The 122,500-nt window shown below is 44.0% G+C and overlaps 2 protein-coding genes across 5 annotated transcripts; one reads left to right on the top strand and one right to left on the bottom strand.

Moving 5' to 3' along the window:
• Positions 1-5,625: 5,625 nt before the first annotated feature.
• On the bottom strand, positions 5,626-50,017 carry KLHDC10 (kelch domain containing 10). Of its 2 annotated transcripts, XM_068275971.1 has the most exons (10): positions 49,880-50,017; positions 33,324-33,416; positions 22,351-22,572; positions 20,644-20,798; positions 19,726-19,874; positions 19,509-19,593; positions 16,621-16,687; positions 12,685-12,732; positions 6,089-6,228; positions 5,626-6,002 (listed from the first exon to the last, which is right to left on the bottom strand). In XM_068275971.1, the coding sequence occupies exons 1-10, from the start codon at positions 49,947-49,949 to the stop codon at positions 5,793-5,795; spliced, it is 1,239 nt and encodes a 412-aa protein (XP_068132072.1). In that variant the 5' UTR covers positions 49,950-50,017; the 3' UTR covers positions 5,626-5,792. The 2 variants fall into 2 exon arrangements, with proteins under 2 accessions (XP_068132072.1, XP_068132073.1); XM_068275972.1 differs by lacking the exon at positions 33,324-33,416 and having other exon boundaries at positions 49,880-50,016.
• Positions 49,926-110,587, top strand: ZC3HC1 (zinc finger C3HC-type containing 1). 3 transcript variants are annotated; one of them, XM_068275969.1, is made up of 10 exons: positions 49,926-50,248; positions 62,113-62,227; positions 66,667-66,817; positions 76,816-76,899; positions 82,632-82,759; positions 85,829-85,986; positions 97,830-98,049; positions 104,644-104,832; positions 106,084-106,284; positions 110,230-110,587. In XM_068275969.1, exons 1-10 carry the CDS (start codon positions 50,226-50,228, stop codon positions 110,296-110,298), a joined length of 1,338 nt encoding a protein of 445 aa, XP_068132070.1. In that variant the 5' UTR covers positions 49,926-50,225; the 3' UTR covers positions 110,299-110,587. The 3 variants fall into 3 exon arrangements, with proteins under 3 accessions (XP_068132070.1, XP_068132071.1, XP_068132068.1); XM_068275970.1 differs by lacking the exon at positions 49,926-50,248 and adding an exon at positions 56,840-56,957; XM_068275967.1 differs by lacking the exon at positions 49,926-50,248 and adding an exon at positions 57,317-57,486.
• Positions 110,588-122,500: the final 11,913 nt, after the last annotated feature.

Below are 122,500 nucleotides of genomic sequence, written 5' to 3'. Positions count from 1 at the left end.
ACAAACTACAGAGGGTGATAAGATCAGCGGAGAGGATAAAATCAGGAAACCACTCCCCCCTCTGGACCTCCTCTACAATTCCAGACTGCTTTCCAGAGCACTGAGGATTACTAACGATCCCTCTCGTCCAGGTTACCGCTTTTTCAGCCGACTCCGTTCAGGCCGGAGGTTCAGGTCCATTGCCACCAGGACCTCAAGGCACAGGAACAGCTTCTTTCCCTCTGCTGTCAACTCTCTGAACTCTCTTTACAAACTCCCTACACAGAACCCGACTGCACTGATACAACTTACGCAATAGGTAGAAAACCGTGGGCTGATAATGCAAAATCATGCAGGATTGATAAACTGATGACTTATTGCAGACCAAGGTTAAACGTTGTATAGCAGTAGCGTAATTGTGTATGGAACTGTATCTGAATTGTATTGTGTTTGTATAACATTATATTGTGCCCTGTATGCCAAACCCAATTCCGGGCACGACCCAGTCGTGCTTGGCGAAATAAAATGATTCTGATTCTGATAAACTCTGTAGCCCCTCAGCTTAGGCAGTTTCCATCAGTCTTTGAGCACTAACCTCCCCAAATCTGTTCACTTCCACACATTCCCTACAGCTGTGTGCAGAAGCCTCTGTCAGGAACATCCTGGGTATACACAGTCACAAATGTTTAAGAACTGCATATGGCCTGAGCATTTCCGGTCCCAGCTGCTGTTCACAGCCAAACTGGGGGTGCAATTGAACTGGGTACATGGAGAGGACAGAGACTGCCGTTGCTCTGACTTGGTGGTATAACTTAGCCAGCTTTTCCTTTCAGCTGAAGGGCCATGGTGAAGAAGCCCTGGGATGTCTGAACTAAGCAAAAAACAAACAATGTATGGCCACCTCATATCTTTTTACTTAGTTAAGTTACCCTTTTGACTACTTTTTACAGGACATAACCATGCTATCATCAAAGTGGGCAATACACTCTCCTGCTGGCCACACGTGGTCCGGTTGCTGCAGATGGAAACAGAGCCTCACACAATTCCCTCATTTCACAAAGCTGAGCGTGTTTCACTGCTGGCGACAGAAAATATTGCGATGTAATCTACTGTAAGGATTATGCTTTTTGGTTGTTAAAGTGAACCAGAGGACGCACCCTCATGTATTTTACCATATATAGATCAGTGGGAACATTAGAGAAAACACCTACCCTGCTCTCTGTTTCATCCTTCTCTGCTCAGTCTGCCTGTTATCAGCCCTGATAAAATCCCGGACTGAGCATTCAGTCTGGCTTTGCTTGGGAATCATTATAGCTGAGTCAGTCTTCTCTGATGTCTTTTCAAGCCCAAGCCTGCCCCCTTCTGGCTCTGCTTTCCTGTTCTGTATATTTGCCGCATCACAGAGAGCTGTGATGAGATGGGAGGAGCTGCTAATGCAAAGGTATATTGAAAAACTTTTTTTTTAATCTATATTTGTTAGTCATAATAGGTTTTTAGAAATAGTGATTTCATTTTGCACACAGCCCGTTAAATATGCTTTTCTGATTAACTGTGTTTTGCATGGAGTTTTAGTAAAAAAACAAAAACAACAGAGCGGCAAAAATACCAGGTACAGTATTTTGTAAAATCTATTGGGGGGTATGTTTATTTTGAGCCAAAGCGTTCATCTCTGGTTTCCTTTAACTTATTCTGATACTGTAGAACCCAAACAAGTAAACATTCTGCAGAACTGAACAAATCATGTAAACCGATATTAAAAAAAACAAAAACAAATTTATTTCAATTCAGACAAAAAGGGGAAAAAAACAAACACAAAAAAGGAGAAATGACATGTAAAATTATACAATGCATTTTGTCATGCATGGACAGAAGGCCAAATATTGCACTTGAATTTTTACATTAAGAACAAGGTTTAAGAGCGAACACACTTGACAAATTCACCACATTTTAGATTTCATGCTGAAGTTAAAAATGAAACTTCTGTACTGGGATGAGGCATGTTTAATCCTCCCTTTCCTCAGAGTAATCAGACCTAGCAGATTTCCATGGTATGGTGTGGCTCCATTCATCTAGACACACATTATGCATTACGGTTAAGGCAGCATAAACCAAACAAGTATAAAAAAAAAACAAAAAAAAACCGCTGTGTTCACATTGAATGGTAATAGCGAATGAGACAATTCAAGGTTCATGTTACAAAATGAATCAATACCATCTTATGCTGGCCATATACACATGAACATGCAAGGAGAGTCTCCAATTTGATTGGCGATTCATCTGAAAAGGATTAGGAATTGCCTGCATAGAATATTGGCGGGTCTGACCAGAACATTGAAGCCTTTAGACTTCTGAGGGATCGGATGAAGTGTTTCTGCGTGGTAACATGGCAAGTTATGCTACACTATGTCAGCATCTGCAAGTTTCAGCATCAATAGACATTAAACTAGGACAAAGCCCAGAAGAAATATCTAAACATAGTTGGTTGTTAATACTTAACATCCGCAGACAGCCATGCATAAGGAATCCCAGAATCAGTTTCCAGCACTGTGGGATCGCTCTGTGATTGCTAAGCTAAAATGCATCCATATTAAAATCCACACTGTAAAATCATGTTCTTGTTCTACAGCAGAATGATTCCATATTGTCAGATCCTTTCCTAGTGTTGAACAGATCACAGGAAACTGGAAGCAGATGAGATTAGCATTTGGTCTGTTCTTGCTAAGGCGGGAAAGCCTAGTTAAGCATGTTTACAGTAATGAATGCACACTTTAGTAAAGCTGATTAAAGGCACTAATGTTTTATGTAGTACACATTCCGATGTTTTACTTCCTATCAATATGCTACAGCTAATACAACTACAAGAAGCTGTGTAAAAAGAACAGAGGGTAGTACAATATAAAAATGCCTTAAATCATGGAAAGCACATGTATACTTCTCCAGCTTTACATTTTGAAGCAATCGCCAAGCAATTCAGTAAGTGTTCCAGAGAGATGTCCATACTTTGAGTGGTGTATACAGCCTCTGAAGTATATGCATGGTCAGGTAGGCTGTAAAATTAACCAACCAATCAAATACTGGCTGATCTGAGTTAGACCTGTATTTACTCGCTCATCATTTCCACTGACTTCCCAACTGGTCATAGAGTAACCAAGCAGCTCAGGGTGACCCAAACCACTAGGAAAGTACAGGGGACTAAAAAGGACCGAAAAAGCCCTCCTACTAAAAAGCAATGCTTAGTGTGATTTGCCTTCTTAAAACAGAAGGTACTCGTGGTAAGTACATTCTGCTTAAAGAGAACCCAAGGTGGGATTTAAACTATACTAGTGGGGCACAGAGGCTGGTTGTGCACACGAACACCAGCCCCCCTGTGCACCGCTATAGCCCCCGCAGTGCTGGTGACACACAGCGTGTCGCCAGCTCAATGTTTACCTATGCGCTGTCTGTCAGCGCCGCTCCCCCGCCTCCTCCGTATCGGCGCTACCCGCCCGCGTCACTTCCCTCCAATCAGCGGGTAGCGCCGATACAGAGGAGGCGGGGGAGCGGCGCTGACAGACAGCGCATAGGTAAACATTGAGCTAGCGACACGCTGTGTGTCGCCAGCACTGCGGGGGCTATAGCGGCGCGCAGGGGGGTCCTGGGGGCACACCATGGGGCAACGGAGGCTGGTGATAGTGCAGCCTCTGTGCCCAACTAGTATAATTAAATCCCACCTCGGGTTCTCTTTAAGAAGGCAAATCACACCCAACTGGTCATGCGACTCTACCCAGACCTGCAATAGGCAGCATATTTATTTCAAAGTAGAGTTTGCAGTTATATTCACTTTAAAGCATACCTGACCTGAGGCAAGGCTATCTAAAGTAAGCACGGAGGAATGTTCATGCTGGATCCACATACCTCTATGTTGTCCATTCTTCTCCTTGTAATTCCCCCCCTCCCCCGATCCCTGTAATCTCTCCTTCAGAAATTTGACTTTTGGCTATAGTCAAATTTTTAGACAGGAAGGGGCAGGCTTGCTGCAAAATTTCCTCCAATCATCCTCGCCCATTCATTCCTCTCAAGGTGTTGTTACAGGGACAGTAGTGGGCTTAGAAGTATGAATCCAGCATGACCATAGCTCTGTGCTTACCTTAAGTAGCTTTGCCTCGGGTCAGGCATCACTTAAAGCCTTCAGAAAAAGCCTGCATGGTCAGATAACAATGGCTCTTGCTTTACCACTTGTGACTTCTAGGTTGTCAGTGTTACAAAATGCTATATCATTATTTGTGGATGGGGTGCTGGTGATGCCTTTAAAATTACTGGCATGTATTCCAAAAACACATAAGAGTCATAAAAAAAGAAGGATGCATTTTAATGCAGAAGAATCATGGGGCCCTGAGGCACTTCAGACTATGAATTTGCTTAATGTAGCTTTAAAATTGACAAGGTTGCCTCGATCAGCAATTTAAAGTGAGAAACATATTAGGCATACAGCATATTTAACACTGTAGTGTCTACAGTATGATAAACGCACACGTTATACATAATGTAGGCACCACAAACTTCTGTAAAGCCTTCTACTAATCCTGAAGGCTGTACATTCAGAATAAAAACTTAAACCAAAACATAAAAGACTATTTGCAGACGGGAGGTGTAAAAGCCATCTCAAGGGTACAATCATCATTCTAAACAAGCAACTGTATTCACTATAAACCAGAGAATCATTTTCCATATTTTTGGAGGGAAGCAAAGGAGAAATATAAGCACCTGGCAAAGCAGAAGTGGGTTCAATAATGGGTGGGTGAAAGGTGTATTCTCTAAATTAATCTATAAAGATGGGAGACTGACATCACCTGTTTGCATAAAGCAGAGTCTCTGCTGGAGAACATTTGCTTGCCATGCAAATCCTGTGCATTAAGACCTTTAATCTGTCCCAACCTGTTTTCTCTCTAGAAACTACGGACAAAGCTGCCTGTGAATACAATGCAAAATGACATTTGCAGTATAGGTCATACATGGTCTTCTATCGCTAGAGGACAAGTGCAAAGATAACCAAGAGCACCCCGATAAGATTCAGTAGGGCAAGTTATATGACAATTGGCAACTTGGTTATGGACTGTTTTTCTCTGCGGAGTTTTTGGCCAGTAGCATAGAAATATCCACAGTGGGAGATAATACAGTCTTGTTCTTAGAATGGCAAATAGACAGCATTAGCAAAATACTTCAGGAGTAACAGGAATTGACGAACTCCTCTAGTGTCGGCTTGCTCCTTCAATCTTCTGCTATAGTCCGATACCATAGCTTAGCCTTTATCACAAGTCTGTCAGATGCAGAGGTATGTATATCACCAGCATGACGAATGGAGGATAGGCCACTATCGGGGTGAAAACTACATTTATGATTTGGCATGGATTGCAAATATACTTGCAGCATAAAGCATGTCTTCAGCCTGCTGGAATAGGCCATCCAGAATCCATATGCTATGCAGTCACATACAGCAAGGAGATTGATCAGACCACGTGGATTGCAAGAATCAGAGCTAAAGCAATATGGGAAAAGTGGAGCATCCATTTCCAGCAAAGAACAAATAAGTTAAATATTTAAAAAGTACAAGTTGAAGTATTCATAGTCCAAGTTCGCACTGGATAAAAAGTCATGTTGACCAGTAAAGGCGTGTGACGCAACATCACAGATTTATTTGCTGGTCTAGGTAAAATGTGAAAAGGATTGAAGGCCGCGGATATTGATTAAGGTCCTGGCATCCGGATCTTGTTAGCAGCAGGCTCCTGGAGAGATCCTTGAATCATGAACTCCATAAGTTAACCCAGTAGGCTTCCTTATTTAAGCCTCTCTATGAGGCCCTGTGACAGTCCAAGCTGCAGAAGCTGACATGTAGGAAGGTGTGCAAGCTGCGGGAAATACTTCAGCAAGTTCTCCCAACACAGTTCTAAAAGACTGGGCACTACAAGCCAGATTTTGAACAAGGAACCAGTCCGCTTGTTTTGCTGAATATTAACTACACCTCCATGGATATACATACAGCCAGCCTAAAAACAAGGACAGACATTGATTATATGACACAGATCAGCGCACTGAGTGTAGCCAGTAGTGACAACAAATATCAATGGCATACCGGTGTGACGGCCGCACAGTGGAAGTATGCTGGTTCAGGCATCATAGCAGGGAGTCTCGTCCACCTAAACGTCTGCAAGTTTAATTTCCAGAGATCCCCCAAGATCACCTCTCCATTGTAACCTCCGCATATAAACACTTCTAAAAAAAAAAAAAAAAGGAAGAAGACACAAAAGATTAGATAGATTTCTCGGCAATATGTCTCAAAGCTACTAAGCGATCCCCAAACACAACTAGTTCAAATAGGCCTTATGTTTTGTAATATAATTTTCTAAATTATTTGTACTCCAACCAAGCAAACATTAAATTAAATTACTTCGGAGTCTAACTAGGTGTAATTGGACCTGAAATAGCAATGACCTCACTAGTGGTCTCTTGCTGGGCTGTGGGAGGAAGGTTGAGCCTGTAGAGGCAGGGCTATGGACACAAATTCAAACGACAATCTGCACATTGTAAGGACTCTTGCACACTACATGCGATTAGGATTTTTTTTTTTATTTTTTTATACTATCCCATTTTTAATTTCGATCAAAAAAAAAAAAAAAAAAGTACTGCATGCTGCTACTTTTTTTAATCGGAATCAAAAATCGGATCAAATAAAACAATCTGAATTGCATGTAGTTTGGAAGAGGCCTTACTGTCTCTAGAATCGGCATTTTACACAAAAATATACATTTGACTGTTGGAGAAATACACTTCTGCATTCAGCAGGAAACAGTTTGTAGCTGGAGCCTTATTCTTTGGTGCAAAGATCACAAAGTCAAAAACAATGCAAGCCAGAAAAAGTTGTAATGCTATTTTTTTCTTCAAAATGACTGGCTCTCAAAATACACAAACTGTCCATCTGCTAATCGATGTACATAAACTGCTCCTCTGCTAATCAAATCTGACAGAATGCACAACCTTATGCTAGCCACACATGTTGCAATTTTCTGACAGACTGTCAGATCGACTATTTCCAACATGTCCGATCTGATTTCCGATCCACTTTCATTCTGTACCATCTACTGACATATTCACCGATGTCAATGCCTTTTCCCTGTATTTCCTGAGCCAATGCAGATTGTCCAGAATGGAGCTGGCTCTAGATTTGTTCAGAGGTAGGGATGATCAATGAGATGCAAATATTTCTGAGTTAATGCAGATTTATGGAAATTTTTATGCAAATGTGCAGCTGGAAAAATCGATTTAAACCTGGGTGGGACTTGATTGGTCCAATTTCAAGATGCATATACAGAGGGATGCAAAAGTTTGGGCAACCTTGTTAGTCGTCATGATTTTCCTGTATAAATCGTTGGTTGTTACGATAAAATATGTCAGTTAAATACCGTATTTTTCGGAATATAAGACGCACCTAGGTTTAGAGGGCAAAAATCAGGGAAAAAAAAAAATGTATACTGTATATACTAAACCTGGTGCATTCATGTTCCCGGAGCGTCTTGTACATGTGCTCCCCCATTGACCTCCTGTATCGTGTGTGTGTGTGTGTGTGTGCGTGTGCGTGTGTGACCCATTCACCCCCCCCCCCCCGGTCCTCCAGTCCGTGTCCCCATGTGTGTGTGCGCCTCCTGTGCATGTCCATGTGTGTACCCCCCCCCCCCACCCCCCAACCTGTCCTCTGTCCATGCCCCCCTCCCCCAGCAGAGCGGCTCACCTACCCAGTGGTGACAATCTGCAGACATCTCGGTACCGGGCGGCTTCCCCTAGTGACTGCTCCTGTTAATGACTCATTGAGTCATGGGAAATGACTCATTGAATCATTAACAGGAGCCGTCACTAGGGGAAGCTGCTGGTAATGATTCAATGGCCGCTGGGTAGGTGAGCCGCTCTGCTGCTAACTTTTCTTTTACAGGTGTAGCGCCGACATGCCGCCCCGGAGGACCACACAGCGCTGGAATCCATAGGAAGGTGAGTTGCTTTGCTGTCACTGTTGCCAAGGGGGAGCGGGGGCATGCTGGGGGCAGGGAAACAAGGCAGGGAGTCCCCAACAATGCGGCGGATCGTCGGGCAGTTCTGAAGTCGAGGATTCCCTGCCTTAGGAATATAAGACGCAGGAAATTTTTCTCCCTATTTTGGGGGGGAGAAAAAGTGCCTCTTATATTCCAAAAAATACGGTAGATCATACTAGTTGACCTAAGCCCGTTTAAAAAAAAACGGGCTCTAGGTCACTTCACGCCGTCAGTCACTTCTCAAATATCAGTGCGTCTCCTATGTGATATATTTAACTGACATTTTTTATCGTAACACCCAACAATTTGTACAGGAAAATCATGACATTAACAAGGTTGCCCAAACTTTCGCATCCCACTGTATTTGAATAAAAATGTACATGGTTCTGCACAAACAAAGAAATATTTGCATCTCATTGATCATCCCTATTCAGACATGCATGCCAAAGCAGGGGTTTCCGATTGGTGTGCTCTGAGCAACTTTTCCACTTAGGCACTTGTTTTGCCCGTTTTCTGATAAATCTGCCACTTTGCTTTACAGCAGAATTCTGAACAGAGTTCCCCAACCCTGTCCTCAAGGCCCACCAACAATACAGGTTTTACTGGAAACTACAAACATGCACAGGTGAGGTAATTAGTGTCTCAGCAGAGCTGATTAACTACCTCTGTGGATTTCCAAAAACATGCCCGGTTGGTGGGCCTTAAGGACAGGGTTGGGGAACACTGCACTAAAGGTAGCCATACATCTAGCGATGGTGGGCAGATTCGACCAAGAGACAAATCTCTCTCTGATCTAATCTGATTAGAGAGAGCTCTGTCAACTGCCCATACACTGCAGGCTGATTCCCGATCAATTCCATGCTGAAATCGATCTGGAATCGGCCTTGTGCACCGCATCTGCCACCCCAACGCTGTCCCCTAATGAAAAATGGAACCCCCCCCCCCCGTGCAAGGTATACATTACCTGTCCGGGTCCTGCGCTTGTCCCTCCCCTGCTCTGGGCGCATTCCATTGTACATACAAGCGTGCCCCACCTGGTTTCCTAGTATTTGCAGGAGTGTGTGGAGTCACATTAGTGGGAACAGCACTAGGAGTTTCGCCCCGGTCGATCGTCGCAAAATTACACGCCGCCCCCGCCGCGCACCCAATCAAGCAAGTCAGCCCAACATCTTGCAGTATGCGCGATCGACAACAATGTGATCATTTTTCACCTTGAAATTGATTGCATTGTTGGTCGGGCATGCACTTGGCGGCACAGACTTTCATCCAATTTGATTATAATAATCGAATCGGATGGTCAATCAGCCACCAAGTCCCTGATGTATGGCCACCTTAAAAGTGAAATCACTAACATAAAATAATCATTAAAGTGGACCTTGTACAGGACTGAAGAAACAGAGAAAAACACCCTGTATGTATTTAGAGTTTAACATGTTTAATTCCCCCTCATCTGTGTCTAATCACAAGTTGTAATTTGAGCTCTCCCCGTGTCACATGACTATGGCAGAGATAACAGATAAGCTCATTTGAAAGCACAGGCTGTTAACAATATGTCGGCCTCCATGAATCAGGAAGTAGAAACCGTGCAGATTTATATTAGCTTTAAACAAAGAAATGTTTTTTTGTTTAAAGTCTACTATAATGTTGCGCATCTTTTAGAGCAGAGAGGATGTTCTGAGTTCAGGTCCGCTTTAAAAACATCTTTGTTCTATGACTGAAAAATATACTTGTTTGCTCTGCAGAAGCTCTGTTGAAAGAAGCTGAAATATTTTCATCCCCATTGGTTTCCATTCATACAGGCTACAGAAGTGGTGATGGGCTGTACGGAGAGGGAGCACAGCAATTGTTATTTTTCCATGCTCTGCATTTGTCACAAAGTACCAGCAACCATTCAGAAGAGTGACAGCACGGTGCACAGCTGGGTATGGACTGTTCTGGAGCAGGGAGAGGTAAATGTAACCATATAATGTATGCTCTGTGCAAGGTATCTGAAGCATCCCTGAAGTCTTGCCACAGCACCCACTGGATACATAAAGGTGAAGAAAAATGTTATTTGTCTAGGATCCAAGAAGATTGCTCCCAGGAATTGTTTTATCACGTAAGTTAATCTTCACTTCCTCTTCAGTGTTCATCACATTACTCTTAAGGCCCATTCACACTAGAAATCGCAAAACGCTATCGCTTAGCGCGGGTGATTTTACTGCGGTAAAATGGCTGTACACACGATTTTTGAGCGATTGTGATTAGCGCTTTTAGCACTGTATCATGATCACTCTAAAAAAAAAAAATTTGCAGTAAAATGCTGCATGCACCGCGTTGTGCGATTGCCACTAATTGCCCGCAATTGGCAGCAGTGAGATCACTGTCATTAAGTTAAAAAGCACTAGTGCTTCGGCAATTAGCGGGAATCGACCCAGTGTGAATGGGACCTTATGCTGGGGATACACGGTACGTTTCTGTACCGTGTATCGACCAGCTGCTTCGGCCAGCTGATAATATTCAGCTGGCCCGATCAAGGCGCTCGACCCCCGCCCGCTCGATTCCTGCCTGCGGACAATGGCAGGGAATCGAGTGCTGATAAGGAAGCGCCGGCGGAGACGAGCGGTAATCGATCCGCACGGACACGTGGCGGGGATGCGGCTCGGGTCGATCCGGCGGTTAATCGAGCCGCTGGTCGACCCGTGTATTCCCACCATTAGGGCTAATTCCCTCTACTAGAGCTTTTCTGAGCGCTCTGCGATTTTAAAAGCTCCTGCTAATGTTAATCTATGTGTGTGTTCTCACTGGAGTGATGTGATTTTGTAAGAAACCCCCATTAGCAAGAGTTTTTCAAATCTCTAGCGCTTAATTGTAGCGTGAATCAGCCCTTAGAATTGCCCATCTTTTAGCAGATATAGCATTATGTAAATTCAAATTGCATTGTAATTTTTTTACAAATGAATTTCCAAAATAAAAAAAAAAAGTTCACCAGTTTTGCATCATTAACATGGAAACCTCAATGTCAACATGCAGAATTAGAAAATTTCCCACTGGCCAAATGAAACCGATACCTAAAAAAGGTTGTACATACCTAACAAATCTCATTGGCTCAAGCCTTCTAACTACACACCTGAGGTATGCTTTACAGTCAGTCATTTAACTATGCAAACTAGAACAGAAGGAAGGGAGGGGGGGTGCTACAGCCAATGAGGGCGATTTATCAGGGTAAGAAATAAGAACAAAGGAAACTGGAGCTAAAGTGGAGCAGCTACATGGTGTAACCCAGTGTTTCTCAACATTTTATTGGTATATACCCCCTTTAAAACCCGTGTACTCACCAAGTACCCCCTAGCATAGTAACCATTATGACAAGTACCCCTTAACAAATATATATTGAATCGTAGTGCATGATAATAATTCTAAACAACTTCCAAGAATTAACTATTGCTTTTAATTAGCTAAAATAGTAAATTGGTGTTGTTTAAATATGATTTATAATTTTCTAAAACTCTAAATTGGTTATTCTTGGTTAAGTGTATCAAGCCCGAGTACCCCCTGGAACCATCAGAAGTACCCCCTGGGGTACGCGTACCGCATGTTGAGAACCTAGGGTGTAACCAATCAAGTCTCAACAGGTGGGATTAAACTATTGTATGATTTCTTTGAGCAACTGTTTCACTTCTGCTTGTTTTCCTGTCCCCCAGTAAGTGTTAGCTGGACAGATGTAAATTAACAGAAAAGTTCAGGGCTGCAGAGGTCATTCAGCAATGAATGGTTTGTGATAGGCCAGCTCCTGAAGGCAATATTTTCAATACAGTCTAATTTTAAAAAGGTAGTACTTTAAACATTGGTAAAGTAAGACTGGTACTTGCTGGGCTACTATCGTAAGTTCATTTTAGTCCTCGTTTGATCATTTTCCATTTCTATAAGACTTAAAGCTAATGGAAAACACACACCAGATTCTTTCCTAAGGAGAGGGAAGGCTCCTTCCCCCTCCTCTCCCAGTGCAATCGTTGCAGCGGCAGCTCCTCCATTTAAATCCCCTGCTGTGGGGGACTTCGGGAGCAGAGTCCTCCCGAACACACGCGGCTCCATATTGTGCACACGTGAGAAAGGGCGCATGTGCGAGAAAGAGCGCATGCGCAGTATGGAGCGGCCTGTCTTTGGGAGCACTCGGGCTCTCAAAGAGTTCCAAAGCCTCCCTTCAGCGGTGATGACAGCAGTATTTTATTAAGTTGGTTGAATACTGCTACATGGGAGCCAGCGCTGCAGCAGGGATCGGGAAGGCTCTTTAGCAGTCTTCCCCAACCCTGTCCTCAAGGGACAACAACAGTGCATGTTTTGTAGAAATCCACAGAGGTAGCTAATCCGCTCTGCTGAGGCACTAATATCCCCACCTGATCATGTTTGTGGTTTCCTGCACACCATGCACTGTTGGTGGGCCTTGAGGACAGGGTTGGGGAACTCTGCTCTATAGGACCCAGAGTCTTCCTTCTCCTTAGGCAAGGATCTGGCTTTTTTATTTTTTCTGATTTCCATTCATTTTTATTTATTTATTTGCAGCCAGATAAACAAAACAGTACTGAGGTCTGTCAAAGCAGATGACATGACTGGATAGTCTAGCTAGCCCTAGCAGAGAGGGATTTGTCTGTAAAGCAACAAATCTCACCGTTTCTTATTTGGACACAGCTATGGCAGCGTCTGGCAGCTGGAAAACCTGGAACACAAAATATTTAGTACACATGGGGAAAAAGAAATTTAAAAAACCCCCAAAAAAACCCACACACTTGGGGCTGGTTTCCACTAGGAGCAATTCTGTGCCATTTCCCGCTCTGGTCCAGAAATGCAACCGCTTAGATGGTAAATTAAAGTGTGTGAAGAGCATTTTTATCCCAACTGTATTACCAAATGAATGGATCTCTGCACACTTTCCCCAAAAGGTAGTGACTAGTTAAGCATCACACAAAGGGGACACGCCTACCACACACAGTGAAGCACTTTACACTAATACAGGACTAATACAGTAAGAATGCATAATATACTTTGATTTAAAAGTTTTGAGAAATGTTAATGTTCAGTATTGCATACTTCCTAATCTGTTAGTGGGGCTGAGGGTGACATGAAACCCCTCTTTACACTTGACAAAGCCTTTACCTCTGTCCTCACTGCAGTAACGGACAGGTCAGGAGCCGAGTGCAGAGAAGCGACAGCTGTAAGGAATTTTGTCAGGTGTAAGAAACCTAGTGAAGAGTGAGAGGGCCTGTCCCAGTCTGCACACCCCGTGCATAAATAAGAAGCTGGAAGACACTTAAGCCTGGTACACAGATAAGATTATGATTGGCCAATCACGGACCAATTTCACCACCTCCATGTAGTATCAACAGATATTAAAGGGGTTCTGTAAAGGGGGGGGGGGGGGGGAGGTCTGAGGATAAAAACCGCCACTTACCTGGGGCTTCTATCTGACCCATGTAGCAGTAATGTTCCAAGCCGTCCTCCGATCCGCCGTTCCTGGCACCAGGCAATAATTTGTCTGACAAGAAGAATAATGCGCGCTGCTGCCCGCGTCATCGGATGTTTACTGCGCATGTACGAAGTTTTCTTGTACTGCGCCTGCACAGTAAGCTTCCGATGGCGCAGGCGGGAACAAGCAGGTGCGTGGCCATTGCCACGCAGCCGCAGTTGGACGGCATGCCGCACTAGATCGGGGCACGGTGGATCGGAGGAGGACGGCGTGGGACATTACTGCTACAGGGGGCTGATAGAAGCCCCAGGTAAGTTTTTTTTTATCCTCAGCCCCCCCTCCCCCACAGAACCCCTTTAAATAGTATGAGCAGATTGTGTAGGTACACCTTCATACTAAATGGAGATGGTAACATTGGTCAGTGATTGTCAGTGTGGTCAGGCTCAAGAAGTGTCATTTCTTAGTAGGTTTTCACACAAAGTATACTGATGACTGTATTGTCTTTAGGTTTATGATTAAACAAGAAAAAAAAATTAAATGTAAACCTTTCAATATACTGCTCTATATGCGAATTAATAGGGGCATGCATTTCCAATGTTCCATTTTAAAGCCGAATTACTGGATGACATAACCATAGAATAAAATCCTGTCTCCCAGCTTATTACAAGTCATAATTACATTGCCAATAATCCAAAGAGGGATCCGCACACAGACTTCTGGAACAAACTGTGTTTATTGTTCCATATGCACACATGTAAGACATCAAAAGTCGTCTACACAGACGATCATTTCGTGGCCAATACGGTCCCCTTTGTCAAGGCATTAGCAGACTGACATATACGTATATGTCAGTCTGCTAATGCCTTGACAAAGGGGGCCGCATTGACCACTAAACGATCGTCGGGTGTAGACGACTGTTGTCTTACATGTGTGCATATGGAACAATAAACACAGTTTGTTCCAGAAGTCTGTGTGCGGATCCCTCTTTGGATTACTGGATTGACTGCTGCAACAGGTATCCGGTACCAGCAAGCTCACGGACAGGTGTGCGGTTCTTTTGATTGAATAATTACATTGCCAGCTGCTGATGCCATGTAATGTAATTTGTATAAAATACCAAAGATAAATAAAACCATAATGCTCTCAGGTCACAGTGCAGCAAGCGCTATATTTATACCCAATATACTATTTCCCATTAGGGAAATAAACCATTAATCTGCTTCGGGAAGGGGGGTGAAAGTAAGTAAAATATAGTTATACCCATTACACCGAAAAGACCTACCCTTAAAATTACCACCAACATGATTTTTCAAGATTTTTGAGGAATTGGGCAGCATGGTGGCGTAGCGACAAGACAATATATACTCTGTACAGCGCTGTGTAAGATGTCGGTGCTATAGAAGTAGTAAATAAATATGATCCCTACTCGAAAAATAAGCCTCATTTACAGTCATTTAAAAAAAATGCTCAATGCAAATAGTGTCCAGGCTCTTACGGTATACATGTAAGAAGCAGGGTTGTGGAGTCGGAGTAATTGTGGGCGCCCGGAGTCAGAGTCGATTTCATAAACTGAGTCGTCGGATGATTTTTGTACAAAATCCACAGCCCTGTTAAGTATTAGACTAAGGAGTCGGAGTCGAGGAGTAAGCCATTTTGGGTACCCGGAATTGGGGTCGTGGTTTCATAAACTGAGGAGTCGGAAGATTTTTGTCCCGACTCCACAGCCCTGGTAAAAAGGTAGACTCAATTGGCAATAGAATGTAGCACGACATATAGACAGTTCACCAGGGAAAGCAAACACCCTGAAAAGAATAAGGGTTGGCAAGTGCCGGGGACACGGTAGCTGTAAGCCACTGTACATGGAAGAAATAGAGTCACAGGGAAGTCATTATGGAATTAATGGTATGGAGAGTTATGATTTTTTTTTATGTTTCAAGTTTGCTTCAAGCCTCTCAAAATCAACAATCTCATGATTCTTGAAGGGCCCATTAGCTATTCAATTTCCCGAACAATAGACCATCCGATCGATCTGAAACTATCGTTCAGGCCCACCAATGAAGGGGAAAGTGATAAGCAATCTAATCAGGATAAAATAATGATTTGGTAATTCGAATAGACAAAGAGATCGTTCGTCAATTGCCACCATTTGTGGTACCTGATTGATTGCATTGTCAGTCGTTTAGGAGATTGTACACCTTGGGCACCTTTAAAAATACTAAGCAAGTAAAATACTGGTAAGGACAGCACTTTTACCAGATAACAGATGATTGTCTGTTCCAGGTTTATGGATAACTTATCACATCCCACCTAGGGATGCAAATGATCTTTGGAGTGGTCATAATAAGGCCTCACACAGGTGCATTGAGTACCCTGTAAAAACAGGTTTGAAACAAAAGGAAAAAAAAAGCTGCATTGCATGGTACGCATGTGATGCATACAGTGAAGAATACAGTACATAAAGTAGCCTTCACTGCAACGGTTACCACACAGCATGCCTCCTTCCATCACCAAGGTGCCGATGTGAGCGCATCATTGCAATATAAATTGCTTTGCGCTTGTCATGAGATTAGATTGCCTGACACAAGGTAACATGCATCAGTGTGAAAGTAGCCTAAATAAGGATCAGAGTGGAAATAGAACTAATTTGTCTTTAAGCTTGGTTATCAGAGAAAAACAAAACAAAAAAACAAACACTGAAACCTTGCTCCTCACCTCAAGTTAGGACATTGAAACAATAAAAAGTGGAAAACAAGGTGTGGCCAACAAAACAGCAACATCAGTTAACACTTTGCACGCTCACATGCAAATACTTTCATGCAGATTACTCATCTAGGAACCACTGCTATCCTCACAGGTAAGTTAAAAGCTGGGGTCTTCGTTACAAAATACATTCTCTTGCACAGTCACATATACCAGCACAGAGGTTCCCCAGAATGTGACTACGCTACACAATGTATTTCTTTTCCAACCAAGACCCCGGCTTCTAGCCTAGCTGTAGGGATCACATTGGTTCCTGGATGACTGATTTGCATGAAAGTAGTTGCATGCAAGTGTGCTAAGGGTTAACTGATTAAGCTTGGTTATCATTACTGAGCGTAAAAAGGCAAAAAAAAAAATAATAATAATAATAGTGTTACATACCTAGATTTTCATGTGGTTTGGTAGGAATTTCCTCCCAGTTGTTTGTTTCAAAATTATAAGCGTGAATCTATTATAATGAAAACATTTAAAATCATGGAAAAGATTACAGTTAGTATGTTCCCAAAAAATATAGCTGCAACAATTGGATAAATAATAAATTACCATTGAAAATACAATAAGGGTTAAAATATAATACACAAACACACTCTATTTGTTGCAGATATACAACTAACCAAAACATTTGGGCCACTTTATAAAATAACTGCAAAGTGGGGTGTGCGTAATTATTCGGCCCCCTGAGTCAATACTTTGTAGAACCACCTTTTGCTGCAATTACAGCTGCCAGTCTTTTAGGGTATGTCTCTACCAGCTTTACACGTCTAGAGACTGAAATCCTTGCCCATTCTTCTTTGCAAATCAGCTCCAGCTCAGTCAGATTAGATGGACAGCATTTGTGAACAGCAGTATTCAGATCTTCTTGCCACAGATTCTCGATTGGATTTAGATCTGGACTTTGACTGGGCCATTCTAACACATGGATATGTTTTGTTTTAAACCATTCCATTGTTGCCCTGGCTTTATGTTTAGGGTCGTTGTCCTCCTGGAAGGTGAACTTCCACCCCAGTCTGAAGTCTTTTGCAGACTCCAAGAGGTTTTCTTTCAAGATTGCCCTGTATTTGGCTCCATCCATCTTCCCATCAACTCTGACCAGCTTCCCTGTCCCTGCTGAAGAGAAGCACCCCCAGAGCATGATGCTGCCACCACCATATTTCACAGTGGGGATGGTGTGTTCTGAGTGATGTGCAGTGCTAGTTTTCCACCACACATAGCGTTTTGCATTTTGGCCAAAAGGTTCCATTTTGGTCTCATCTGACCAGAGCACCTTCTTCCACATGGTTGCTGTGTCCCCCACATGGCTTGTGGCAAACTGCAAACGGGACTTCTTATGCTTTCTGTTAACAATGCCTTTCTTCTTGCCACTCTTCCATAAAGGCAAACTTTGTACAGTCCATGACTAATAGTTGTCCTATGGACAGAGTCTCCCACCTGAGCTGTAGATCTCTGCAGCTCTTCCAGAGTCACCATGGGCCTCGACTGCATTTCTGATCAGCGCTCTCCTTGTTCGGCCTGTGAGTTTAGGTGGATGGCCTTATCTTGGTAGGTTTACAGTTATGCCATACTCCTTCCATTTCTGAATGATCGCTTGAACAGTGCTCCGTGGGATGTTCAAGGCTTTGGAAATCTTTTTGTAGCCTAAGCCTGTTTTAAATTTTGCAATAACTTGATCCCTGGCCTGTCTTGTGTGTTCTTTGGGCTTGTTGTTGACGGTGTTGTTGCTCCCAATATTCTCTTAGACAACCTCTGAGGCCCTCACAGAGCAGCTGTAGTTGTACTGACATTAGATTACACACAGGTGCACTCTAGTCATTACCACTCATCAGGCAATGTCTATAGGCAACTGACTGCACTCAGATCAAAGGGGACCGAATAATTACGCACGCACCACTTTGCAGTTATTTGTAAAAAATGTTTGGAATCATGTAGGATTTTCGTTTCACTTTGTGTTGGTCTTTCATGTGGAATTCCAATAAAATTGATTCATGTTTGTGGCAGTAATATGACAAAATGTGGAAAACTTCAAGGGGGCCGAATACTTTTGCAACCCACTGGATATAGTGAGCCAGGTGTATAGTGAGCCAGGTGTGCAGCCAGGTATATAGTGAGCCAGGTATTTAGCCAGGTATATAGGTAGCCAGATGTCTTCCCCCCCCCCTCCCCCCCAATCCTCTCCACCCCTCCTCCCGATCATCTCCTGCTCATCCTCCTAGCACTCTGTGGGTAGTGATCTGTGCTACCCACAGCATGCAGAACAAGCATCCAGCCACCCTAGGGAATCCCTGGGCAGCCAGCGGGGCAGAGAATGTGCGGGGGTTCCCGCTTGTATGCGGAGGCTGTGCTGGCGGGGGATCCCCCTCTCTGCGGGTGGGGTGATCCCCCTTCTATTGTGGCTGTGCGGGTGGCCCATCCCCCTCCTCCCCCAGATCTCCCCCCCCCCCCGTCTAAGCCCGTTGAGTAAATAGATGTACTCACCCGAGGGCTTTCTCCAGCGACGGCTGCGACGCACGCCCTCCATCTCCGAAGTCTTGTTCTCTGTACAGTTACATTACGAGACTTGGGGACGTCACCAGGAGGTAAGTCCACCTGTACTCCTCGTTTTTAGATCATTTTAACCTGCCTGGCGCCTCTGTCCAAATTTGCACAGCTTTCCCAAGGTGTCCACCCTGCTAATACTGCTCTCTGGGGCCCCTAAGCCTCTCACATAGATAACGCCGTGCCCACTTTCGACCACCAAAAAATACTATTCTCTCCGGTTTGTAATGTTAATCAATTTGGGCCCGAAATTGATCAAAATGCTCGATCTGCATGCTGGGGCATCGACCTTTGGCAGATTGGATCACAGCAACTGAATCTGCTGGGGAAGATCTCAGTGTATGGGAACCAGTAGACTGGCCTCAGATACAAAACTCACTGAACATGTCAAGTGCTTGTTACCACGCATCCAAGGCTTCTTAAATCTCATCTGCACACCGCTGATGGCTGGTCTAGTTACACAACCTTCAGGTATGGAGGCTAACCTATCAAGATCAGCAAAAGGGACAGCAAGATGGCGCACTCATCCAGAGAAGCAAAATAAGGTTTCTGCTCTAACAAAAAACACACAACAGTGGAGCTGCACTCTTCCTCCTGCGTTGATAATTCAGCTCCTGTATGCAGCCATCAGTACTTCCTTTAAGAATCTCGTTATTGCTCAGCAAGGCATATCATACAAACTTCTCAAGCAATACAGCATAATATCCTCGAACTCATGTGACATTTACAAAAGTTACCTTATCTAAAGAATATGCCGTCCAAGATGTTCCACCACCTAGTACATAGATCCTCTGTCTGTCATGTGCAATTTCATGCCTATACCTAAAGGTAACAAGCAATGAAAGGCAGCTGTCAGTTTCCTTTATGTTACATGTGATGGTGCTAAATTACCCATTGAGGGCCTTTATTTCACTGCCGATATATGTGAGGGACACAAAACGGGGCAAAGTTTACCTTTCTTCTGGCAGATCACATGGTGGATTGTTTGGTTTCAGCTGAACCCATTCTCTGGTGGAGAGGTCCAACCTATGCAGGTCTGTACTGTAGATGTAGCCAGTTGTTCCTCCAAATACATATAGGAAGCCATTAATAATTGCCATTGCCTGAAATGCAGAGAAATGATGAAGACACAGTGATGCACTGAGTAAATTACTTGTGCTCAAGATTCAGATTGCCTTCTTTGCAGAAAAATATATAAGGATGAATTCACACTGTGGTCCTTATCCAATCAACCTTTCTCCAGTTTTCTCCTAGATACATTTTCATATCATCTTAATAAAAATAAGTTCTTAACAATTGAAAAGGTACTAAAAAGTAGGAAAAATACTTATACTTGCAAAAATAATATACTTGCATGTATTTTGAACAACTTCCTGCTTGGTGGGAGCTTTAAAAGGCATTGTAATGGCAAGGTTTGAAATATCTCCTTGGAGAAAACTCAGGAGAAACATAGGATATGGGCCTGTGTGTTGCTGGATCTGAACGCAGAGCCCACATAATTGTATGGGCATATACACATTCCCTGCATTTTAACAGACACAATGCACAAACTACCTATAGTTTCTGGATGTATAAATGATGCACACATTTTATAGCAATTGATCATACTGTGATGATGTGTGCAATTTAACATGCAGAGTGTGGGCTGTGATACGTAGGTTATCTTATAACGTGCATAACCAACATACTGAGATAGCCCATAATTTCCCCATGGCCAAACCCCTTGAAGTAGTTCTGCAAACCATCTGATAATGTATTTTCCCATTATATGCAAGAAAGAGAAAAAGAAAGAGAAGAAAGAGAGAAAGAAAGGATTGATATGTACACAAATAGAATTCTGCATATAACTTATTGTATAGATAGAACACGCACCTGGCCATAAATGCGATTGGGTTTCTTTCCTTCACAGTTAAGTTTCTCCCATCTTTTATACTTGACATTACACACATGAACATCATTGCCGTTACTCTCACCAAAAGGGATGCCTGTGCCACCGAACACCAGCAGATTGTAGCCATGCAAAACCACTGGAAAATTAAAATAACCCCTGTGAGATTTCCATGAACTGTAGTCTGTCACATCGCAATACAAATACACTAGCATTACAAGTGATTCAGCTATGTATTAACTAGTTTTTACCTAGCAGTTTGACTGTAGAATGTTTACTTAAGGTAGTGCAAAGCAATAATCTAACAGCGAATTCAAAAATAAATAGTCCTTTAATGGTTTACCAACCATACACCAAAAACTTGACAGCAGGCTACCAATTTACTGCATCAGAGTCATTTACTTACCTGCAGCTTCCTCCAGCCCATGTCCCTCGCCGCAGCTCGGGTGTCCCAGGATCCCCACCATTGCAGATTCCAATCTCGGCAGGTGGGCATCTTCTGTGCCAGCACGAGCTCGCACTCACGTGGGCGATCAGCACAGCTGCACAGGCACAGAAGATTTCCACCTGCGAGGTCAACATCTGCAACGGAGGGGATGACGGGACACATAGCCAGGGGCTGGACGACGCCCCAGGTAAGTAGATCTGTGTTTTTATGCTCGCACCTTCCCTTTAACCACTTCAGTCTGCGTGTTTTCACCTTATGGATGAGAAGAATTTTCTGTTATAGCCAATATTAGCAGTGCTTTACACAGGCGCCTATGGCAGCATCCAAATGTGATGTGACTATGATTAAGGACTTCATGTCCGAAACATGTTAGTCAAGTGCTCTCTTTTTTGTACCTGGACATGTCCTGAATAAACGTATCGATTTTTGATGTGGAGACATTGTGTGGACCATCCTTCATTGCTCTAGCATCCAAATGTATTGGTGCACACTGTGCCCAAATTTAAGTGACCGTTCACAGCAGCTCCTGTCACCTCAGAACACAGATCTGAGGTAACAGAACTGCTGAGAGAGGTGATACAGTTAGGGAGAGGTGACACTTATGTCTGCGGAAAACACCAACATTAACCCATGGACAATTTCTTGCATCCTTTGCGTGTTTTTGCACGTGTGTCGTCCACCATAGACTGCCACCATAGACTGACGACACCTGCTACCAGTCTATGGGAATTGTACACAATTCCCCACCTTCAGTATAGATAGCCTTCAATTTCCCTACGGCGGTCCCAAAAAGGTTAAAAATTGTTTAAATGATAGCAGCAAAATCATCACGGTGGGAAATGGGGATCTGAGCAATTGGTCACTCAGTGATCGGTCATGACGGTCGCAATCGACATGTCGCTAAACATCTTTTGACCAATTTTTGTCAATGTTATATGATATTGTGAAAATGATCATTCACTGAAAGAAAAAAAAAAAAAAAAAAAAAAAAAAAAGCCTGTTGCAAAAAATGCTTGCCACAAAAAACCTGTTAGGAGTACGGACTTTCAGTGATTGGTTGAAGGTCCCCATGATCCCTTGCATCTATCATTGCTGCCTGGAAGGGGAGGGGGGTCCTTTAGGCAGCATCAGGGTACTCGTGAACATGTTTCAATATTTTTTTATTTTACACATTTTTAGCCATTTTTATTAATGATCATTGATAATGTAACTCTGCAATATAAATAGATTCTCTAGAACTTACATGACATGGATGCCAGCTCCCTTGGCATATAACCATCTGTTCCCATTTGGTGCCATGTTCCTGTGGCAAAATGGTACCGCCAAAGTTCTCTGAAAAGAGGGTAGTCTTCATTTTCTGGCCCGCCTGATTCATCATAATCTGGATTGTACCCACCAAATACATATAAATTAGTATTATCAGCCACACATCGATGACCACTTCTTGCAGGAGGTGACCTGCGACCTGCAAAACAATGCAAGCACACTGAAGCACAATAAAAAACTTCAGAGAGTACAGCACATATAAGCACAAGCTACATGTAAACCTTTAAAGCAAGCTTATACTGAGAGAATATAAAAACTGTCATTCTGCTATGGCCAAAATGTGTTCTAAATATTACACTTGCCTGGCAATTGTGCTGCTCCCAAGCACTGAAAGGGAGATTCCATGTTTGATGTAAGCTCACTGCACAAGTCTTTTGGCAGCGGTACCAAAGGTTTGCAAGTCACTCTACAGCTAACTAAGTTTACAAAGCTCACAGAAAGTTCAAATTACAACTCTGCCACAGTGTGTGGGTTCACCATGTTTGGGGTGATTTATGTGTAGGTGTGTGTGTGTAGGTGTGTGTGTGTAGGTGTGTGTGTGTAGGTGTGTGTGTGTAGGTGTGTGTGTGTGTGTATAGGTAGGTGTGTGTGTGTATAGGTAGGTGTGTGTGTGTATAGGTAGGTGTGTGTGTGTATAGGTAGGTGTGTGTGTGTATAGGTAGGTGTGTGTGTGTATAGGTAGGTGTGTGTGTGTATAGGTAGGTGTGTGTGTGTATAGGTAGGTGTGTGTGTATAGGTGTGTGTGTGTGTGTGTGTGTGTAGGTGTGTAGGTGTGTGTGTAGGTGTGTAGGTGTGTGTGTAGGTGTGTAGGTGTGTGTGTGTGTGTGTGTGTGTGTGTGTGTGTGTGTAGGTGTGTGTGTAGGTGTAGGTGTGTGTGTAGGTGTAGGTGTAGGTGTGTGTGTGTGTGTGTGTAGGTGTGTAGGTGTGTAGGTGTGTGTGTGTGTGTGTGTGTGTGTGTGTAGGTGTGTGTGTAGGTGTAGGTGTGTGTGTAGGTGTAGGTGTAGGTGTGTGTGTGTGTAGGTGTGTAGGTGTGTGTAGGTGTGTGTGTGTGTAGGTGTGTAGGTGTGTGTAGGTGTGTGTGTGTGTAGGTGTGTGTGTGTGTAGGTGTGTGTGTGTGTAGGTGTGTGTGTGTGTAGGTGTGTGTGTGTGTAGGTGTGTGTGTGTGTAGGTGTGTGTGTGTGTAGGTGTGTGTGTGTGTAGGTGTGTGTGTGTGTAGGTGTGTGTGTGTGTAGGTGTGTGTGTGTGTAGGTGTGTGTGTGTGTAGGTGTGTGTGTGTGTAGGTGTGTGTGTGTAGGTGTGTGTGTGTAGGTGTGTGTGTGTGTAGGTGTGTGTGTGTAGGTGTGTGTGTGTAGGTGTGTGTGTGTAGGTGTGTGTGTGTGTAGGTGTGTGTGTGTAGGTGTGTGTGTGTGTGTAGGTGTGTGTGTGTGTAGGTGTGTGTGTGTGTAGGTGTGTGTGCGTGTAGGTGTGTGCGTGTAGGTGTGTGTGCGTGTAGGTGTGTGCGTGTAGGTGTGTGTGTGTGTAGGTGTGTGCGTGTAGGTGTAGGTGTGTGTAGGTGTGTGCGTGCGTGTAGGTGTAGGTGTGTGTAGGTGTGCGTGTAGGTGTAGGTGTGCGTGTAGGTGTAGGTGTGCGTGTAGGTGTAGGTGTGCGTGTAGGTGTAGGTGTGTGTAGGTGTAGGTGTGTGTAGGTGTAGGTGTGTGTAGGTGTAGGTAGGTGTGTGTGTAGGTAGGTGTGTGTGTAGGTAGGTGTGTGTGTAGGTAGGTGTGTGTGTGTGTGTGTAGGTAGGTGTGTGTGTGTGTAGGTAGGTGTGTGTGTGTGTGTGTAGGTAGGTGTGTGTGTAGGTAGGTGTGTGTGTAGGTAGGTGTGTGTGTGTGTGTGTGTGTAGGTAGGTGTGTGTGTGTGTAGGTAGGTGTGTGTGTGTGTGTGTAGGTAGGTGTGTGTGTGTGTGTGTAGGTAGGTGTGTTGTGTGTATAGGTAGGTGTGTGTGTGTATAGGTAGGTGTGTGTGTGTATAGGTAGGTGTGTGTGTGTATAGGTAGGTGTGTGTGTGTATAGGTAGGTGTGTGTGTGTATAGGTAGGTGTGTGTGTGTATAGGTAGGTGTGTGTGTATAGGTGTGTGTGTGTGTGTAGGTGTGTAGGTGTGTGTGTAGGTGTGTAGGTGTGTGTGTAGGTGTGTAGGTGTGTGGTGTGTGTGTGTGTGTGTGTGTGTGTGTGTGTGTGTGTGTGTAGGTGTGTGTGTAGGTGTGTGTGTAGGTGTGTAGGTGTGTGTGTAGGTGTGTAGGTGTGTGTGTGTGTGTGTGTGTGTGTGTGTGTGTGTGTGTGTGTGTGTGTGTGTGTGTGTAGGTGTGTGTGTAGGTGTAGGTGTGTGTGTAGGTGTAGGTGTAGGTGTGTGTGTGTGTAGGTGTGTAGGTGTGTAGGTGTGTAGGTGTGTGTAGGTGTGTGTGTGTGTAGGGTGTGTGTGTGTAGGTGTGGTGTGTGTGGTGTGTGGGTGTGTGGTGTGTGTGTGGGGTGTGTGTGTGTAGGTGTGTGTGTGTAGGGTGTGTTGTGTGGTGTGTGTGTAGGTGTGTGTGTGTGTAGGTGTGTGTGTGTGTGGTGTGTGTGTGTGTAGGTGTGTGTGTGTGTAGGTGTGTGTGTGTGTAGGTGTGTGTGTGTGTAGGTGTGTGTGTGTGTAGGGGTGTGTGTGTGTGTAGGTGTGTGTGTGTGTTGGTGTGTGTGGTGTAGGTGTGTGTGTGTAGGTGTGTGTGTGTGGGTGGTGTGTGTGTGGTAGGTGGTGTGTGTGTAGGGTGTGTGTGTGTAGGTGTGTGTGTGTGGTGTGGTGTGTGGTGGGTGGTAGGTGTGGTGTGTGTGTGTAGGTGTGGTGTGTGTGTAGGTGTGTGTGTGTGTAGGTGTGTGTGCGTGTAGGTGTGTGCGGTGTAGGTGTGTGTGCGTGTAGGTGTGTGCGTGTAGGTGTGTGTGTGTGTAGGTGTGTGCGTGTAGGTGTAGGTGTGTGTAGGTGTGTGCGTGCGTGTAGGTGTAGGTGTGTGTAGGTGTGCGTGTAGGTGTAGGTGTGCGTGTAGGTGTAGGTGTGCGTGTAGGTGTAGGTGTGCGTGTAGGTGTAGGGTGTGTGTAGGTGTAGGTGTGTGTAGGTGTAGGTGTGTGTAGGTGTAGGTAGGTGTGTGTGTAGGTAGGTGTGTGTGTAGGTAGGTGTGTGTGTAGGTAGGTGTGTGTGTGTGTGTGTAGGTAGGTGTGTGTGTGTGTGTGTAGGTATGTGTGTGTGTGTGTAGGTAGGTGTGTGTGTGTGTGTGTAGGTGGGTGTGTGTGTGTGTAGGTGTGTGTGTGTAGGTAGGTGTGTGTGTGTAGGTAGGTGTGTGTGTGTAGGTAGGTGTGTGTGTGTAGGTAGGTGTGTGTGTGTAGGTAGGTGTGTGTGTGTAGGTAGGTGTGGTGTGTGTAGGTAGGTGTGTGTGTGTAGGTAGGTGTGTGTGTGTAGGTAGGTGTGTGTGTGTAGGTAGGTGTGTGTGTGTAGGTAGGTGTGTGTGTGTAGGTAGGTGTGTGTGTGTAGGTAGGTGTGGTGTGTAGGTAGGTGTGTGTGTAGGTAGGTGTGTGTGTGTAGGTAGGTGTGTGTGTGTAGGTAGGTGTGTGTGTGTAGGTAGGTGTGTGTGTGTAGGTAGGTGTGTGTGTGTAGGTAGGTGTGTGGTGTAGGGTAGGTGTGTGTGTGTAGGTAGGTGTGTGTGGTGTAGGTAGGTGTGTGTGTGTAGGTAGGTGTGTGTGTGTAGGTAGGTGTGTGTGTGTAGGTAGGTGTGTGTGTGTAGGTAGGTGTGTGTGTGTAGGTAGGTGTGTGTGTGTAGGTAGGTGTGTGTTGGTAGGTGTGTGTAGGTAGGTGTGTGTAGGTAGGTGTGTGTAGGTAGGTGTGTGTAGGTAGGTGTGTGTAGGTAGGTGTGTGTAGGTAGGTGTGTGTAGTAGGTGTGTGTAGGTAGGTGTGTGTAGGTAGGTGTGTGTAGGTAGGTGTGTGTAGGTAGGTGTGTGTAGGTAGGTGTGTGTTGGTAGGTGTGTGTAGGTAGGTGTGTGTAGGTAGGTGTGTGTAGGTAGGTGTGTGTAGGTAGGTGTGGTGTTGGTAGGTGTGTGTAGGTAGGTGTGTGTAGGTAGGTGTGTGTTGGTAGGTGTGTGTAGGTAGGTGTGTGTAGGTAGGTGGTGTGTAGGTAGGTGTGTGTAGGTAGGTGTGTGTAGGTAGGTGTGTGTAGGTAGGTGTGTGTAGGTAGGTGTGTGTAGGTAGGTGTGTGTAGGTAGGTGTGTGTAGGTAGGTGTGTGTAGGTAGGTGTGTGTAGGTAGGTGTGTGTAGGTAGGTGTGGTGTAGGTAGGTGTGTGTAGGTAGGTGTGTGTTGGTAGGTGTGTGTAGGTAGGTGTGTGTAGGTAGGTGTGTGTAGGTAGGTGTGTGGTAGGTAGGTGTGTGTAGGTAGGTGTGTGTAGGTAGGTGTGTGTAGGTAGGTGTGTGTTGGTAGGTGTGTGTAGGTAGGTGTGTGTGTAGGTAGGGGTGTGTAGGTAGGTGTGTGTAGGTAGGTGTGTGTAGGTAGGTGTGTGTAGGTAGGTGTGTGTAGGTGGTGTGTGTAGGTAGGTGTGTGTAGGTAGGTGTGTGTAGGTAGGTGTGTGTAGGTAGGTGTGTGTAGGTGGTGTGTGTAGGTTGGTGTGTGTGGGTGGGGTGTGTGGTGGTGTGTGTAGGTAGGTGTGTGTAGGGAGGTGGGTGTTGGTAGGTGTGTAGGTGGTGTGTGTAGGTTGGTGTGTGTATGGTAGGTGTGGTGGTGGTGTGTAGGTGGTGTGTGTAGGTAGGTGTGTTGGTAGGTGTGTGGTGGTAGGTGTGTTAGGTTGGTGTGTGTAGGTAGGTGTGTGGTAGGTGGGGTGGTAGGTAGTGTGCGTGTAGGTGCGTGTGCGTGTAGGTGCGTGTGCGTGTAGGTGCGTGTGCGTGTAGGTGCGTGTGCGTGTAGGTGCGTGTGCGTGTAGGTGCGTGTGCGTGTAGGTGCGTGTGCGTGTAGGTGCGTGTGCGTGTAGGTGCGTGTGCGTGTAGGTGCGTGTGCGTGTAGGTGCGTGTGCGTGTAGGTGCGTGTGCGTGTAGGTGCGTGTGCGTGTAGGTGCGTGTGCGTGTAGGTGCGTGTGCGTGTAGGTGCGTGTAGGTGCGTGTGCGTGTAGGTGCGCGTGTGTCGGTGCGCGTGTGTCGGTGCGCGTGTGTCGGTGCGCGTGTGCCGGTGCGCGTGTGTCGGTGCGCGTGTGCCGGTGCGCGTGTGCCGGTGCGCGTGTGCCGGTGCGCGTGTGCCGGTGCGCGTGTGCCGGTGCGCGTGTGCCGGTGCGCGTGTGCCGGTGCGCGTGTGCCGGTGCGCGTGTGCCGGTGCGCGTGTGTCGGTGCGCGTGTGCCGGTGCGCGTGTGCCGGTGCGCGTGTGCCGGTGCGCGTGTGCCGGTGCGCGTGTGTCGGTGCGCGTGTGTCGGTGCGCGTGTGTAGGTGCGCGTGTGTAGGTGTGTGTATATATATATAAAAATCAAAGTAATACAGAATTTGGAATGGACCATTGGAAGGTACTGAGCCAAACTGAAAGCACTGTGATTTTCTCAAAAGGATATCACACCTACCATACACAAATATGCCACCTATTAACTTAAAAAAAGTCCACCATCAGGTTCAAGATCAGTTTTCAAATCAAGTAAAAGCAGATTTTATTTAAAAAATAAATAGTATGGTAAAGAGCGAGCACTCAGGTGTCAATCAGGCTGCATAAGCATGGACCAAGCTGCTTGCGCACTGTAATGCACACTGCATGCGTTTAACGTGGCCAAAGACAATGTGCACATATCTACATGCATTATCCATGAAAGCACTGCATACAGAGGGGTTAGGATAAGGGGATGCATTACAATGCAGAGATGTGAATGTGCCCATGAAATTGTATAGGGAGGAGGTTCACATACAGAATTACTGCACAACCCAAGACCTATACTGTGAACAGAACTTACTACTAACGTCATAAAAATCTCTGTTAAGCTGATGGCAAGGAAACTAACCACATGGAAACGGCATGCTCTTTCCAGGTTTGTGTGACTTTCCTCTGGTAATTCCCACACATCCATGAAACATACTATTAGCTTTACCACATACGCTAATTGGCCTTAGATTGTTGGCAGGCTCAGACTGAGATATCATTCGATGGAGAGGACAGATTGTCAATGAGATCCAAAGTTTTCTAAACTGCATCCAAATTGTATGCAGCTTGAAACTGGGCAAAGCACAAATAGAGCATCCTACATAATTAAACCGGTGTCTGTGTCCTACTGGGTCCATGCGTTTTGCCCAGTGTGCATGTGCGGCACACGGGCGGACTTGGGACAGCAGGAGGATGAGTGCGCGCATGGTGGGGAGCATGGCTGCGCCCTAGTGCCCGTTTGTAAACGGGCGAGCTTATTTCTAGTAATAAATATATCTAAACAGGCCATGAACGGTAGATCAGGTAAAACATACTTGTTGGGGGAGAGAATAAAAAACAAAACACAAACCTCATACCTAGTCAGAATGTGGGATAAGTCTCTCCCAAGAGGCGCTCAGAATGGGGCAGCTTGTTTTTTCAGCTTTGGTCTCAATGCAGAATCAGTGCTTACAAGGCTGGAAGGTATTGGATTTTTTTTCTCAAACAGTTCAAAAGAAAGATCTCAAGAAAGTCTGATGTATGGCAATCCCCAACAGGCCCAACCAAACTACTTATTGGGAAAAGGCTATCAACACATTGTTCTCCCCTTGTATTCAAATCATAAGTCAAACATTTAAAGTAAAAAAAAAACATACTTAAGTAGAGGGAAGTAGATAGTCAAGAGGCTTCCCAGACCCTCCTGGTGCCCACCGCTCCAGTGACGGGTCCCTCTAAGCCTATCCAACAGGAGCTTGTCAGATATGTTCTTGTGGCCGTGCTCCTGTCAGTGTACGAGCGTGATTGTACTGCATATGCAAGGATACACGGAGGGGAGGGTGCAGGGCTGCAACAGTGGGGTAGAGGGGGATCTGGGAAGCATCTGGAGCATCTTAACTATTTCCCTCTCAACAGTTTGTTTCAACATAAAAAAAAAAAAAAAAAATTTTTACTGCTCTACTGATCTCCTGTCAGTAATGCAATGCTGATTTTTAGCTGATCTCATTTGCAGTCTCTATGGATTTTGTCCTTGGAATCACAAACACCATTTATACTTTCCATGAAAAGTATGAGATTATAGAAAAATTATTATGTATGTCACAAGTTTTTCCACAGAAGCTAATATAAAAAGTACAGTAAGTGTGATTGGTGTTTGAAAAAAATGCTACAGGCTGTCAGAGGCCCTCCCCCCCCCCCCCCCCATGCAAATTTGCAAACAACAGCAACGCATCAATGTACCAAGTGTGAGCCTACACACACGCATGAACACCCTGCTCAACCAGAAACTAAGCAGCTTGTATTTACCACTCTGGTTACTAAATGGATGTCCAAAATGATCAGCTATACTTGCAGTGTTTTACACTCCATCTTCTTCCCAGTTTGTAGATCTGTTTAACGATCAGGGTAAGAAGAAAATGAATGATGGCCACAAGTTGACCATGAAATGAGCCATGAAGCTGTGATTTTGCACTGCATCATGTGTTACAGAGCTAGCGCATGCCAATGACAACAATAGTTAGAGTTTTGTTAAAGCCGGACTGAGAAACATAATGCATCAATCAGAATAAGCATATCAAAGCACTGGTAGTCCTCATCGCTTATATTCTGGTTTAAAGTATCTGTAAACTGATTGTGCTAAGCAAGGGAAGTATGCTCCAATGTTAGCATTGGAGCAGATATGCCAGGCATCAAAGTAACAAACGTTGATTCAGGTAAAACGGTTAAGGACTAACTGTGCACTGTTTATTGCAAGCTTTCAAAACATTACGTTTCTTCTTAAGCCATTATACAAAACGGGAATGTTTCTGATACAGTTCTGTATATGTCTGAAGAAGAAACAATGCTTTGAAAGCTTGCAATAAACAATGCACGGGTAGTCATTTAACGCATTACCTGAAACATTTGTTGGTTTTATGTCTGCATATCTGATCGCGTTATGGTTTTCATTGCCACTATCAGAAAAACATGCAGGTGCCACAGAGGACCTCTGAAGTAGTCAGGTGCCAGGCAGTTCGGTTGATCCACTAGTTCTAATAATTAAAGCTACATTTAGTCTGACATAGCATATCAATCAAAACATAACTTCAACATAACTAACCTGTTTATACTTTGTGCTAAAGGCAAACAGGTTAGTTATGTTTTGATGATATAGATATAGAGAGATAGATAGAGAGATAGATAGATAGAGATATGAGATAGATATATCACAAGTTTCCATCAGCTCAAAGAGGGATGCCATTTCCACAGAAATCACCACATTGAAAAACTTGCAGTGGGAACTCCCACAGTGGTCAGCAGCTTTATGTAACTCACTGTGGGAAGGGAGTTTCTGGATTTTCATGACTGGAATTCCAGCTGAAGTTGATGTGCTGAAACGTAAACCTGTTAGTGACAGCAAGGAAAACAACTAAGGTGGTAAGGTTGTACAGCAAGCAGCCTTACCACTGTGTTTAGAATTACTTTGTCTCCTGTCACAAAGATTAGATTACCGTATACCCCTTTCATATGATCAGCAATCCAAAAACCCATTATTAGATACGGTTTTCATTAAATCCTTAATTTTGAACAAAAATGTTGCAGGGATGTCCCTTCTGGCACTAACAGATATCTGCCTACATCACCTCTGAATGGAGCAGGCCAGAGCTTTGAGTAAAGCGGTGTTCCCACTTGAGCAGAAAACTGACTTTTTGGCATTTTACCGCAACTCAAATCTGAACTAAATAGGAGCCATTCACACTGTGTTCACGTTTGAGAATAAATACATTGTATTTATTATTTTCTGGGTCAAAGACTTCACTTCCTGACTTGCGTCAGGGAGTGAATTCCGAAACTGCTCTGGAAACCGCTTAGAAAAGCGATGTAAACCAGAAACGCAGTGCGCACTGGAGCGCCGGAAGGGGGATGGGAAGCACGGAAAACGCTTGCGATTTTAGGTGTGAATTAGGCCTCAGTCTGATGAGGGGTGGACCAGAAAGACAAAAAAAAAAAAAAAAAAAACACCAGGAGCCAATAGTGCAATGGTCTGTACACCAAGATAAATGTGTAAAATGATACACTTGCATTTCTTGCAAGCCGAAATTTGTGATATGTTAGCAGCAGTCCTGAGGATGTGGGCACCGTCAGCTCCGTGTATGCAGGGAGAGACTGACTATCTCATGTAAAGCTTTGTAGACATGCTAGATTTAACATGGGTGAGGTGGCTGATAATGACCAACTCTGCTGAGAACCTAGCATCTGTACAGAAGCCCTCGAATTCCCCTTGGCAAGTCAGCAAGCAAGACGCTCAGCGGTTCAACTCTGCCGAGGGCATTGTTCTCCCCGCTCACCCCACCTCCTCTGGCAATCTATGCACACAGTACTCCACCCCCCAAATAAAGCATGGTTGACCTTGTGGCTACAGACAGCTATATAGCCTCAGCCCCACACTGCCACCTGAGGAATGGAGTCCCAGTCCCTACTGGGTGACATGCCTCATACATGTGTAAAGGGCTTTAAAGATAATGGCATTAAGTGAATATTGGTGTACATTTTGGTCAATGCAATGCGTGCACAGTAGGGAATGTGCTGCAGAGGGATAGCTAGATCGCTCACTTACAGCTGTTGGCGGTCCTCATTTAAATGAATGGTATGGATAGAGAAAGAGTGTGCGAGTGTGTCCACTGCTATCACCACCAATCAGCCTTCGTCTGGATCTTAGTGGCTATTCGGGCGCAGAGGGAAGCAGAGGATGGAATGGCTCTCCCTGCATTACACAATGTGGGGGAATATAACCAGTACCCTACCGATGGCCTAGTTTGTCTTTTTGGACACATAATTCGGGTTCTGGCTATTGCCGGCACCGAATGACAATGATTTGAGTAGAATTACACCTGCACTGCTATAGATGTAATTAACATTGTCTACGGCGGCTCCTATGTCAGGTGATATGAGGTGTCATGCTGGCGCTGAGATGACCTGACTCGGCAGAGCTAAGTGGTGAGGTCGCTGTGCAACATTTTGATAATGATATAAAATGTACAACAAATTTTAACAAGATATGAAGTCTAAACAAGCTGAACAGAAAGAAGAGCAATAGATTATCTCTTAGCATGACTCAAGAGATCCCAAAAAATATAAAGCCCCATCTACACGATACGATTCTTTGTACGATTCGATTGCAATGGCAAATCGAATCCCGATCGGACATGTTGGATTTAATCGGAGCATAAATAGAATCATAATCGAATCGTACAAAGAATCGTATCGTGTAGATTGGGCTTAAAAGCTAAACAGCTTAAAAGCTAAACAGCTTAAAAAGTACTTTGAAACATTTTGTCCTAACCTACACGTGGGGAGTTTTCACCTATGAATACCTATATAAAAATATTCTCCTGTCCAGCATCTCAATCCACCAAGCACTGTATACTTTAGGAGGTGGAAAAAAAAGAAAAAGAAAAAAGCTTTATACTGTATAATTTATTGCCTCCATGTCTCAATTCCTTTAGAAGATACTATGACAAAACTAAAATTTAAAAATGTACTAAAAAATAAAAACAAACAAAAATAAAACAAACAAACTAGGATTGTGGAAAGATGTGCCAGTATAACAACACTAGTTAGGTGGGTGTATGATCTTCCAAAGATAGCAAGAACCATTTTGTGAAGACACATAGCAGCTATGGAGAGGATACACAAAGAGCAGCTAGGAGGACAGATTGGCAAAAACACCAGACAAACAAACAAATGAACTATGCATGGCTGGTAATCATCACCCACCTTCTCTTAAAAACCTGCTAGGAATCCTGATGCTGGGGCAGGAGTGAGTGAAGAGTCGCCTAACGGGAAACCAGCGTACCTTCTTCTTAGTGCCTGTTACCACAATTACCAGCAATGAGTCAGACATACACAACACGGCATCAACAGACAGCAACATGAGCAGCAATAAGGAGCTGGGCAATGTGACATCCACTATAGTAATGTGACAGCAGTGGCAGGGTGTACATATAACACCACTGCAATACTAAGAGGTGAAGAGAGGCAAAGGAAAAAAAACAAGACAAAGGAGGGGTTTATATGGTGATGGGGGTAAGGGGATATAGGAGAGAAAGACCAAGGAGGGGAGGGAATAGAGGGGTGGAAAGAGGGAAGCGGAGAAGGAGAGACGGTATGTGGAGGGGAGAGAGGAAGGAGGACACGTGTGGAGCGAAGTTCAAACTTTTTGTCATGGATTCTTATAACACTTTTTTTCCTCATCTTATTCATACGGCTGCTTCGTAACAGAAAAAGTTAACTCAAAATACAAATATAAAATGGGGGATATCCTAATAGTTGGTGTTAAAAATTGTAGTATATAGATAAGATGAGGAAAAAAAGGTCATGAAAAAAAGTTTAATAAAGCAATTACTAAGAATAGAGTCATAGTGTAATGTCAGCCACACACTATGCAATTTTATGAAAGTATGATTGATACCAGCATTGGTACAAATGGATGTAGATCGAGGGATGACGAATGATTAGCATTCAGATTCAACCAAGCTGTCCTTTAATTCACTGCCCTTCATTATTTCAAGCCAGACTTAGGTTATATGTTATACTGTACAGTATAAAGACTTGGGTGCCCCTGACCATTGCCACTGTAGTCTACTGCAGTATAAATGGCCTTGAACAGTATATGAAAAACTACAAGTGTCCCATGCTTTAATGGCTTTTTAACACAGATTACTGTGTAATACTCTATTCTCAATGTGCAGCAGATACATGAAGCAATGGTTCTAAAAATACAGTCCACATGTAGGCCACAGCCATGTGTCCCTCAGCCATTTTTTTGGTTTAAAATGGTCAATGGACCTTGGAAAACCAATGGCTAAAGCCTCGTACACACGCTAAATGAAACTTGGCCGAGGTGACAGATAACAACTACCTCTGCTGAGAATCTAGTGTGTGTACAGCAGCACTTAATGCTCCGACACCACAACCAGTGATCAGCCTAGTGGATCAATTCAGCCAAGAGAAATGTCCTCCCCACTCACCCCGCCAGCCGTGTTATATCCCTTCTGTGTCCGCAACACCCATTCCTCCATACAGCAACAGAACACGTCGCCACGCAACTATACACCTGAGGGATTGAGTCCCGATTCCTACCACCAGGTGACTCACTTTGCATGGGTGTACGAGGCTTTAGACCAATCAGACTAGTTGGCCTGAAAAACTGCTCCAGTTTTCTTTGCACCAAATAATCAAAACCGCACCCTGCAGCCAACACCTATAGAAAACATTAGAATACCAGTACTGTGAGGGCACCTGCTCCATTTTATTTCTTGTGCTGCACATGCAACGTTCTGTGAACAACACCGTATCAAACATGCAGCAGATGTGTCCTGCTGCTGCCAGTGGCTGCCAACATTCTCCAAACCAGCACAAAACAGCTGGTTGTCTCACTAGCAGCAACCTCAAGATGCTTAAAATTGTACTGTGGTCAGGGCTACAAGTCTCCTCAACAGAATTTCTACAGTGAATCTAGTGAGACATAACATTGTATACAAACTAGACTGTTCTTGGTGGAGAACAGTCAGGGTTTCTTTGCTATGTGTGTAGGGGGGTGGGGAGAGATGACAGAGCGGCACAGGTGTGATGTTACGTGGGGAAGCAGCGCAGACAATGTGCTTGCCCGTAAGAGGTGAGTTGATCCTCCGGGCGGATCATTCGCGGGTGACTGCCACTGTACACACGCCTGATTATCGGCTCAGGCAGTAGCTATCGGCCACCTTAGGTGTGTGTATAGGCCTTTAGACAAGACTAGGAAAACAGGTGCATCTGCAGTGGGTGGATCTATCAACTGGCAGTGGCGTACACTGCTATCAGGAAAAAAATTGGTTGGATTGACTATACAAACTTTTGTGCGTGACTGGACTTTTCAATAAGACAGTTTAACACCGTTCAGTTGCTACAACCAAGATATAAAATTATCTGATCATGTATAGCTAATATGACTTCACACTAGCAAGAAGGCCTTCCTTGCCGCAATAGCAGTATAGGGGGTGCTATTGTAGCTAGGAACGTGAAGAATCACTCGCGTTCCCAGCCTGACGGCCGGTGACGGCGAAACCGGAAGTAGCCGCCGGCGGGTCCAGGAGCATCAGAGCGACTATGTGGGCACCGATCAGCTGCAGGGGGCTGAGGGAAGCCCCAGGTGAGTAAAACTTTTTTATTTTTGACAAAGTTACCTATAACGTGCCTGGTATGCCAAGCACACATCTTTTTAAGCGATAACTACTTGCTACCAGTAATTTTTTGGTGAGTGTGGATATATCTGGTTTGTTTTATAAAAGTAACTTAGTACAGTGCATGACAAGATTAATGGGAAGAGAAGATAAAATCAAAGCAACAATTTTGGCCACAGTACGTCTATAGTGCATACGTAGCTTTAGACCACTTATTCTCAGATGAGTTAGGGCTGGTTCACATTGCAGAATCTTTTTAAAGAGACATTGAAGCGAAAAAAATTATGATCATGATTTGTATGTGTAGTACAGCTAAGAAATAAAACATTAGGAACAGAGAAGGAACAGAGACACAAGTCTAATTATGTTTCCAGTAGAGGAAGAGTTAAACTCCAGTTATCTATGCAAAAGAGCCATTGAGCTCCACGACTTTCAAAGTTGCAGAGAGCTCTGTCTTCTGATGCTTATTATCTCAAGTGTCAGTCACTGTATTGTTTTTTATTCTACAGAGGAGAACAGTTCAAAAGTTCACTAGCCTGCTCTGTATAATCATTTAGAATGCTGAGTAGTGTGTAAACTGCAAATATTAGAGAATGATGCAATGTTATAAAAAAAAAACACTATATAACTGAAAATAAAAATGAGAATATTTTCTTTGCTACTAATGTTCTAGTAATTATCCGTACTACACATACAATTCATATCATAATTTTTTTTTTGCTTCAGTGTCTCTAAGCGCTAGTAGATTTGAAAAGCTCTTGCAATGCTTTGGGTGATATTTATAAAATCACATCGCTGAAGTGAGAACACTCACATAGCATTACATTAGCAAACTCTTAAAATTACAAGCATTTAGAAAAAAAAAGTGCTTGCAGTGTGAACCAGCCTCTGAAGTGTGGTTTTCTTCAAAACTATTAAATTATTAGTTGCCCAGTAAGACTAAAGACTGGTGCACAAATCCAATTTTGGCCACTGGTCAATTTTAGCACCTCCATGTAGTATGAGAGTTTACTTGCACAATCCGTTCATAGTTTACAAAATCTGTTTGCCCTCTTACTACATGGAGGTGGTAAAATTGACCAGTCATTGGCCTAACAAAATTAGATGCACAGTATGTACCAGGCTTTACAATTGAAAAGACCATCAAAAATAACATTCTGCAATGTTCAATGTATCTTTATACTAGTGCTTGCTAAACCTGGCAGAATATTCAGTATTGTCATTCAGGACAATTGGCCAGGATTTTAGCATCCAATGAAAACTGGCCAATAGGCTAAATCAAGTGATTCTCTCATTACTATACCCAAATAAAATGAGTTTTGCATCCAGAATAGACAATGCCCTAAACATAAGAAGCCTGTTTGAGAATACAGAATGCCAAAGCGACAATATGGATATATATGTGGTCATATCACATGATGTGGCCAGAGTGGTCATCCTTGACTTTGCCAACTTTCGTTTTGGTGACAATTTCTCTGAATATACTAGAGTACTCTATAAAGATCCCATCAGCAAGACTACAGATACACAGATGTCTAAACAATTCCCTTCAAACCCAGAAGTGGGCAGTGATGCCAATGCCCCCCTCTGTTATATACATTATCTACTGGCAAAGTGGTAATGACAAGAGGTTATTGGACATAGCATATTGTAGAAATAAGCTTAGCATGCAGATGATACAAGTGCAAGTCTAAATTCTACTCGAGGATTAAGTGAAGCAAATATGAAATATGGTCTTCTAAAGTTGGAGTTTCTGGACGCAGCCACCATATTATCCAAATACTGATTTTTTATTTTTTTATCCTCAAACTCACTATTATGGGTTGCATAAATATCATTGAAATGGCTCTGCAAAAGTTCTCAACATCTTGCATTCTCAGATTTACATTCCTCACCAAGAATTTTTCTAGCTCAGAATAAATGACAAGCTTAAGTATACCAAAATATATTCCAAAACACATGGTTTGGGCCACATGATTGATCATTATAAAATGTTTAAAAAGGACTGGTGTTCAAGTATTATGCAGATGTCCTCCATTTGCTGCTTTTCAATTGTTCATTTTACAACATTCTTACCGTAATTATTTTGTTAGTTACATAGCTCTAATCTCACTTTTTTTTTGGATCACAAATGTGTTTATGGTTTTCAATATAAAGATAAGCAAATCCATAAAATTTAACATATATGAACAATGTAAATTGCAGTAACATATGCATTACATAAAAGGTAAAATCTGCAATGGCAGAAAACTTTATCATAAATTTAACAGGTGCCGCCAGCACAAGGCATCATTTACTGGCACCACAGAAGTCATCAAATAGCTGAGGTAACATGTTGATATAAAGGCCACCACGCAGTATCAGTTACCCAGTAGCACGTGACTGAAAGTACCTTATATCCAATTAGAGAGTCTGAGAACCGATAAATTAGCAAGAGAGACTACATCTCTAGACTTGATTGGCCCTATAGTTAGAAATAGGGGTTGCTAGATAGATGGGACAGAACCATCTAATAGAAGAGAAAGGAGAGAAGAGATAGAAGGAAGAGAGAGAATAAAGAATATAGCACTGTTCGCCACTCCGCTACCCCTCCAGGATGCTATTTTAGCATTTATACTGTGGTAAGGGAGGCTGGGAGCCAGTGGGAATAGTAAGTAAAGTATGGCTTCAAACTTTTTCAAATTGCTGAAGTGAGTCATCCAAAATGTATTGTGGTTTAGGAAGATTAGGGGGAGAAATGGTGTTTTTATAGAGTAGAGAAATAAGACCTGGGGACCCCGGGCTCGTGGCACAGATATTCTCAAAGCATGTTCTGCAGCTCTAATCTCACTTTTTTTATCATGTGACAGCATATTACAGATCAAAGCTTTGATAAAAAATAAATAAATATTCCTTTAAAAGGAACTCTGTTAGGAAGATGCATCGCCTCGCTATCTTCCAAAAAAAGTGCTGGCTGCCTGCCTCTCATGCTGTGAAGCAAACCAGAGCATATGATGATGAAGTACAGGATGACAGGTTGTGGATGTTTGACTACATGGAGTAAAAAGACAGAACAAGAGCCCAGTCACAATAGTGTAAAGTGGTTTATGCCCGAGCTCCACACACACACACACACACACATGGTACACAATCCCCTGGGGGTAATTTATTTGGGCTCAGAGGCTACTTGAACAGGGAAAGCCTTGTACACACGTTACATTTCACCATTATTATGTTGCTCCATAGAAGTTGTAGGTTTTTAACTAGAACCACTGGATCAGTCCACCCATGGGGTACACTCCCAATAGCTAAACCAATATACAGAAGTGCCGAGCGCTCAACATTTTCTCAGATATTTAATATAACCAACAACTCAAACCATAAAATGTTCAAAAGCTCATATTTTCTTTCACTTTCCAAACACATGCCAGGTCCCTTGTTATTCAAGAATGCTGCTGTCAGCTAAATGCACAAACCAATAATCCGGCACCTTCAGTATTAGCCTCAGTGTTTGAATATTCACTATGTTCCAAACCACGCCAACCAAATTCACATGCAAAAAAGTATGCTCTCACCAGATGGTGTAGCTGACCCAGCAACAGACCAGCTATATGCTCTTTATATGTAACATTTATGTCTCCACCAGGGTAATTGTAGCTCCCAATCCTCCACAATATTTTTTTTTTTTTCTCCTCACCAATTAGCAGTGCTGACCCAATCGCAGATCAGCTTCTAGGTTTATCTTATGTTGTCAGAAGCTTCAACCTCTTTCAACCTTTATCGCCTCAGATCACAGCTTAGATGAAACGTGAACAAATGGGTAGCAGAAACAGGTCATAGGGCAATACACAACAAAAAAAAATGCTACTTTTATTTTCTGCTATCGTGCATCAAGAGTTTATGTCAAACATCAACAGTACGCTTTTTCCTACGCATTTTGTCCTAAGACACTAGGCACATTTACATATACCGATTATCGCACACCTTTACCGCCGCATACCTGATCGAGCATGTCGGCCCGAGATTTTCCAGCATGTTCGAATCGATGCATACAACCAATTTCGCCCTCGAAATTGGTCACGTAGTCAATCGAGCATGCTTTTTGGTGGCAACAATTTTCATCCGATTCAATAATCAGATGGTTGATCCGCCAAATCTACAGTTGTATGGCCACCTTAAAAATGGCTACAAATTACATTTTCCTATTTAAAATGAATGGCTGAAATTTGATTGGTCGTTATGCCCCACCCACTTTCCCCGAATTATTAACCTTGGTCACCAACTGTGCCAAACTTGGGGACTTTGGCTTTATTACAGTGAGGCTAGGTTCACAGTGGGACGTTACAGGCGCACGTTAGTGCAGCCTGTAACGCAGCCCCACCGCACAGTAATGAAAAATCAATGGGCTGTTCACAGTGCCCACGTTGCGTTGCATTGTAACGCAGCAAAGTGCTGCATGCTGTGCGTTCTACGCAGCTAAGCCGCGTTATACTGTTTGCACATGCTCAGTCATGTTGGGGAGGAGGGGAGAGCGGCCGGGCACATGGCTAATTAATATTCACTGCACTCAGTGACGTGCAGTGTTTATGTCCTGGAGCGGCCGCTCTGTGCGGCGATTGGCTGGGCGGGACCACGTGATGCCGCATGCGTCCAAGAGTGCGCATCACGGACGCCAGAGTGAGCTGCACAACGCGGCTCACTGACGTCCACATCAGAGAGCACCAGGCGTTGCATTAGGGGCACGTTATGTGCCCTATAACGTCCCCTAAACGCAACGTCCCACTGTGAACCTAGCCTGAGACCCCCAGAACATATCTTCTAAGTAACTAAATAAGGGATCTGTATACCAAGTCTTGTTACAGCCAGTCAAGGTGTGTGTAGGATAGATAAAAGGTCAATTGCTTTTAGATCTGAGCACTCTGAGACAGAATTATGCTGGGAATACATGGTTCATTTTTGAGCCATTTAGATGGTTCGATAGATAATTTCCGTCATGTCCGACTTCCCATTTGATCATTTCACCGATGGATTTCTCAGAGGTGAATAGAAAAAGAAAAACGAGCGGAAGAGAATAGATTACAGAATCGAGCGTCAAAAACGATCGCGTGCAGAATCGAGCGACAGAAACGAACCGTGTAGTCCCAGCATAACATTCAGCTGAGACAAAACAATAAATCTGCCTTAAAGAGGAACTCCAGTGAAAATAATGTAGTAAAAAAAGTGCTTCATTTTTTACCATAATTATGTATAAATGATTTAGTCATTGTTTGCTCATTGTAAAATCTTTCCTCTCCCAGATTCACATTCTGACATTTATTACATGGTGACATTGTTACTGTGGGCAGGTTATTTAGCTGTTTCTAGCTGCTCTGTCTGTTAGAGACAGCTAATAACAGCTATTTCCTGTCTCTGAACATTGTTACATTGTGGCAGTTTGCCAGCAGTACCGCGGTATTCAGAGCCTTTTGTGGGAGGGGTTTCAGCACAAAATCAGTCACACAGCGCCCCCTGATGGTCTGTTTGTGAAAATCATTGTCTTTCTCATGTAAAATGGGGTATCAGCTACTGATTGGGAAAAAGTTCAATTCTTGGTTGGAGTTTCTCTTTAAGTTTTTAAACATAACATAAAACTGTGGGTTCTCTAAAGGTTATTTTTAGGAGTAGGAGGATAGAAACAATTGTTTATCTCTTCACTTTGTTTTCGCAGTAGTCTCCTTCGCCACAGGGGCCATTTCTGTCTAAGGGACAGACCACGTTACCCGCAGTGCGACCCGATGGGATGGAAATGGTCCAACAGACAGAAGCTGCGGCGTGTTGCCGAGCAGCGCGTGCTGTACAGAGCAGCGTACAACTATGGGAGCCAATAATACCACAAATAAATATTCATAGATTGTTGCAGTAGACGTGCAGCACGCATGCGCATATACTCAAAATCACGGGACTCACTTCCTGTCTGGAAGTGTGCATGTGACTGGGGGGTCAGACGTTTGACATCACTGGTTTACGCGTTCGGGAATGGGGTCACACAGACTTTCTTGTTGGCACAGTTTGCTGCAGGGAACAAAATAATGTCAATGGTGCAGTGTGGTTTGCTGCAGCAGGATCTTCTGCCACAAACCTAATCGCATCAAGTGTGAAAGGATCCTTAACCACTTTGTCCTCGATGTATAAAAACGTCAAGGACCTGCGTATAATTGATTGGCACCGACATAGCCCGTTCAAGCGATGGGTAGAGATGGAGAGAGACCTAGCTGGCTCCAAATTACTTCATTTACCCTGGGCAGGGAAATTGGCTTCCTCCTTGGGACCACTACCTCCCCTGACGGGAGATACAATAAAGCTTTTTCATAAACATAACAATTCTCTCCATCTTTCCTCATGGCCTTCCCCAATGATCCCTTTGCTTGACAACCCAGGATTCCCCCTGGGAGTGCATAATAAGGCTTATACACACTGAAGGGGCTCCCACCTGTTAAGGGCATACCACTTAGTAGATAATAATGAATGGCGAGATATTACAGTCTTGCGTACCCAATTACAGAATCAGGCTCTGGACCATTGGGCGTATTTGCAATTTAAGCATTACCTTTCGAGTCTGGGCCCCAGAAGCGCATATGCCATATTGAAAAATTATGCATTGGCGAGGGATTTTTATCTAGGGGAATCTCACAGCTGTACTCTCTGCTTGTCGTTGATCCGCACCTGGCTGATAATTTGAAGCTTAAATGGGAACAGGCCCTACATAAAACTTTTTCTGCAGATCAATGGCGTAAGATTCTCATTCTGGCACAAAAATCTTCAATCTCTGCCAAATTACAAGAGTCCGGCTATAAGCTTCTCACACAATGGTACTATACGCCTGAGAAACTGCAGAGAACGTTTCCATCTTCAAGCCCTCAATGTTGGCGCTGTCTCACACATAGGGGTACCTTAATACATGTGTTTTGGGAATGCCCGAAGCTGATCCCCTTTTGGAGTAAGGTTAAAAGGGAAGGTTCAGGGAGGGTGGGGAAAAAAAAAATCAATTTCCACTTACCTGGGGCTTCCTCCAGCCCGTGGCAGGCAGGAGGTGCCCTCGCCGCCGCTCCGCAGGCTCCCGGTGGTCTCCGGTGGCCGACCCGACCTGGCCAGGCCGGCTGCCAGGTCGGGCTCTTCTGCGCTCCAAGTCCTTGTACTTCTGCGTCCCACGCCGGCGCTCTGACGTCATCGGACGTCCGCTGGGCTGTACTACTGCGCATGGGCAAATCACTATGTAGCATGTGGGGGGGGGAGGCGGCGTCCGGGATCCACCTCAGACTAAGCTTAGTATTTTAGCTCCCGGTCTGAACCATAGCCCCTAAGCTGAGACGGAGCTCAAGGAAATGTTCCCTCTGGGCCTTGAGTCTCCGTTCATATCACCATTTTCATATCCTACGGTCCGGCCATTAGCATACAGATATAGCCTCACTATGCAAACTATCCAAGCTTAATACCCTGTTTGATTGAATGATAACTGAGATTTTCCCTTGGCTTTGGCCAGGGATCTGTGCTTGTTGTGGGTGGTTCCTGGGGGCCGCTCCTTTTCCTTATAATTAGCTTTCTCTTTGTTATTGCAGATATCCCCTTGCGGCACTGGTTGGCCATATATACTGCCTCTTTTATGTCTTACTTGATTAACGGAATGTCTGTAATTTTTACCCAAAGATGTGGTTTATAGCCATTATTGTTTGATATTTGTTCAAGTAGGTGTTAAAATAAAAATAAAGAATCTTTAAAAAAAAACCGTCAAGGACAGGCGCGCTCCTGCGGCCGATCGCGCACGTGCACGCGCACTCCCGGCTGCGGATTCGGTAGCCCAGGAATCAATGTATCGGGCTATGGTGCCCGATCACGGATTCCTTTCCCCCGCTGAAAAAGCGACAGCTTCTCTCGGAAGCTACGCTTTTTCTGAAGCTATGTCCCTCTAAGCATACATTGTACGCTTAGAGTGACATCATGTAAACAAAATCAAGATTGCCATCTTGTGGCCAAAAAGTAAAACTACAAGTAAAAGTAAAAAAACATTACAATACACAAATATTTCCCCAAATAAAACACTATTTATATCCCACCCTCCCAAAAACGCCAACATAAAAAGTTTAATAATAAAAAAAAAAAAAAAAAAAAAAAAAAACACAAATATTTACCTAAGGGTCTAAACTTTTTAAATATCTATGTAAAGATGAAATATTTCTCTCTTTTTTTATAAGCTTGTAAATAGTGATGGATGCAAAACGGAAAAAATGCTCTTATTTCCAAATAAAATTTTGTCGCGATACATTGTGATAGGGACATAATTTAAACGGTGAAATAACCGTGACAAATGGGCAAATAGAATACGTGGGTTTTAATTATGGAGGCATGTATTATTTTAAAACTATAATGGCCGAAAACTGACAAATAATGAATTTTTTAATTTTTTTTCTTATTCTTACTGTTAAAATGCATTTACAGTAAGGTAGCTCTTAGCAAAATGTACCCCCCAAAGAAAGCCCAATTGGTGGCGGAAAAAACAAGATATAGATCAGTTCATTGTGATAAGTAGTGATAAAGTTATAGGCTAATGAATGGGAGGTGAATATTGCTCAGATGCATAAAGTGAAAACGACTGAGAGCTTAAGTGGTTAAAGAAAACCTGAACTGAAAATGAAAAGTCAAAATAAGTCATACTTACCTTCCATGTAGTCTACTCCTCAGTGTCTTTCTCCTGTTTCGCGTCCTATTTGTTCACTGTGATCAAGGAAATCTTCCGTCCTCCATTTTGAAAATGGCCATTACCCATAACAGCTTTCTGGTCAGCACACAGTTAAACTGTAACATCGCCCACTTGAGCCATAGGGAAACATGGACATTACCTGGTACATCAGTTTTCCTCTCAGCTATAACTGACAGCAACTGATATTTTACGGACAGCAACTGATAGATTTCAGATCTGACAAAATATTGTCAGAACTGGAAGGGATTATTGTCAGAAGAAAATGGTGAGCTTCTGAGAGGAACTGATGGCAAGGTAACTATGCAATGTTCATTTGAAGTTACCTCATGTGTTTATTTTAAATATTTTTACTCAGTACAGGTTCTCTTTAAGTGAAATATATAAAAGTGCAATGTAGAGAGGCATAATCTTGCTAAAGGCAACAAAAACACACGATCAGTTGCCATCTACAGTACATAAGGTTTCAGGTGATATTAAACTGCAAGCCATCTGTCTGTTATCAAAGTCTGAATCGTATAAACAGCAATGCTCATATAAACCAAGTAAATCCCAAATCACTCTTCAAGCCTAGACTGAATTCATCTCTGGCCCAAGAAAACAGCCAAAAAGGAGAACTCAAGGAAATAAATAGAAGTATTTTCCTAGTTATAGTATTTAATTTTTGAATAGCCTTACCTAGATTATGCATTGAAACTTCTGAAAACAGGATTTCTTATATTGAAAAGATTGTGTAACTCTGTGGTGAGAAATGGATAAGCCTGATTAGTTGTTACTTGCAGGCATCCTCTGCGTTTAACCCGTTTGAACTTGAAGGGAAAGGTGTATGGAAGCTGCCATATTCATTACCTTTTACGCAAAACCAGTTTCATGGCAGTCCTGATTATTCTGGCATCAGTAGTGTCTGAATTACTCACCTGAAACAAGCATGCAGCTAACCTTGTCAGAAACATCTGATCTGCCTGTTTATTCAGAGTCTATGGATAAATGTATTAGAGGCAGAGAATTGGCAGGACTGCCGCAGGCAACCAGTATGGTTTAACATTAAAGTGGACCTGAACTCAGAACTCCTCTCTGCTCTAAAAAGATACACACCAGCATAATAACCTTTAAACCAAAAACATTTCTTACAACTGATACAAATCCTAAAATAAATCTGCAAAGTTTCTTCTTCCTGATTCATGGAAGCAGACATATTGTTTACAGCCAGTACTTTCAAATGGGCTTATCTGCCCATCTGCCATAGGCAGTCATGTGACACGGGGAGGATCAAATTACAACTAGTGATTAGACACAAATGAGGGGGAAATTACACAGGCTAAACTCTTTAAATATATACAGGGTGCATGTCTGGTATGTTTTCCTTGTGTCCTGTGCAAGAGTTCAGGTCCACTTTAAAGGACAACACAGGAATGCACCGTTTAAACCAGAATTTTATCTCTTGCATTCTTATGACTGGTCCGTGAAACATAAATGATCAGTATCACATATGTCACAAAGTGTTTGCTGGTACGGCACTGGGAACGTGTCACCCTAAACTGTGGAGGAACTGGTCAAGGAATTAGATGGCAATGAAGTAATGAAAGACCTCACACATACAGCCATAAACACAACTGAAGCCTATACCAAAAAGTGGTCCCACTGGAACTACTTTAGATGCTCAGAGGAGTTTACAGCAGTCCTAGATGGCTGTTGATAAAGAAGAGCACAAATATTGATTTAGGGATGGAACTTGCTGGGAATACACTATACAATTATCTATTAGATTCTTCTGTTATGCTGGGGATACACGGTACGTTTTGTACCGTGTATCGAGCTGCACGATAGATTGCGGCGCGTCCCCGCTCATGGCCGGATCGATTCCCGCTGGTACCCGCGGGCGGCTTATCTTCCGCTCGTTTCTTCTATTGTCCTGCCCGCTGGTATCCAGCGCGGAATCGATCCGGCAGGGTATCGAACACGTCGGAAATTATCAATCAAGCCATCAGCGGCTCGATTGATAAAAAAAAAAAAAAAATGCATCGTGTATTAGATTTTTCTGTTAGATTTTCTGTTACAATGCATAATTAGATTATGTAAAATTTCTAATAAAAAAAAAAAAACACAGTTATATTAGGGAATATGTCAAGAGGGTATATTACTGTTATTTTTAAAAAGACGGGCTTGTAAATAGTGATGGATGCAAAACTGAAAAAAAATGTACCTTTATTTCCAAATTAAATATTGGCACCATACATTGTGATACGGACATAATTTAAACAGTGCAATAACCAGAACAAATGGGCAAATAAAATGTGAGTTTTAATTATGGTAGCATGTATTTTAAAACTATAATGGCCAAAAACTGAGAAATGATTTTCCATTTTTTAATATTCCCATTAAAACTGTACCACCCAAAGAAAGCCTAATTGGTGGCAAAAAAAAGAAGATATGGATCATTTTGTTGTGATAAAGTTATTGGCGAATGAAAGAGTGGAGCGCCGATGGGAAAATTGCTCTGGCCCATAAGGGAAAAAACCCTCAGTGGTGAACCGGTTAATATGACAATTGCAGCAAATGTGAAATTAAAAACATAGGCTCTCTCAATCGATATTTACTGATCAAAACTTGATCGAAACAGAACATTCTTTAACTACTTTGGCCTCCTGGACGTACTAGCTACGCCTAGGAGGCCATGTGCACGTCCGCGCGCTCCCGGCCGCGGATCATTAGCCCACGAATCAGTGAATCGGGCTATGGTGCCCGATCACTGATTCCTCTCCCCCGCAGAAAAAGCGACAGCTTCTCTCAGAAGCTCCGCTTTTTCTGGCTGTTGCGTCCCCCATACGTCCCTCTAAGCGTATGTTACGCTTAGAGTGAAGTCATGTAAACAAACTCATGGCTGCCATCTTGTGGCCAAAAAGTAAAACTACAACTAAAAGTAAAAAAAAAAAAAAAAAAACCTTAACACACATTTACATTATAAAAGTTCTGTTTACATCCCACCCTCCCAAAATTTACCCAAATAAAATGTTTAATATAAAAAAAAAAAAAAAAACATTACAATAATAAAAAAAAAAATGTAAATATTTACCTAAGGGTCTAAACTTTTTAAATATCAATGTAAAGATGAAATATTTCTATACTTTTTTTATTTTAAAACTTGTAACTAGTGATCGAAGCAAAACGCAAAAAATGCAACTTTATTTTTAAATAAAATATTGTCGCCATACTTAGTTATAGGGACATAATTTTAACGGTGTAATAACCGGGACATATGGGCAATTACAATATGTGAGTTTTAATTATGGAGGCATGTATTATTTTAAAACTATAATGGCTGAAAACTGAGAAATAATGATTTTTTTTCCGTTTTTCTCTTATTCTTCCTGTTAAAATGCATTTACAGTAAAGTGACTCTTAGCAAAATGCACCACCCAAAGAAAGCCTAATTGGTGGCGGAAAAAAACAAGCTATAGATCAGTTCATTCTGATAAGTAGTGATAAAGTTATAGGCTAATGAATGGGAGGTGAACATTGCTCGGATGCATAAAGTGAAAACGACTCAAAGCTGAAGTGGTTAATGAACGCAACAACCACAGAAGAGGGAAAATGGGGCAAGCCTCGTGTCCCTTTTACAGTGGCGTGTTGCATTGGCCTATTTTGCCACAGGCCAACGCTACGCCAATGAAAGCCTATGGGGCTTGTCATACCTAGCGTGGTGCGATGTGCTCTGTTGGAATCACTGCAACAGCACGTTGCTGCGCAACATGTGCAACGAACTGGAAGTCAAGTCTGTGGCATTGCAGTTTTTTTTATGGCATGTGTGAAAGTTTGGTTTCTTTTTTGAATACAATTCCGCGCAATTTGATTTTCGGCCACAGGAAGTGGAGCGCTTGAGAGCCTCACTTCCTCTGCACGATAAAGTCTGCACTGGAGTAGGGGTGACCCAACAGGAAACCTCATAGGGAAATTCTGCTAACCTGATTAGGTGGACAGCACACTCGAGAACTTTTAGGTTTTCGCATGTGTTTTACAATATTAACCACACCCACAATATTTGGCCAGTTACAATGCTTCAAGTTGTAGAGAGGGTGCTGTGCTTGGAGAACTGTTCATTATGAGGTTTTCTGCTTGGTCACCTAAAGTAGACCAGTGCCAATGCACTGACTCGGCCCTTTCATTGTAAAACAGCAATTACTGACAGATAAGCGGGTTAGCGACCCACTACAGCAGGGGTAGGGAACCTATGGCTCGGGTGCCAGAGGTGGCTCTTTTGATGGCTACATCTGGCTCACAGACAAATCAGGAGGGGTTGAGTCACTAAGCTACACTGCTCAAGCAGCGCAGCTTAGTGTGGCAGCGCAAGTAAAATTTTCAAAGTAGTGCAAACTAAGTCTGTAGCATGCACTACTAACTTACTTGCAATACCCCAAAACGAACGGCTGCTCCAATTGTCCCACTCTGGACCCTGTCATGTCCAGTGACTTTGTAGAACGAGATCCCCGCACTTTGATTGGCCCAATAGGCTGCCTGTAACTTGTCAGGCAGCCTATTGGGCCAAAGTGTGGGGATCTTGTCCTACAAAGTGAGTTAACCCCCAAGTCAGCTAGCTAATTGTACAAGCTGTTAGTATTTCTCCTGTCTGGCTCTCTGGGAAATTGCTGCCGTGAGGGAAGCGAGCCCTACAGTCCCAGTTTGAAACATATTGTATGGCTCTCGGAACTACATTTTAAAATAATATGAGGCTTTTATGGGTCTCAGACAAAAGGTTTCCTGATGCCTGCACTACAGTGACACTTTAAAACCAGCATATTGTAAATAAAGCAAAGGTAGATTAAAATAAATAAAGCACCATCACTCTTATTCCACAACCAGTTTCAGTAAATTCACCAAGTAGTATATGGTTGTATTGTGTTAGCTATTGGTAGAAGCAGGACAATGTAAATCTGGGCTCTACAAACCACAGAAACTAGGTAACCAATATACATTTTATACATTGACTAATGTCTAACTTTTCATTTTGCTGCTGTTAAAACTGGCTCTTAAAATCTTCAATTGGGTCTTAGATTTTAGACTAATGTGTCCAACTTGGGATACTTTTATGGGATGAACATCTTACAATAGCAAGCTTACGGGAGAGTTCAGCACTCCAGGGAGCCAACAGCTGGACCAAAAGCTTGCTATTACTGCTCAGCTACCTTACGAAAAGCATCACCATTTCCCCTTCCATATCAAACTTTAGAAGAGGCATGTATGCATAAACAACCTCCAAACCAGCCAAGAGCAATCCGCACACAGCAGTGCGGGGGAGGGAGCTACAGCCCCGGGGACGGGTGGCAGTGTAAGCAGACTCTGCCGGTGGTTATTACCCCGAGAGCACTCCATTACCATACCGCTCTCCTTCCCTCCCCGCATCTCACCTGCAGCTCTGCCGCTCAGCTTCACGAACCGAACCAGCGGCTCTCCTCCACCGGCTTCCGCCGCCATCATACACTACACGGTGCAGCAGCAAAACACTCCACCCGGAAACTAAGAACCGCCACAAAGTGACCGCTTATCAGTTGCGGATTGGGGGAAGGTTATAACAACCGTACTGCGTACCTTTAGCTGCTGCGCAGAGCTTGCCTAGCGTCTTCCCGTTTCCTGCAAGCAATGTAGTACAACTGTTTATTAGCATCATTTGCAGTATTCCCTACTTCATTGGCCATTGAGCGGAGCACAAGCACAACTGTTTGTTTAATTTAAAAGATAACAAAATGGTCATTTATGGCATTACCTTTGCTTTCTAGGTGAGATCAGCAATCCAGATTTTTTTTTCTACTGTTAAAAATAAACTTTTTTTTAAAGGACACCTGAATTGAGACAGATAGCTTCCGTATTTATTTGCTTTTAAACAATACCAGTTACCTGGCGTCCTTCTGACTTTGTATGCATCAGTAGTGTCTGACACACACCTGAAACAAGCATGCTTTAAATCTAAATAATGCAGCAAGTTGTGTGTTTTCAAAAATGCACAAAGTAAAATGCACAATGTCGCACATATATGAAGTTGCATATGCAACCCATAGACTTGCATTAGCGATAAAGACGCTAGTGTTTTCCACAACGTGTTTCTGCCTAGTGTGTTCACTGCCTCAGTCTCATTGTATTGCTGATTCTCTACTTGTGATTATTTTTGAATTGGTAATAACTCAGAAGTAGTTGTATGCAAATCAAGAATACTGTCTCTTGAGTGCATGCCCAATCTCACATCTGTGTAAACCAGTAGTGTAGGATCTGCTGAAGCAGCCACACAGTTTATTTTCAACACTGGCACCAGTGTTGTAGTAATCAAGGGCCGTAGACTAGAGGGGCCAAACAGGGACTCTTCTTCAACTATTGTATTCGTTCTTCATTGGTGCTATGTTGGTAATGGTTACTGCTATATGTGCTTTGAATAGTGACACTGTGTTTGGTGCTCCATAACAATTGTTAGGCATTTATAGAGTGCTGGCGAATAACTGTTGATAGCCTCTGTAACCTATCCTGTCAAAATCCTACCATAAATCCCTTAAAGGGAAGGTTCAGGGAAACGCTTAAAAAAATAAAAATCCATATCCACTTACCTGGGGCTTCCTCCAGCCCGTGGCAGGCAGGAGGTGCCCTCGCCGCCGCTCCAGAGGCTTCCGGTCGTCTTCGGTGGCCGACCCGACCTGGCCAGGCCGGCTGCCAGGTCGGGCTCTTCTGCGCTCCAAGGACGGGCTCTTCTGCGTCCCACGCGGGCGCGCTGACATCATCGGACGTCCTCCGGGCTGTACTGCGCATACGCAGAACTACTGCGCCTGCGCAGTACAGCCCGGAGGACGTCCGATGACGTCAGCGCGCCCGCGTGGGACGCAGAAGAGCCTGTCCTTGGAGCGCAGAAGAGCCCGGCCTGGCCAGGTCGGGTCGGCCACCGAAGACGACCGGAAGCCTCTGGAGCGGCGGCGAGGGAAGCTCCTGCCTGCCACGGGCTGGAGGAAGCCCCAGGTAAGTGGATATGGATTTTTATTTTTTTAAACGTTTCCCTGAACCTTCCCTTTAAAGGAGCTATGTGAGAAATTTGCTTGCTACTTTTCTGACATTGGCTATCATTCATAAAGCATTTCCGCACAGTGCTGGTCGTAATGGAAAAATCTACGCTTACGGATCATTACGCTTAATTTTACGCTATTACGCATTACGGTTACAGCGTAGGAAATTATCTACGGTTCATCACTGTAATTACGCGTTAACTTACGCAGTTACGCGTAAGGATACCGTAATGTAGGCGCTTACGCTACGATGTTACGCGTAGTGCCGTAATACCCATTAATGCGCACTTTTTGACGCATACGGACGATGTGTACGCAATAGCCGTCAATGTGACAGCTATTGCGTACACATCATTCGTATGCATCAAAACGTACGCTTATATACTGAAGGGCGATAGAAGATACTATTGGTTGCTTAGGATGTTGACTAATTGGCTACTCTTAGAAAAGGGGAGTTTTTACGTTAGTAATTACACGAAAAATTACACGTAAGTCTTCGTAAAATTACGCATACCTAGCAATTACGGTAGACAGCGTAATTACGATACCACTTAACTGCTTACACGTAAATAATTACGCGTAAGACCGTAAGTTATGCGTAGCGCTTACGCGTAAATTTGCATTGAATTAGGATGCGTAATTACGCTCATGCGTAATTTCGGCCTAGCACTGTTTCCGCATGCGGAAATGCTGAAAACAGCTCACTTTACCGACCTCTTAGCAAAGTCTCCATTCATAAAGGCTCTTTCCGTATGCGAAGCTGACATTTCCGAGCAGAGCGATAAATCACCGCCTTGTGCGGTGATTATCATAAAAAATGTAACAAACTGTCAATTCATAAAGATTACCGCAAGCGGTATGAGGACGGGGAATACCGCCCCCCCTGATGTAGCGATAACAATGTTAAGGTAATGGAGACACAGACCTCCCAGGCAGCTGCAGTAGAGCGGAACACGGAGAAATGTATCAACTCCGCAGCTTCTCTTGTTTCCGCAAGCCTACCGCCAGCCTAGTTTGGGAAATCTCCGCACTCCTATCGCAACTGTATCCTTTTCTATGAATGCCCACCCAGAAGTCTAAAATTACCGGCAGCAGTGTTTTCCCGCACTGATTCTCCTTACCGACAGCTCCTTTATGAATGATAGCCAAAGTGTCCTCTAGTCGGTCTCTCATTGAGTCCACAGCACCTAAGACTTATTCATCTCCTGTAAATAGTTGCAAATAAAACCTAACACCCTGGAGTGACTTCAAAAGTATTAGTGAGGAAGAGATCTCAGACATCCTCTGTCGCCTCCACTAGACAACCTGCGACCTGTACCCTGGACCAACTAAGCATATGCTGAAATGCCCTGACATGCTTGGTCCAGCATTTCACAAAATAGTAAATTGCTCTCTGCGTACCTCTCTAAAAGAAGGAATCATCAAGACCCTTTTTAAAAAAAACCTTCCATGGATCCAGATGCAATGAGCAGCTACAGACCTGTCTCCAGCCTCCCCTTCTTAGGTAAAGTAATTGAAAAGGCTGTCTATCTGCAACTTGAAACCAGGCTCTCAGCAAACAACATCCTGGACCCTCTACAATCTGGCTTTAAGAAACACCACAGCTGTGAAACAGCCCTCATCCAAGTCTGCAACGATCTGTTAATGGCAAGGGACAGAGGGGAATACTCCATCCGAATCCTGTTGGATCTCTCAGCAGCTTTTGATACAGTTGACCATGAAATCCTGCTCAATAGACTGCAGGAGTACTGTGGCATCAATGGATCAGTCCTCCAGTGGTTCAGATCATTCCTGACTGACAGAACACAGAGAGTAGCCCTAGGACCTATCATGTCCAACCCTGCACCTCTAAAATTCGGAGTTCCACAAGGATCAATCCTATCCCCTCTGCTGTTTGCAATCTACATGTTACCACTCGGTACAATTATCCAACAACATGGCCTGACTTACCACTGCTACGCCAATGACACACAGCTATACCGGTCCTTCAAACCTGGTGGAACAGACCCTACTCCAAAAATAAATTCTTGCTGAGCTACAGGCGTGGATGAATGATAACTGGTTGAAACTAAAAGCTGACAAAACTGAGGTCCTTTTTGTCCAAAGCCAGCACTCGCCATCAAAACAGCTATATCCTAAATCAACACCAATCAGGATTGGGAATCCAGACATAAATAGCTCCAACCTTGTGCGGAGCCTTCGTGTGCTAATCGCTGGGGAATTGAGTTTCAGAAACCAAATTTCATCCGTAGTCAAATCTTCCTACTTTCATCTGAAGAACATTGCAAAAATTAAACATCTGATTCCCCTATAGGATCTTCCAAGCTTAGTTCACGCATTAATCACATCACGGCTGGACTACTGCAATGCCCTTTATGCAGGCCTTCCCAAAAAGGACCTGTGTCGCCTGCAATTAGTGCAGAATGCTGCTGCCAGATTGCTAACAAACCAGCCTCGCCACTGTCACATTACACCGATCCTTCGCTCACTGCACTGGCTACCAGAAGAATGGAGAATACTCTTCAAGATTGGACTGCTGACATTGAAATCACTGCACAACTTGAGCCCTGGATACATGAAGGACTTGCTGAAGCTGCACCACACCCCTCACAACCTCAGATCAGCAGGATCCATAAACTTGGTCACCCCCAGAGTGCACCTCAAAACCTCTGGAGACAGAGCTTTCTTTCATGCTGCCCCTACTCTTTGGAACTCCCTACCACACATAGTAAAGACAGCACCATCCCTGGAGTTATTCAAATCCAGACTGAAGCCACCTGTTTAGCCTGGCTTTTCCGGACTTATAGAATTCTTCCTTTGTACCACGATTTACCAATCAACCAATAATTGGTCTGAGCCATGCTTATGCGCTTTGAGTCCTAAGGGAGAAAAGCGCTTTACAAATGTTATTTGCTGTTGTTTTTGAATTAGCTAAGTGTGGAGCAGCTTTTTTGGCACCACCATAGGACGTAATGAGAATTGCAGCTACTGCAGCGTTCAGTGACTAATTTGGGCGCCGGTATAACTGGAGCTCAAATTGGGAAAAGAATAGTTCATTTGGCTGGCCGCAATAGACGGTGGCCAAATGACATATTCCCTCTGAGATGCAACAACTTAGAGGGGGAATAGCATTAACTCCACCCAGTTTTCCTGCAGCAGGGTGAGCCGTCTTTTGGCTTTGCCCTGCGCCGAAATTTGGTCGCAGCCATTTCAAATGCTGGTGGGTCTATAAAATCCATACTGAGGCACTTAAAGAGGAACTCCAGTGAAAATAATGTAATAAAAAAAGTGCTTCATTTTTACAGTAATGATGTATAATGTTTGCTCAATAGTGTTTGCTCATTGTAAAATCTTTCCTCTCCCAGATTCACATTCTGACATTTATTACATGGTGACATTGTTACTGTGGGCAGATTATGTAGCTGGTCTGGCTTTAACAGACAGCTGTAAGCAGCTATTTCCTGTCTGAACATTGTTACATTGTGGCAGTTTGCCCAGAGTACCGTACGGTACCAGAGCCTCTTGTGGGAGGGGTTTCAGCACAAAATCAGTCATACAGCGCCCCCTGATGGTCTGTTTGTGAAAATCATTATTTTTCTCATGTAAAAGTGGGTATCAGCTACTGATTGGGATAAAGTTTAATTCTTGGTCGGAGTTTCTCTTTAAAGGGAAGGTTCAAGCATAATAAAAAAATGAGTTTCACTTACCTGGGGCTTCTACCAGCCCCATGCAGCCATCCTGTGCCCTCGTAGTCACTCACTGCTGCTTCAGTCCCCCCCTGGCAGCTTGCCGACCTCGGAGGTCTGCGGGCCGCATTGCGTACATTTTTACGCATTCCTACTAATGCAGGAACATTAACACATAAATTTTTACGCATTACTGTTTCAATGCGTACTTTTTTACGCATTGAACCAGTAATGCGTAAAAATGTATGTGTTAATGTTCCTGCACTAGCGGGAATGCGTAAAAATGTACGCAATGCGACCCGCCGACCTCCCAGGTCGGCATGCTGCCAGCAGGGGACTGGAGCAGCGGTGAGTGACTACGAGGGCACAGGATGGCTGCATGAGGCTGGTAGAAGCCCCAGGTAAGTGAAACTCATTTTTTTATTTTGCTTGGACCTTCCCTTTAAGCTACACCATTGTCTAGTGCCACCATAGTGCCAAAGTGATTTATTGGCACCAGGTTTATAATCTGAGTATATGGCTTGGCTATTTTATATCTACACCGATATCATTTGTGTACTGTGCTTGGCTTTTATCAGCAAACTTAAACTTTTATATTATCCAATAACCAGCGCTCAACTGTAACAGCCAAGTGACTACTGCCTAAATCCTTGTATGCGGCCACAAGGACTGTCGCCTGGAAGGGATCAGACCTCAATCAGATTTCAATCAATCAATCAAGGTGACAGATTTGTGGCTAGTCACTTGTTCTGTTGCTATGCAAAGGGTGTTGGTGCAAAGTACGGCCCATGCCTGCACAATAGCATAGAGATGCTTTTTCCTCTATGCATGAGTGGCTCCGTGCTACTGCGCAAGCACTGACACCTGCGTAGTGCGGGCGCTCTCATACACGAAGGGGAGCACACCCAAGAAGAAGAAGAGAGTCCTGGCCAGCAGCAGATGGGTCAAAGAGCTTCCCTACACAGTGGTGTCTACCTTGGGGTTTTTTAGGCTTCAGGTTTACTTTGTAAGGTTCACAGTGGGAGCATAAAGTCAGAATTATTAGCATCTTAAAGGATGCCTGAGGAGGTGACATGATGAGATAGACGTGTATGTACAGTGCCTAGCACACAAATAACTGCCGTGTTCCTTTTTTTTTCTTTCTCTGTCTGAAAGAGTTAAACATCAGGTATGTAAGTGGCAGTTCCTGTCTGAGTCAGGACTGTGTCAGACTACAGTGTGACCCTCACTGATAAGAAATTACAACTATAAAACACATTCCTAGCAGAAAATGGCTTCTGAGAGCAGGAGAGAGATAAAAAGGGTCAATAGTTCGTAGATTTTAGCTCTAGCATACTTCAATGAATGTGTCATTGAGCAAAAACAATAAAAACTTAAAAAGTAGATTTAAATAGAAAATAAAACTGTGGAATATCTTAAAAATTAATTTTTAGGAGGAGGATGGATACAATTGTTTATTTCATTAGTTTAGTGGCCAAGGTTAAGCAGGTGCAGTGGCCGGCGACTGGCTCGGTCGCCGAAAACGAAACTTTGACCCCCAGAACAAGAGCTTGTTGGATACGTTGCATGGCTGTGCTCCTATTCATGCACAAGCAGCGCCTGCGCAGTAAGCTTGTTCACGAGTGGCTCCGTGCTACTGCGCAGGATTACTTCTGCATGTGCCCATGCACGAAGAGGGTTCTGGATGGCAAGTTGACAATAGTGGGGAACAGGAAGATGTAAAAAGCCTCTAGAGGGTCCAGAGACTTCCCTCTTCGTAGGTAAGTATGTTATTTGTTTTCCCCTTACGTTCGCCTCAGGTTCTCTTTCAGATGGAAAAAAAATGTACACTCATAAAACAAATAGTAACACTATTGTGAACGCGTCCCCAATGATTAATAATATTGTGCCCTAAAGAAAACATTTCATTGCACCACATAGTGTATGCATGAGTGACCCTGTACGACAGGTTTTTTTTTCTGCAGAGCCATGGTTAGAAATGGATAGAAATACGTATAATTGTCTCAAAAACAGGCTGAAGCTTGCTACGGGTGGCAGCAGTGCAAGCACTGTGCAGTGTGCAGTGACATGGCAATAGAGAGAGCGATGGCTCACAAGCACACAGCTGTCTGCGCTCTACAGTCTGCAGCTTCCGCCTGGCGCTCATAGTAGTTCCGAGGTCAGCAAGATGGCAGCGCCCAGTGGTGGAATAACGAGTAGCCCGCTTAGATCTCCTGTAGGGACACCGGGAAAAGTCCGGGAATTGATTAACGAGGGGATAGTGAGCGAGGAGCGTAGTACTGAACGGAGGTGAGGAAAATAAATGGCGCTGATCTCATTAGGTGCATAGCAAACTTTCAGCAATCGCTCATTCACTTCAGTCGTTATGGCTACAACACAATTGCGCAGTACACGTCATTATTTGTGTACTGTTCATTACAAGAAGTCTACCCCTTCCGACTTAAAAAAAAAATGTTTGGATGGGAATATGGTGACTTGTAAAAGTAAAACCTTATCTACAAACATAGCTCCCAACTGTCCCTCTTTGGGAGCCCTGTCCCTCTGTCCTCCTCATTTGTCCCTCTTTCAGGACTTGTCCCTCTTTCTATGTAAATATAAATATTTCTCTACTAAAAAATGTGTTTGACTCTAAACTTTATTCCCATCCTTTAAATTGATATACAGTATTACTAATTTTAAATGTTAATATGATGGAAAATGAACCAGGATAGAAAGGACCGGTGTGGTTTGAATTATAAAACAACATATTTTTCTTATGAAATCTTTATTAGTGATGGGTCGTTTGCTGCGAACGACAAGAGCTGGTTCTCAGTTCTAAAAGAGCCGATGCCTCAGCCGCCCCACACAGCTCTGATTTGCTCTGCAATAAAGGGCGCTGAGGCATGCTGGGAGATGTAGTCCTCTTGCAACTTGTAGGAGTGTATGGGGCGGAGCAGAGCAGTAGCAGGAGGGATTGCCCCAGTCAGAGAAGCAGTCTGGAGTTGTCATGAAGACGGGGGCGGGGCTTTTACTCCGATTCGGAGTGGTGTCTAGTGATATTTAATGAAGAGCCGTAAGAGCCGGCTCTTTAACCCTCTGGGGGATAATCCCTAGCTGAGCTCGGGGTAAGCCGCCACAGAGGTTTTCTCAGGCCCTGGTGGGCCGATTTGCATAATTTTTTTGTTGTTGCACGCAGCTAGCACTTTGCTAGCTGCGTGTATATACCGATCGCCGCCGCTCCGCGCTGATTCGCCGCTACTCGCCGTGCCACTCCCCCCCCCCAAGACCCCCTGCGCAGCCTGGCCAATCAGTGCCAGGCAGCGCTGAGGGGTGGATCGAGACTCCCTCTGACGTCACGACGTCGTTGACGTCGATGACGTCATCCCGATCGTCGCCATGGCGACGGGGGAAGCCAAACAGGAAATCCCGTTCTGAACGGGATTTCCTGTTTGCTTTGTATGCCGGAGGGGGTGGGAGGATGCCGCTGCACAGCGGCTATCATGTAGCGAGCCCTGGGCTCGCTACATGATTTAAAAAATAAAAAAAATTAAAAATAGTGCTGCGCCACCTCCTGGGCGATATAATTGTATCCCCCAGGAGGTTAATGGGAGCCGATTCAGAAGAGCCGATTCTCTGAGAAGAGCCGGAATTCCCATCACTAATCTTTATGGTATGTGTGACGGGGGTGTGGCTGGGGCATGGCTTAGGTGTCCCTCTTTCTTATCTCAAAAAGTTGGTAGGTATGCTACAACAGGAGTGATTCCATGGGCATACACACTTGAGACCAGGACCACTATCTTCCAACAGGAATTAAAACATGATCACTTGGGTGATCGTGACACAGGTTGTGGTTGAGGCTTTACAGGCACATTGCAAGCCTGTTATGCCACTATAGTGGGCAGCAGAGGATTGATGTGCATGAAGGAGGTGACAGAGCTGAGGGAGAGAAATAAGCTATGTGCTGGAACCAGGCTGAAATGGGGCACCAGAAAGACACTAACACAATGTGCTGGGTGTGTGATGGCATGTATGTGACAGACCTCCGAGGTGTTCCCACAGATACCCAGAGCCTTCTGCAGAGTGTTAGCGTAGTGGAGAGCACTCACTTCTCACCTGGTCGACTGACACGCTCCTTTCTGTGTCCTTATGATAGTTCCTGTTGCCTGTGGTGGTATAAGTGAGTACATATGCATACCTCCCAACTTTGTGAGATGAGAAAGAGGGACACTTAACCCACACCCCTGTCACACCCCCTAGTCACGCATACCATAAAGATTTCATAAGAAAAATAATTTGTTTTATAATTCAAACCACACTGTTCCTCTCTATCCTGGTACATTTTCTTTCATTTTAACATTTTCAAATTAGTAATATATCAATTTAAAGGATGGGAATAAGGTTTAGAGTCAATCAAACACATTTTTAGTAGAGAAATATAAATATTTACATAGAAAGAGGGACAGGGCTCCCAAAGAGGGACTGTCCCTCCACTAGAGGGACAGTTGGGAGCTATGCATATATGACGCTGGGTCACGTATATGCACTGGGAGATTACAGGACGACACTGGAGGGACCATGCTGGCCAGACAGATAAACAGCGAGTGTGCTCCGCTGCGCTAATACTCTGCAGAGGCGCCAGGTAGCTGGAGGGGGGGGTAGTAAAATCTATTTGCAGTGTGTGACAGTAATATATCCCTCTTTGATAAGATGTCAATCAGAGAGGGATCTGTCTATTGGCCATTTCGGTATAAAGTCTGCCAGCGTAATTAAGTTACTATGAGGTTGGTGCACAAAGTAGAAGTAATATTGCTGTGCACCAACATCATATGGCAATATTACTGCTACAACCAGCATCAGTGTACCACGGGTGAGGCTATTAGTGGGACCCATGGTACTCAAGTAGTGAGAACATTGCTATGGTAACGCATGTTATGAACGTTACCATAGCAATGCTTGTGGTACTTGTGTACTTCAGTTCAAGGAGAGAGCGCAAATTTTGGTACACTGCTGGTATTAGTAACATTAAATTGCCATGCGCTTGCTGCGCACAGCAATATTACCGCTGCTTTGTGTATCAACCTCTGCCTATATGGTCTTTACCAGCTCACGTTGCATTAAGTGTGTTATGCTGGGAATACACGATGAGTTTTTTGGCAGATTTACTTTCTGATTATTTTTCTAATTGATTTCCATTCATGTCTATGAGAAAATCGATCAGAAAAACGATCAAAATCAGATCAGACCTGTCCAAAATTATCTATAGAGCCATCTATCTGCTGAAATAACTCATTGTGTATTCCCAGTATTATGCATCAAAACAGCTATGAGCAAGTATTCGCGGACACCCACCCACAGTGACTGTTGCCCTTAATGATTGTTCATTAATTGTTAGGACAACTATACAGGGCACACGCACTTATCAGACACGCTTCTCAGCTATTAGCTTTCACATACAAAATAAGAGTACCTTATATACTCGTGTATAAGCTTAATTTTTCACCACAAAAAATGTGCTGAAAAGTTACCCCCCTCGTCTTATATGTGAGTCAGTGAAGTAGAACGGATGGTGGAGTAGGTTTTGTTACTGGCAGAGCAGCGTAAGGATCTTGCACTAGTGATCCTGCTGTTGCCAGCTGGCTCCCTTCTGTGCCCCCCATCCCCTGCAACATGGTGTGCACTGCACAAGACTAGCTGTGTCCCCTGGCTTGTGGAGCAGAGCGTGCAAGTGATGTGTCAAGGGTGCAAGGATTGGGGATTCTTCCTGTGTGGCATTCGATGTGTCTCATATCTATGGCGCTATCTAGTGGTGTCTTGAGACACAGCTGTATCATCCTTGGGGCAGATATGGCTATGGGGAGAGGAGATGACTTGTACTGGGGGCACATCCGGCTACTGTGGAGGGGGCTATACTGGGGAGGAGGATTATACACTAGTCAATCACTTTTTTTTTGTTTCTGAGGGAGAAGTGGTTACCTCGGCTTATACGCGGGTTGGCTTATATGCGAGTATATACGGTATGTGTTTCCAGGAAAGTCCTAATTAGGATTAGAATTGTTGATTCAATTGTTTTTACATCAGTTTATTTTCATGTTTGCGCTAAACAGTTCTGTTGGGAAACGAATGAGACAACATTTTTCCAGAGTGTTTAAATGTAGCTGTTGCTAGTAAAGGTGGCACAACCAAGTATTACCTTTCAGGAGGAGCAATTACTACTGGAGTGGTGAATTTTTTGTCTTCAGTAAATTAAAGCATACCTGAACTCAGAACATCCTCTCTGCTCTAAAAGATATGCAACAGCATAATAACCTTTATAATAAAAACATTTCTTTGTTACATCTGATAAAAATCCTAAAATTAATCTGCACGGTTTCTACTTCCTGATTCATGGAAGCAGACATATTGTTAACATCCTGTGCTTTCAAATAGCCTTATCTGTCATCTCTGCCATAGGCAGTCATGTGCCATAGGGGAGAGATCAGATTACAACTTGTGTTTAGACACAGATGAGGGGGAATTAAACAGGCTAAACTCTATAAATACATACAGGGTGCATTTATCTATGTTTTCCTACTGTCCTGTGCAAGAGTTCAGGTCCACTTTAAATAGTTTGAATGCTTATGCATAGTTTACTCAGGTTTTCTTTTATATTATACAAGGTTTGATTGGTGATTAGGGGCAATTACTGTAAAGGTAGGAACACACTAGGCAGAATCGCATACGCATTTTCCATAGCACATAGTGTAAAAGGCATATGCGATTCTGCCTAGTGTGTTCCTACCCTCAGTGTTATGAATATGCAGAAATATGAGATCAGTTAGGGGTAAGTATAATACTTTTCCACACAATTGTATTTTTGGGGAAACTGCTCTTAAATATATTGTCTGTGCACTATTTTTCTATACTGTTATTCATAGAAGTGTTTATTTTTCTTTTCAGGAAGGACACTAGTAATTTGTCACATGACAACATCAGCTTTGAAGCTTCATCGGATGCTGAGACGATTGCGACCACTAGTAAAGAAGCATTCCTCTCCAGGGTGGAATCCTACACCATATCTTTTCATGAAACATCAGATTGTCCGCACTTCATTGGCACCTGAATATTCACAGGCAATACCCATATACTCTAAAGGTGGCCATACATGGTACAATTTTTTCATACAATCTTACCATTTCTATGTAATATAAGGGAACTGCCTAAATTATCCTTTCAGTATATTCACTTAATTTACCCTTACACTACATGGAAATGGTAAGATTGTATGAAAAAATTGTACCATGTATGGCCACCATTACTCATTTATGGAAAGACTTAAAGTGAACCTTAAGTCAGAAAAAAAATGAGTTTTACTCACCTGGGGCTTCTACCAGCCCCCTGCAGCAGTCCTGTGCCCTCGCAGCCACTCACTAATCCTCTGGTCCCCCGCTGCCAGCCAGTTTCGTTTTTGCCGACAGGCCCGTCAGGACTGGCCACGTGTAGCGTTTTCCGCATTCCCGACTGCAATTAGTGCTATTGCGGGCCGCAACGCGTACAAAAATACGCGTTGCCGAATATCTATGCGTTCGTAATGTGGCAACGCATATTTTTGTACGCGTTGCGGCCCGCAATAGCACTAATGCGGAAATGCGCTAATGCGGGAATACGGAAAAAGCTACGCATGGCCAGTCCTGACGGGCCTGTCGGCAAAAACGAAACTAGCTGGCAGCGGGAGACCAGAGGATTAGTGAGTGGCTGCGAGGGCACAGGACTTCTGCAGGGGGCTGGTAGAAGCCCCAGGTGAGTAAAACTCATTTTTTTTTTCTGGCTTAAGTGTCCCTTTAAAGAGAACATATAATGAACAAAGAACCTAGTATCTGATGTTATATAGGTCAAAAGGTATTTTTTTTTTACCAGCAACAGACAAATATAGGTTAAGGCAACTCCCTCAAAAATTTTTACTTATTAAAGAAAAATATGTTGCGTCCCTGAAAGGTTTATATATCTGGCAAGAAAATTCTTGTGTTTACAGAAAAATTGGCACAATAATAGTCAGGATCACAATTTTATGGTGTGCAAAAATATATCTCAAGTTTAAACTGGCAGAATAGACTTCCTCCACTGCAACCAGGTGAAAAGTAGTTCTTAGCTACATGGAGTCTTTTTTGAATATTGATATGAAGGGTTTCAGGGATGCACAAAACATACATTTGTATTAGTGTGTCTAAAATGTACAGTGAAGGTTTGGTTTTGAATGATCTTGCTGCAAAAGAATTGGATGATCTTATAAGGCTTGAGCTGCTCATGGATAAGGAGTTCCTCCCAAATTCTCCCCCATTGTCCGGTGAATTTTATTCTCCTGAATGCAGAATGATTCCCAGATATTCTTTAGTTATAGATGATGCCCTCAGAATGTGTCATATGTTTTGTACCTACGGTACTCTCTGAAGCACTGACCTGCTAGTAGGAACTTGGTATTACCAAACACATTACAAATACCTGTGTATATTGCTGCACTCATTAATTTGGATGCACCCTGGGGAAGTTTATCTGCAAAAAAACGTGTAACAGAAATAAACAATACTAATAACTGTTGTGCACATAAACATTATCCTCAGGTTATATCCTATTTGTACAAGTTGTGAACATTTCTCCTTATACGCTACCAACTTGTGCTTTGTTCATGTATGGTGCTAGAATGTTTGCACATTACACCCATTAGAAAGCTTGAGACCCAGTAAGACCTCTTGAAAAAGGAGCACAGGGGAATTTCTATATCATCAGGCTGTGCATTTGAACAACTACTAACATATTTAAGTCCATCACCATAAATGATTTTTTTTCTTCCTTGTAACCCTGGACAACCTGAATTGAGAGAATTGGCCCTTCTATGGAAACACAAACCACTCATGACTAAAAGATGTATCCACCCCTTTGGCTTCAGTTTTTTTCTCTTTCCAAGCCTACATGATACAAGCTACAACTTTGCAGTTTTCAGGATAACTATTTAACTGTTTTCCTGTGCCTTGTGTTAGGAGACCCTTCTCCATATGAATCCTGCTAATGAAAGCGTTAAAGTGTACCCGTGATGGGCTTACTAAAAGATTTTATACTGACCCGGTATAGGTAGGTACTTCTATGGCTAGAAGGAACGAGCAGCGAGGCTTGTGTAATGGTGCTGCTCTTTAAGAATCCACCTCAGTGGCCGTGAAATCCAGAATAAAGACAAGAAATAGAGCGAACTCAGAGAACCAGTGGTAGGAAAGGCAGGGATGCCTGGAGTAATCTCACCTTAGAAAGTTGCTGGCAAGCTTGTACAGGTTTGTCCAGCGGCTGCGCATGTGTCACTCTGGCCGGGGACTCGGCTTGGCAGTGTCCAGATTCTCCTCCATAGGAAGGCAGACCTGAAATCCGTAGTTATGTCTTTGCAGGTCTCTGCCTGGACTGTGTGCAAGTTCCACACTATGCGGCTGCACCACAGACCCCGCATAGTCTGTGTCCCTTTTATCTACTATCAAAATTTGAGCCATTTTGATGTCTCATCATTTGTAGGTAAAAATTGAGTGCTTATCTGCACCTCCTAAAAAAGATAAATACAGGAGATTCAAGAAATGTTTGTGTAATCTCTCTAACTTCTGATCCAAACCTATTTGCTAGAAATGTATTGCTTCAGTATTAGTTAGTGCTCCTATTGCTCTATTAAACATTTGGTGGACAACTTGAAAGATAGGATTTTTTGTGTGATTTTTATTCCTGCTACTAACATCTGGAAGAACAGAAACACTTTACTTTTGGGTCCATAGTGCCTCCTAAAGGCCATAACGCTGATTCTGTAGTGGAGGAGGGGAACCCTCAGAGGCAAGAAGGATTTAACTGTTTCTTATTAGGGCTCGAAGGAAGTTAAGGCCCATTATTACACGTGTTTCACAGAAGACAGGAATTACTAAAAGATATATATGACACTGAGCAGACTGGGGATTCCCTACCAGTATTATTTGCACAGTGTGAACTCTATAGGGGTCTACAGGAACAGTCTGCTAATTACTTATTGGTTCGTTAGTATTAAAAAAAATTTATTAAGAATCAGTCGCTAGACACAAGGGAAATGTTTTGGGGTGTGAAGTGGGACCACTTGACACCAGAGAGCTGTTTAGGGGTGGGAGGGGGACCACTAGACACAAGGGAACTGTTTAGGGGAGGGAGTGGGGCCAATAGACACCAGAGAACTGTATAGGGGAGGGAGGAGGCATTAGACACATACAACAAACATCATCTTCAATCAGAATCTGGTGCTAGGCCAAAGTGCGCTACAAGCAGTAAAGTCCGCCCCCCTTTCCACCACCACCCCTTTCAAATATGAGATCTGGCTGGTCTTTCTGTTCAGGCTGTCCGGGAGGACAATGGAATAAAATCCTAGTTAGACTTACTGCCAATGGCATTTTAGGAGGAAAAGAGTTTCTTATTGTGTACAGTGTGTGCATTCTAATAAGCACCAATTCTGCAGAAAATAGAAGCTTTTAAGGAGAAATGTTTTCAACTTTTTTGATTAGGAGACTAAATGATTATGGTTATGTGTACTGCAGTTATTATTTGTATCATTACTCCTGTTAAAGTGGAACTAAATCAAAACCAAACAGTCTTAAATAGGCTTCTAAACTGAAACAGGACTTTTACATTCAGCAGTTTAAACATAGTACATATTGGAAGAGCAACAGATTGCAAGGAGAATACAATAACCGAGATGAATTGGGAACAAGTAGCAGTTTTTGGGCATAAAACTTCTGGACCCAAAACAAGCAAGCACAGTATAATGTAACTCAATACTTGAGGGAGATGGACCAACAACTGGTTCATGTTACAGAGATGGGTGTCACTTTTTATAAAGAACTCTTTAAAAACGTGAGTTTTGTTTAAACTGTTTTCAACATCCTTGCAAATGAACTTTTCCTTCGTTTATTCAGCAACTTATGCTGGGCATACACAATAAGTTTATGCGCCGGTATCGAGTCAGCGGCCCGATGCTGGCGCGTCCCCGCTCATCCATGCATGCGCGCGGATCGATCCCCGCTTGTCCCTGCTGGCGCTCCTTATCAGCCGCTCGATTCCCCGCTATTGTCCGCCCGCGGGGATCGAGCGGGGAATCTATCTGGCGGGTCATCGGACCTCTCGGATATTATCAATCGAGCCATCAGCGGCTCGATTGATAAGGAAAAAACTGTCCGTGTATGCCCAGCATTATGCTCCAGCATCGAGCCGCTGGCTCGATACCGCCGCAAAAACTAACCGTGTATGCCCAGCATTAGACTTCAAGACTTTAGTAATACATTAGTTACCAGGGAAAAAGTGTATGGAATGCTTTATTTTGTAGGCTTTGTTTTGTGTGCTTATCGTCAATTAGAAGCAGATGAACATAATATTTCTATAAATACAAATCTGTTTTCTTAGTTTACAGATCGCATACCAGTTCAATAAAGTAGCTATGATGTTCCCTTTCATTTTCCTTAATGTGAGAACTCCTTGAAATGGGCTGGTAAGCCTTTAGATATGTCTCCTCTAGTTTGTGCCAGGTATGGGTGGTCCAACATTGAGTGCGACATGCTGAAATGTTGCAGCTGTAATGCCTACTTGTGCGCTAGCTTACAGCCCTCCTTGGACTTCAGTAAATGTAAGTATTGTGTGTTTACTGTCAATACTTATTTTGAAACAGTTGTAATGTCACTGTAACAGCTATAGCAATGCATGGCACGGCTGTAGCGTTTCGGCTGCAGCTTCACAGTTGCACAGGTGCCACGTCCAATTCAGAAACGTGTGTGGCACCCAGGGGAAATAGGCCTTTACTTGTGAGGGTGTTGCAATGTGACCTGTGACCTAGCCCATTGACCATCTGGGTATGTTGAAGTCAAAACACAGATCTGACTTCCATTTAGATGCTTAGGTGTGCTTTAAAATGGTCTGTGTGTACAAGGAGCCCCCTAAACACCAAATAGCTTAAAAGGAAATTTTACCTTTCTTAACCTCTTGAGGACTGCAGGGCTAAACCCCCCTAGTGACCAGGCCATTTTTGGTAAAATTGGCCACTGCAGCTTTAAGGCCAAGCTGCAGGGCCGCACAACACAGCACAGAAGTGATTCCCGCCCCCCCTTTTCTCCCCACCAACAGAGCTCTCTGTTGGTGGGGTCTGATCGCTCCCCCCATGTTTATTTTTTTAATAATAAATATTATTGTTCCTGATTTAAAAAAAAACAAACAAACTGTGTCTTTAAAACCCTTCCCTCCCTCCCCACAGCCAGCCAATTATGGCGATCAGCTGTCATAGGCTTCTGCCTATGACAGCCGATCGCTCTCTTGTCCCCCAGGGGGACAGTAGTGTCACACGGCTGTCCCCAGTGCAGCGCTGCTGCTGAGTGCAGCGCTGCATAGTGTAAATAGACGGCGATCACGCCATCTAACAGTCTCCCGAGCGGAGGGGGCGGAGCTCCGCCCTCCGAGCATGAGATGCGCACACAGCGTGCGCGCGATCTCATGCAAATTACAGCCCCAGGACTTTACGCCAATTGGCGTTAGGCGGTCCTTGGGGTTGCCGCTGCGGCCACGCCCATCGGCGTGACGCGGTCGGAAACAGGTTAAACAAATGCATTGACCTGTATCAGTGTAACACAGATTATTTTGTAATTTGTTATTAGAAATTCCAGTTCAATTTGAAGCTGGATTTACATGTCTTAAAGGACACGCGAGGTGAAAATAAACTAATAAAATAATTGTATCTATCCTCCTTCTCCTAAAAATGACTTTTTAAGCTATTCCACAGTTTTATATTTAAATCTACTTTTTAATTTTTTACTGTTTTATTGTTTTTGCACAGTGACACATTAATTTAAGTATGCCAGAGCTAAAATCTGTGAGAAAACGCGGAAAAGCCGCCGCGTGTGCTCAGAACAAGGCGGCTGATTCCGCATCCAACGCGGCGGTTTGCACGCGTAGGCCTACATCTGCCTGTATGGCTGAACGCGGAGAAACCGCCGCATGCCCTGATAGCGGTGCGGCTGGTTCCACGTCCAGCGCGGCGGGTGGTACGCAACACATGTCTGGTGTGGCTGGGACTGATAGTCCACACAGGTTCAGAAGGACGGCAGAACTTTTATGACAGCCAGAAGGGAGTCAGCTGACCAAGCCGGTCAGCTGACGATTCCACCAGTTCCCATTGGTCCAGCACTTAGGGGAGGCACTGGAGAGCGCTGGGCTATATATACTGGGTGCTGGGCATTCGCTGGTTGTCTGCCGTTGCGATCACTACGTGGAAGCACTCAGATCTTTTTGTCAGAATCTGTGTTATCATTCTGTTATACTTCAGACTAGTTCCAGGGTGTTGATGATCAAGGACCTCACACTCAAGATTAGGGACTTGTGTTATCATTCTGTTATACTTCAGACTAGTTCCAGGGTGTTGATGATCAAGGACCTCACACCCAAGATTAGGGACTTGTGTTATCATTCTGTTATACTTCAGACTAGTTCCAGGGTGTTGATGATCACGGAGCTCACACCCAAGACTAGGCATTGTTTATTATCTGTTATGACTTACTGCTTTCCTGACCACTCTTCTGTTCACTGATTCGGTACTTCGCTATATCTGATACTCTGTTGCCAAACCCTGCGTGCCTTAGGATTACCGAATCAGCCTCCTGTCTTTGTACTTTGTATGTCCGTGTGTTGCCGACCTGGCTTGTCCGACCTTGAGAGCTATCTCCTCAGTTAAGAGAGAGTTCACAGATCAGTCAGTGACATTCTCCTATTGGTGTCACTCACGCTCTGGTCCTTCCCCTCCCAGTCTGACTCCTCCCCACGGGAGATTCTCAGGCTGCTGAAAGGTACTTATACTCTAGCAGTATTCCTTACTGCCTTAGTACCTGTCCTCCTGATATTGTTCTCAAAGTATTAAGCCCCGTCTACACTATGAGACATTGCAGCGATCCTGCGGCTCGATTAGCCGCCGGATCGCCTATTCCGCGTACCCGCTCGCCGCACGTGCGCCGCATTCGATTCCCCGCTCGTGCCCGCCGGCGCTGCTTACCTTCCGCTCGATTCCCTGCCATTGTCCCCTCACGGGGAGCGAGCAGGCAATCGGCGGTGTGGAGATCCGTCCTTACTGTTGCACCAAACACTCATATCTCTCAGGTGTCCAGAGGTTAGTAGTATATCTGATTATCGGTGATACTGCAGATCATTAATGATCAGGTATATATATCTGTATTTTTGGTGATACTGCAGATCACCAATAATCAGATCGTTACAGAAAGGCAGACCCAAAATGCAAATGGACGCACTCACCAGCCGTCTGGGCACACTTACCACTTCTGTGGAAAACATCAATATAGTGCTGGGCAGCCACCAGATGGTAATGGACGCTCTGTCTGGATCTATACAAACCCTACAGACGGCTGTGAAGGATGTGCAATCTCCTCTTAGCACAGACATACGTATGCCTGTACCTGAAAAATTTTCTGGTCACAGATCTGACTTCCGAAATTTTAGAAGTAGAGTGTTATCATACTTTGAGTTAAGACCTAATTCTTCAGGAACTATGGCCCAAAGGGTTACCTTTATTAAAACCTTGTTATCTGGCGATTCTCAGACCTGGGCGTATAGCCTTCCCACCAGTCACCAAGCCCTAACCTCTGTAGAGGAATTTTTTAAAGCTATGGCTATAATTTACGACGATCCAGACATTGCCTCGACTTCTGAGCGGAAGCTCAAACTTTTACGTCAAGGCAAGAGTCCGGTTGAAGATTATGCTGCTGAATTTAGGAGATGGTCAGTATCGGCCAGGTGGGACAGATTTGCCCTTTTAGATTGTTTCTTATCAGGGTTGTCAGACGAGGTCTCTGATCTTATGTTAAGTCAGCCGGAACCTAAGTCCATCGATGAGGCCATTTCATCGGCTATCAGGATAGATCGCCGGCTGCGCTATCAGAGACAGACCCGGGGTAAAAACCATGTGAGAATGGTGTCTCACGCTGCACCCCCAGTGACTCCACCTCCACCCGCTTCACCTCCACCGGAGCCAATGCAGATTGGTCGGTCAAAGTTGTCTCAAGTGGAGCGGAAACGCAGAATATCAGAGCATCTCTGTCTTTATTGTGCAGAGGGGGGTCATAGAGTACAGAATTGCCCTAAGAAGTCGGGAAAACGCTACTGCCTAGGTGTAGTCGGGGGTAATACCCTAGGCATGTAATTTTTACCCCTAGATGATAAACGTTTGCTTCTTTCCTGTACTATTTCGTGGGAAGATAGGTCTGAAGTCACTGAAACCTTCATTGACTCGGGCTCAGCGGCTAATTTTATGGATTTTGAATTTGCAAAAAATTGGGTATTCCGGTCACCCCGGTAAAACCACAGATACAGGTTACTGCAGTGGATGATTCCCCTCTGCAGGGTAACAGTCCTCTTGTCACAGACTCCAGAAGTGGGGGTCACTATCGGGGTGTTGCATAGAGAAAATTTGTTTTTCTTTGTGTTACGTATGACAACCTCCACGATCATTCTTGGCATGCCTTGGTTACAACTTCACTCACCTCAGATTAACTGGGCCACTGGTCAGCTAACAAGCTGGTCTTCCCATTGTTTTCATCATTGTTTAGCGAAGGTAACCTTGGGTGAGACCAAGATTCACGTGGAAGGATTGCCAGATCAGTATTCTGAGTTTTCAGACGTGTTTTGTCCTAAATCGGCCGATAAACTTCCTCCACACCGCCCTTTCGATTGTCCTATTGATCTCCGGTCTGGTTGTATGCCCCCTAGAGGTCATCTCTACAATTTATCTGGGCCCGAAAAGTTGGCCATGCAGAAATATATCCGTGAAAACTTAGCTAAAGGGTTCATTCGCCCCTCCCGGTCGCCTGCTGGAGCAGGTTTCTTTTTTGTAAAGAAAAAAGACGGAGGCCTTCGGCCGTGCATTGATTATCGGGGCCTAAATAAAATCACAGTAAAAAATCGCTATCCATTGCCTTTGATAGACGATTTATTTACTTAGGTCACCAATGCTAAGATTTTCTCAAAGTTGGATTTGCGGGGTGCATACAACCTGGTACGGATCAGAGAGGGCGATGAGTGGAAGACGGCCTTTAACACACCCGATGGGCATTACGAGTACCTGGTGATGCCCTTCGGGTTGTGTAACGCCCCGGCCGTCTTTCAGGAGCTCATTAAAGAGGTGTTCAGAGAGGTTTTAGGCAAATTTGTCCTGGTATATTTGGATGATATACTAATCTTCTCAGCCAACCTCTCAGAGCATAGGGATCATGTCAGGTTTGTGTTGCGCAAGCTAAGACAAAACATGTTATATGCCAAGTTGGAGAAATGCATTTTTGAGGTAACATCTGTCACCTTTCTGGGGTACATAATTTCCACCTCGGGCCTTTCTATGGACCCTGCCAAGGTCTCTGCTGTTCTGGAGTGGCCTCAGCCAGTGGGACTGAAGGCTCTCCAGAGATTCTTGGGGTTCGCTAACTACTATAGAGGGGTACTCCACAGTCATCACACCCCTCACCAGCCTCACAAAGAAAGGGGCAGATACTAACCATTGGTCCACCGAAGCTCTTGCTGCTTTCTCCACCCTGAAGGAATTGTTTTGTACTGCACTCATTCTAAGACACGTCGACATCTCCTATCCCTTTATTGTGGAGGTAGATGCCTCAGAGGTTGGGGTAGGGGCTGTGCTGTCTCAGCGTTCTGGGTTGCAGGGAAGGTTACACCCGTGTGCCTATTTCTCTTGTAGATTTTCACCCGCAGAGAAAAACTACGATATAGGAAACAGGGAGCTCCTAGCCATTAAATTGGCCTTTGAAGAATGGCGTCATTGGCTAGAGGGAGCAGAACATACGATTACAGTTTACACTAATCACAAAAATTTGGAATACATCGAGGGGGCTAAGAGATTGAGTCCCCGACAGGCTCGGTAGTCACTGTTTTTCTCGAGATTCAGATTTATAATTACGTATACCCCGGGTAGTAAAAACATTAAAATAGTACAATATAGAGCAAAGGAACACTTGGCACTCAAACCCAATATATGTGCATATGGGGCAGGCTCTGCGTTTGCTTGTTGTTTTTTCAATCAATACTTCCCCTCTTCCAATCACTCAAACAAGTGGCATATGACTGAAACTTTGGACGTGCGCCGGTTTCAAATTCTGTGAAAAACAGTCCAACAATTTACATACAAAAAGGCAGGCCGGGCATCAGTCCCTTTGAGTTTCTTTAATGCAGCATCTTGCCAAAGAGAATATTGCAGTAATACATTCGTGTACAGTTACAAACGGATGGATTAAACCTGCATTGTTGAGGATGTTCGGGGAGTGCGGGGTGCGGGTGACCAGGGGTAAGTGGACGACATTAAAGCAGATGCTTTATACAGATGTTTTGAGCCAGAGACAGCACAGCCCTCAGACCCAGAGACTATTCTCCCACAGAAAGTGGTGTTGGCAGCCACAGAGACCTGGAGGAACTGGACTGAAACTTTAAGTCCCTTCCAGCAGGATGTCCCTTAAGGAAAGCCTGAAGGGGTCATGTTTGTACCGTTGCCATTCCGCCTCCAGATATTGCAGATGTTCCACTCCCACAAGAACGCTGGACATCCTGGTGCCACCAGAACACAGGACCTTGTTGCTAGGTGAGCATGGTGGCCTTCATTGGCAACTGACTGCAAGGAGTATGTGAGAGAATGTGCAGTGTGTGCAAGAAGTAAACCCTCCCGTCAGGCACCTGTGGGAACATTGCAGCCTTTACCCACCCCGAGTGAACCATGGACCCATTTGTCCATGGATTTTGTGGGCAAGCTCCCTAAGTCTGAGGGCATGTCGGTCATTTGAGTGGTGGTCGACAGATTCAGTAAAATGGCCCATTTCGTGCCCCTGAAAGGACTCCCCTCGGCCCAGGAGTTGGCCGATCTCTTCATCCTGCATATCTTCCGGCTACATGGTATTCCGGAAAATATAGTGTCAGATCGGGGAGTCTAATTTGTTTCTAAATTTTGGAGGGCATTCTGTCATCAGCTGGGCATGGAACTTTCGTTTTCGTCGGGCTACCACCCACAGACCAATGGTCAGACCGAGAGAATTAATCAATCTCTGGAACAGTTTCTAAGGTGTTATGTTGCGGATGCACAGACTGATTGGGTCAAGTTGTTGCCGTTTGCAGAATTTGCACACAATAATTTGAAAAGCTCTTCTTCTGGATTCTCTCCATTCCAGGTGGTAACAGGAAGGTTGCCTAGGTTCTCCCCATTGCCAGTAGCTTCTACTCCGTTTCCAGCTCTGGAGGCTTGGCAAAAGTCATTTAAAAACATTTGGGGAATTGTGAAAAAGAATCTAGAGAAGGCTTTTCAGAGTCAGAAAGGACAAGCTGACAAACGTTCCATAGAGTGGAAGTTCCGGCCAGGAGACTTGTTCTGGGTGTCCACTCGTCATTTGGCTCTAAAACAGCCTTCACCCAAGCTAGGACCCAGATTCGTGGGTCCTTTCCCAGTAACCAGGAAAATCAACAATGTTACTTATGCCATTGATCTTCCTGCCAGTATGCGGGGTGTGAGATCATTCCATGTATCCCTGCTTAAGCCAGCAGTTCATGTAGATTCCACTCCTCCTCCCCCTGTGATGGTGGATGACCAACCGGAGTATGAAGTGGAAAAGATTTTAGACTCACGTATTGTACAGAACTCAGTACAGTATTTGGTTCACTGGAAGGGTTATGGCATTGAGGAAAGAACATGGGTACCTGATTACCACATGCATGCGGATGAATTAAAGAGGGAGTTCCATGCCCTACATCCTGAGAAGCCGGGTGGGAGCTGTCCGGAGTCCACTCCCTTTAGGGGGGTACTGTGAGAAAACGCGGAAAAGCTGCCGCGTGTGCTCAGAACAAGGCGGCTGATTCCGCATACACGCGGCGGTTTGCACGCGTAGGCCTACATCTGCCTGTATGGCTGAACGCGGAGAAACCGCTGCATGCCCTGATAGCGGTGCGGCTGGTTCCGCGTCCAGCGCGGCGGGTGGTACGCAACACATGTCTGGTGTGGCTGGGACTGATAGTCCACACAGGTTCAGAAGGACGCGCCCGCGCGCTGAGAGGCAGAACTTTTATGACAGCCAAAAGGGAGTCAGCTGACCAAGCCGGTCAGCTGACGATTCCACCAGTTCCCATTGGTCCAGCACTTAGGGGAGGCACTGGAGAGCGCTGGGCTATATATACTGGGTGCTGGGCATTCCTTGGTTGTCTGCCGTTGCGATCACTATGTGGAAGCTCTCAGACCTTTTTGTCAGAATCTGTGTTATCATTCTGTTATACTTCAGACTAGTTCCAGGGTGTTGATGATCAAGGACCTCACACCCAAGATTAGGGACTTGTGTTACCATTCTGTTATATGTCAGACTAGTTCCAGGGTGTTGATGATCACGGAGCTCACACCCAAGACTAGGCATTGGTTATTATCTGTTATGACTTACTGCTTTCCTGACCACTCTTCTGTTCACTGATTCGGTACTTCGCTATATCTGATACTCTGTTGCCAAACCCTGCGTGCCTTAGGATTACCGAATCAGCCTCCTGTCTTTGTACTTTGTATGTCCGTGTGTTGCCGACCTGGCTTGTCCGACCTTGAGAGCTATCTCCTCAGTTAAGAGAGAGTTCACAGATCAGTCAGTGACATTCTCCTATTGGTGTCACTCACGCTCTGGTCCTTCCCCTCCCAGTCTGACTCCTCCCCACGGGAGATTCTCAGGCTGCTGAAAGGTACTTATACTCTAGCAGTATTCCTTACTGCCTTAGTACCTGTCCTCCTGATATTGTTCTCAAAGTATTAAGCCCCGTCTACACTATGAGACATTGCAGCGATCCTGCGCCTCGATTAGCCGCCGGATCGCCTATTCCGCGTACCCGCTCGCCGCACGTGCGCCGCATTCGATTCCCCGCTCGTGCCCGCCGGCGCCGCTTACCTTCCGCTCGATTCCCTGCCATTGTCCCCTCGCGGGGAGCGAGCAGGGAATCGGCGGTGCGGAGATCCGTCCTTACTGTTGCACCAAACACTCATATCTCTCAGGTGTCCAGAGGTTAGTAGTATATCTGATTATCGGTGATACTGCAGATCATCAATGATCAGGTATATATCTGTAATTTTGGTGATACTGCAGATCACCAATAATCAGATCCTTTCAGTGTTACACCGATCGTTACAAAATCTATGAACTATTGAACCTTTTTATCTCTTTCCTGTTCTCAGAAGCCATTTGCTGCTAGGAAAGTGTTCTATAGTTGTAATTTCTTATCAGTGAAGTTCACACTGTAGTCTGACCCAGTCCTGACAGACAGGAACTGCCACTTACATACCTGCTGTTTAACTCTTTCAGGCAGAGAAAGAAAAAAAGGAACACAGCAGTTATTTGTGTGCTGGGCGCTGTACATACACATGTCTATCTCATCATGTCACATGTCGCCTCTGGTATCCTTTTAAAGGGAGTGGACAGTTTTTTCCTTCTGCATGTGCAGTTAGTGGAGATAGAATTGCAACTCTGCATCACCTGCACTAATCAGAAACTGACACACCTAGTACTCACAGTTTTGTCAGGAAAGCTGAGGTATGTATGTGTGTCTTTCTCCAGATAACACAGCGGTAACACTTGAAATACCATTTGAAAAACCCTTATGAGGTATAGTTCTGAACTGAAGAGAGTGTTTCTCTTTATTTGTCAACAAGACTGGAATATCAATTTAAAAAATCTGCATAGTTGAGTGCATAAAACGTTCTCCCAGTCCAGGGCCCCTATTCAATTCACTTTTTTTCCTAAGTTTTCTGCTGGGAGATATTTTTTATCTACTATTTAACTAAACTTTTCATGACTCTTAAATTTGAAAAAGCACCAAAAAGTAAGTGAAAAAGTACTGTCAAAATGACTTGGAGTATTTTATTGCATGCTGGTGGCTTAAAAGTCATTTTATTGATAAGGTGTGAAAAGATCACCTTGGAGAAAAATTAGAAGAAAAAGGGAATTTAACAAGGGCCCATGTCTGAAACTAAAGGCACGTACACACACCATACTTCCTCCAACGACAGGTCCGCCAGACCCTCCCGCTGAGCAGACGTTCTGCCGACAGTTGCACTTGTGTACGCGCTGTCGGCAGACTGATAAGGCTGTTTCTGAACGATCCACTCAGCGGCCAGTTATGAGCTATGCCTACTTGAGATTTCTCTGCCAAAGGGGGCAATACTGTTTGCTAAAGAAAAAAGTATACTTACTTTCACCACAGAAGCAAATCTGTTTTGTTGAATAGATGAGGCAAATTAAATCGTTTATATTTTTTTGTTCACCTATATCACATTTATATGTAGTTTTAAAGAAGATAAAAAGTATGGACAGCCCGTAAATTTTTTTAACATGCCTGAGCCGCAGAATCCACTTCCAAACTGTAAAATTTACCTCTATTTCAGTCCATGTGTCAGCTGTCTCAGAAACAGGGAGGGGATTAAATATTCTAAGATTCTGGATGTTCATATCCTTTTGTACAGGATCTATGTGGATTTATTTTGATTGATGTCCTTTCGCTATCATGATTTGTAGGCGGTTTATTGATATAAAGGCCAATGCTGAATCTTTCCTTTGTTTTTGGGTTTAGATAAGGAACGTTGTGTGGAGTTGCAAGAAGCACTGAGGACCTCTCATGAGAAGTTTTGCTTTTGGCCAGATAGTCCCTGCCCAGGTAGGCCTTTTTATATGTGTATCATTTTTGATGAACAAATGTTTGTCACCTGAACTCTAGTAATAGAACCTCTTTCTACTTAGCAGCGCCCCCTCAGCACACACTAGCAACGCTGAGCCGGCTAACTACAACTCAACTTCATATGGACGGTCACTGAAGAGCCGCTGGTTCATATTGAGCAGAGAGTCACTGAGGAGCCGCTGGTGAGCCGGCTCACGTACGAGCAAAGAGCGGATAACAAAGAACTGCTGGTGAATCAGAATCAGAATAAAAATTCTGATTCTGATTCACCAGCGGTTCTTTGATATCCGCTCTTTGCTCGTACGTGAGCCGGTTTACCAGCAGCTCCTCAGTGACTCTCTGCTCAATATGAACCAGCGGATCTTCAGTGACCGTCCATATGAAGTTGAGTTGTAGTTAGCCGGTTCAGCGTTGCTAGTGTGTGCTGAGGGGGCGCTGCTAACTAGAAAGAACTGAACTTTAGTCATGTGGATGGTTACGTGGGGAAGCCCACATGACATAATCACACCAACGCGCACGGAGCTAGGACGGCCCGCAGATAGGGCTGGAAACCTGCGCAGCCGCACTAGGCATGCGAACTGCGCAGGTGTTTGCAGTTTAAAGCGGCAATTTTTATCCCATCAGTTCAGGCGACCCTGCAGAGGGTCGGGGCCTGTAAAGAATCCTGGATTTAGATAACAGAGCGCCTGAAACAGACAGGTGAGGCACTGATCGTTGGCCTGAGGTCTGATATTGCAAGAAGGTAACTAACTTTTTTATAACATTCGCCTCGTAAGTCCTTTAAATAAATATTGTAAAAAAATAAGCAATTTTATTCATTACATTCTTTTCACTTCAGTTCCTCTTTAAAGGGAACCTAAACTGGGAGGGATATGGATTTTTCCTTTTAAACAATACCAGTTCCCTGGCAATCCTGCTGATCTCTTTGCTGCAGTAGTGGATGAATCACACACCTGAAACAAGCTTGCAACTAATCCAGTCTGACTTCAGTCAGAGCACCTGATCAGAATGCTTGTTCAGGGGCTGTGGCTGAAAGTATTAGAGACACAAGATCAACAGGAGAGTCAGGCAACTGGTATTATTTTAAAAGGAAAAATACATGTCCTTCTCAGTTTAGATACCCTTTAAGCTGTCAGGCCCACAACCTTGGTTGCTGCAGTGGGAATAGGAAGATACAAGTGAGCAGTCAGACAACAAGGGGATAGCAAAGTCATTATCAGGGAACAGGAGAGCCTGCTCTGCAGCTCCATCAATTCTGGCATACATACACAGATCCAATCGCACACAGTCTCCATGCTTTAGTGCAACAATCGGCATAGCAGCCTTCTCCTATGCAAGAGCTTTACACCTGCGACCAAGGTCGCAGTTATGTAATTAAAGGGGAATGTAGGTAAATAATATAGTTGCACCATCTTGAAGGGATCATAAAGGGATAGAAAGCAGCATTGCAGCAACAAACAACATACTGATATGAAGGCAACCTAGTCTGATATGAAATGGGGATGCACGGAATATAACATAGAAGAGGTAGAGGAAAGGTATCCATCAATTAAACAGCTCCAGTGTGGGGAGGGGCTGCTGTGTCTCCAGCCATGAGGCGACATCAGTGGGAGAAGTAAAGAAATGCGTCTCCCCTTCTGCAGTGACCCACAAGTGGGCTGGGAATAACATGGCATATTGGAGGTTAAAGCAGTAGGATTAACCATACTATGCCAGGGAAAAAAACACATATATAAGTAGATAAATACTTGATCTACTTACATAACACATGTATTGTACTGTCCACATTTTGATTTCAGTGAATGTTATATAGTAAATGACGAGAATTCTGTTCCTGGTGGGGGCCATGTGTTTTGCTCACAGTTCAGGCTAAATCCTGATGTCATTTCTGCCATTTACTTTTTCTTTTCTCCTCCAATCGCTGAGTCACCTGAGCCTTGCTTGTAAACACAAGTGAGTAGGGGATCGTGTTTCAGATAAGCACAAGCTGGGAAATAAATGGAAGAGGAGGAATATATTATATATAAAAAGAACCCCCAGCATGCAACTGTTTGGCCCTGACTACTAAAGATCTAGTGCTCCTAAGGTATATGATAACTCCAAATCATAACGGCAGAAAAAGTTTTAAAAGTTTTAAATGCAGGATTTGCATCTTTATCACTTAATACACTAAGTCCAGTTGCTGTTGAAATTTGATTTTTATGGTGACAATCCCGCTTTAAGGTGGACCTGAACTCTTGCACAGGACAGAAGGAAAGCATAGAGAAATGCACCCTGTATGTATTTAGAGAGTTTAGCCTGTCTAATTAACCTGTCTAATTCCCCCTCATCTGTGACTTAGCTCAAGTTGTAATTTGATCTCCCCTGTGTCACATGACTGTCTATGGCAGAGATGGCAGATAAGGCCATTTGGAAGTACAGGAGGTTAACAATATGTCTGCTTCCATGAATCAGGAAGTAGAAACAGTGCAAATTTATTTTAGGGTTCGTATCAGCTGTAACAAAGAAATGTTTTTTTTTGTTTAAAGGTTATTATGCTGTAGTATATCTTTTAGAGCAGAGCGGACGTTCTGAGTTCAGGTCCGCTTTAAGATTTTTCAGCTTACACTTCACCCCTTGAAAACCGGCACATTGTTTCTGTGTCTCGACCCTGAAGTCGGGGAATAGGGACACCAAAACGTTGCCAATCTACAGGTTACCTTTTGCCCACGCAAGGCTGAGTGCTGTGTCTTTAAAGTGCAGCAGATGGGCAGTGAAAATATGTGGAGAGGATTCTGATAGACCTCATAAGCATACAATGTCCATGCTCCACAGAGAACATGTCCGCAGAGGCCGCTCTCCTTAAGTGATCAATAAGCAACTGTTCAAGGTCTCCCTCTGCTCGCTCAGGTAATCCAACTAGCCTGATGGTGTTGCGACGCAGTCAGTTTTCCATGTCCTCTTGGCGACTCACCACTGGTCATATTTGCAGCTGCATGGCATTCATCTCCAATGGCACATGTCAGGTGTCATCCTCGAGTTGTGAAATTTGTTGCTTGGCATGTGTGTATCTAGCTTTAACTATTGCAGAATACAGCTTTGGTTTTGCAGACAATAAAAACGCCATATCCTTGACAACAGAGATATTGGGGCAAAAGGTAAGCAATCCAATCTCCTATAAACAAGTTACATTGATCAAAGATCTAAAAAAAAAAAAAGTCAATTGGTAGAAGCAGGTCAATAATAGATATCTGGTTGGTAGTGTTTGTTTACCTCATCATATAATATATGCCGAGCTTAGGTGCCATCCAGATTTGTTTGTAGGAGATTGTGTTGCTTATCTTTAGTTCCAGTATTTCTGCTGTCAAGGATAGGGAGTTCCATTGTCTGTACATGTGGAGGTGTCCTCTGCAATCATTTGATACAAAGGAATAGAGGATTTCTTGCATATCTTTCATTCAAGGACAGGGCTGCAGATACATCTTTAGAAGCAAGACAATTGTTAGACCAAAGAATCAAAGATCAAACGTGATGGTATTATGCTGGGTACACACAATGCAATTTCCTATGCTGTCGACTGCTCTTGATCAATAATGGGATCGATTTTCCTGTGATAATTTATTGAACGAGAGCAGATCGGACATGATGGAAATAATCGTCCGATTCCTGTAGATCGGATGGGAAATTGCATGGTGTGTACCCAGCCTTGGCCCATAGGCATAATACCTTAGGCTGTGTTCCCATTTGTAGCTGGATCACATGCAGCCAGTGGAAGTGGACAGTGTAGTGTTTGCTCCGATGGTGCACTGTGGTCAGGCTGTAGCTGTAGATGCGCACCCACATAGGCTATATGAGGTAATGCCTGGTCCGGGATTATGGTGACTGCACAGAAGTAACTAACAGATTAGTTGCACAATGACAAGTGCGAACAGCCCAAAATGTAGGAGCCATTCACTTAGTTAGGTGATGAGCGGAGAATGGACAAAAATGTGGGAACACAGCCTTACTGCACACACAATATCAGGCCAGATTTGTGTGTTGCAGAAAACATACTACTGTAAATGCAGAAGTGGGGAAGAGACCTGAGCCTAGCACTAGCACCAGTCTGCATGTGTAACCAGCAAGCGCTTCTGTAGGCTACCCTGTAGACAGTGTAGAGAGTAGAGGTGGCTGCTGAAATTGTTCCAGTTTCAAGCTATACTTCAACTAGCATAGCGATGCTATGTTTCTTCATCTGCCACCAGGTGACATCCTCCTAGAAACACAGTATGAACTGTTGCTCAGCCAAAATATTCACAGTTTATCTGGAGTGCATTAGATAAAAGACAAGGTAAGTATGAACACATTATTTAAAAGCCAAACTAGCATTTCTGGCCCATTAAGTTAACAGTATAAATATAATGACATCAAATCAGAATAATATCACTATTTTTAACTGAGGCTAGAGTCACAGTGGGACGTTGCGTTTTTAAGTGACATTAAAGTCGCAACGCAAACTTACAACGCGCCAAAAAAGTCGCAGCGTTACCATCGCATACAGTAGATACATTAGAGAATACAGGCAATTAAAAGTATGCTTCCAAGTCATTACTGAGCATGCGCAAACAGTCTAACGCAGCTGATAACGTGTATAACGCACTGCATGCAGTACTTTCACTTAAGCAGCCCATACACTCAGCCGATTTTCTGGCCGACCGATCGATCGCGATCGATCGATCGATCGATCGCAAATCGGTTGGCCAATCGACCGATCGACGGCCGATTTCGATCGATTTCGATGGATTTCCATCGAACTAGCAGGGTGGAAAATTTAGGTCGATCTGATGAGATTGCTTATCAGTTTGCATTGGCCTTAATGGAAATCTGATGGCAAAAAAATGCCATCAGATCGAATTTCAACAGATTTCAAACTGAAATCTATTGGAATTCTATCCTGGTAAAAAATGTTCTAAAAACGCATCAGATAGATCATCAGATGCATTTCTTATCTGTCTGCTGCCAATCTGACGAGTGTATGGGCACCTTTAACGTGCAGCGTTAGTCTCCAACGCAACGTGTGCACTGTGAACGGGGCATTGATTTTTCATTGCAGTGCGTTATTCTGCGTTAAATTTTGTTTTAGGGCCTGAGCCCACTAACGCAGTTGTGTGCAGTTGTATGCAGTTGTATCCGCTTTTCAGCATCTGTAACTTTGATGTTTTGCTGAAAAGCGGACACAACTGCGCATAACTGCGTTAGTGGCTCAGGCCCTTAACGTGCTACTTTAACGTCCCACTGTGAACTTAGCCTGATACCTGTTGCTGAATTAAAGTTTGTTTGTCTACAGTTTGAGGAAAAGCAGCCAGAGGCATGCAATCCTTTTGGGATGTGAAAAAAAAGAGAAAAGGGCAGAAGTGATATCACTTTTTGCATCACAGAGACATAGTAAAGATGGAAACCAACAGAAATATTATTTTTCTTCTTTATATCACATTTCTCCTAAATCTGACAGTGAACACTAAAAACAACAGGAGGGATAAGCTAAATAATTAATTTCTCATTGGATTTTTTTTTCTTTTTTTTGAGGTTAATGCGTAGTTCATCCCACTTTAATAATTGTAGTATATTGATATATACAAAATGGCCTTATACATGTTGTGCTGGTGGGACATGTACATGTCCTCACAGTCATTTGCTTGCATTCTATTATTCAGGATAGAGGCATATTTGCTTGACTTTATTTCTGGTTGCAGAACACTTCTGGGCACTGCTGATTTCTGAACCATCCTCCGTACTCCATGAGTTTGTTGAACGTTTTCAAAATCTTTGTCGCTTGGAGCTGCAGCTACCATCCCTCAGACACGAGGATCTGAAAACTGTGGTAAGTAAATAGGTCCAGTGTAAAAATTGGAAGTGTTGTGTGACTACTCCTTTGCAGCACTCTCAGAGAACTGTTCTATATTGTTTTTATACATCTGCGCTACCCTGGAATTATCAAAGATAGGTTATTGCTATGGATGTGTGCATGTGACTACAATAACACAAATATCACTATATTTTGATATGATCTAAGCGAGGTAAGAACCTGACCTAACAAGGTAAGAAACTGTGTAGAAAGGCCAAGGACCATTAAGTAGGTTTTAAAACTCTGAAAACATTTCTTCTGACAGCCTCATATAAATGGATACTTATTGTATAACGCTAATCATAATTTTATAATTTTCCACAATAAATAATGAGTGCATGGACATTTAGAATAGACACCTGTTCGGTGTGGGGTATTGTGCATATTTGGAACATACGTAATGTTTTATTCAGATTTTCTAATATTTGCTTCCTTATCTCCGAACGCTGGAGCCAGGCTGGGTAATGGTGCTGGGGGGGGGGGGGGGGGGGGGGGGGTGGTGCCGGCTACATATACTAGCTAGCCTAGTGCTAGATAAAGCTTTTACAGCCAGGCAAACAGTTAAATTAGTCCCGGGGACTCTAAAGCTGCAAAACCTCCTGAGCTGTGTAACGCTCAGGAGATTAAAGGGAACCTTAACTGTAGCATAGAAAAAGAGTTTCACTTACCTTGGGCTTCTACCAGCCCTCTGCATCTGTGCTGTCCTGCGCCGATCCTCAACGATCCTCCATTCCCCCGCAGAGGCTTAGGGCTCATACACACATCAGACTATAGTCTTTGGAAAATGAAAGATCACAGACCAATTTTACCCCCTTCCATGTAGTATGAGAGCCATACCTACACAGTCTATTCTATGGAGCTGAACTCCCCATCAGACAGAAATCTTTGCAAGATGCTGCACACAAAGATGCTGTAGACATTCAAAAGATCAGTATCTGCAAAAGATCTGTTCCTGCAAAAGATCCGTTTCTGCAAAATGCATTCATAGTCTATGAGATCTGCAGATCATCATACACACCTTGTTTAACAGACATTCATCTGCAGATCAGATCCACCAGGATGGATTTTCAGATCTGCAGATGATTGTCTGATCTGTAGATTAATGTCAGTTAAACAAGGTGTGTATGAGGATCTGCAGATATCATAGACTATGAATGCATTTTGCAGGAACAGATCTTTTGCAGATACTGATCTTTTGTGTCTGTACAGCATGTGTGTGTGCAGCATCTTGCAAAGATTTTTTCTGATGGGGAGTTCAGCTCCATAGAAAAGACTGTGAAGGTATGGCTCTCATACTACATGAAGGGTGGTAAGATTGGTCTGTGAACTTTCATTTTCCAAAGACTATAGTCTGATGTGTGTATGAGCCTTTAGTTTCAGTTCTGCAAACTGATCAGTCGGCGGTCCACTGCGCGGCCCTTGGCACGTGCATCCTCGTGACGTGAACGCGTCCTGCGCAGGTGCAGTAAGAGGTTATTTCTTATTGCGCAGGCACGTACACTAATGTGAACGTGTACGAGGATGCGTGTGGGCAGGGTTACACAGTCGCAGTGGACCCCAAAACTAAGCTGCGGCAGGAGAACAGAAGACCGGCGTGGGACAGGACGGCTGCGGGGGACTGGTAGAAGCTCCAGGTACGTGAAACTCTTTTTTTCTATGCCACAGTTAAGGTTCTCTTTAGCACTAACCCTCTCTTCTAGAATACCTGTATATCTATGCCTAACACTACACTACTTCACACTACCTAAAACTAAAGCATACCCCTATCTACACACCTAACACCAACCCTGTAACTAAGCCCTCACACTAACCTACCGGCCCTACCTATATCTGAGTTCATCCACACTGTAACTGAACTCCTAACCAATCGGGGCACTCTGCTATGATACAAAATAAGCACCTTTCACCCTATAGCTGCTAATTTACATTGTGGTCAATGGATGCTTCGAGTAGCAACTTTTGCTGTAGCTCCAAACTCAACTGCTTCAGGTGTCTGGTCCAGTGCCCAGTCTCCCACCGCCGTGCCGTAGACTTCTAAGTCGACGCCAGCGCAGCCCTGCCAAGCGTATCTTTTCATCGCGTTCCCCTCTGAAATAGCGGGGGACGTGAAGAAAGGATACGCATGGCCAGAGCCGCAGTGGCCCGGGGGCGAAACTGAAAGTAGCTGGCAGCGGGAGAACGGCGGCTCGGGCAGGACCGGCGCAGGACAGGACGGCTGCTGGGGGCTTGGGGAAGCTCCAGGTAAGTGAAATAATGTGTTTAAAAACTCTTTACAGTTCCGCGTTAAAACAGTGTTATAATAACTAGGTATTTTAAATGGAACCTCTATCACAGTATGCAAAGGGAGTTAAAACTCATGGAAACGCGCAGCAACCCACAAACCCATCCACAAGTTTTTTATTGATGCATTTTCATGTATTTCAACTCGCTGACTAGTGTAAATGAGCCCTTATAGACACAAATGGAAAAAAAAATCTGGTCATCAGTGTATGTTCAGTAGGGATGAGCTTGTGAAATGCATAGACATACTATATTTAGCCTGAATTTTTTTCTAAAAATGCATTTTCTCATGCACCATTGATTTGTATGGATTTCACAAGTTCTCATCTATGTACAAATACCAGATATACTTGTAAAAAATACAATTTTTGTGAAAACATGCACATCTCTGTGTAAGGTTCAGCAAAGCAAATAGGGCTATATTTGCCCAACCAGTGTTCTCTGGTTTTCTAATTTTAGTAAATCAACTGTAATTTGTCTACACAGCTACAGGTTGCCGCTAATGAGCAGCATTGAATAGCAGTAGCAGAGCTCCAGCTGAACATAGCTGTGACCAATTTCTGTTACATTGTGAAGAAGATACAAAGCCACACAAAGTTTTGTTGCTGAACTAATACAATTGTAGCACTGACAACTATAATTGTGACTGTTCATTATCCTCATCTCAAAGCTAGAAAGTCTTTATACTTCCTCCTTCCTTATAATTACAAGCAATGTCCTTGTTTGCAAAAAATAGAAAAATCTGTGCCTGTTTCTTCTTCATAGGATCTTGGTGAAGAAACCATAACTCTGCTCTTACGGCTGCTAGAAGATGAACTGAAACCAGGTGAAGGAAGAGAGAATACTAAACACTGCTTACCTAGTGACTCTCTGCAGGTTCAGATCTCTGCCTGTATTCTGGCCCTTTGTGGATGGAACACTAGGTATGTTTAAAAAAAATAAAATCCTTTTTTCTGTTTGTCTGTAAAGGCTTTCACTTATGCAGACAATGTTATATCAAAAAGAAAGTAAAGGTATATACACAAGTACAGTTACTGTGGCCTGCAAGGACTGGGACTTGATCCCTCAGGTGACAGTTTAAGGCTGAGTTCTGTAAAGACGTGTCACCAGACTGCAGACTATAAACGAGTTTTGTTGCAATGGGATTGGGTGGGAGGAACAATGACACTGCACACGTTGAAGCTGCTTCAAGCTGAAGGGGTGAGTAAAGGAACAATACTTTTTCTTGCTATTGTAGGTACAGTACTGACATTACTGGGCGATAATTGTATAAAGCCTGCAAAATGATTCTATTTACAAGATTAGCTGACAAACTTTAGAAAACATGTCTCCTTGACATTCTTAATAAATAACAAAATTTTCCCTCACCAGGGGATAAAACTTAACATTTATTGTTCACATTAAAATTCACTAGGGTTAACTGTCATAATTGTTACTTCTAATATAAGTTGATACAGTAGGTTGTATACAAAGGGAGTGGATACCCCCTCCTACTTCAACTTGTAATAAACACTTTTACTGCTTAAACAAAAACCCCCACCATATATAAGCCACCCAACATGTTTCACTTCCTACTGGAAGCTTTCTCAAGGGAACAAAGTGCAGTGCTATCAGTGCATCTAGTGCTAGGATGCATTACAAAGCAATACATTAAAATAAAATCATAGTTAGTAACGGAGCGTATAGGCCTATGACAGCAGCCTAAACGAGATGGCTGTCAATGCCCTTCTTTTATACTCACCAGAGGTCACATGGGATGGGGGTGGGGTTCTCCCCCATTGTCCATGAACTGTCATTGGTATAGACCCCTGTCAATCAAACATTACCCAATCATAGAGGGGCACTATCCATCCCCATGATATTGCAAAAAGGTATTTGGATTGTACTCTGCAACATGATGAAAACATATCCATGTCTACCGATATCTCACCTTGCCAAGGCATAATGAATATAGACCCTCCAGGACAAAAACACAAGAAAAAACCTAAATCAGGAGAACGCCGGTAAACCGGTGTTCCCATTGGTCCCCCGAGGTCACATGGCAAAACCGGGTTGGATCAATTAGAGAGCGGCTCGGTCAGTCTAAACGCCGTACAGGGCTGATGATTTGCCCATCCGTATGCGGCCAATCATCCGCATGATAGTTGCATCCGCCACTCCATCATTGGTCAGTGAGGTGGCGGTACACAATCTGGGCCTAGAGGCCGTTGACTATTATTTGAAAACAAGAAGTATACACATGAGGGAGCACTCCATCTTTATCCTACAATTATTACAATTCATATTGACACACAACTACTTCCTGTTTCAGAATCAATTTTATCTACAGGAGAGGGGCTGTGCGATGGGCACGGCATGTGCTCCCTCTTATGCCAACCTATTTCTTGGGTGGTGGGAGGACACCACTGTGTTTGGAGAGGCATTGGCAGTTTATGCCTTTCATGTTGTCTTCTGGGGCCGTTTCATAGATGACGTGTTCATTCTGTGGGACGGCCCCAGAGACATGTTTGTTGATTTTGTGTCTTTATTGAATAGGAATGAAATTGGTATGTTTTTCACTTATGAAATCGATAATAATACCTTAAACTTCCTGGATGTACAGATTTTGAAAAACCGGGAAGGTGGACTTGATACCAAAATCTATAGAAAAGCAACTTTTACAAATTCCCTCCTGTCATGGGATAGTTACCATCCTGAACCATTGAAAAGAGAGATCCCAAAGGGGCAATTTTTGAGAGCAAAAAGAAATTGTTGAAGTCAGAAGGACTTTGATAGCGAGTGTTGTACCCTCAAAAGAAGATTTCAGGCAAGGGGATACCCCAATAATGTACTACACACAGCAGAGGAAAAAGCAAGAAACACAGATAGATGAGAGCTTCTGATACCAAAAGTAAGAGAGAGGACAGATTTGGGAAAAACTAGAATCATCAATACATATACCAATCAATCACAAAGCATCAAAAAAATAATGGAGAAACATTGGTCCCTATTACAGCTGGATCCCCAATTGAAAGAGATTTTTCCAAACTATCCACAATTTACATATAGGAGGGGTAGAAATTTGGGAGATTCCCTCACACACTCCTTTCTGTCATCAACAAAGAAAGATCAAAAGGGAAAGAAGAAAACCTGGTTAAGTAAGGATATAAACGGAATGTATAAGTGTGGAAATTGCAAAGCGTGTAATTATGTGGAGAAATGTAAACAATTTGAGGCTCCCAAAAATGGGAGGATCTTCGACATTTGGGACTTTTACAACTGTGAGACGGAGGGGGTGGTCTATGCACTTAAATGCCCCTGCCCATGTGTGTGTATATAGGTGAAACAACAAGAGCAGTTAAAACACGTATCCTGGAACATATAGGGGATATAAAGCATAAGCGCAATACATCTGTCGCAAGACACTTTCTGGAATTTCATGATGGGGACCCTTCCGTTTTGAGACATTGGGCTCAATTCTGGTAGCGTTTAGTAAATAATTACCTCATGGAACTGGGTTTACCTCATGAGGGAAATCAACTTTTGAATTCTGGTAGTTTAAAGCGGACCCAAACCAAACATTTTTTTAATTAAAAATATTTAGTTGCACCACTCTGACACGTACAAAGATAAATAAACACTCCTTCAAACCTATGATCATTTCAGTGCATGATTTTCACCCTTCTCTTTTCATAGCTAGGGTTATACTGGGGGCAGCCATTAGCAATTCCTCCATTGCCGGACACCATCTACTTCACCAGTTTGCCGGAAAAATCCCGGCAATTTGAAAGGAAGGGAGGGGTTCCTCCAATAGATGTAAAATATTTTATATTTGTCATCATGCAGCTGAAAAAAGGCTGCTATTTATTATAATTTAGAAAATAGATTTTATTTCTGAAATCTTGTATTTTTAATTTGGGTCCACTTTCAGTAAAGTTTTACCTCATGTAATTTCATGAGGTAATTCATGTGGTAATTTTCTACTAAAAATGTGTGGTATTTAGTAGTAAAATACCTCACACTTGAATTCTGAAGTGAAATAAGGTGCGTGTTTGCATGTCTTTTACCTCACATAATTAGACCTACCTCTACCAGATGATAAATGCAGTGCTGTGACAGAATTGTGATATCTGTCACATAACATGGAGCCTTTTCAGCTTGTTCTGTGCTCCGACCCCGCCCCCCCTCCCGACCCCCCCAGTCTCTAAAAATAAAAGTGCTCCTACCCCCAGCCTTTAAGGGCCCGTTTTCACTAGGAGCGGTGCGATGCGGCTACATAGCCGCATCGCACCGCGGGTGTCCTGAAACACATGCACAGCAATGGAAGAGTTTCCACTGCGTGCATGTTGTGCGGAGCGATCCGAGAATCTGCAGCATGCTGCAGATTCTCGCACAGTCGCATCCGCCCGCAGCCGCGCCCCATCTCCTCCATTGACTTCCGCATCGGGAGATGCGGAAGTGATGCGGCTGGCGGCGGAAGTGATGCGATGCGGCTAGGTAGCCGCATTTGCATCACTTTGTAGTGGAAACCGGCCCAAAAAGTAAGTTCTCCAAACCCGCTCCCAACCACCAGCCTCTAAAAGTAAGTGCTCCGACCCCTGCCTCTAATACTGCTTCGACCCCCCTTCCGACCTCCAGCCTCTAAAAGTGCTCCGACCTACCCCTTCCCCCCCCCCCATCCTCTAAGTAAGTGCTCCGACCCCTGCCTCTAATACTGCTCTGACCCCCCTCCCGACCCCAGCCTCTCATACTGCTCCGCCCCCCCCCCCCCCTCTAACAGTGCTCCCACCGCCTCGATGTTCTTATGATAAGTAAAATTGCACAAACCCTCTTCATCTCTACCCCAGTCCCTGCCCCCACACACACTCACACCGGATCCCCTTGCGGCACTATAAATTGTATTGGTGCTACTACTCATCATTATGGCTCTCTCCTGCTATGAACACGCACCCTCCTCCGTACAGCTCCAGCTGTTTACTGTACCAGTGACGCGGCTTGAGGAGAGAGCCATAATGATGAGTAGTTGCACCGATACCGACACTGGGGGATCCGGTGTGTGATTGTGAGGGGTGCGGCGGCGGGAGGAGGGGGGTAGAGATGAAGAGAGTTTGAGCACTTTTACTTATAACAACATCAAGGCTGGGGGCCGCAGCACTTTTAGAGGCTGGGGGTCGCAGCACTATGAGAGGCTGAGGGTCGGGAGGGGAGCCGCAGCACTTTAAGAGGCTGGGAGTCAGAAGGGGGGGGGGGTCACAGCACTATGAGAGGCTGGGTGGAAATCTGCTGCCAATCTCATTGCATTTGGATGAAATCTGCTGCCAATCTCATTCACGACCCCCCCCCCCCCCTGCTACCTCTGGTTGCCCACTCTATATCCCCCGCTGAGACATATGGGTGCACCCCTCTCCGTTCCCAAACCTTCCCGCTTCCACGCGTTGCTCCCCTCTGAAAGCCCTGGCACCTCTGATAGAAATGAGCAACAGTATTACTCACGTGGCTCTCTCTCTATCCAGTGATGATCGCGGAACCCCATCTCCTCCTCTGCTGATCAGCTCCGGGCTGCCTTTCACAATACCGGGGGAAACGGCTTAATGACCTCATCAAGCCGCATCCCCGGTACGGTAAACAGTAGCCCGGAGCTGAACAGGGTGCGCGATCAACGCTGGAAAGACAAGACGGTGAGTAGTCTTGCGGATGCCCATCCCACAGCACATAAGGCAGGGGTCCCCAACCTTTTCCGGCCCGGGGACCACTTTCTGACCAAATTTTTTCTCCAGGGACCTGGGGGGGATTGGGAGAGAGGGGTGTTTTGCTCGACCTAGTGGACAGTGTCGTGCACAGCGGGTTACGGGGGGGGGAGGGGGGCTGGGGTGCGGCGGCATAGCTAGCATAGTTGCCCCAGTATAGGGAGTTTAGTTGCCCCAGTATAGCTAGTATAGTGCCCAGTATATAGCTAGTATAGTGCCCCAGTATAGCTAGTATAGTGCCCAGTATACAGCTAGTATAGTGCCCCAGTATATAGCTAGTATAGTGCCCCAGTATATAGCTAGGATAGTGCCCCAGTATACAGCTAGGATAGTGCCCCAGTATACAGCTAGGATAGTGCCCCAGTATACAGCTAGGATAGTGCCCCAGTATATAGCTAGGATAGTGCCCCAGTATACAGCTTGTATAGTGCCCCACTTTATAGCTAGTATAGTGCCCCAGTTTATAGCTAGTATAGTGCCCCAGTTTATAGCTAGTATAGTGCCCCAGTATATAGCTAGGATAGTGCCCCAGTATATGGCTAGTATAGTGCCCCAGTAAATAGCTAGTATAGTGCCCCAGTATATAGCTAGTATAGTGCCCCAGTATATAGCTAGTATAGTGCCAAAGTATATAGCTAGTATAGTGCCCCAGTATATAGCTAGTATAGTGCCCCAGTATATAGCTAGGATAGTGCCCCAGTATATAGCTAGGATAGTGCCCCAGTGTATAGCTAGGATAGTGCCCCAGTATATAGCTAGTATAGTGCCCCAGTATATAGCTAGTATAGTGCCCCAGTATATAGCTAGTATAGTGCCGCAGTATATAGCTAGTATAGTGCCGCAGTATATAGCTAGTATAATGCCCCAGTATATAGCTAGGATAGTGCCCCAGTATACAGCTAGGATAGTGCCCCAGTATACAGCTAGGATAGTGACCCAGTATATAGCTAGGATAGTGCCCCAGTATACAGCTAGGATAGTGCCCAGTATATAGCTAGGATAGTGCCCCAGTATACAGCTAGTATAGTGCCCCAGTTTATAGCTAGTATAGTGCCCCAGTTTATAGCTAGTATAGTGCCCCAGTTTATAGCTAGTATAGTGCCCCAGTATATAGCTAGGATAGTGCTCCAGTAAATAGCTAGTATAGTGCCCCAGTATATAGCTAGTATAGTGCCCCAGTATATAGCTAGTATAGTGCCCCAGTATATAGCTAGTATAGTGCCCCAGTATATAGCTAGGATAGTGCCCCAGTATATAGCTAGGATAGTGCCCCAGTATATAGCTAGGATAGTGCCCCAGTGTATAGCTAGGATAGTGCCCCAGTATATAGCTAGTATAGTGCCCCAGTATATAGCTAGTATAGTGCCCCAGTATATAGCTAGTATAGTGCCGCCGTATATAGCTAGTATAATGCCGCAGTATATAGCTAGTATAATGCCCCAGTATATAGCTAGGATAGTCCCCCACTTTATAGCTAGTATAGTGCCCCAGTTTATAGCTAGGATAGTGCCTCAGTTTATAGCTAGTATAGTGCCCCAGTATATAGCTAGGATAGTGCCCCAGTATATAGCTAGGATAGTGCCCCAGTAAATAGCTAGTATAGTGCCCCAGTATATAGCTAGTATAGTGCCCCAGTAAATAGCTAGTATAGTGCCCCAGTATATAGCTAATATAGTGCCCCAGTATATAGCTAATATAGTGCCCCAGTATATAGCTAGGATAGTTCCCCAGTATATAGCTAGTATAGTGCCGCAGTATATAGCTAGTATAGTGCCCAGTATATAGCTAGTATAGTGCCCCAGTATAGCTAGTATAGTGCCCCAGTATACAGCTAGGATAGTGACCCAGTATATAGCTAGTATAGTGCCCCAGTATATAGCTAGGATAGTGCCCCAGTATATAGCTAGGATAGTGCCCCAGTATATAGCTAGTATAGTGCCCCAGTATATAGCTAGTATAGTGCCCCAGTATATAGCTAGTATAGTGCCCCAGTATATAGCTAGTATAGTGCCCCAGTATATAGCTAGGATAGTGCCCCAGTATATAGCTAGGATAGTGCCCCAGTATATAGCTAGGATAGTGCCCCAGTATATAGCTAGGATAGTGCCCCAGTATATAGCTAGTATAGTGCCCCAGTATATAGCTAGTATAGTGCCCCAGTATATAGCTAGTATAGTGCCCCAGTATACAGCTAGGATAGTGCCCCAGTATACAGCTAGGATAGTGCCCCAGTATATAGCTAGGATAGTGCCCCAGTATATAGCTAGGATAGTGCCTCAGTATACAGCTAGTATAGTGCCCCAGTATATAGCTAGTATAGTGCCCCAGTATATAGCTAGGATAGTGCCCCAGTATATAGCTAGGATAGTGCCCCAGTATATAGCTAGGATAGTGCCCCAGTATATAGCTAGGATAGTGCCCCAGTGTATAGCTAGGATAGTGCCCCAGTATATAGCTAGTATAGTGCCCCAGTATATAGCTAGTATAGTGCCCCAGTATATAGCTAGTATAGTGCCGCCGTATATAGCTAGTATAATGCCGCAGTATATAGCTAGTATAATGCCCCAGTATATAGCTAGGATAGTCCCCCACTTTATAGCTAGTATAGTGCCCCAGTTTATAGCTAGGATAGTGCCTCAGTTTATAGCTAGTATAGTGCCCCAGTATATAGCTAGGATAGTGCCCCAGTATATAGCTAGTATAGTGCCCCAGTAAATAGCTAGTATAGTGCCCCAGTATATAGCTAGTATAGTGCCCCAGTAAATAGCTAGTATAGTGCCCCAGTATATAGCTAATATAGTGCCCCAGTATATAGCTAATATAGTGCCCCAGTATATAGCTAGGATAGTTCCCCAGTATATAGCTAGGATAGTTCCCCAGTATATAGCTAGTATAGTGCCGCAGTATATAGCTAGTATAGTGCCCAGTATATAGCTAGTATAGTGCCCCAGTATAGCTAGTATAGTGCCCCAGTATACAGCTAGGATAGTGACCCAGTATATAGCTAGTATAGTGCCCCAGTATATAGCTAGGATAGTGCCCCAGTATATAGCTAGGATAGTGCCCCAGTATATAGCTAGTATAGTGCCCCAGTATATAGCTAGTATAGTGCCCCAGTATATAGCTAGTATAGTGCCCCAGTATACAGCTAGGATAGTGCCCCAGTATATAGCTAGGATAGTGCCCCAGTATATAGCTAGGATAGTGCCCCAGTATACAGCTAGTATAGTGCCCCAGTATATAGCTAGTATAGTGCCGCCGTATATAGCTAGTATAATGCCGCAGTATATAGCTAGTATAATGCCCCAGTATATAGCTAGGATAGTCCCCCACTTTATAGCTAGTATAGTGCCCCAGTTTATAGCTAGTATAGTGCCCCAGTATATAGCTAGGATAGTGCCCCAGTATATAGCTAGTATAGTGCCCCAGTAAATAGCTAGTATAGTGCCCCAGTATATAGCTAGTATAGTGCCCCAGTAAATAGCTAGTATAGTGCCCCAGTATATAGCTAATATAGTGCCCCAGTATATAGCTAATATAGTGCCCCAGTATATAGCTAGGATAGTTCCCCAGTATATAGCTAGTATAGTGCCGCAGTATATAGCTAGTATAGTGCCCAGTATATAGCTAGTATAGTGCCCCAGTATAGCTAGTATAGTGCCCCAGTATACAGCTAGGATAGTGCCCCAGTATATAGCTAGGATAGTGCCCCAGTATATAGCTAGTATAGTGCCCCAGTATATAGCTAGTATAGTGCCCCAGTATATAGCTAGTATAGTGCCCCAGTATATAGCTAGGATAGTGCCCCAGTATACAGCTAGGATAGTGCCCCAGTATATAGCTAGGATAGTGCCCCAGTATATAGCTAGGATAGTGCCCCAGTATACAGCTAGTATAGTGCCCCAGTTTATAGCTAGTATAGTGCCCCAGTATATAGCTAGGATAGTGCCCAGTATATAGCTAGTATAGTGTTCCAGTATATAGCTAGTATAGTGCCCCAGTATATAGCTAGGATAGTGCCCCAGTATACAGCTAGGATAGTGCTCCAGTATACAGCAAGGATAGTGCCCCAGTATATAGCTAGTATAGTGCCCCAGTATACAGCTAGGATAGTGCCCAGTATACAGCTAGTATAGTGCCCCCCCATCCGACCCCCCCCCCCCCGCGGCACCCGGAGGGACATTCAATATGCATCCCTTTGCAGCGCTAAGTACAGGTGCTACTACTCACCATTAAGGCACGCTCCTGCGTTCACCGGGCATCCTCCTTCTCCTCCTCCGTACTGCTCCGGCTGTTTACCGTACCCGGGACGCGGCTTGATTACGTCATTAAGCCGCGTCTCCCCGGTACAGTAAACAGCTGGAGCAGTACGGAGGAGGAGAAGGAGGATGCCCGGTGAACGCAGGAGCGTGCCTTGATGGTGAGTAGTAGCACCTGTACTTCTAAGCGCTGCATATTGATTGTCCCTACGGGTGCCGGTGTGGGGGGGGGGGGGGTGTTTGGGGAGCATTACGGGAGGGGGGTCGGGGAGATTAGGAGAGGCCGGGGTCGGGGAGCATTACGAGAGGCCGGGCGAGGGAGGGGGGGGGGGTCGGGGAGATCTGATTACAAGAGGCCGGGGTCGGGGAGATTACCTGAGGCCTGGCTCTCCCACAAGCATCATGTCGGGAAAATACCTCATTGTTTACCGAGTGAAAAGCACTCGGTAAAACCATTTTTCCCCCTGTGTCGCTAATTTAACGAATATAAGCAACAGGCGGGAAAATGTACAAGAATTAAAAAAAAAAAAAAGAATGAGGTATTTTCCTGACTGATGCTTATATCACCTCGCACAGCTACCAGAATTGAGCCCATTGGGTGGTTCAGCAATGGAGGATGGGCCCAAGGGCGGGTAACCTGGACCTAAAATTGCGACAAATTGAAGCTCGTTGGATATATAGGATGGGCACTCTCTCTCCTGGAGGTCTCAATGAGGGGTTTACATATACTCTCTTCCTGTAGACCCCCTCCTCTCTATTTCAAATATACAGTTATCCCACTGTACCTCTCTAGTTCATCTATCTAATGTATATTGGCAAGGTCTGTTGATATGGTAATTGATTTATCTACTTACCTTATTTTGTTAATAATTACTGTGATGGCTAGTGTTGTCATCAGATTACCCCCTTGGTATTGCAATTCTTCTTAGGAGCAACTGTAAAGAATACTGTAAAGAATAAACATCTCCTTCTAATACTTATGTACGTATGTCCACCGCCGGGCTATAGATCTTATGCACTTCCCACCTGGGATTATACAATTGGACTTATGATATCTGTTATCAGTAGATGTAGAATCTGAGATGTAATCTAATATATTTGAGATACAAGATGTATATATACATCTTGGTATATAGATTTAAGAGATGCAATATTCATGTGCATCTATTATTAATGTGTATCTCCTATTGCTCTCAGAGTAATTACCTAAATCATGGGCTTGGCACTTGTCTTACAGGCCTATATGCTACCTGTAAAAGATATACATTCGGATTTATTGCGTGGCTGGTGTTTCATGTATTTGATCGTGAGTGGGCAGGGATTGTTTACATATTGGCTGTACGCCCCCTCCTGCCGTGTGTATTTATGGCAGAAGGGAGGGCGTAATTTCAGCGAGATTGTCCACCCCATTCTCGCCCGCAATACTGTGAGGCTATAACGTCGGATCCTACTCTTCCAGGTCCGCCCACCGCCACCTCACTGACCAATGATGGGGTGGCGGATGCAACTATCATGCGGATGATTGGCCGCATACGGATGGGCAAATCATCAGCCCTGTACGGCGTTTAGACTGACCGAGCCGCTCTCTAATTGGTCCAACCCGGTTTTGCCATGTGACCTCGGGGGACCAATGGGAACACCGGTTTACCGGCGTTCTCCTGATTTAGGTTTTTTCTTGTGTTTTTGTCCTGGAGGGTCTATATTCATTATGCCTTGGCAAGGTGAGATATCGGTAGACATGGATATGTTTTCATCATGTTGCAGAGTACAATCCAAATACCTTTTTGCAATATCATGGGGATGGATAGTGCCCCTCTATGATTGGGTAATGTTTGATTGACAGGGGTCTATACCAATGACAGTTCATGGACAATGGGGGAGAACCCCACCCCCATCCCATGTGACCTCTGGTGAGTATAAAAGAAGGGCATTGACAGCCATCTCGTTTAGGCTGCTGTCATAGGCCTATACGCTCCGTTACTAACTATGATTTTATTTTAATGTATTGCTTTGTAATGCATCCTAGCACTAGATGCACTGATAGCACTGCACTTTGTTCCCTTGAGAAAGCTTCCAGTAGGAAGTAAAACATGTTGGGTGGCTTATATATGGTGGGGGTTTTTGTTTAAGCAGTAAAAGTGTTTATTACAAGTTGAAGTAGGAGGGGTATCCACTCCCTTTGTATACAACCTACTGTATCAACTTATATTAGAAGTAACTATTATGACAGTTAACCCTAGTGAATTTTAATGTGAACAATAAATGTTAAGTTTTATCCCCTGGTGTTATTTATTCTGATTAATCAGGTTCTGTGTTTATATCCTTGACATTCTTAGCAGCTAAAATTGATCTTGTATGAGGTGAGGTTGGGACAGCAAGCGTAAACTGTAGCTGCATAGAGAGATAACGAAAGCCTTCTACACACATGAAACAAGTAATCATTCCAGATGACAGTCTGATGTGTGTACAGCCAGTGTCCATCTTCTGCCACTCTGTGTTCTGCATTTGACCACATTTCTATCTCACCGTTCTTCTTTACTGTCCAGTACATACCACTCAACTGAGTGGAATAAATATGGCAGCCTCTATGTCCCTTTCTCTTCAGTTGTCATTTAAATGTGATTTAGTCCCTTTCCACACTGTAAAATATTTTAGTCTAGAAAGTCTAGAAGTTTAAATTTTATATTCGCAGTGGCCCTGAATTTTTAGGAAGGTCGTAAGCTTTAAATATTTGAAAAGGTTTCGGTTCAGCTAATTTTTATTATCTCTCTCTTTTTTCAGTCCTTTCGCTGGGTCCTTACCTCTGTCAGTCATAAGATGTCCTCGTTGTATGAGGAAGGTTGGATTGTGGAGCTTCCAGCAGCTAGAATCTGTTGATTTGGATGGCTCCTTTGGTCCACCAAGCACTCCAGTGTCTCCTGGAGACAGCCACAGTGACAGAATGCCCTTGGGAATTGTCTCCCCCAACAGGAGAGTGACTAGAAGCCGAGATCTGGAGCAGGTATACTAAGCTAATATGGGACAATTAAAAATGTGTCATGACTATTCTGTTATTCCCATTGTGCATGTTGCTGAAATCTTTGTAAAAACAACCTGCTCTGCCTGAAAATGTGTCTTCTGAAAGAGGATACTTATAAATTGATACTGTATTCAAAAGTTCCAGCAATAGTAGCCTTCCGTTTTCAATTTATCTTGAGTTTGCTGTTCACATTTTTGACTATTTGCTTAAAGTGTACTTATATGGAAAAACATGCCCCTACTGGGTACTTGCCTCGGGATGGGGAAGCCTCTGGATCCTGGAGTGGCTTCCCAAGTCCTCCTCCACTTATCTGTGCTTACTCTCCATTTATATGAGGTTGCTAAACTAAATGTTTTCAGAGTTTTAATACCACTTAATGGTCCCTGGCTTTTCTTGCTTAGATCAAATCAAAATATAGAGCTCTAGTCACAAAGCATTACTGCATGTGGTAAAGGTGAAAACAGTTAATTTTACAGAACATTTTGTCACATGTCAATTTACTAAGGCTGTTCCCTCTTGAAAAACTAAAATTACCAACTAGAGATGTAATTTACCGACTTGTGAGGTAAATAGCTCATAAATGTCAATTCACAAAGGATAACACATTCATATTGAATGGGTCCTTAGTGGCTGCAGCTCCCAAGCGCTTGGAGACCCATATGAGAAAAGGCTATACAAAGATTAGCAATTATTTATATTTATTTTATGTATTCTTCATCATGGAGATTTACTAATCTAACCAACTAACTTATAACAGTGATTGACGTGGTGGTCCACCATTATACAGGGACACTGACCCCATGTGAAATTTTATACTATATTTATTTACCGGTATTTATTTATTTATTGTATTTATAAAGCGCCAACATATACAGTATATTAACTGATCACTCTAAAGGCAATCATATGTTTTCTTATTATTTGGTACTACCTATTTAATGTCACTGAATCATGTCTCTAGGTTATCAAGGATTAAGGATTAATTGGACTGGCACCATCTTGTTTTAAAATATCTTTATAACAGCTCTTTGAAGCATAGTTACAGATAGATAGATAGATAGATAGATAGATAGATAGATAGATAGATAGATAGATAGATAGATAGATAGATAGATAGATAGATGTATATGCAGGAAAGCAGACATTGTGAAGGCCTGCTGCTCCTTTCTCAAGCATCTGTCCACATCTCCGAGACGTATGGCTAGAGGAAAGAGCATTAAAGGGACCCTGAGCAGTGCCATAAAAAGGAAACCTGGACTTACCTGGGGCTTCCTCCAGCTCCCTGAAGCCCTCAAGGTCCCCTGGAATCCTTTTGGTCCATTCTGTGGTCCCACTGGGGACTCTGGCAATCCGGTGACTTCAGTTAAAGCTGCGCGTGCGCACCCCCGGTGTGTCATCACGCTGGTCGCCATAAGCATCCTGCACATGTACAGTTCAGTCTTTAGAGAACCTCCAATGCGCAGGACACTTATGGCGACCGGCGTAATGACGCGTCAGGTGCACACCAGGTACCCGCATGCACAACTTCAGCCGAAGTTGCTGGATTACCAGAGCCATTTTGGCAGGAACCAAGAGGATGCCGGGGGATCTTGTGGGCTACAAGGGGCTGGAGGAAGCCCCAGGTAAGTCCAGATTTCCTTTTTAAGGCACTGCTCAGGTTACCTTTTAAGGTTCTGTAATGTTGCTGTTTCATTGCATGCATATTTGTTTGATTTGTTTTATATTTTTTTAAACAAGTCAGCTGCTGGATCAGTACTGTGTTTTACAGCACTATTATAAAGTAGAACATTATCATTATCTACGGCTCTACACCATTTACTACCACCATTTTTTTCTGAGCCATTCCATTTCACTTTACTAAACCTGTTAACATCATACATGTATTTCATAATTTTTGGGCTGTAAAAATGGATGTTTTTGATGATGCAGCATTCTGACATTATTCCGTCTTTTATTCTTGAAACTTTTCAAAGCTTAAGTTACCGTGAGGTCCATTGGATGCTATCATGGTTTGTTTCCTCAGACACCATATCGCCTGTATTCCAAACCAAATTAATTTCTGGAGAACTGGTCTTCACAATTTTGCATAAACCCCAGTTGGGGGAGCACTTTGAACTAACTAATATACAATGCAAGAACAACAATTCAAGTTCTCAATAATGCATATCGCTTGTTTATTAGTATCAAACATTGACACCTTCCCACTAAAAGTTCCCCCTCCCCCCCCCCCCCCCTAAAATAGCCTATGTGGATACTGGAGCGCTTCTCACATCATCTCACCACACACATGCAGAACACCACCTCTGGCCAGATATTACTGTTCATTAGGTTAATTATATATTCAGTTAATCTACCGTCTTCTTTATAGACAAAACTGATGAAAATGATTTAATTGCGGGAAGCTTCCCTTAACTGCACAAAAGTTCTATCCAACTTTTTTGTACTGTCTCCAACAGATTTTAATCACAAAGTCCAGCTGCAGGGATCCTCCAATAATCTTTCCTGAGGGAAATCTCCCTCAGCCGATTTGTACTACACAGCAGTTGGAATTAGCATATTGTGATCACTCATCTCTAATCATAGTGCCCATAGACTTCATCACTAATAGAAGACTACTAGCAAGAATTCAGTTACGCTGCTCCGCAGCACTCACCACCTCTTCATTCCCCTCTATGCATCCACAGCCCTCCGGGCTCCTGTCTGCGGCGTCCCGCTGCTTGTGCCGCCCTATAGCTGTAGTGTCCGGGGTTACCGCTCGGTGTATGTTGCGCTGGCCGGCTCCGCTGCGGGTTGAGGGACGCCAGACTCCACGCTCTCACTCCATTGGCTTGGGGACCACACCTTGCATACGCGTTACGCCCATTTGGTCACGTGGGCTTCATCATTGCATCATGCTGTAGGTCTAACAGAGGGAGCGTTGTTTCAGCCCATTTATCATCATGTTTTCTCTCGTCATGTCCCAAGTCCCTGCCCTCTGGGCGGTTTTCATTATTCCACAGACAGTTCACTGCCAATTTCATATAAGCAACTTCAGCTCAAGTTTAAGATTAGATTTCATTATTTTGAGTCTCACATTCATTGAATTACTTTTCATGAATAAGATGAGTGTTTCCTAGCGCAATGATTGTTCTTCACCCAGCACACACATCTCGATCACTCACACTTAAAGAGAATCTGTATTGTTAAAATCGCACAAAAGTAAACATACCAGTGCATTAGGGGACATCTCCTATTACCCTCTGACACAATTTCGCCGCTCCTCGCCGCATTAAAAGTGGTTAAAAACAGTTTTTAAACGTTTGTTTATAAACAAACAAAATGGCCACCAAAACAGGAAGTAGGTTGATTTACAGTATGTCCACACATAGAAAATACATCCATACACAAGCAGGCTGTATACAGCCTTCCTTTTGAATCTCAAGAGATCATTTGTGTGTTTCTTTCCCCCTGCAGATCTCATGCACTGAAGTTTCAGGTTGCTTGTTTCTTCCTGCAAACAGCTTTGCCCTTGTCTGTAATTCTTCAGTATGTGAAAGCCCAGCCAGCTCATAGGACGATTTATCCAGCTTGTAAAAGATAAGAGAGAAGAGAGAAGCTGCTCTAATCTAAATAATACACAGGCAGTGTGCATAGAGGGGCCTGGAAGGGGGAGTTCATAGCAGAACCACAACACTGAAGAACTTGGCAGCCTTCCAGACACAGGCCGACAAGTCTGACAGGGGAAAGATACATTGATTTATTACAGAGACTGTGATAGCAGAAAGTGTTGCAGTAAGCTAGAACACATTAGAATAGCTTTTGGAACTTGTAGGATGATAAAAAACAGGATGCAATTTTTGTTACGGAGTCTCTTTAAGAGAGAAACATCAGGTTCCCCACACACTATCTATTATTGTTACCAATGTTAGACGTTGTTTAAAGGTACATATAGTTATTCATACTGTAACCTCTCCACAATCAACACTCAATCCATTTCATTCCATGTTTTCAAAGTTTTCAAAAATAGTTGTAGTTCCCATGGATGATTTGTGCAGGATCTGTCAAACACTAGGGACAGATCACTCATTCAAACACAAACCACTCCATTTTTCTTTACAAGAAAGGGGAACTACTATCTATTTTCGAAAGGTTATATAGTTGCCCATTTAGGCCTAATCAGACCTTTTTAGGCCTTTTTATACTCTTTTAAACCTTTTTAGACCATGTTAACTTTTTATTCCCTCGTTTTTAACCATTTTTAACATTTCCTAACATTCCTGACTTACATTTTGACTGATCTTGACCTAACGTGCCCGTGTCACCCAAACACCTCACCAAGACCGGATCTGCAGTTACCCATCAATTCATGCTGATCAATCCGGCAGAAATACTGCCAAATTGAAATCAGTATTCAATCCTCCTGGATATAAAGTGCCCAGGATATATATCCAATGGCTCTCCACTTGATACAGTAGCCTATTATAATCACCTCTCCTCCGACTTTGCTTTGGCTTCATAATCCCCTCAAATCTCATCAGACTAGGGTCACTATTATGAAACACGCAAAGTGAGTGCCCAAAGGGCTGTCTTCATCCGCATCTTTTATATTCGCCACATGCTCACCTATTTGCTTTTTTAGTAATCTACCAGTCTTGCCGATGTATTTAAGGCCACACGGGCACGTGATCATATATACTGCTCCCACAGTATTACAGTTCATAAATGTCCTTATGTCATATTGCTTGTCTCCTTTAGCATTTTTAAAGGTTTTGGTCTTATCCACTAATTTACAGTGGACACACTTACCACACGGGTATATTCCAACTGGAATTGGGCCTAGGAGCCCCCTGCCCTCTATTCCCATCCCATGTGGTTTAGAATGTATATCTGTCCTAACCAATGCATCCTTTAGATTTGGGGCTCTCCTAGTTGTCATTGCCGGGTACGGCCCCACAATGCGTGTGAATATCTTGGGAAGGTGGGGCTGGAATTTTGGATAAAGAGGATATGCCTACATTACTTTAGCGGCAGTTCACGTAAATGTGAAGTTAAACTAATGGAATAAATACTTGAATCTGTACCCCTAATCCTAAATAGAACTTTTCAAAGTTATTTCTATTTTGTAGTTAAATGTTAAAATTCTATATTTAATACATTTTTGACTGCCTCAGCTGTATGACAACATTTTCTAAAAGTACTCCTGAATTGGGGAAAACCTATTATTTAAAGCCCATGGCGGGCTAGATGAACTATTCTAGAGTTTGGTGGTGCTGCTCATTGTCTTTGGGGTCCCCTCTCCCCAGTGCTCTTATCTCTGCATCTGCCCCTAAAGGGACCCGTAACTGAGAGGGATATGGCTGTTTCCTTTTAAACAATACCATTTGCCTGTCAGTCCTGCTGATCTCTTTGGCTGCAGTAGTGGCTGAATCACACACCTGAAACAAGCATGCAGCTAATCCAGTCTGACTTCAGTCAGAGCACCTGATCTGCATGCCTGTTCAAGGGCTGTGGCTAAAAGTATTAGAGACACAGGATCAGCAGGAGAGTCAGGCAACTGGTATTATTTTAAAAGTAAAAATCCATATCCTTCTCAGTTTAGGTTCCCTTTAAGTTCCTCTGAGTGGCGCAGAGCGGCTGTGAACTGCACAGGCACAAGTTTTGAACTGCGCCCTTGCAGTGAACAAGCGCTTGCTTTGATGTGTTCACAAGGTTTGGAGCAGAACCTGTGTAGTGCCACTTGGGGCAGCTTCTTGGTTTTAGTATTTGACTGGAGGATCCCATTGAATACTTTGAGGACCGGGGAACTGAGGGGGACCCCAAGGACAACGAGCAGCGCCAGCACACTCAGGAGAAGGTAATCTAGCCCTCCATGAGCTCCATACATTTTTTGGGGTCTTCTTGATTCAGGGGTATTCAGCTTCCAAGGGGTACTTTAGTGTCATTCAGTTCCCATACAGACACATTTTAAACTACTGAAGATTTTATCTGTTCCTTGATTATGTTATTCTCTGCCACACAGGAGTTTAATAACCTCTAATAATTTGTTAGTGAGAGCTACACTACAGTTAGACTGCAGACAAACCATCATTTAAACGGACTCAGAGCTTGATTAATCAAAACGTTTTATAAATACCTTGGGCTTCCTCCAGCTCCATACCCTCCGATTGCTCCCACGCCGCCGTCCTCCGCTGCCCGCAGCTTCAGTACCGGGTCCCCATCAGTCAGAGCCAGTCTACAGAGGAGAAGTGTGCCCTCTACATGAGATACGCAAAGAGCGCCCTTCTCTTACAGACTGGAGCCGACTGACGGAAATGCAGGGACCCGGTACAGAAGCTGTGGGCAGCGGAGGATGGCGGAGTGGAAGCGATCGGAGCATATGGGGCTGGAGGAAGCCCCAGGTTTATATAAAACGTTTTGATTAATCCAGCTCTGAGTCTCTTTAAAGTGCAGTGAAGGGAGAAAAAAGAACACTGGCTAATTCTATGAGAATTGGGACTGTACATACACATATTTATCTCATTATGTTACATGTCACATCACGTACTCCTTTAACAGTGAAACCCTAAATAATCTTTCATGTTCCAATTATTTTTTAAGAGTTCCTCACCAGCTAGCATCCAGGCACGCAGTGGAAGTACCTCAGGAACATCAGACTCGGATGCTGTGAGAAGTCGACCAGTGACCCGCAGCATGGGACAGGGGGATACCTCAGGAGTGACCACTGAAGTTCACTCCAGTCCTCAACGCAAGGCCAAGAGGCCCCGGCTTTGCTCAAGCAGCAGTGTTGTAAGTAGTGTAATAAACCAGTATATTTAGTAATTGCCAGTTCTTTTACTCTAGTGTGATATACAGAGCATCTGTAAAGTATTTGCAGCGCATCAGTTTTACCTCATTTTGTTATGTTACTGCCTTATTCCAAAATGGATTCAGTTCATTTTTCCCCTCAAAATTGTACACACAATACCCAATAGTGAAAACATGAAAAAATAACTTGAAGTTTTGGCAAATTTATTAAAAATTAAAAAAAAACAAAAAACCTGAGAAATGTACATAAGTATTCACAGCCTTTGCTCAATACTTTGTTTATGCACCTTTGGCAGCAGTTACAGCCTGAAGTATTTTTGAATATGATGCCACAAGCTTGGCTCACCTGTCCTTGGCCAGTCGCACCCATTCCTCTTTGCAGCACCTCTCAAACTCCATCAGGTTGGATGGGAAGCGTCGGTGCAAAGACATTTTAAGATATCTCCAGAGATAATCAATCGGATTCAAGTCTGGTATTTCTTCAGTATATCACATCTACTCTTAGGCTGCTTACACACCAAGACGTTACAGGCGCACGTTAGTGCGCCTGTAACGCTCCCCCAACGCACAGCAATGTAACACAAGTGGGCTGTTCACACAGCCCACGTTGCGTTACATGTAACGCTGCACGTTCTGTGCAAAGTGCAGCATGCTACGGCGTTGGAGCGGCTATAGCCGCGTTAGACTGTTTGCACATGCGCAGTGGGGGGCGGAGAGGAGGCGGGGAGAGCCAGCTACAGTAGCCACGCACATGGCTACTTAATATTCACTGCACTGGCGGGCGCTGATTGGCCGGCGGGACCACGTGATGCGGAGTGTCTCGCTCCGCATCACATGGTCCCGCTGGCCAATCAGCGCCACTCTGGGAGACATTATAGGACTCGAGCCGCCTAACGCGGCTCACTCTACCGTCGGCTCTTGCAGCACCATACGTTGTGTTAGGTGCACGTTATGCGACCTTAACGTGCCACCTAATGCAACGTCTTGGTGTGCAAGAAGCCTTAAAGTAAACCCGAGCTGTTATTAGAAGAGGGTCCCGGCCAGCGCTGGTGGGGTCAAAGAGGACATGGGAAGCCTCTGGACCAATCCAGAGGCTTGCCTCTTTTTAGGTAAGTGCCTAACCTTTTTCTTTTTCAACAGCTCAGGTTTGCGTTAAAGACAGTTACATAGCCTTTTCGCAGTTTATAACAATTATACGTAAGTTATTTATCATTCTTTATGTTTGTGTTTCAGGATTCAACCCCCAAGACCGTATTTGATCCACTGTATCAGCACAAAACATGGTGTCCCTGGGTTTCATTGGATCATAGCAAGAACACAGAAAAATCAAAGGCTACAGAAAATGGAGATGCAAAGGTGGTTGGATGGAAAGCAGTCCTGCGAGTTCTACTGACAGAAGAAAAATCGAGATCCCTGGTGGATGGAGATACTTCAGTAAGATACTTTGTTTATGTTCCTAATTGTTATGAGAGGCCTAGTACCTTAGATAGACTACCTGCTTTACTAGCCAGGGGTGCCTTTAAGCATAGGCAATACAGGCCATTGCCTGGGGTGCCATTGGTCCTGGGGCACCATCTTGCTGGATTAAACCCTGCCCCCAGGCTAAGCCCCACCCCATGGTTGTTCTATTACTTGCTTCTGCCGCATCTGCTTAGCGTAAGTTGCAGGCAACTGCCACTGTGTCCCTTTGTGCCTTGTGCATCCTTCCCCCCCTTTTGTGCCTCCTTCTGTCCCTTTTGTGCCTCCTTCTGTCCCTTTTGTGCCTTCTTCTGTCTCCTTGTACCACCTTCAGTCCCTTGTGCCATGTCTGTCCTTCTGTCTCCCATTATGCCTCCTGTCTCCCTTTGTGCCTCCTTCAGTCCCCCTGTGCCACCTCTGCCTCCTTCTGTGCCACTTTATGCCTCCTTCTGTCTCCCTGTGTCTCCTTATGTCCCCTTGTGTCTTTCTTTGTCCCCTTGTGCTACCTCTGCCCCCCTGTTCCTCCTTCATTCCCACTCTGCCTCCTTCTGTCCTCATATGCATCAGCGCTGCGTAATATGTTGGCGCTGCATAATATGTTGGTGCTTTATAAATTAAATAAATAAATATGCCTCCTTCTGTCTCCCTTTGAGTCTCATTCTGTCTCCATGTGCCTCTTCAGTCCCCCATGTGCCACCTCTGTCCCCTGCGCCTTCCTCTGTCCCCTTGTGCCTCCTTTTGTGCCTTCTTGTCTCCCTGAGGCACTGTCTGTCCCCCTCTGCCTCCTTTTGTCTCCCTGTGCCTCCTTACATCCCCCTCTACTTTCTTCTGTCCCCCTTTTGTGCCTCCTACTGTCTCCTTGTGCCTTCCTCTGCCCCCCTTTGTGCTTTTATTCTGTCCCCCATTTTGCCTCCTTCTGCTCCCTTTAAGGAGGCTCAGAGATGAAATTAGCTCAAGCTCTGATACTTACCCGGGGCTTCTCCCGCCCCATAAACGTGCCTAAGTCCTACGCCGTCCTCCCGCGGTCTGCCATTCAGCAGCGATGAACTCCGTTATCAGCCTCAGTCAATGCCAGTCAGGGTCTACTGCGCATACTGACGTCACTGAGGTTGGTAACGAAGCTCACCGCGGCTGAATGACAGACCGCGGGAGGACGGCGTGGGGTACATTTATGGGGCGGGAGGAAGCCACCGGGTAAGTATCAGAGCTTGAGCTAATTTCATCTCTGAGTCTCTTTAAGCCTCTTCTGTCCCCTCTGTGCCTCCTTCAGTCTCCCTGTGCCTCCTTTCCTCCTGTGCCTCCCTCTGTCCCCCTTTGTGCCTCATGAAAGTGGAGCCCTGCCTATGTGTATTTTCTTGTGAAACGCTGCCCACATTACGTGTATTTTCTGGTGAAATGCTGCCGCATTAGGATTATTTTCTGGTGAAACATTACCACATTATGATAATTTTCTGGTGAAACGCTGCCCACATTACGTGTATTTTCGCTGCCGCATTACCATTATTTTATGGTGAAACGCTGCTGCATTATGATTATTTTCTGGTGAAACGCTGACGCATTATGATTATTTTTTTCGTGAAACGCTCCCGCATTACGATTATTTTCATGGGGGTGGAGGGGCACCACAGGTTTTCTCGCCTGGAGTGACAAAATGGCTAGAGGCGCCCCTGTTACTAGGAGACATTGAGAATGAATGATATATGCTTGCTTTGGTACTAAACTTAAATTGTTTTAAGTGTCAATTTGTGAGTGAGGCAATACTTCTGAATCCAGCATTTCTATGTGTAATATTGGTACATAATTCTATAGGCAGGTTATCCTTACAATTGTATTTCAATATTTGGGCAAAGTTACATGTTTGGTTAATTTTGTAAGAGAAAGCATGTGTTACAAAGAGTGTGCAGCTGTCCAACCTCTAATGCACAGACCAGTAAAAGGGAAGATAGGCTCCGCATGATGTCCAATAATAAAAATATTTCTTAGGTCAAGTTAAAATCTTACATCTGCTGACATCTTACGCACTCTGGTCCTTAGTCATAGCATAGGCTCTTGGTACAAGGAGTGACCCATTTAAACACAAAGCCACACCCTCCCCAATAATTAGCTCACTAACACACCCTCCGTAGGAAGGACTAGTAAAAAAGAGGAAAAACAACCCTCGCAGGTGTGACATTAAACTCACAGGTGTGATATCCGAGTGAGTCATTAAAACTATCTTTACTTACCTGGGGTTTCTTCCATCCCCTAGAAGTCATTTATGTCCCTCGCCACAACTCTAGTGTTCTCCAGGGTCCTGCTGGCAGCCTCTAAGAATCGCCAAACCCCGATGGGTAGGTGCAGTGTTCTCCCCAGGCTCTTTTAGCTGGGTGCTCCACCCGGCTATTTTTGGTGACCACTCGGCTGTTATCTGCTCACCTCCTCCTCTGCTGTAAGCAGAGAAGTGCCAGTCCTCCATTCTCTCATCTCGCCCCATCCGGCTATTTTTTTATGCCACCCGGCTATTTTTTCATACCACCCGGCTGGAAAAAAGTTCTGGGGAGAACACTGGGTAGGCGTTTCTGAACATGCGAGTGCCCATGAAAGAACGTGCTGGAAGAAGCCCCAGGTAAGTAAAGATAGTTTTAATTACTCGACTTGGTTATCCTTTGAGCCTGCTATTGGGCCCACCGCTGTAGCTCATTTAACATCTGGCTCGAACAACTGGAAAGTCATATCTCCACAGGTAGCCCTAGAGACGTGATCCTCAAATCAATTCCCTACCTTATTTCTGACCATTAACTATCCTGCTGATGCAACAAATGAATCGGTGAGATTATTAGCTAGAATGACGGCCTTAGTAAATTTCTCCAGGGAGGAGTTGTTTATAACTGGGAGTGGCGATATTTCATCAATGTCAGTGCAGTATTAGAGGCAGAGGATCAGCAGGACATCCAGGCAATTTGCATTGTTCTAAGCAAATAGTGATAAAGTTCATTATTTTCTGTACTGTACTGATAAACATTAGACTTTCATATATTTTAGATTCATTACACACAACTGAAGTAGTTCAAGCCTTTTATTGTTTTAATATTGATGATTTTGGCGTACAGCTCATGAAAACCCAAAATTTCTATCTCAAAAAATTAGCATATCATGAAAAGGTTCTCTAAACAAGCTATTAATCTAATCATCTGAATCAACTACCGGTAATTAACTCTAAACACCTGCAAGAGATTCCTGAGGCTTTTAAAAACTCCCAGCCTGGTTCATTACTCCAAACCGCAATCATGGGTAAGACTGCCGACCTGACTGCTGTCCAGAAGGCCATCATTGACACCCTCAAGCAAGAGGGTAAAGGCCCATACACACGTCAGATTTCCGCGAACGACGGGTTGTTTGAACGTCCCGTTGTTCCGACGTTCGCCCGCTAAATTGGGCGTGTGTACAGACTGTCGTTCGCTTGATAAGAGTGAGTTTGACTCAAACTCACTCTTATCAAGAAAACGACAGTCTGTACACACGCCCGATTTAGCGGGCGAACGACGGGACGTTCAAACGACCTGTCGTTCACGGAAATCCGACATGTGTATGGGCCTTAAGACAGAGAAAGAAATTTCTGAACGAATAGGCTGTTCCCAGAGTGCTGTATCAAGGCACCTCAGTGGGAAGTCTGTGGGAATGAAAAAGTTTGGCAGAAAACGCTGCACAACGAGAAGAGGTGACCGGACCCTGAGGAAGATTGTGGAGAAGGACCGATTTTCAATAAATGTTTTCATAATTGGGGAAAAATTGAACATAAGTGTGTGGTACATTGGTCAGATTTTTTAAATCTTACAATCAGCCAGAAAAATTGATTGCAATTCTTGAATTGAAAAGATATTTAAAAATTTTTATTGTGTGTGGCCACCTTTAGTCTTGCTAATACGGCTGTTGTTATTACAGAATGTATCAGAGAAATCTCACAAAGTGTTCCGAATATTCAGACAGTGGCAGGCGAACACCTCCTCATGAAAACTGTGGGACGTCCTGTTTTTCTGCATGGGATTTCCTGTCCAAGTCCTCTTAACAACCATCTGATGCCAAGTGCATGTGTGTATACGATGTAGCCGGAGCCTCTGCTGGTGGCAATGTGTGCTGTGGGCTACATTCACAGTACTGGGAATATGGGGGTTTTCCTGTCTACTGGGGTCTGCTGGTTTACTTACAAGTATGAAGCTGTGACTAGAGGAGAAACTGGTATCTGTTTACACTGTAATCCTATGATTGAGCTAGAATCAAATAAATGTTTATAAAACCTTTAGTCATTCCTGGCAGACACATTTGATTGGCAACTGTTTGGAGCTAATAATCAAGAGAAGTTCATAGAAAAATGTGTCAGTATTAGAGCAGCTATCCACAACAACCAGTCCGAATCTTTCTTTCATTCAATAGTTGAAGCCTGAATTTCATAATTCAACTCCCGACCAATTGAATACGCTAAACAAGAGGAGCCCATGGCTAAGTAATAACTTGGCATGTGCACATTCTGAACTGCCATGCCTAGTAAGCATGAACTTGTACATTTGCACTGGGCATGTACAAGCTCATGAACCGCACTTCCACAGTTACAGGAATTGCTCATGCCCACTGCAGATGTATGAGTTCATGGCCATGAGCACTTCTGCTAGGACAGTGTGTGTAAAAGGGTAAGATTCGGAATAAGAGAGAGAACAGGGAAGCAAAGGTTGTTAAAAAACACCTAAAGTATGCTTCTCAAAAAGTAATTTTGCTTCCCTGCTTGCCTGTAATCTAGCCTTGTTAAACCAGCTCCCAGCTTTGTGGCCACCCCCCTCCAGCTTGCCGAGCGTGGGGGTGGGTGACGGTTACGAAGCTTGGGGCTGGTTCCACTAGGCTTCGGGCTTTCAGCAGCTTGACTATACTACGGGCAAGCTGGTGAGTAAAATTACTTTATAACTGCCAATCCTACTTTAATATTAACGCTTCAGGTTTTTTTTTTAAAGTAAGTGTTAAAAGATATAGGACCAACCAGCATTATTATATTCTACACTTTAGTTCTGCTTTGGGACCATGGGCTCTGGCTTCTTTAAGGAATAGAACTTTTTTTTTAAATAAACTACTTCCTGATCACTGTGACTGGCTTGTAGTGATCAGGGGGTCAGGAGCCAATGAAAACAGGTCCTGACCGAGGTACGGCTGAGCAGCTGAGTTTTGTGTCATCAGGGATGCGCAATCGCTACACTACATCAGGCTTAAGCAGCCACAAGTGTACTTTTAACTAGTGGAATTCCCAAACCAGTTAAAGGGAACCTTAACTGAGAGGGATATGGATGTTTCCTGTTAAACAATACCAGTTGCTTGGCAGTCCTGCGAATCTCTATGGCTGCAGTAGTGGCTAAATCACACACCTGAAACAAGCATGCAGCTAATCCAGTCTGACTTCAGTCAGAGCACCTGATCTGCATGCTTGTTGAGGGGCTGTGGCTACAAGCATTAGAGACACAGGATCAGCAGGAGAGTCAGGCAACTGGTATTATTTTAAAAGGAAAAATCCACATCCTTCTCAGTTCAGGTTCTTTCTAATGCTGGGTACACACTATGAGATTTTATGGTCAATTTACTGTCAGATCGATCATTTCCAACATGTCCGATTTGCGTTCCGATCGATTTCCGATTGATTTCCATTAACTCTAATAGGAAATCGATCGGAAATTACTCGGAAAGCAAATCGGACATGTTGGAAATAATTGATCTGACAGTAAATCGACCATAAAATCTCATAGTGTGTACCCAGCATAAGGACAGAAAGTGTCAGTTTGAAATGTGATCCATGCTTAGCATCACACTTGCACTCCTGGTGCAAGGTCCTACACAGAGACATTATAAACTGTTGAACTTTTAAGAACTATCTTGCTTTGTAAAGTATTTCCACAGGACCAGAAATTAGTATGTCCTCATTTTTTAGGATAGCTGCAGCCCCACTACTGATAAGCCCTCTTTTATTAACTCTTGCAATTAAAAAGTTAAAAGGGAACACAGTTTCTGCATAGTATTTGAATTTATTTGTTCAAATGTTAATCTCATCATGCCACATGTCACTTCAGGTGCCCTTTAAAGTGTACCAGAGCTGTGGAAAAACAAAGAATCAATACTTAAAGAGACTTTGTAACAAAATGTTGAGCCTTATTTCTTCTATCCTATAAGTTCCTATACCTGTTCTAATGTGGTCTGTCTTACTGCAGCATTTTCTAGTTGTCTCTGTAATAAATCTTATCTTCTTTCCTCTGTCGGGCTGAGGCTGGTGTGTGTGGAATGTGCAGCACTGCTTGCCATTGGCAGAAGCTTTACACACCCTCTCCAAGCTCTGCATGAGTCACACAGTAAGCTGTTTGTAAACACTGCCTAAAACTGGCAATTACAAGCCAGGATTGCAGCAGGGAGTGGCAGAAACAGCACAGAGGGGCCCAGGAGAACATAATGAAGAGAATGGTATGCTTTTTATTGTAAGAATTTTAGAATACAGATTCTCTTTAACCGGGGTTTCCTCCAGCACCATAAACACATAAGTCCCTCGCTTGCCTTTCCGCAGTCTGCCATTCAGCCAGTTACTGGGGCTGATCGCGCTGAACGGCAGACTGTGGGAGGACAGCGAGGGACTCGCATGTGTTCATGAGGCTGGAGGAAGCCCCGGATAAGTATTGATTCTTTGTTTCTCCACAGCTCTGGTTTCCTTGAAAAGAAGCTAAGAGAGGGATGTGGATGTTTCATTTTAAACAATACCAGTTACTTGTCAGTCCTGCTGATCTCTTTGGCTGCAGTAGAGGTTAAACCACAGACCTGAAACAAGCATGCAGCTAATCCAGTCTGACTTCAGTCAGAGCACCTGATCTGCATGCTTGTTCAGGGGCTGTGGCTAAAAGTATTAGAGGCAGAGGATCAGCAGGAGAGTCAGGGAACTGGTATTATTTTAAAAGGAAAAATCCATATCCTTCTCAGTTTAGGTTCCATTAAAAGAGGAAAGAGAATGTGACTGGTTGCTGGAAGAAGCACACGTGCTTTCACACATGACACCCACTCCACTAACATTAGGCATATGTCATGTTGGTGACTCCCCACTCAGCAATAGGATTACCAGTGGGAATAACACACATCCATTTCCTAGCACAACCTCACCAACAGAGTAATGCTCCATCCCATTGTTCATTCAGGCGGTTCTCTGCAGGTATCTCTGTTGCTGAGTGACAAGTACCTTTATAACATAAGGCTTAAAGAGGAACTCCAGTGAAAATAATGTAATAAAAAGTGCTTCATTTTTCCAATAATTATGTAGAAATGATTTAGTCAGTGTTTGCCCATTGTAAAATCTTTCCTCACCCTGATTTACATTCTGACATTTATCACATGGTGACATTTTTACTGCTGGCAGGAGATGTCACTGGAAGTAGCTGCTGCTTGCTTTTTTGGCAGTTGGAAACAGCTGCACACAGTAAAACAGCTGTTATTTCCCACAATGCAATGAGGTTCACAGACAGGAAACTGCCAGGACCATGGTCCTCACAGTTTCCTGTGGGAGGGGTTTCACCACAATATCAGCCATACAGAGCCCCCTGCTGATCTGTTTGTGAAAAGGAATAGATTTCTCATGTAAAAGGGAGTATTGGCTACTGATTGGGATGAAGTTAAATTCTTGGTCACGGTTTCTCTTTAATTCTTCTAACTTGTGAAGAGGGAGGAGAATCATGTGTTATATAAGCAAAAAAAAAATCATAAACATCTTTGTGGGTTCTTTTGTTCTTGATTCTGTGAATTCTGTCATAACACCCAAGTTAACATATGGCTAGTTTAAAATTTTAATGCATTGCTTTTTTCGTTTTTCTCTTATTAAACAGCTGGTGATTATAATTGATAAATGTTGTTACAATAAATATTTTCGTGTTAAAAGTATCTGAGCTGTTTTTTTTAAAGGGAAATTACAGGCATAACAAAATAAGAGCTTGTTTACATACTCGTTACTGCCCATACAGTTACTACCCATACAGACAACATTACTTATGAATAGAAGCAATCCACCCTGGTCATGGAACAGCATTGCCAGGAGCTGTCATGTTGGTGAAAAGACTAGTTCTTCTGTGGTTATTCAGAATTGTTCATATGCTCAAGTTTGCAGAAGCAAACCCTGCAGTTTATAACAGGCCAGAGCAATCACAGTGTTCAATGGATATGCTTGTTCACTACTGCAAACTATCTGACTAGTTGTAAGGGTGCTCATACATCACTCAGTTCTGCAGGCCAACCGACCTATTCAATAACTGAAACGAATCAACTGTAAACTGGGGCCACATCATGGCACATGACTTGGCACATATTGTGACCTTAGACATGCGCCAGTGCCATGTGGTACAGACGCACGTTGTAACAGTGGACACCAGAGGAGGCCAGGAGTTGTGCCAGTGGAAAGGTGAACATTTAAGGGGGCACACATACATGTGGGGGGCAGACAGGCAGGTCACAGAAGCGGCATCGCTAGGCCGATATCTGATAGATTTCATGCTATCAGTGTGCAGTGTAGGCCAGGCAACCGATCCCTCTCTAATCCGAGCGGGATCAATCTCGTGGTCGATCTGCCCATACATCGAGTCGTGTATGGGAACCTTAAAACACAGTCTGTTATCCCCCTCAGTGCTCTTTGCAAAGTATAAGTACAGTTATAAACAATATCTGTTAACCCTCAGTGACTCATGAAGAAATTATCTATAAACATTATCATTGTGTAGCTAATTTTAGAGCAGAGAGGAAATTTTGACTATCGTTCCACTTTAAAAGCTTTCTTGGGTTCACACTAGGTCTGGAAACATCCGTGGCTCCGTTTTTCAAACCTGATCAAAACCGGCGCCACAGATAGCAATGTTAAAAATAGCAGCCTTCTAAACTAAGTTTCAAAACGCATCCATCTGCGTTCATGGGCATCCGTTTTGAAAAACTGAACTGAAGGTCCGGATTTGCTGCATTTTCCCGGACCGCACATGGATCTGGATACACGGAGGGGTAGTGGCAGGCAATAGAAAACGAGATCCCCCTGTACACAGGCAGTTTTGGACACAGAAACGGATCCGTTTCTGTGTCGCTGCCTGTGGGGGAGGAGGGGGCTGCCATGCTAGAGGGGGAAGCAGCCAAGATGGGGGTGGCAGCAGGGAGGAGGGTCGTCCCCACCCCTCCCTCATCTCTGCTAACCCTCCAGCTATTTGTGCAAAAAACATGCTAAAATGTTATGTCCGCAGCGAGCAGGGAAGCGCTTACTTTCTCTCTACTTCCTGCAATGCTGCCCTCCAAAGTATAGAGGGTGACATTGCAGGAAGTCTATCGGCGAGCAGTGGAACGCAAGGAGAGAAGGTAAGCGTCCCCGCCCGCTGCGGACATTACATTTTAACAAGTTTTTGTGCAAGTAGCTGGAGGGGAGCGGGGACTTGGGACCCAGGCGAGGGAGGGGGGGGACAACCCCGCTGCCACCCGCGTCTTGGCGCTTCCACCTCCAGTTCGGCAAGTACTGGAAACGTATGCTCCAGATATATGTAAGACTTAATGCTAAATACCTGCTCAGGAGCCCAGAAACAACCACGGGCTGCCATTGCTACAGGCCTTGTCATACAACCATTGCTGATAGGTCTCCTTTAAAATGTAGAATTACTGTAGTTTGGTCCCCCAGCTACTCATACTTAACATCTTTCTAAATAACATATCTAAAACAAATATGCACATTGGCTACCTGGATTCTAAATAACTGGCCTGGTGTAAACAAGAAAAAGCAACAGTGTGCGCTTTCATACGTATGGCTGTCTGTGTATGTATGCTTTTTTGTGCTTTGTAGTGCTTGTGTTTGTGTTCTGTAGTGTGTTTTCAGGAAATCCCAGATGTTTCAGGGTATAACTGATCAAAAACCATATTTGCATACCCATAGACTGTAATGACCTGCATTACTGGAGAGAAATACAGTACATCCAGCATCACAAGGCATTAGCGGGTAAGTCAGAATAGGATTACGGCAGAGCACAGCATGTCCTTGTCTTTGCATTAAATAGGCAATTAAATGCTTCTGGAGGAGGAGGCACACTCCAAATGTTTACCATGACAAATGAAAGGGGGGGGGGGGGGATTGAGAATTGGGTAAAATGATCTTGCTGCTTTCAGAAAAATAAGGGCCTGCCACACACAGGTAAGCTCAGTATTCCAAGATTCCAAGTAGGCAAGTCAGAATCCCAATCTGCTGTGCTGAAGCTGCACACCTTAGCAATTTTTTTTTTAACTACAAAAAGAAAAATTCCTTACGGCCATGTGAGTAGTAGGTTATTCCTCTGAATCCTGCTTTGCCGTTTTGGAAGAGGGTATAGCATAGACTAACAGCCTCTCATCCTGTACCAGAACCTTCTTGTGTATCAGTTCCAGGTTCCCAACTGGTGTGGCATGACTCATTAGTTCGTAGTAGCAGCAGCACCGATATCCTGTCCTGTACTAGCCTCTGATGTGCATCCTCTCCTTCCACAATACCACACACTGCTACCTCTGCTTCTGTCTCCTGTTCCCTCTTTCCCTGTCAGCATGCCAATCACTAATGATTTAAAGTGTTTCCTCAGGCCCCTCTACACACAGTACAGATAAAAATTCCATCATGTTTGGTTAGTGCTCAGTCTGTGCCCATTTCTGCTGCAAAAATTAAGATTTGTGCTGCATTCATTTTGAAGACAATGCACTTATTTTTGCCCAGACAATAACATCACCCAGCCCCCCGAACAACAGCCTGTGGACATGGAACTGGTATGGTTGGGTAGTGCTGTGTTTTTGCTCATTTGTACTGAAAAAAAAATCATCATTCTATCTTGTAGTTACTCAGTTCACTCAGTCTTTGCACTGTTGTAGGGTGGCTGAGTGAACTTTGATGTTAAACTGCAACTCCTCGATCTCTGAAATCCTAGATATGTGAGATCTACAATGAATAAAAACAACAGTAAGCCCAATAAAGTACAAAAGGATCATAGACATCAAAAGTTACACAGTACAATAAATGTGAATACCATAATCATAAACAGAAACCCAGGTCCAACTCACGATTAAGACCCGCCCTCCCCATGGCATCCAATCGTTTAATCCATGCTGCTTCTCTCCGCAGCAATTCTTTCTGTTTATTACCTCTCCATTGTGGGGGTACCCCATCTATAGCCATTATCCTCAGCTGGGAAACATTATGTCCACAATCTCTAAAATGTTCTGACACTGCCTGACCCACCGTTTTATTCCTAATTGCTGATTTGTGTGATAAAATTCTCAACTTAAGGCACTGTGTAGTCATACCTACATAAATAAAACTGCATGGGCACTTGAGTAAATAAACAACATGATCAGAGTCACATGTGTAGTGCTCCCTGATATGACAAACAGTGCCCAAAGTAGGATGTTGGAAAGTATTCCCACGTATTACGCTATTACACATGTGACATGATAAGCACGGAAACATGCCACCCCTACGTGAGCGAGCCCGTTCGTGTGGTGTCACTTTCGCGTGCAGCTTGTCGCGCAAAGTGGGGGCACGACGAAAAGACATCATTGGAGGGTACCGAAACTCCGGCACCCTCGGAAAACCATCACGCAATAAATGCCAGTGTCTCCGGATGACCCTAGCAATGCCGTCACTGCAAGTGTTAAAAGTAGATACAAAGGGGATACGTGGTATCCCATCATGATTCCGTCGGCGCCGTGACCTATCCCTATGTAACACTTCTGAGGGATAGCCCCGCATACGAAATTTTTGCGATAATTCTTCCCGACGATCAACACACAACTCCGGCTCACTCACAATACGGTCAATCCGTGTGAATTGGCTTTCAGGAATGCCATCCTTAACCGAAATGGGATGAAAACTCCCATAATGGAGGGTGGAATTCCTGTCTGTAGCCTTCACAAATAGGTCAGTAGACAATGATCCATCACCTTTTATAACAAGAACATCCAAGAAAGGAATCTGTTCAAGGTCCCAGTTAACTGTTAGTCTAATTGCGGGGCACTGCTGATGGGCTGAAAGGATGAAATCATCCAAAGTATCACGCTGCCCCCTCCATATGCAAAACACATCGTTGATGTAACGCCACCAACAAAGCGCATGTTTACGAAAAAGGGGGTTTAAGTAGACAAAAGTCTCTTCATATAGTCCCATAAATAAATTTGCATAGGAGGGGGCCACGTTAGAACCCATAGCAGTACCCCGCAGCTGACCATAATACCGCCCTTCAAATTCAAAATAGTTCTCTGTGAGCACAATCTCCAATAATTTAATCAAAAACTTTCTCTGTGGTACAGTACAATCCGACTGTCATTAAATACCAGTCTACAGCCTCTACACCCCCATCATGAGGGATGGAGGTGTAGAGGCTCTCGACATCCAAGGTCACAAGAGCTACCTCATCATCCAACACAGGTAGTGCCCTCAATCTGTCCAGAAACATATTGGTGTCTCTTAAATATGAATCTAGAGACTGCACCATGGGCTGCAGGAGTTTATCAAGATATCGTGCCAGAGGAACAAAGACCGATCCGACTCCCGCCACAATCGGCCGCCCCGGAGGGCAGACCAGAGTTTTATGAATTTTTGGTAGAATATAAATATGCGGCGTAGTCGGATCGGTCTGTTGTAGATAGGTGAATAAAGATTAATCTATAACATCTCTGGCAAGAGCCTCCCTTAGTATTCCCAAAATGAGTCTCTGAATCCGAGGCAGAGGATCACCCTGTAACATAGAATATACACATTTATCGGATAGCTGTCTTTCAATCTCAGACACATATTGACAGCGATCAAGCACCACAACAGCTCCACCCTTATCAGCAGGGCATATAATGATATTATTATTGTGCAGAGCACTAAGGGCAAGCTTATCTTCCTTGGACAAATTATGGGACACTCGAAAGAGTCCGCTCTTAAAGTCACGCTCAATATTAGCAACTTCTTCACTGACACGAGTAACATACGTATCAATCAATGAGTGACTGGGTGGCTTGAAGGTACTTTTGTTACGTAAACCAGTATCCTTCAAGCGTAAAGCACTGTTCTCAACAGTTTCCAAATTTCTTGATACAGTGCCCTGTGGAAAAGTACTGAAAAAATGTTTCAATTTCAATGGAGCGAAAAAAGCGATACTAAATCCTGTTCAAGTAGGAAAAAATCAGGTAGAAAAGTGGGACTAAAAGATAAACCAAAGTTAAGAACATGTTCCTCAGCTTCAGATAATGTGTAGGAAGATATATTTACCACCAAATTGGAAGTCACATTCTGCCCCTCCTGGGTCGTAAGTTCATGGGGTTCCTGGGAGGCTTGTTTTTGGGTCCTCCGCCTATGCCTCCTACCCCCTCTCCTCGTCCTTGTTCTTGGGGGCGGTTTGGAGAATTCTCTCTAGATGTAACAACATCCTCCGAACCTGATGACCCGACTCCTGAACCTCCACCAGTAGGGTACTTCCTCCCTGGTGTCCTCCTGGGGCGTCGTGGTGGTCTATTAGGAGATGGCGTAACTTGCTTTTGCCATGGATACACGTAACCATCAGTATAATCGGATTTGTCACGATTAAATTTTGAACGCTTGACTTCTTCTTGAATTTTCAGATGTTCCTGGAGTTTTTTTATCCACAGATAACATATATTTGTCATAGTCCTCCTGAATCATGAGGTCTTTCATCTGTTTTTGTAGAGATTCCACTTTCCCATCTATGACAGGTATCTCTTTCTGAATCCTCACAATCGTGTGGAGCATGGCATCGTAAGAGGCTTTATTCCAGATCCTAACCCATACAGCACAGAAGTCCGGATCTTTAGGAAATAATAATGGTGCCACATGCGAACGCATCGCCCGTGGTATTCTGTGCGTTTTGCAATATTCCGCCAGCGTTTTGGCATGCACCTCCAAGTTAACCTTTATTTTCCTCAGATTCTCATACTCCACCTGAAGAGGCTTGACATCTGGTTTAGAAAGAAAGGCAGTGTCAGTTTCAATGGACGCCAAGATGGAGGCGGCCTGGGTTCCAGAGTAATAAAAAGTATCTTCCACAGATGTTGCTGTGTCAGCCATGGTGCTCTACCGGAAGTGGTACAAACAAATTTCTTCCAAGTGCCCAGGAGCACTCACAGTGGCTTTAGTGCAGGAAAGTGTGCCTAGGTCCTCACCCCAGTACCAAGGGGTCACAACATAGAATCTCGCCAAAGGACCAGCACCACTCGATGTATTTAGAAGCTCTTTATAAATTTATTGGCATCAATATGATAGCAACGACAGACGCTGTTTCGGCCCCCATGGGCCTTTATCAAGTTGCACAGGATCATCAAATGACAATATCAAAACTGCACATATATATAGTCAAACACAATTACCCATGATTCCTCCATCAGCCAATCACCAACACCCTAGGGCAGAGGACCTGATGGAAGACTCATGCCAAAAATACACCACCAATAAAAACACAATGTTCAAATTTGAATCTCACCACTCAGAGATCAAGAGGAGTTTCCACAATAACATGTAACTGCTGCAGCAGTCCCTGATAGGCAAAATGGTGTCATGATCACATGACAAATCACATGTCTTGTCAGCTGACCAGCACACACAAAAAAAAAAAACATAATCAAGATGCGACGCATAAAAACCGCCACAACGCCGCAACAGCAACGCGTACAAGAAGATGATTTCATCCTTTCAGCCCATCAGCAGTGCCCCGCAATTAGACTAACAGTTAACTGGGACCTTGAACAGATTCCTTTCTTGGATGTTCTTGTTAAAAAAGGTGATGGATCATTGTCTACTGACCTATTTGTGAAGGCTACAGACAGGAATTCCACCCTCCATTATGGGAGTTTTCATCCCATTTCGGTTAAGAATGGCATTCCTGAAAGCCAATTCACACGGATTGACCGTATTGTGAGTGAGCCGGAGTTGCGTGTTGATCGTCGGGAAGAATTATCGCAAAATTTCATATGCGGGGCTATCCCTCAGAAGTGTTACATAGGGATAGGTCACGGCGCAGACGGAATCATGATGGGATACCACGTATCCCCTTTGTATCTACTTTTAACACTTGCAGTGACGGCATTGCTAGGGTCATCCGGAGACACTGGCATTTATTGCGTGATGGTTTTCCGAGGGTGCCGGAGTTTCGGTACCCTCCAATGATGTCTTTTCGTCGTGCTCCCTCTTTGCGCGACAAGCTGCGCGCGAAAGTGACACCACGCGAACGGGCTCGCTCACGTAGGGGTGGCATGTTTCCGTGCTTATCATGTCACATGTGTAATAGCGTAATACGTGGGAATACTTTCCAACATCCTACTTCGGGCACTGTTTATCATATCAGGGAGCACTACACATGTGACTCTGATCATGTTGTTTATTTACTCAAGTGCCCATGCAGTTTTATTTATGTAGGGATGACTACACAGTGCCTTAAAGGGAACCTTAACTGAACGGGGGGTAAAGAGTTTTACTTACCTGGGGCTATTACCAGCCCCCTGCAGCAGTCCTGTGCCCTCGGTGCTGCTCTGGAATCCTCTGGTCCCCCGCTGTCACTTAGTTTCGTTTTTGACGACTCACCAGTCGCCGGCCGCCATGCGTATTATTGGACGCATTCACCAATGCAATTAGCGCTATTGCGGACCGCAACGCGTACAAAAATACGCGTTGCCGCATTCCGCACGCGTAGATATGTGACAATGCGTATTTTTGTACGCGTTGCGGTCCGCAATAGCGCTAATTGCACTGGTGAATGCGTCCAATAATACGCATGGCGGCCGGCGACTGGTGAGTCGTCAAAAACGAAACTAAGTGACAGCGGGGGACCAGAGGATTCCAGAGCGGCGTCGAGGGCACAGGACTGCTGCAGGGGGCTGGTAATAGCCCCAGGTAAGTAAAACTCTTTACCCCTCGTTCAGTTAAGGTTCCCTTTAAGTTGAGAATTTCATCACACAAATCAGCAATTAGGAATAAAACGGTGGGTCAGGCAGTGTCAGAACATTTTAGAGATTGTGGACATAATGTTTCCCAGCTGAGGATAATGGCTATAGATGGGGTACCCCCACAATGGAGAGGTAATAAACAGAAAGAATTGCTGCGGAGAGAAGCAGCATGGATTAAACGATTGGATGCCATGGGGAGGGCGGGTCTTAATCGTGAGTTGGACCTGGGTTTCTGTTT

This window comes from Hyperolius riggenbachi, chromosome 3 (assembly GCF_040937935.1).
Source record: "Hyperolius riggenbachi isolate aHypRig1 chromosome 3, aHypRig1.pri, whole genome shotgun sequence".
Taxonomy (NCBI): Eukaryota; Metazoa; Chordata; class Amphibia; order Anura; family Hyperoliidae; genus Hyperolius; species Hyperolius riggenbachi.
The sequence above is the reverse complement of the archived record's forward strand: the minus strand, read 5'-3'. Positions and strand labels throughout refer to the sequence as shown.

Bases quoted from the DNA above. Each gene is read 5' to 3' on its own strand.
- KLHDC10 (XM_068275971.1), bottom strand. From the start codon at position 49,949: ATGATGGCGGCGGAAGCCGGTGGAGGAGAGCCGCTGGTTCGGTTCGTG. The intron at 20,799-22,350 runs GTAAGTTCTAGA...TTAATTTTCCAG, and splicing joins GGAGCTGGCATCCATGTCAT to TGGTTTTGCATGGCTACAAT. The intron at 16,688-19,508 runs GTAACTTTTGTA...TCATTATAATAG, and splicing joins CGGCATATTCTTTAGATAAG to ATTCACGCTTATAATTTTGA.
- ZC3HC1 (XM_068275967.1), top strand. From the start codon at position 57,365: ATGGCAGCGCCCAGTGGTGGAATAACGAGTAGCCCGCTTAGATCTCCT. The intron at 62,228-66,666 runs ATATCTTTTCAT...TAATGTGAGAAC, and splicing joins CCAGGGTGGAATCCTACACC to TCCTTGAAATGGGCTGGTAA. The intron at 85,987-97,829 runs GTATGTTTAAAA...CTCTTTTTTCAG, and splicing joins CTTTGTGGATGGAACACTAG to TCCTTTCGCTGGGTCCTTAC.